Source organism: Cervus canadensis, chromosome 7 (genome assembly GCF_019320065.1).
Source record: "Cervus canadensis isolate Bull #8, Minnesota chromosome 7, ASM1932006v1, whole genome shotgun sequence".
Lineage (NCBI taxonomy): Eukaryota > Metazoa > Chordata > Mammalia > Artiodactyla > Cervidae > Cervus > Cervus canadensis.
This window is the reverse complement of record NC_057392.1, coordinates 29,366,491-29,510,669: the sequence shown is the minus strand read 5'-3', so window position 1 is coordinate 29,510,669 and position 144,179 is coordinate 29,366,491. Positions and strand designations below refer to the sequence as shown.

General features: G+C 42.1%; 3 protein-coding genes across 11 annotated transcripts in view; 2 read left to right on the top strand and 1 right to left on the bottom strand.

Moving 5' to 3' along the window:
* The window catches only part of ANKRD28 (ankyrin repeat domain 28), a 207,522-nt gene extending 165,560 nt beyond the window's left edge, over positions 1-41,962 (top strand). For all 5 annotated transcript variants that reach the window (XM_043474781.1, XM_043474783.1, XM_043474780.1 and 2 more), the window contains 20 exons: positions 410-488; positions 1,227-1,341; positions 2,270-2,352; positions 4,118-4,181; positions 4,388-4,456; positions 6,962-7,102; positions 17,140-17,251; positions 18,174-18,200; positions 18,624-18,698; positions 21,374-21,575; positions 22,659-22,746; positions 22,987-23,104; positions 23,630-23,849; positions 29,798-29,885; positions 29,975-30,058; positions 31,173-31,318; positions 31,968-32,050; positions 32,487-32,569; positions 33,522-33,613; positions 40,080-41,962. In XM_043474781.1, coding sequence (XP_043330716.1) covers positions 410-488; positions 1,227-1,341; positions 2,270-2,352; positions 4,118-4,181; positions 4,388-4,456; positions 6,962-7,102; positions 17,140-17,251; positions 18,174-18,200; positions 18,624-18,698; positions 21,374-21,575; positions 22,659-22,746; positions 22,987-23,104; positions 23,630-23,849; positions 29,798-29,885; positions 29,975-30,058; positions 31,173-31,318; positions 31,968-32,050; positions 32,487-32,569; positions 33,522-33,613; positions 40,080-40,366 — 2,256 coding nt within the window. In that variant the 3' untranslated portion in view covers positions 40,367-41,962. The remainder of the gene's footprint in view (positions 1-409; positions 489-1,226; positions 1,342-2,269; positions 2,353-4,117; positions 4,182-4,387; positions 4,457-6,961; positions 7,103-17,139; positions 17,252-18,173; positions 18,201-18,623; positions 18,699-21,373; positions 21,576-22,658; positions 22,747-22,986; positions 23,105-23,629; positions 23,850-29,797; positions 29,886-29,974; positions 30,059-31,172; positions 31,319-31,967; positions 32,051-32,486; positions 32,570-33,521; positions 33,614-40,079) is intronic.
* Positions 41,963-59,055: 17,093 nt separating this feature from the next.
* BTD (biotinidase) lies at positions 59,056-101,571 on the bottom strand. 4 transcript variants are annotated; one of them, XM_043474778.1, is made up of 4 exons: positions 101,441-101,571; positions 75,576-75,846; positions 69,933-70,082; positions 59,056-60,498 (listed from the first exon to the last, which is right to left on the bottom strand). In XM_043474778.1, exons 2-4 carry the CDS (start codon positions 75,828-75,830, stop codon positions 59,326-59,328), a joined length of 1,578 nt encoding a protein of 525 aa, XP_043330713.1. In that variant the 5' UTR covers positions 75,831-75,846; positions 101,441-101,571; the 3' UTR covers positions 59,056-59,325. The 4 variants fall into 4 exon arrangements, with proteins under 4 accessions (XP_043330713.1, XP_043330712.1, XP_043330714.1 ...); XM_043474777.1 differs by lacking the exon at positions 101,441-101,571 and adding an exon at positions 101,236-101,368; XM_043474779.1 differs by lacking the exon at positions 101,441-101,571 and adding an exon at positions 101,022-101,124.
* On the top strand, positions 101,275-138,451 carry HACL1 (2-hydroxyacyl-CoA lyase 1). Of its 2 annotated transcripts, none has more exons than XM_043474775.1 (17): positions 101,275-101,399; positions 101,791-101,895; positions 103,742-103,782; positions 105,145-105,225; positions 106,613-106,685; positions 107,599-107,676; positions 108,530-108,624; positions 110,165-110,277; positions 111,681-111,816; positions 123,787-123,892; positions 126,310-126,393; positions 127,318-127,419; positions 130,637-130,791; positions 131,801-131,959; positions 132,864-132,971; positions 133,882-134,068; positions 138,291-138,451. In XM_043474775.1, exons 2-17 carry the CDS (start codon positions 101,803-101,805, stop codon positions 138,321-138,323), a joined length of 1,644 nt encoding a protein of 547 aa, XP_043330710.1. In that variant the 5' UTR covers positions 101,275-101,399; positions 101,791-101,802; the 3' UTR covers positions 138,324-138,451. The 2 variants fall into 2 exon arrangements, with proteins under 2 accessions (XP_043330710.1, XP_043330709.1); XM_043474774.1 differs by lacking the exon at positions 101,275-101,399 and adding an exon at positions 101,458-101,599.
* The last annotated feature ends 5,728 nt before the right edge of the window (positions 138,452-144,179 follow it).

Below are 144,179 nucleotides of genomic sequence, written 5' to 3'. Positions count from 1 at the left end.
TCAGCATTTCTTTTAGGACAAAAGAATTGTAGCAATGTGAAAATTTTGAACCTTGGGCAGCAAATCCTGGCTGTACCACTTCCAATGATGTGACCTTGGTCAAATCATTAGTATCCTTGTTCTTCAGTTCTCCCACCTGTGAAATAGGAGTGATATTAAGATTATAACACACCTACCACTCGGGACCTTCTATAAACTGTAGGCATTGTGTATTTGTGCTTTATGGTATACATACTAAAACATTAGTTCATAATTTCAGATAGCTGTTTTACTGTCATAGACATTTATTAAACCTAACACTTGAGTAATAGTCATACAAAATAAAGTTGCAAGAGGATATTCAAAATAAAAATGAACAATTACGTGTTACGAATATAACCAGAATTTTAAATCTTTGTGTCTATTTCAGAGCAAAGATGGAAAAACTCCACTGCACATGACTGCCCTCCATGGTAGATTCTCCAGATCACAAACCATTATCCAGAGTGGTAAAAAGTATTTCTGTTTGTTTTTTTTCTAAAGTGTAGTAAAAGCATCCACATAGTGAATGGTATTGAGGAATTGTCATAGCAGTATACATATTTTTGACATTTGATATCATATCTCATGAAAATCAGATAATGAAGAATTTTATATGCCATGTACATGTATCTTTTATAGTCATTTTTCATTTATTTCTGTATTGTTTCTCTTAGATTATTTATATAATATCACTAGCAGTTAGTACTGGCTTTTAAAAAACATGCTAAATAGAAAAATAACTGCCTTTCCACTGCAGTTTGTATTATATATTGACAAAACTCAGTTGCGTTTCTCTTTCCCTTTTTGAATATCTTGAACTGTTTTTAGCATTTTCATTTCTTTTCTAAACTTGTATTATTTTGTATTTGAATTAGTACTAGGCAAGCTAAACTTCTAAATAAAAAGAACTTTTGGGTACATTACTTTAAGGCAGTGTTTCACAAGCCATGTTCCAAAGAACTGTTTGTAAGTAGTATTGATACTTAAGACAATAGCTGTTCTCATTTGGCAAGGAAAGGGTAGGAATAAACTCATGATCAAATAATTCATGAGGCATTGCAGACTGTCTTCTGATTTTTAAATCTATTAAAATCTTATGCTCAGTTCACAAACTTGCTTTAAGTATAAAATCTGCAGTCCCAGTGCCTGACCCAGTAACTGTGCTGTGGATGAAATCTATGGATTTTATTCCTCCTTTGCTGCAGGAGCTGTAATCGACTGTGAAGATAAGAATGGCAACACTCCTCTGCACATAGCAGCGAGGTATGGCCACGAGCTGCTCATCAACACCCTCATCACGAGCGGGGCCGACACCGCCAAGTAAGTGCGTGCCAGGCGTTGATGGCTTGCCAGGGAGCGCGCGGCTTTTCTCAGTGTGGTTCTCTCTTGGGTGAGCTTTTTCCTCTTTGTGTTGATGATGTAATAGAATGTTTAATATGACTTCATTGGGTCTTTTTATGTTTTTTATCCCAATTGTTTATGGATTATGACTAATATGTTAAAGTTTCCATGTAAAACTTTGTTTGAAAGATGGATTCTCTTGCATGCTCTGCAGAAATACACACCCTACTTAAATTGATGCTTATCATTCTTATGTGTATTTTTAAATTTTTATTATACTTTTATATGTTCATAAATATGTTTTAAATTTTCTTTTAAGCTTTCTAAAAATGGTATGCTACTGTATGCTTCATGAAACTTTTTTTTTCACACGCAGTTGTTGATTTAGCCATGTAAATATAAATTGGGGCTTTTTTTTCTTTCCTCATCTCTGTAAGTAACTCTAGTTGATTTGTTTTATAAAATTTAATTCTTGTGTAAAGATTTCACAGTTTATTCATTCTCCTCATTTACAAACACAACTTACTTCTGGTTTTTTACTGCTGGGAAAAATTACTGCAGTGAACAGTCTTAAGCAAAACATTTTGCCTTGTGGTAATGATCCTTGATGGCAAAGCAGGTGGGATGATTTTTGCTCCTGAGACAAATGTCTGGAGTCATTTTTGGTTGTCCTGATTTGGGGAGAGAGCTAATGTCATCCAGTGTGGGTCAAGCCCAGGGGCACTGGGGATGTCCTGCTGTCTCCCCAACACACACAGACCCACAGGAAGTCCACAGGGACAGTAGTCTGAGCTCGAAAAACCCTACTCTAAGAGGAGAGTTGCTGGAGAGGTTAAGTAGTTTCTTTTTACTTAAGTGATTGCCTTTTTCTCGCATTGTGGTGAAGATACTGTCCTCTTTGCTTTAGACGTGGCATACATGGAATGTTCCCCCTCCATTTGGCAGCCTTAAGTGGTTTTTCAGATTGCTGTAGGAAACTTCTTTCTTCTGGTGAGTGGAACCTTCACAGACAAATTATCCTCTTTTATGCTTCCCCCAAACTCCCCTCCATCTTGCTTTTGCAAAATTATATACAAATACGTCCAAGTATGGCTCATTTATTAACCCCTCTTAGAAGATGTTGGGCCCTTTAAGATTTGATATTTATTTTTCTAGTGATTTCTTCCTCTCTCTTAGTTGGGGAATGGCATGTGGAATATTCCTGAAGTAGTCCCTTTATGTCTGGAAGCAAAATATCTTTTGCATGGTTCCTTTTTGAGAGCCAGCGACCAGTTCACAGTATCTTCTAGGTCTGAAATTCATACCATATTTAATTAATGTTTTAAAATGCCACATAGTTTGAAACAAAACAGGATCAGTAGCTTTCTGTTAATATAAATATTACTATAAAGATCTTTATTAAAATGCATAGAAGTACTAAATATATAAGATTTTACTTTAAATGATATTCTATTAGCATGTTATAAAAGTTGAACAGATTTTATGTATTATTAATACTTATGAGTGCTGAAAGAATTATGGGAAAGTTTCTGGGAAAAATTAGCATATTGTGAGACAGACCCTTCTGAGTTTTTCTTAATGATACCTTTTTTCCTCCCCTTGGCTTTGTTGGGTCGTTGCTGCGGTGAGGGCTCTTTCCTAGTTGGGGAGAGCAGGGGCTGCTCTGTAGTTGTGCTGACGAGCTTCCCATTGCACTGGCCTGTTGGTGCAGAGCTCGGGCTCTAGGCGTGCCGGCTTCAGGAGTCAGGGCTCCCGGGCTCCAGGGAGCAGGCTGCGCAGCCTTGGTGCACGGGCTCAGTTGCACTGCGGCGTGTGGGATCTCCCCAGATCAGGGATCGAACCTGCGTCTTCTGCATCTGCAGGTGCGTTCTTTACCACTGAGCCACCAGGGAAGCCCTCAGTGATACCTTTTAAGTGAGGTGATTGTGTTTTGAGTGTTTAAGTGTATGCGTGCCACAAGTAATCACATAGCCATTTATCTATGAAAGAGAATTATAAAACTCTCTTCTCAGTGTTAGTAGTAATCCACGGGTAGCAAAGGAAAAAGTTTTACCAAGAAACCATTCATGGGGCTTCCCTGGCAGTCCAGTGGTTAAGACTCCACACTTGTCAAGGCAGGGGGTGCAGTTTCTGTGCCCGTGTGGGAACTGAGATCCCACATGCAGTGCAGCGTGGCACACTGCACCCCCCCCAAAATGTTCGTGTATCTTACAATTTAGTATATTCTCAGAGATAAATGACCATGACTACACTGGGTTTTAGAACATTTTCGCTACCGCCTGAACCCAGATAAATTTCATTTGGCATCAGTTCCCCATTTCTTCCCTCCCCCAGCCCTTAGTAATCAATAATCTACTTCCTGTCTCTAAATTTACCTATCCTAGATAGGTTGTAGAGGTGGAATCACCTAATGTGGTTTTTTGACTGATTTTTTTTTTTCACTTAGAAATGTTCTGAAGGGTCATCCAGTGTTATAAGTATGTATCAGTAGTACTTCATTTCTTTCTATTGCTGAATAATATTCCATTGTATCCTATGACTTTTAAACAAGTACTCTAGCATGTTTTTAAAAAACCCCAGGCTTTTAGTGGTAATTAAAAAAAGATACATTACTAATCTATTATAAATGAATTTGTACCTATTTGTAAGTCATAGTTTTGTGTATGATGGGGTGTGATTTTTTAATTGTTAATGTAATGCTTTAATATAAAGTAACATGCATATAGTATTATGTAAGATGTATTCATTCTTGTAGGATTTGATATAGATACCCCAGATGATTTTGGCAGGACCTGTCTACATGCAGCTGCAGCTGGAGGGTATGTTAACAAAATTTTTACTTTTCTTAAGAAAAAGATAGCTGATCATGGCATGTTTTTCTGTTGTTGTTTTGTAAAATATAAATCATAGTATTTTATTCACTCTGCCCTCATTTGAAAATGTACTTTTATACTTACTTAAACCTATCCATTTCATCATAAAATTATTGACAGTTGCATCTTCTCATTGTATTTTTCCTTGGTAGTAATTTGGAGTGCCTAAACCTTCTGCTGAATACTGGTGCAGACTTCAACAAAAAAGACAAGTTTGGAAGGTGAGCTGTGGTACAGTTCCCCTGTAGCTCCTGCTTAATGTTATTTACTTAATGACTTTCTTAATATTATAATTTGGCTTCTATGTGTTAGTCACTCAGTCATGTCCGACTCTGCAGCTCCATGGACTGTAGGCCGCCAGGCTTCTCTGTCCATGGGATTTCCCAGACAAGAATACTGGTGAGGGTTGCCATTCTCTTTTCCAGGGAATCTTCCTGACCCGAGGCTCGAGCCCATGTCTCCTGCATTGCAGGCGGATTTTTTACTGTCTGAGCCACGAGGGAAGTCCTTAATGACTTCCTTAATCTTGTTATTTGGCTTCTGTGAGTTAACTAAAAAATTTCACATCTTTTATGTTGTGATCATGATTTGTTGAAAAACTCCAATAGATAGATAACTTCTGAATATTCATTCTTACCCACAACCTCCTTCCAACTGGGCCCCTGCCATAGCCCCAGCCTACCAGCCACAGCTTTACTTTATAAGCACTACATACCTTTTATGATGTCATTCCCCCCTCTTCCTTTATAGCTATGAATATTTAAAACCACGTGGTACCTGTGCTCCCTAAACAAAAACTTACAAGAGCAGTGGTAGTTCTCCGTTCCCTCAAGTCATTCTTTATTAGAGACTCTGTGGCCTAGTTTTGGTTCCAGAGCACAGAAGGAGGGAGGAAGCAGGTTACTAATGTGAATGCAGAGCAGAGTCCCTGTGTGTCACTCAGCCAGGCTGCATCCTCACTGTTCAGTCCCAGACCTCACTGTTGCTTGCATCTGTGACTGCAGTGATTAAAGCCGCTGGGGTCTGCTAAGTTACTTAGAGTGGGAATCGACCCAACGTCTGTTAGAACCATATAGGAGAGGGTGGGAGGCAGTTTGAAAAACAGAGGTGAGCGTGTTACAGTGTGTACAGAAGTCTAATGTTGGACGCATGCAACTTGTGCAGTGTTACAAACCAGTGTTACCTCAGTAGAAAAAGAGAAAGAAAGGTGGCAATATGAGCAAAATGTGTGTCAACAGTTTACGAGTTATATCAGAGTATACAATAAGAGAGGGTATGTGTTGGAAGGAAATGTGTGGATATGTATCAGTGCCTGGAATGGTATAGTGCAGAGGTCAATAGAATCACATGTGGTAGGGAATCAGAAGTGTGTGAAAGAAAAGTGAAACCAACTGTCTGACCACGTCATTCCTTTGAGGAACAGAGTGTTCTCATAAGCCTTCTGACTGAAGGAGCCAGTGACCCAGGAAATCAAAAATCACTGTCTTTGGTGTGCAATATTTTTATAGCTAATTTATTTTTGTAAGCGTGCTTTTTCTTTTCCTTTTAAAAATTATTTATTTTATGTGTTTGGCTGCGCTGGATCTTCATTGCTGTGTAGGCTCTTATCTAGTTGTGGTGAGCGGGGGCTCTTCTCTAGTTGCAGTGAGCGAGCGTCTCGTTGTAGTGGCTCATTGTGGAGCACAGGCTCTAGGGCATGCAGGTGTAAGCAGACTTTAATCCAGTTTATATTAGTTAGTTTGTAGTACATGAAGCATTGTATGCTACAGATAGAGCTTCTGAGTTTACAGGCTTGAAAATAATTCAGGAGTAATTGCATTTTCAAAACTACTATTACTGTATTATACTTTATACAATAAAGTAATATAATGCTTCACTGTCATTTTACCAGGTAAATATTTTAGAAAACAATATGCCATGAAGACTCTGGACTAAATTTACCTTCACTTTTCTATTTTCTTTCTTTCTTCCTCTTTTTTTAAATGAAAAGTCATGAATCATTATAGTTTTGTAATCTAAATACAGAAACTCCTAAATTTAATAGCATTCTTTTTCATGTCAGTAACTGGAAAGAAGTAATCTACAAATATTCTGTCTCTAGTAATTAACACAGTACCCCAGCTCTTCAAAGTGATGAAAAATCTTCAAAACTATGCATTTTTTGCTTGAGAAATCTGATATTACTGTGCAGCTCTCCCATACAGTTGATACAACAGCATTCTTTTTAATACTTCTGTATTTTTCTTACCATTTATTCCTCTATCGAGACGTAACAGAAGCTGCTACCTCTGTACCGTGAAACATTTGTATTAGTATAGGGGAAGCTTTCTTAAAATGAAAACTCTTCTCAGATTGCTGATGGTATTAGGGAGGAAGGAAAATACAAGTTTTGGAGCAGAATATGAAGTGTATCCATAATTCACTCAGAAAACTGTAATTGTTACTGTCTGAGCTATGAAATACTTTTAACTGTGTTTCTGTCTTATTTTACATTCTTTTCCTTTTAACTGTGTTTCTGTCTTATTATGTTTTCTTAGAGGCTGTCAGGCATCTTGGTTTCTCCTCCTAGCTTTCTGTCTGGCCCTTTGAAAGACTTAGTGTATGGCAAAAATCAACCTCCAACTTACTGTAAATACAGTGTTTATAACCGGGTGGATCAACTGCGCTCATACTTCCTGGCCTGTGTCCCTGACTCTTTTTTTTTTTTAATTAATTTGGGCAAAAAGATCTCCACTGCATTATGCTGCTGCCAACTGCAACTACCAGTGCCTGTTCGCTCTCGTGGGCTCCGGAGCAAGTGTGAATGACCTTGATGAAAGAGGATGCACACCCCTGCACTATGCAGCGACGTCAGACACAGATGGCAAGTGAGTACCATGTGGTGAGAATGAAGGATTATTGTTTCTACAGACCAGCATCTTCCATACAGATGGCGACTTTTATAGCAAATTGTATTGTATTTTGTAGCAAATTTGTACTGTTTATTATTTCTTTCCCTGAGTGTCTAGTGTGGAAAAGAAGTTGTTTTTATAGTTATTCTTAATCATAGTTATTACTGCCTGCTGCTACTCAGCAACCTGCCTTATGAACTAATGAGGTGGTAGAAGAAAGATAAAAGGTCCCTTTTTGTCCTCCCTTCCAAAAGCAAATCTTAGTATCTATCACTTCCAAGCTTCTTCCACCTGACTTCTCAGAGGCAGCAGTGTTGAGTGTATCATAGGGAAAGGGAGAGGCAAGAGGTAGACGGACAGTGCCGTCAGAAGATAGGGCAGAGATTGGAATGCCAGTATCCTTCAGAGGTAGAGCGTTCATATTCCCAAGGGATCCCTGCAAGTTAGTGTTTAAATAGGGAGTAACTGAACTAGCAGAATTGGACACATAGTTGGTACTAAATATTAAGTAAATTATGTAGACAGTGAGTGAGTAAATGTTGCCCAAGGATGACTTAATAAAAATGAATGAGAGATTTATAAATTCTTTCATAATTAATATTCACCTGAAGTTGGTCAGATGTCAGTACCTTAATGTATATTGCCTTCATGGAAGAAAATGAGCTCTTTAGAGACAGAGAAGATATCTTCAGTATCTGTGGTATTCCCCATGAGTCTGAGTCAGTGAAGGGTAGAAAATAAAAATAATAGTTTTGAGGGAAAGGTTTTATAAAGTATACTTCAAGAAAGTTGCATTTAACAGAGATCTGTTTCCTTATAAAAAGCATAATTTAATGATATTATTCACAAATATTAATTTATTATAAATTCTGTGACTGTAATTGCAAATCCCTTTTGTTATGTTGGATTTGTGTTTATAATTCTAATCTTGAAAGCTCTAGTAAATATGCTATCAGTGAATTGTGTCTGCTGGTTTTGCATCTGCAGATTTGGGGAGCCGACTATATTCATTGTAGGTTTATGTTCATTTTTTTATAAGGGACTTGAAGGTTCACACAAGCATTCTTGGAACCAATCCCCCTTGGATACTAAAGAATGACTGTATTTTCTCTTTGAAGAAATATATCATTTATATAGTTTCATGTATATCAAAATAGTTAAACATAGATAGTTTTTGAGAGAAGCTATAAATTATTTGAATTATGTTTTTGGTTAGTATAGCTTTAAAGAAAATCTGTGATAAACATTTTGCAAATCAGAAAGTATTTTGGTACACTTAGGTAAGTAGATTATTCTCTATTTTATAAACTTTGTAATTTCAAGATTTGATTTATAGGTTTTCCTAAAATAGATTATAGCTAAAATGATTATATCATTCTAAATGATATAATCATTTAAAGGATAAAGGTAAAGGGTCAGTAGTCCTTTACCACTGTTCCCATCAACTGCTTATTGGATATTGCCCAGCATGATGCACATAAATTCCACTGAGGTCACATAGACACAGAGATTATCCCGTTGTCCTCCGGCCCTTAGACAGTTAAACCTGAATTCCTACACAAAAACATAAACATGACAATGTTCCATCTATACTGTTGGAGTTTTGTGGTTTTATTTTAAGCCAGTCCACTTTTTCTTTAGAACTGTACTTAGTAGTGAAGTGAATTAAATTGTTAGTTTTCTTAACTAATATAAGCTGTTTTGAGCAGTAGGCTAGAGATATTTATTACCTAGACACTTAATTCTCAGTATCTCTACAAGCAGCCTGATGTACTAAAAAGAACATGAGCTTGATCCAAAAGACCCAGTTTAAGTGTTGAGGTCTTCATATTATCCTTTTTGAGCCTAAGCAAGTAATTGTTAGGCAAAAACTTATCTATAAAATTAGAATGAAGCCTGAAAAAGTGAAAGTGTTAGTCACTGAATTGTGTCCAACTCTTTGCGACCCCATAGACTATAGACCTCCAGGCTCTTCTTTCCATGGAATTCTGCAGGCAAGAATACTGGCGTGGGTTGCCATTCCCTTCTCCGAGGGATCTTCCCAACCCAGGGATCAAATGCAGGTCTCCTGCATTGCAGTCAGATTCTTTACCGTCTGAGCTACCAGAGAAGCTAGACTCTTCAACATGTGTGACCTCAGTTTTCCCCACAATTCTAAGAAGTAGCCTTCATTCTCAGAATTGTGGGGAAAACTGAGGTCATGCGTGTTAAAGAATCTAGCACTGTTTTTGGAGCCTCTTTCTTACTTTTAAAGTATCAGAATCCCTGAGGTCTTGTCTGACACTATCATTTACTAACTCTGATTTGTTCCCTGGGAACCTCTGGTAGCTCTACGCCACAGTAACCACAGAGTACCAGAGGCATCCTCTCAGCACGTTTTGGAGACTTACATAGTAGAATTAAAGCGTTGGTTTATTTTTTTGGACTCCAAGGCTATAAATCCTAGGAATAGGTTAGGTAATAATAAGAGAATCTGGAATAATTCATTCTGCTGCCAAACCCAGAGTGAAATGTTTTCTAAAAGGAGAAACTAATTCCCCTTGGCTTCAAATACTGTTACTCAGTAATGTGTGTCTGCTGGCTTCCTTCTTTAACGGTTGGTTGGTGATGTCCTGTTACCCTCCCCCAGGGAAGGCTGTATACACTGTGGGATTTCTGACACGCTGCCGTTGGCTCTCTGTTTTCACAGTGACAGATACTAACTTATTATAAGTAACATATAACTAACACCCTCTCCGTGTGTCCCTCTGTCTTCAGTTTCCGTAGATATTGGGAAAACACATGACATCGTTTCCACTCACCCTACTCGTTGTCCCTGTCATCCTGATGCCTGCAGTCACTGTAGGCAGTCCTGACTCGGTAAACAAAAACATTAAATGTATGCAGTATTTATAAACAAAACTCTCTTTGCCATTTGAACAAAAATAGGGCTGGCTATGAGCACGAGGGTGAGGACCTGGGACTGGGGTTGCTTATTCTGATTACATATAAGGAAGAAATCCTCCTCACACCTTTTCTTCTGTGATAGGCACCACTAACACAAGTATTTCCATAAATTTATGCAGATCGTTTCATGTCCCTCATACTGTCAGATGGTTATAGATACATGTGTTTATTAATACATAGATACATTTCACTAAGATACACTTTGGTGGAGATAGATTTTCAAAAAAATGAAATCATATTTTGACTTCTAATAGCATTGTGTATTTTTGTCTGTTTTGAGCCTTATATAAGTGGAATCATACATTCTTCTTGGAACTTTTGTAATCCTTAGGTTTATTTCTAAGTATTTCATATTTTTACTGCCAAAATAAATCTTACCTTTAAATTCCCTTGTGCTATGAAATAGAGAAATACATATGATTATTGTATACAACTTTGCATTCAGCAGCCTTTTTAACTGTTTTGTTTATGCGTGTAGGACAGCATTAGGTTTGATACTGGTACTGTCATTGCTGTGAGACCTTGGTTAGGTTACTTAACTCTCTGCATTTCATCTGTGAACTGGGAGTAACAGTCTGACCTAACACATGGCCACATGAGGTTCAGCTCACTGCAGTCTCTCAGTCACGTCCACTTCTGTGACCCCGTGGACTGCAGCACGCCAGGCCTCGCTGTCCATCACCAGCTCCCGGAGTCTACTCAAACTCACATTCATTGAGTCAGTGATGCCATCAAACCATCTCATTCTCTGTCGTCCCTTTCTCCTCTCGCCTTAATCTTTCCCAGCCTCGGGGTCTTTTCAAATGAGTCAGTTCTTCACATCAGGTGGCCAGCGTCAACATCAGTCCTTCCAATGAATATTCAGGACTGATTTCCTTTAGGATGGACTGGTTGGATCTCCTTGTAGTCCAAGGGACTCTCAAGAGTCTTGTCCAACACCACAGTTCAAAAGCATCCATTCTTCGGTGCTCAGCTTTCTTTATAGTCCAACTCACATCCATACATGACTGCTGGAAAAACCGTAGCTTTGACTAGACAAGACCTTTGTTGGCAAAGTAATGTCTCTGCTTTTTAATATGCTGTCTAGGTTGGTCATAACTTTTCTTTCAAGAAGCAAGCATCTTTTAATTTCGTGGTTGCAGTCACCATCTACAGTGATTTTGGAGCCCAAGAAAATAAAGTCTGTTAGCATTTCCACTGTTTTTCCATCTATTTGCCATGAAGTGATGGGACCAGATGCCATGATCTTAGTTTTCTGAATGTTGAGCTTTAAGCCAAGTTTTTCACTCTCCTCTTTCACTTTCATCAAGAGGCTCTTTAGTTCTTCTTCACTTTCTGCCATAAGGGTGGTGTCATCTGCATGTCTGAGGTTATTGATATTTCTTCCAGCAGTCTTGATTACAGCTTGTGCTTCATCCAGCCCAGTGTTTCTCATGATGTACTCTGCATATAAGTTAAATAAGCAGGATGACGATATATAGCCTTGACGGACTCTTTCCCCTATTCAAAAACAGCTGTTGTTCCATATCCAGTTCTAACTATTGCTTCCTGACCTGCATACAGATTTCTCAAGAGGGAGGTCAGGTGGTCTGATATTCCCATCTCTTTAAGAATTTTCCACAGTTTATTGTGATCCGCACAGTCAAAGGCTTTGGTGTACTCAGTAAAGAAGAAGTACATGTTTTTCTGGAACTCTGTTGCTTTTTCGGTGAGCCAATAGTTGTTGGCAATTTGATCTCTGGTTCCTCTGCCTTTTCTAAATCCACCTTGACCATCTGGAAGTTTACGGTTCACATACTGTTGAAGCCTGGCTTGGAGAATTTTGAGCTAGAATTTTGCTAGAGTGTAACATGAGTGCAATTGTGCGGTAGTTCGAGCATTCTTTAGCATTGCCTTTCTTTGGGATTGGAATGAAACCTGACCTTTTCCAATCCTGTGACCGCTGCTGAGCTTTCCAAATTTGCTGACATATTGAGTGTAGCACTTTCGCAGCATCATCTTTTAGGATTCAAATTAGTTCAGCTGGAGTTCCATCACCTCCATGAGCATTGTTTGTAGTGATGCTTCCTAAGGCCTACTTGACTTCGCATTCCAAGATGTCTGGCTCTAGGTGAATGATCATACCATCATGATTATTTGGGTCATGAAGGATCTTTTTTGTGTAGTTCGTCTGTGTATTCTTGCCGCCTCTTCTTAATATCTCCTGTTGCTGTTAGGTCCATACCATTTCTGTCCTTTATTGTGCCATCTTTGCATGAAATGTTCCATTGGTATCTCTAATTTTCTTGAAGAGATCTCTAGTCTTTCCCATTCGGTTGTTTTCCTCTACTTCTTTGCATTGATCACTGAGGAAGGCTTCCTTATCTCTCTTTGCCATTCTTTGGAACTATGCATTGAAATGGGAATATCTATCCTTTTCTTCTTTACCTTTCACTTCTCTTCTTTTCACAGCTATTTGCAAGGCCTCCTCAGACAACCATTTTGCCTTTTTGCATTTCTTTTTCTTGGAGATGTTCTTGATCCCTGCCTCCCGTACAGTGTCACGATCCTCTGTCCATAGTTCTTCAGGCACTCTGTCTATCTGATCTGATCCCTTGAATCTGTTTGTCACTCCACTGTATAGTCATAAGGGATTTGATTTAGGTCATACCTGAATGGTCTAGTGGTTTTCCCCAGTTTCTTCAATTTAAGTCTGAATTTGGCAATAAGGAGTTCATGATCTGAGCCAGCGTCAGCTCCCAGTCTTGTTTTTGCTGACTGTATAGAGTTTCTCCATCTTTGGCTACAAAAAATATAATCATTATAATTTCAGTGTTGACCATCTGGTGATGTCCACGTGCAGCGTCTTCTCTTGTGTTGTTGGAAGAGGGTGTTTGCTATGACCAGTGCATTCTTTTGGCAGAACTCTTATTAGCCTTTGCCCTGCTTCATTCTGTACTCCAAGGCCAAATTTGCCTGTTACTCCACGTGTTTCTTGACTTCCTACTTTTGCATTCCAGTCCCCTATAATGAAAAGGACATCTTTTTTGGGTATTAGTTCTAAAAGGTCTTATAGGTCTTCATAGAACCGTTCCACTTCAGCTTCTTCAGCATTACTGGTCGGGGCATAGACTTGGATTATTGTGATATTGAATGGTTTGCCTTGGAAACGAACAGAGATCATTCTGTCGTTTTTGAGATTGCACCCAAGTACTGCATTTCGGACTCTTTTGTTAACTACGATGGCTACTCCATTTCTTCTAAGGGATTCTTGCCCATTGTAGTAGATATAATGGTCATCTGAGTTAAATTCATCCATTCCAGTCCATCTTAGTTCGCTGATTCCTAAACTGTCGATGTTCACCTTTGCCACCTCCTATTCGACCACTTGTCATTTGCTTTGATTCATGGACCTAACATTCCAGGTTCCTATGCAATATTGCTCTTTACTTCTATCACCAGTCACATCCACAACTGGCTGGTGGTCTTGCTTTGGCTCCATCCCTTCATTCTTTCTGGAGTTATTTCTCCACTGATCTCTTGTAGCATATTGCGGTAGAGTGTCATATGAGATAAGAGTATCAAAATTGCTTAAACAGTACCTGATATGTTATAATCGTCCTTTGAGGATGAGCCATAGTCTTTAAGCTGCGTAGTATCTGTTTCACGTAAGAACTGACTGCTCTGTGCACCCCGTGGTCAGGGAGCGTTCCGAGGCCTCTGGTGACAGTGCCACGTTCCCTGCCCTCGGGTGAGTGCTCCTTTCCCACAGCTCTGACCAGCCAGGGAGCACGCGGGGTGCATTCAGTCTGAACTTGTGCCAGAAAAAGTGGTGGGAGTTCATGGTGGTGGAGGAAGAATAGGAGAACTTTAAATAGTTTGAACATCTCCCCTGTTTAAATTACATGCTTAATTGGGATGAAGATATTTAATTTGTCTAACAGATGAAGAAAACAAAGTATTCAACAGTGAGTATGCTTTATTACTTAGATACTTAGTATTACTTAGATACTTAGATTACTTAGCCATAAATATTCCTCCAGATTTTGCATATATAGTTAATTTTAGGAGAAGGAGGGCTTCGTAGAAAATTTTTCTTTCTTAATTTTCTGAGTTTTATAAAATGAGCATGTGTTAACTTACAGTGAGAAAGAAAGTGAGGATCAACTCTTTGCCTTCTCATTTGCAAGTCAAAAGTGAGGTCTAGATTTTCAAGATTAAGAAGTTTTGTGGTTCAGTATTTTATAAATACCCGGGTTAAAGTGTCACTAACTCATTAACCCATGTGCTGAAGCATTTCTAGCAAGGAATGAACACTTGAAGAAAAGATACTAGGTCTAGTCCTTGCTTTTCCATATTGTAACCAAAAGATTGGGAGCAAGTGATTTAATTTTCCTGAATGTCAGTAATTTTTTCATTTGTTAAAGATAATGCTGGAATTGAGCTGCAGGAGTTGCTTGTATATTTTTGAGATTAATCCTCCTCTGTCGCTTCCTTCGCTATTATTTTCTCCCAATCTGAGGGCTGTCTTTTCACCTTGCTTATAGTTTCCTTTGTTGTGCAAAAGCTTTTAAGTTTAATTAGATCCCATTTGTTTATTTTCGCTTTTATTTCCAATATTCTGGGAGGTGAGTCATAGAGGATCCTGCTGTGATTTATGTTGGAGAGTGTTTTGGCTATGTTCTCCTCTAGGAGTTTTATAGTTTCTGGTCTTACATTTAGATCTTTAATCCATTTTGAGTTTATTTTTGTGTATGGTGTTAGAAAGTGTTCTAGTTTCATTCTTTTACAAGTGCTTGACCAGTTTTCCCAGCACCACTTTTTAAAAATAAATGACCCAATCAAAAAATGGGCCAAAAGAACTAAACAGACATTTCTCCAAAGAAGACATACAGATGGCTAACAAACACATGAAAAGATGCTCAACATCACTCATTATTAGAGAAAGGCAAATCAAAACCACAATGAGGTACCATTACACGCTGGTCAGGATGGCTGCTATCCAAAAGTCTACAAGCAATAAATGCTGGAGAGGGTGTGGAGAAAAGGGAACCCTCTTACACTGTTGGTGGGAATGCAAACTAGTACAGCCGCTATGGAGAACAGTGTGGAGATTTCTTAAAAAACTGGAAATAGAACTGCCATATGACCCAGCAATCCCACTGCTGGACATACACACCGAGGAAACCAAATCTGAAAGAGACACGTGCACCCCAGTGTTTATTGCAGCACTGTTTATAATAGCCAGGACGTGGAAGCAACCTAGATGTCCATCAGCAGATGAATGGAGGCTGTGATACGCCATGGAATATTACTCAGCCATTAAAAAGAATTCATTTGAATCAGTTTTAATGAGATGGATGAAACTGGAGCCCATTATACAGAGTGAAGTAAGCCAGAAAGATAAAGAACATTACAGCATACTAACACATATATATGGAATTTAGAAAGATGGTAATGATAACCCTATATTCAAAACAGAAATAGACACAGATGTACAGAACAGACTTTTGGACCCTGTGGGAGAAGGCAAGGGTGGGATGTTTCGAGAGAACAGCATCCAAACATGTATATTATCTATAGTGAAACAGATCACCAGCCCAGGTTGGATGCATGAGACAAGTGCTCGGGCCTGGTGCACTGGGAAGACACAGAGGGATTGGGTAGAGAGGGAGGTGGGCAGGGGGATCGGGATGGGGAATACATGTAAATCCATGGCTGATTCATGTCAGTGTATGGCAAAACCCACTACACTATTGTGAAGTAATTAGCCTCCAACTAATAAAAATAAATGAAAATAAATAAATAAAAATTAAAAATTAAAAAAATAAAGATAATGCTTACAAAGTAGTTATGAAAATTCATACTGCTTAGCAAAATTTGAAAGGCATGACAATAGAAGTAATTTTATAGTTGTAAATCAAGTTTTAGTCTTTGTTTTGCTGTAGGAGACAAATCATCTAATAATGTGAAGGTAAACTATTTAACACTATGATTGATAGGAATTTCTGCATGTATTATGGTTGAATTATTTCAGACCATTTAATGCTGCATACTTGCAACTAGTCACGGTAAGTAGTGCTTTGAGACTTGCCCTCCTACTTCACAAAGTAAGCATGAACTAACCTACTTGTTTTGCTTTCCTTAAGTAAGTCTTTTTTTTCCCCCCGTACTCATGTATCAGCAAGTTATCTTAAAATAGTTTGTTCCACTGATAGAATCTGTCTTCTATTCAAGTCTTGGTAAGGAGAACTATTTCTGTTTTGTCATTCACATCTAGAAAACTTGATTAAAGATGGAAAGATATGCCCTTGAGTGAAATGTTTGTGCTTTTAAAACAGACTTAATAAAAAACATGAATGGTGTTTAGATTATTTAGTTAAATTTGTATGTCCATCTGTAAGATGAATAAACAGAAGCCATTTTACCATAAAGGTGAATAAACTATTTGTCCAAGGTGGATGGTATCCAACTAACTCTAGAGATAAATCTTTTAATTTCTAACAGTACTCTTTTATTGGCTGTAGTAACAATAACATTTATCACAATTATAACAAATTGTGAATCATAAAGTCCTTTTAAAACTGCTTCCTTCATCGTTTAATAGCACAGGAATAAAGTGTATTTCCTGTGGAAAGGTCTTTCTTGTTACCTGTATACCAGTTGTGCGTTGTCCACACACTGCTCAGATCTCTAAAGAGATCTGTGAATTCCGATCTTGGTTTTGGGAGATATTTTTACATCCTTTCTTGAGCTTCCTAATGAGATATCATACTTACTGTGTGGTCCAGATAGATTAGATGCTCCCCACCACTAGGAGTCTAATCCTGTCAAACACGGAGCAGGCTGACTGGCGCCATAGATGGACAAGCTGTGGATAAAGGAGATTCTCTTATGAACGTTTAATTTGTAGTTTTGTGACACTTACAGTCAGTGTCATTTAAATGATAAATTTATGTAGTGTAGATGTGTTTATGATTTTTACATTATTTGAGTGTAAGAAAAATTGCCAGTTTTGAATTTGTCTTTGTTTTTGTCATTGGTTAAAATGCAGGATTTAGAATTTTGAATATATCTTACTGTAATAGGTGCCTGGAATACTTACTAAGAAATGATGCAAATCCGGGGATCCGGGACAAGCAAGGATACAATGCCGTTCATTATTCAGCTGCATATGGTCACCGTCTGTGTCTTCAGCTGGTAAGAATCCTGAGTTCTTGTGGAAGGACCAGTGTGAGTTTATGTTCTAATAATGCAGTGACAATGAGAATAAATGAATCAAGAAATAAGTGCCTTGTAATATCTTTAGAATCCGTTTCCATCTTAAATTCACACTTAACCTCATTAAGCTTTATTTCATTCCCTTTTCCCTTTCACGGCAAAAGGGGACAGAAAGAAATCAGATCTCTGGAGAGGTCTCCTTGTGTCCTTCCCGTAGAAACCCCCATGCCCACCTAGCGTTCACTGCCCCTGCCTCTTGAAAGGTTTTCTGGAAGGCATTAAAGAACTGTAACTTTGTCACATGTGAGAAATACATGTCCCTGTGAGAAGATTCCCCTGTATATTTAGGGATTCTGAAAGGCCCAGTCTACTAGCAGTCTGTCCTGAAAGGGGAGACTCATCTGCTGCAGCGGAGCTTTTTATTTCAAATGTGGTCTCATTCCTGAGTATATACACCATTCACCCAACTCAGCCAAACCAAAAGGCAAGTTAAATGATTCTCAAGTGTGTGGTACATGCCTCATGTCACAGATTTCTTCATTTATTTATAAATTAACATTGCTTGCTTTAAAGTGGGAGTAAAATTCAAGGAGGGTGGGTATAAAAAAGAAAAAGGAGGTTGTCATACGTAATATAGCATTTAGAACCGTGCTTCAGAAATACTATTTTCTTAGGTTACTATAGTATTTCTAGACTAAAATCTGAGACCCATGTATATACATTTTTGGTCTGCTGTACAGTTGTTTACTTAAAAGACTAAATTTTTGGAGGCAAAGAAAGCACAAGTTCAGAAGAGAATTTAACAAAGCCATAGGTAAATAGAGACATGTAGTTTGCATTATCTCTTTACTACATAGACTGCTTCTTCAACTCAGTGTTTTTATTTTAAACTTTATTTCAGATTGCAAGTGAAACTCCTTTAGATGTTGTAAGTATTAATCGGTTTTCCCATTACTATTCAGAGTATTTAAGTATTTGCTTTCAGTCGAACTGGAGCCTGTCTGACACATTCCTGGGAACAAAGATGGTGACAGAAATCATGTTTATGAGGGAGGAAGAGGGAGGAGGTTCTTACTTGGTGGCAGTTAAATAGCATTTCTTTCCAAGTCAGAGTTTATAGCCATTCCCTCAAAACTCTTAGAGTGTGTTCCAGATTTTCAGGATAATCCATTCTGTAAGGTTTCTGAGTTTAGTTTTCATAATATAATGTTCTGGGATTTTTAAATTCATGTTCAAGTATCCACTTATACTCTAAAAATGGATTTGAACTAGGGGGAGGGGGACCAGGAATACCTGCTGTGGTATGTCTTAAAGTGCCATTTCTGACATTTAAAATTCTTTTCCTTCTCAGTTAATGGAAACATCGGGAACAGACATGCTGAATGATTCAGACAATAGAGCAACAATAAGCCCTTTACACTTGGCTGTAAGTACTGCCTTCACAGCCAACTTGATGGCTGGTTTACTGAAAATATCTCATCCCTGTTTGTGTTGACTCAAGCTAGGACCGAGAACTTTGGGTCCTGATAATGATGATCATAGAATTAAAGCTGTAGGAACTTGCTTAACAGAGAATTCTTGAATGTGCTTTTGTTTGTTTGTCTTTAAAAAGAAAGTGGGGGGGGTGGGTTTAATTTCCCCCAGACCTGCTCTAAGGAGATAATATGCCTGAGATGTGAACTTTAAAATGACCTACTCTAGTGGAATGGCTTCTGCATTCTTAAGCAGATTATACAAGAACAATAATTTCTGTGGCATTTCTACAACATTTTGCTTACTTTGTGATTTTGGGGGTGGTAAGTGTGTCTTCACTGGTCCTTCGGTTGCTCATGCTATAGGATTTAATTTCATGATTTTCTAGCTTCACTAATGTCCATCACTAAGAGGAGAAGGTTAGGAGAGAGTGTGACAGTTAAGTCATATACAGGAATGAATTACCTTACGGATTTCAAGCAGGGCTCAATCTCACTCCTTCTGTGCTAAAAGAAGAATTATCTTTGTTGTGGGATGTGGGGGGACTTTGAGAGTCAGGAGAATTGGGTATGGTCACTGTTGTGAGACCTCTGGTTTCAAGTGCAGTAAAATGTTTTAAGGGTCTATACTTAATGTGTGTCACTAAAAGTTCAGTGACCTGTTTGTTTCTTCTCACAAATACTATTATTTTTTGTCTTAACATTTTTCTGGCATATTTTCTGACACTGACACATGTACACTGAATTTTCTGCCTTATCTTTCTGCCCCTGTCTCCCCAGCAGTACTTCTTACCATGGTCTAAATAACTAAGAAGACATGCTGAAGCTTCTTGCTTCCTTGCCCTTTGGGTCTTTGGAAGTACTATGTACTCTTCCAGACCTGTATAGTAAATAAGTCGTCTGGAAGTGCAAAGCCAGCATGGAGAAAATAGCCATTTTACTATGGGTGGCAAGAAATGATGTCTGAGAGGGTGTAGACAGTTCTTCCTGCATCGTTATCGTCACTCTTAAAATAATAGCACCTCATCTCTGAAACACTTATTAGGTGCCAGACTAAGCACTTTGTCAACTTTTTGAATACATTATCTCAAAAGTTTAGTTCTTTTAACTAGTTCTTTTACTCCATGGCTATTGTGAATAGTGCTATTATGAACAGGAGTGTGCCAAATAGTATTTTTAAGCTGAAATGGAAACAGTTTTGTGATTTTTATAATCAGGTTCAGTGAAATGTGGTTATACCACCACTTTGGCATTTTGTATCTGTCCCAAGGGGGTTTTCAGAAATTACCTAAGTGATTTTTTTAACTTCCAAACTCCCAATCCGGGACAACTTGCTGCAGTGAAAACACACTGACCTGAGGCCTAAGGAAACCGGCCTTGGTCCTGCCTTCGCACATGCTAGACAGCCCAGTCCCTTGTCCTAACCCAGTCAGAGACATCATGAGGACAAGAGCCCTGTGCACATCATCCTGGCTTCTAGTTGCCCTTCTTTTAGTGGCACTGGTACTGAAGAACAAGCCTAGAGGTTTGTTCAACTCTCTTCAGACAGAGAGTTGAGCTCCGTGATCTCGAGATCAGTAAGGCCCAGAGCAGCTTTATCTCCTGCTGGTCCTTTCTGACATTTCCCACAAGAAGTAGCTTAACAGCCCTTTGATACAGTGTGGGGCCCTCTTTCTAGCTAAATACCTCTTTTTAGAAGCAAGTGATATTTAGCACAGGCATGGTAGGATTTTATATTTTTCAGTTCTAAATGAAAAGTTCACATGGGATCATTTACAGTTTTGCCTGTATATGCTAAGCTGCAGGTCTGAACAGTATCAGAAAATCACTCATTCCTTATCTAAAAGGGGTGACGTGAGTGAACAGAGAAGACATTGCTTCCCCACCAAGAACTGTGTCTTTGTTGCCTTTACGTCCTGCTCAGCGTCCAGTCCAATAAGCGTAATAGATGTTCAGTTGACATGTTGGTTTTGAAATGAGTTCTTTGGAAAGCCCCTTTATCAGATTGTGTAAAGAGGGGGTTTCAGACAAATTGTAAAATCTCCTTGCTCTGCTGTACACGAGGACAGTGCCTAGTGCATGGCAGTTATTCCAGCAGGGCACAGTTTAAATATTTTTGAAAAGAAATTTTTTCTGAGATACAGCACATTGTAGGATAGGGTGGTCATTTTACTTTGAGAAACCAGAGGACACAAGAACCAGCTGAACTTCAGCTGCTACTGTCTCTTGTGATCGAAGCGCAGTAACATTCTGTTGGTGAAGCGGGACGCTGAACTCTGATGAAGAACCTGGGCTTTGGAATCACAGATTCAGAGTGAAATCTTCCTTAGAACCCGCGTCACACATTACAGAGTGTCTGCCATAAACCAGACATTATATACCTGTGAAAAGATTGCCTGTCATTTGAACTTGTATTATTTGTGGAATACTCATCCCTAACACTGCAGCCTACTAATTGATTATTAGAAAAGTTATAGTTAACTTTCTGAGTTACCAGTACAGAAGTTTTGGATCATCTTAAATACAATGACGTGAAGACAAGTTTGCTTACTCCTTTATGTTCTAGGGTTTCTAAGAAGTCAGTCTAAACATATGTATTATTTTAATTTCCATTTTTGTTTGTTCCTAGGCCTATCATGGTCACCATCAAGCCCTGGAAGTGTTAGTACAGTCTTTGTTAGATCTTGACGTGAGAAATAGTAGTGGAAGAACACCCTTGGACCTTGCAGCATTTAAGGGCCATGTAGAATGTGTGGATGTTCTCATTAATCAGGGAGCCTCAATCTTAGTCAAAGATTATATTTTGAAGAGAACACCTATACATGCAGCAGGTATGCCAAAGACTATGAATGATTTTATTTACCACTTTCCATCTAATACTCTCTTCTTTTTCACTTTCTTGTATATTATACTCCTGGTAATTGTTTTAAAGACTTTGATTGTAAAAATTCTAATGATTCTACTCTCAGGGAAAAGACAACAGCAAGATTATAATCACTTTTTAAAAAATATTATCTACTTTAGAAATTGTATTTATATAATAGTCTAACTTTGAAGTACTTTATCAGAAACACCAAAAAGTACAATATGTTTTTACTTCATTTTGATGGAAATTATCTTGGATTGGTACGTGCTTTCATTTAACATCTGGTAAATATTTTACTTACTGTACCAGGGTACTACATTAAACATTTAATCAGACAGGAGTTACAAAGTGTCTGTGTGAGACCTACTTCATGGGGTGTTCTGTGATGTTGTAGACTTGTGAAAATGGAAAGCCACATAACCCTGCCACTGTGATGACTCGGTACTCTGTGTATCACTACAGATAAGGAGTCACCACTCTCTACAGGAATTACTACAAGCAGTGTTCATTTTAAATAACGAATTCAAGACTGATATAGGTGAAGAAGTCCTAGTCAGGTATTTTTCTCATCCCCAGTATGCTATACAAACACTCGTCAGTAGCCCGCTGCTATGTACTGAGTGTCAGTGAATCAGTTTAAAAAAAAAAAAAAAAGATGGGACTAAACAGAATTTCCTTGAAGCATCCACAAGGATCACATCTAAAATCAGGAAAGGAGGATAACTTTCACTATCAGGGATAAAAATATTTCCCAGATGCCCTTCAGACTTCTGAACGTCTCAGTGGCAGAGCTTGAAACCAGCCATTGGGAAAGGAGAATGTGACTGACCTGTCTAATCGCGGTGTGACCGCGTGGCTGGAGGCAGGCTGCTGTTCCAAAGTGCACTGCCACCCCCAGAGAGGGGAATCCCATGAGCAGTTTCTTTCTTGTTAAATTCGAAGAATATTCTGAAATTATATCAAGAAAATGTGGTTTAAGATGAACATTTTCTGTTTCATCATTTTATATGTATATATAATTGCTGAAGTTTTTAAATATCCCTTACAGCAACAAATGGTCATTCGGAATGCTTACGGCTACTAATAGGAAATGCCGAACCACAGAATGCAGTAGATATTCAAGATGGAAATGGACAGTAAGTTTTCCCTGTTCTTTAATTAGTTTTGGGATCTAAGACAGATCTTCAGTCTTCATACTTTTGCCCCTGTTTTGGTAAGTCTGGCATAGTGTGTAACTGAGTGACGTCCAATGCAGCTTTTTAAGTGTGCTTTAAAGCTGAGTCACAGAAAGAAGGGCTTGTTCCGAAAGCCGCCAGCCCAGCGTGCTTTCCGGGTGAGGTCTCAGTGGTGACGGGGCTGCTCCTGTTGTTGCCCAGGACTCCTCTGATGCTGTCTGTGCTCAACGGGCACACGGACTGTGTGTACTCACTGCTCAACAAAGGCGCAAGCGTCGACGCCAGAGACCGATGGGGAAGGACGGCCCTGCACAGAGGGGTGAGCAGAAGCCTTCTTTTCTGAAGGTTTTTATGACCTCATTCTACCTAAAACTGAACGAGGCTGTGTTTATATTTTTCTTCATGAAGTTTTTACCAAATCATCTTTACTGTTTCTTTCACTGTCTCAGTTTCTGAACTCTGATTTTAAGCAACCACAAAGCACAACTTAATCCAGAGAAAGATAATATTGAAACAAAATTTTAAAACCCTAAAATCTTGAATAGTCTTATACATTTTTTCTTTTCTTTCTTACACATTTTTGTCTTAACTTTCTCACCTTTGAAATATTTTCATTCAATTGAAAGGCCCTTTTTCCTAGTTTTCATATTACTTTTATTTTGAAAAAATTACTGCTTTAACTAAATTCTCAAGCCACTTTCAATAAAAATACTCAAAATATGATAAATGCCTTGACTGGTGGGAGGACATGGGGAATACAGACTTTAAAATTCCTAATTAGCTATCATTGGTATGTAGTGCCCAACACAGCGTGTTCGGTGACATGCAGGAATTTTCTTTTCAGGCAGTCACAGGCCATGAAGAGTGTGTGGATGCATTACTTCAACATGGTGCTAACTGCTTATTTCGAGATAGCAGGGGCCGGACACCAATACACTTGTCAGCTGCCTGTGGACACATCGGTGTTCTTGGAGCCCTTCTGCAGTCGGCAGCATCTATGGATGCAAATCCAGCCATGGTGGACAATCACGGATACACAGCACTTCACTGGGCCTGCTACAACGGTTAAGTACAGAGACCCAGACCCGCATCCCCTGCCTGCTGTGTGTATGCCACAGAGAGATAGGCGACTGTAACACGTTCTGACTTCCCTGAGAGTGTATCATATTCTAGACTGGAATGTGTTTCCTGAGCACTCTGCAAGTTAAGATCCTTACATCAACAGTAACATGTATGTTCAGCATTTTAAGAGAGTGAAGTGCTAGTAGAATAGATCATAGAAGTAGGAACTAGAAACTTTTGGACACTTTCACAGTTAAGTGAACTTGGCTGCACGGTTGTAACAGACTTACTTTTAGCTTCCGGGAGAGTAATTGTCACCATTAGTCCTTTTACAGGTAATCTCACCAAAGGTCAGAGAGAGAAGTATAAAGCTATTTTTAAAGGATAGAAAAACAGGGTTTGGCTTTTGAAATGTCACTAAAATAATTTAAGTAACAGCACGTTGATAGATTTGCTCATCTTCAGTAACAGTTGACTATACTATGTATAGTGTAAAACATCAATTCTGTCCAAGTGTGTACTTAGGTTATTATCAAAGATACAAGGGATTTTTTATTTGTTGTTTCAAATTTCAATGTAGCATTCAGGTTATTGTTAGTCTTAAGAACATATCTACAAAACTAGCTGACAATTCTAACAACTTTCCCTCAAAATGTACAGAAAATAGAAATTACCTCTTTGTATAAGATCCACTTGCTTAAAAAAAATTAGTGGCTGTTCTAAACCTCAGCTAACTGCCTTGCTGCAGAGGAGGCTTCTGTTTTTTTGTAATACGCTGTTTCGTGTGATTCTTTTACTGGGAACCATTTTGAGAAATAATTGTTGAATTGTAGTAAAAGAAGAGAAATATGAATCTTGCAAAGTTATATTAATAATGGAATCAAAAATTTTCATGAGCGTTTTCTAGATAAACTGTTTTAATTTTCATATTAGTCCTTGTATCAGAATTGAGAGCTCTATTCTTTTGTTCTGAGAAAGCATTGCTCTCTTCTTGAGGATTGACCACATTTGGTCATTTTGCAACTCTGAATATTGATTGTTGTTGTTTAGCTGCTCAGTCGTGTCTGACTCTGCAACCGCATGGATGGCAGCACATCAGGCTTCCCTGTCCATCACCATCTCCCAGAGCTGGCTCAAACTCATGTCCATCGATTCAGTGATGCCATCCTACCATCTTGTCCTCTGTCATCCCCTTCTCCTCCTGCCTTCAATCTTTCCCAGCATCAGGGTCTTTTCCAATGAGTCAGCTCTTCGCATCAGGTGGCCAAAGTATTTGAGCTTCAACTTCAGCATCAGTCCTTCCAGTGAATATTCAGGATTGATTTCTTTAAGGATTAACTGGTTTGATCTCTTTGCAGCCCAAGGGACTCTCACATCATACATGACTACTGGAAAAACCATAGCTCTGACTAGACAGACCTTTGTCGGCAGCGTAATGTCTCTGCTTTTAAATACACTATCTAGGTTTGTCATAGCTTTTCTTCCAAGGAGCAAGCATCTTTTAATTTCATGGCTGCAGTCACCATCAGCAGTAATTTTGGAGACCCCCAAAATAAAGTCTGTCACTGTTTCCATTGTTTCCCCATCTGTTTGCCATGAAGCGATGGTAGCAGATACCATGATCTTCCTTTTTTGAACATTGAGTTTTAAGCCAGCTTTTTCAGTCTCCTCTTTTACCTTCATCAAGAGGCTCTTTAGTTCCTCTTTGCTTTCTGTGATAAGGGTGGTATTATTTGCATATCTGAGGTTATTGATATTTCTCTTGGCAATCTTGATTCCAGCTTAAGCTTCATCCCAGCAATTCACGTGATATATTCTGCACAGAAGTTAAATAAGCAGAGTGACAATATACAGCCTTGACGGACTCCTTTTCCCAATTTTCAACCAGGCCTTTGTTCCATGTCTGGTTCTAACTGTTGCTTCTTGACCTGCATACAGGTTTCTCAGGAGGGAGGTAAGGTGGTCCGGTATTCCCGTCTCTTTAAGAATTTTCCACAGTTTGTTGTAATACATACAGTCAAAGGCTTTAAGCATAGTCAGTTAAGCAGAAGTAGATGTTTTTCTGGAATTATCTTGCTTTTTCTGTGATCCAGCAGATGTTGGCAATAAGATCTCTGGTTCCTCTGCCTTTTCTAAATCTATCTTGAACATCTGGGATTTCTCGGTTCAAGTACTGTTGAAGCCTTACTTACAGAATTTTGAGTGTTATTTTGCTAGTGTGTGAGAGGAGTGCAATTGTGCGGTAGTTTGAGCATTCTTTGGCCTTGCCTTTCTCTGGGATTGGAATGAAAACTGACCTTTTCCAGTCCTATGGCCACTGCTGAGTTTTCCAAATTTGCTGGCATATTGAGTGCAGTACTTTGGCAGCATCATCTTTAGGATTTGAAATAGCTCAGCTGGAATTCCAACACCTCCACTAACGTTCGTAGTGATGCTTCCTAAGGCCCACGACTTCGCATTCCAGGATGTCTGGCTCTAGGTGAGTGATCACACCATCACTATATTGATGGTACCATGGAAAATTTGAATAGTTAAACATATTGCTAATTCAAAAGCTTAGTCAGTTTCATTTTTTTTTACTATCCCAGATCTTTAGCCAGAGCAGGTTTGAAACTATAAAAACCTTTGCATTTCGACTCTTCCTTTGCATTACAATGTAATTTGACATCTTATAAGTATAGGGAAAATCAAATAGTAGTAAGACATCTAGAGATGTGAAATTTATTTAAGAAATCAGTGAGATAAAACTATTTTGAAGCAGACTTTTATTGCTTTTTTTTTTTTTTTAATCAGTGAGAATTAGCTCTTAGAAACATCATACAGTAAGGTATTTTTCCTCAGGTAGAGCATTTAGTTGTGAAAATACTGCTATAACTGTCCTTTGGAGAGTTGGTGTTTATTATTATAACATTCCTACCAGGTCCTTCTGGAGAACATGGTTTTCTTTAAGTGAGTTCCCTACTCTATCACTCCTGAATTTAGACTCTCTGAGCACATTGTGTGCAAGACACAAAATTTTGCCCAAACTACATGCCGGGTTCCCATTTAAAGATCATAACAGGTGTGTCTAATTTCCAGGCTCTAGTAGAATTGGTAATGATTCTGAATTGAGCTGGAAGGAATTAGATGTATGTTTCCTCTATGTACAGAGAATGTAAAGGCATTGTAAAATTAATACCATATTTACAGCCAAAAGGCTATTTTATAATTTTGGCCTTCTGAGAGTAGAATATGTAAATAGTTTTACTTTGACTAGTAATTGTACAGCTGAAAAGAAAATTGGAAGCACTCCAACAGAACAGAAAACAGCCTCTTAAAATGGAATAATGGCGACACTTTAGAAGAGAACTGGTTATACATACATACTCAGCTTTAACGTTCAGATTTTCGGTTTGTGGAGTCATTCAGTCACAGAACTAAGAATATTTACATGATCTCATGTGTTCCTTTTAAAAATGTATCAAATTTTTTTGATGCTTGTAAGCATCTTCAAAATATCCCTCTAAAACATGAGGAGACCAGTTTCCTCCTCCTTCTATAAACCAGGACACAAAGTGAAGTTTTTCAGCTTAAGATGATGCAGCAATGCCTGCAGGCCGCAGGACTCCCTTTTCGCTGTCTACAGTCTGCTTAGGCAGTGACTCTCACATCTTCCCATTCAGGGCTTGTGGCTTCTAGCTATTCATATTTACTGTGTGGTAAATTAGGACTGAGAAATTTAAGGATATTTATTTTAAAATAGTAATAAATCCATTACATGTTAATAAAAATAGCATTTTTATGAAAAATAAGTATTTTTAAAAAAAAGAGAGAGAAGCAGGTTTCTCTGATGGCTTGTTTTAAGAAAAGAATAGTTTGCCAGTACTACCCTGGAGCTCCCAGACCACACCTTGAGAACTGCTATCCCCACACCTTGAGAACTGCTATCCCAGGAAAATAGGAAACCCTCGAGTGAATACTGGACCATTGTCCTTCTCTACTTCTTGGCCATGAGTTAACATTTGGAGAGGGAGAGTTAAAGCAGGGTTTCTCAGCACTGTTGACATTTGGGGCCAGATAATGTTTAATCCTTTGTTGTGACTGTCCTGTGCCTGCAAGAGGTTTAGCAGCAGCCCTGCCTTTTACCCACTGGATGCCACAGCACTTCCCTACCCCATCTCCAATGTCATAAACAGAAATGTCTCTAGATGTGGCCAGATGTTCTCTGAGGGCTAAAATTGCTCCAGTTGAGAACCACTAAATGAAAGAACTCACAGGTAATGGAATATAACCACAGACTTCCTAAAACATACTTTCTTTTCCTGGTAGAAACAATTATAGTATAACAATTAAGTTGAACTGTTGTTTGAGAATGCTAGGGTAATTAGAAAAGAAATATAGCATCACCTTGTTAACCATGGAAATAAATCAAGAGGCTCTTTAAGAATCTACTTTATTCCTAATGCGGATCCCAAATGACTTAACAAGGTAGAAGCAACATTTAATTTTCCGTCATTAATACAGCAGTAGGGGATACTTTTATGAAAACCCTGGCTTTGAAAATTGGGTTTAAGAAAATCTGAGGTTTGGGTTTTCCCTTGTTTTTAAAGTTGCTACTAAAAACTGTGGGCCTGGACTTCCCTGGTGGCTCAGTGGTGAAGAATCCGCCTGCCAGTGCAGTAGACACGGGTTCAGTCCCTGATGGAAAATACTGCCGAGCCTGTGCTCTAGAGCCTGGAGCCGCCTAAAGCCCGTGCTCTGCAACAAGAGAAGCCACCGCAGTGAGAAGCCTTAACACCACAACTGGAGAGTAGCCCCTGGTCTCTGCAGCTAGAGAAAAGCCTGCCCAGCAGTGAAGACCCAGCACAGCCAAGAGTAAACAGATAAAACTGTTTAGAAAAAGAAAAGTTGTGGACCTGATACTTACTAGTATTCAGTAATTGTCCTTTAACCCAGCAATATAATTTCCAGAAAATTGTTCTTGGAAATATAAAAGAAATAAATACTTTTCTCTTAAGACCTGAAATATTTCATTTACAACATTGATGATGATATCACAAAGAAAAACTAGCAGTCACCTTGAAGTCCGTAATTAGAGATTAAATCATTTATGATAATTTCTGATACTGTGACGTTCTCCCAGTCAGCAATAGGATGTCTACATATACTATTATGAAAAGACATATAGTTTTTTAAGTAAAAAACAAGTTGCAGAATGTCCCAGTTGCATAAAAATGAAAAAGTATGTGTTTCTGTACATGCAGTTGTATATGCCTCAAAATGTTCTGGAACTATAAGGCAATAGGTCTAGAGAGTAGTACTGGGAATGGGGACAGGGACATGTACTTTTTTTCCTCTAAACACTTCTGTAAAATAATACCATTAGCTCATTCCTATAACCAGAAAATATTTCAGTCTGCATAAGTAGGAGTTCCCTGGTTGCTTACTAGTAAAGAACCTGCCTGCCAATGCAGGAGCACAGGTTCAATCCCTGGATTGGTAAGATCCCCTGGAGAAGGAAAGAGCCACCCACGCCAGTATTGTTGTTGCTTGGAAAATCCCACGACAGAGAAGCCTGGTGGGCTATAATCCATGGGCTCACAAAGAGTCAGACATGACTTAGCTACTAAAACAACAATGTTACGTAAATATATATTATTTTGAAAGTTACACTATTATATGCAAATAGATCATTTCAAGAAATAATGCCCAAATAACTCTAATTGGTCACCATGGAAAAAGTGAGACTAATTTTTGTCCCCCACAGAAGAAATACTTGTCAATAATAAACTGCTGAAGTTGTACTTTGGATTTCAAAGTGCCTAAAACTGATGTTTAATGGCTTCAGGGAACTGACTACTTGTAATCCGTGTTCAAGCCCTTTTTTTAATCTATTGGGATATGTGGATATGTATGGACACCTCAGTATCTTCTTTGGATCTTAATATCTGGTTCCCATTTACTTATCTAGGTCATGAGACATGTGTAGAACTCCTTTTAGAACAAGATGTTTTCCAGAAAACGGAAGGAAATGCTTTCAGTCCGTTGCATTGTGCTGTGTAAGTAAAGGCAGAATGAATCGGATTTGATTTGAGTATTTAAGAAACAAAGCATCACTTTGAGAGTGATCACCTTGTTACCTTCACAGAATAAATGACAACGAGGGTGCTGCTGAGATGTTAATTGATACCTTAGGCTCCAGCATTGTGAACGCCACAGATTCAAAAGGAAGGTAGGAATTCAACCATGTAGAAAATTTCATTAGTTATTAGATTAATATGGGAGAATTTAAAGAAACTCCTTTATTACTTAAAGGTTGGTTTTATATTTACAAGTTGTTACAAAATCTTAATTATATTCTCATTATAAAAGGCTTTTTTACCTTGACCAGGGAAACTGGGAAAAAGATTTCCCTTTGTTAAAAACATACGTTCTTGTTGGGCTTCCCCGGTGGCACACATGATTAAGAACCCGCCTGCCAGTGCAGGAGATGGAAAAGACTCAGGTTCAACCTCGGGGTCAGGAAGGTCCCCTGGAGCAGGAAATGGCAACCCACTGCAGGATTCTTGCCTGGAGACTCCCATGGATAGCGGAGCCTGATGGGCCACAGTCCATAGAGTTGCAGAGTCGGACACGACTGAAGCAACTTAGCACGTGCTTGTTACCCGAAGACTCTCTGTTGTTGTTTATTTTTTTGTTTGGCTGTGTTGAGTCTTAATCGTGGCACACAGGATTTTTCATTGTGGCTCAAGGAGTCTAGTTGTACGCAGCTGCTGCAGTGTGTGGACTCAGAAATTGTGGCACACAGGCTCAGTGGGATCTTGGTTCCTCCACCAGGGGTCGAACTCTCATCCCCTGCATTGCAAGGCAGATTCTTTCTTTTATGTGTTTGGTTGTGTTGGGTCTCAGCACACAGGCCCTGCGGCAGGTGGGATCTTAGTTCGTGAACCAGGAATCGAACCCATGTTGTCTGCATTGCAAGGTGGATGCTTAACCACTGGACCACCAGGGAGTCCCCCTGAAGACTCTTTAATAAAGTTAACAGATTTCTAATTACAAAGAGTCTAACAGTTGTAATAGATGATGGGGCCGGATTTGTTTCTTTCAAAGTTTCCTTTAATGTCATTTTTTTTTTTTGGCAGTTTCATAATTTACCCTTATTTATATTAGTTTACCTAAATAATAGTTATCAAAAATACAAATTTTTGTGGCAGGAATTAGTAAGCCTATTTGTATCCAGGCAATAGTTTTATAGCCTGGTATGTAAATCCTTGAAAGCTGCTGGTGATAAATGAAAAATACACACGCACAGACTTAGCCCCGTCTTTGCATTCCTCTGTGGGCAGGACTCCTCTCCACGCAGCCGCCTTCACGGACCACGTGGAGTGTCTGCAGCTTCTGCTCAGCCACAATGCTCATGTGAACTCCGTGGACTCCTCTGGGAAGACGCCCCTCATGATGGCTGCAGAAAACGGACAGACAAACACAGTCGGTAAAGAAACGCTGGAGGCTTTCATTGTTCTAAGTGTGAATATTGCCTGTGTATAATATAGCTCCCATCTGACTCTGGTTCATTGAATTTTCCATTAGTTATCTCACCATTCCTCAGATTTAAAACCTTTTACCTGCCTACATTCGTGTTTTCTTTTAGGTCCACAGTATTTTCAGTTGGCCTCATGTTAGCAGGCAGTGTTAGGATGGTCAAGAAACCTGACTCTGGAGTCAGACTGAATGTGAGTCCTAGATCTGCCAACTGAGTGGCCTCATGCCTCAGTCTTTCCATCTGTACAGTGACAAAAATAACAGTACCTACTTCATAGGGTTGTTTTGAGAGGTAAATAAGTTACTATAAATCTAGAGTACTTAAAACAGTGTGAAATTTAGTAAGCAGTCACAGAATGAATGTCAGTTGCTGTTGTTCTTGTCTGTTCCTTATACAACACACACACACACACACACACACACACACACACACACACACGAGAATATAATATAGACCTTTATATTGCAATGTGTTTTTGCACTTATGTTTTTGCCAGAGGGATATTTTTCCTTTCTGTCTTCATTTCTCTGCAGTGAGTTATTAGTAATCTGAGGTGTATGTTCATATACAAAAGAGTTGATACAATTTTTCCTCCCAGAGATGCTGGTTAGCAGTGCTAGTGCAGATCTGACTTTACAAGATAACAGTAAAAACACCGCCCTCCATTTGGCTTGCAGTAAGGTAGGTACACATCTTAACAATATTTTTTGATTGTTAATATCGACAGTGGCATTTAAGGTTTTTCCACTTAACTAAAATGAACAGAGCTAGGGACCAAACCTGTCTAATAATCACTGGCATCAGATTTCTTGGAAAAAAAGATTACTTATGTATGAAACATCATGGTATATGAAATTTCCAGTAAGCCAAGTAAGTTTTGGACCACAGGCTTAAATGTACTTATTGTCTTTTTCTAATCTCTATAATCTTAAATATTCTTGTCCTCTCCTGTAACCCCATTACACCAATTCATGTTTGGACGTATATTTAAGACATTAGCCAAGAAAATGCATAGTATATGAATGGTAATATATGGACGAAGATTGGGGTGTATTGAGTGTATAAAGTTATCTTTGATGGTGCCGAAGTTTTTAAGAGTTATTTGTCATAATTTTAGGGTCATGAAACTAGTGCCTTGTTAATACTGGAAAAGATAACAGATAGAAACCTCATCAATGCAACCAATGCAGCTTTGCAAACGTGAGTACTTCCAGTATCTAGTGTAAACCTTGTGACCTTTAATTATAAAAATGATTAATGGAATTCTTTTCTGTGATTGGAATCAGTCTGTCACAGAAGTAATTAAAAAATAAAAAACAGTTCTTAAAATTGACAAAACTCATTTCTAAAATCATCATAATTAAAAGACATTATTTAAAAAGTTTTTGAATTGAAACCCTTATTCTTGAAAATAATAGGTTGTCAGTCAATCCAGTTTTATGGTGGAAAGGAATACTATTCTGTGTGTTTTATGGCAACCAACTGAAATAATACACTTAACAACAAATGAGGCAAAAAGTTTTATACATGTCTGTAGCTAGAGAGATTTCAGAAATAATCAGGTCTTTAATGTGAGCCGCCAGTTCTGGGTGACTGCCTAAATCCTGGCCCAGCGTCTTCCATTATTCCTCACCATTTTCATTTGCTGTTCTGCTTTGAGACTTAGTAAAGAGAAGAATCTTACAATAATGGTTCCCATTCAGGTCTCAGTCTCATCCCTTAAGGGTCCAGAATGAGTCATGGAACCTGTAAACTGTTTTAAAAACCTATTGGAACTTGTGCTGTTGCAGTTTACAGTTTTATTGTTTAATATATGTGTTTGCCAACCACATTTCTTAACACAACTTAAGAATGCAGTTTAGTTAGTAAATCTTTTTAAACGTTGGTCTTGAAGGAAACTGGCACGAGGGTCTGGAGGAGGTGGGAGCTGCTGCTGGCTGGCGCTGGGTGCAGCGCTGACAGGCGCTCCGAGTCCTGGCTCTCCCGGGCCTCTCTCCCCTCCTCACTGCCGTCGGGACCAGCGGCCTCCGGTCTGCGTCTGTGGGTCTCCATGGCCTAGCGTAAATGGTCTTCAACAACCAGGGTAGAGAGTGAGCACACGCATGCATGGGCCTGCACACATGGACGTGTACACATATTGTTTTCTCTCCAGACCTCTGCATGTTGCTGCCCGAAACGGGCTGACAATGGTGGTTCAAGAACTCTTGGGGAAAGGGGCAAGCGTGCTTGCGGTCGATGAGAACGGTGAGTAGTGTCTGCCTGCTCTTTCCCTAACCTGCTAGAGGCGTTGGCCTTTCAGTGATCCATACTTGAAGGAAAGGAGACTTGGGGACTTTTCACTGGTCAGAGAGGAGAGCTGGAGTTAATACTGACGAGGGCTTACACTTTGTGGCAAAAGGAACGAGGGCAGGAGAAACAGGGAAAGTCCATCTAACAGGTGAGCTCCCGAGTTTCACGCATCTCTTAAATCAGAGTTGTGTTTGCCTGCTCAGGCACTCAGTCGAGTCCGACTCTTTGCGACCCCATGGACTGTAACCTGCCAGGTTCCTCTGTCCATGGGATTTTCCAGGGGTTGCCATTTCCTCCTCCAGGGGATCTTCCTCAACCCAGAGATCAAACCTGAGTCTCCTGCATTGGCAGGCAAATTCTCTTTACCAGCTGCACCAGCTGGGAAGCCCAAATCAGAATTAGGATTTATTAACTTTGGTTTAGTGATATCACCTTTGTTATCTTAGTATTCAAAGAATTTGTTCTTTCAGCAAACATTTATCAAGACCCTTACTTGAATGCCAGGTTTTATCAGAATCTAGTCTTCCCATCCAGGGCCTATCCTCTTTGCCTGCCTGAGGCGGTCTCTGTAGCATCTCTTTGCTTTGTGTCCTATAATAATGGCTTTTGTAGGATCTCTCTGCAAAAAAACATCATTTCTCTCATCATAACACACCTCTCATTACTCCTACTGCTCCTGCTGTGGCCGTATGTCTCTGTCCCCCTTTGCAGCACAGTTACTCAGGAGTCATTTCTCCCTCTGTCTCCAGTTCTCGTCTTTCTTCTCCCTTCAGTGCCCTCTGGTCAGACCTTCACCCCACCACACTACAGCACTGTTCTCAGCAAGACCACCAGTGACCTCCACAGTGTTAGGAATCAACTCTGCTTTGACTTGACATACAGAATTCAACACAACTGATTATTCCTTCCTTCCTTAGGAATAGGCTTTTAATGTGGAATTTAAAATGTATATGAAATACCAGATGGGAAGGTTGCAGTCTGCCATAGCTAGTGTCTGATATTCCCCCAAGTAGTCTCCATACTTTGCTTTTGCAGCACGCTGTCCCCTGAACCAGTAGATGCAGATCACTTATGGCAGGATAAGGGGGAGGGTCAGAGAGAATGCATATGGTTTTTATTATAGTATCCTTCTTAAAGGGATGTTCTTCATTCACAAATACCTGGTTCCTTGAATTAGTAACTGGATAAGGGTTTATAACTTCTTGTTTTGTTGTTAAATAATTATATTTACTAGAACTGAATATTTTTTATTTTACTGATTTTTTATTGAAGTATAAGTGACATACAACATTCTGTTAGTTTCAGGTATACCCATTTTTTTTTGCATAAACTTTCTTTACGTGGCTTTCTGGACTCCACATTTTCTTAGTTTTCCTTCTACAGTGCTATCTTCAGTTTCTTTCACTAAGTTTCTCTCTCTTCTCCTCAACTTGTTACTATTGGAGAGCTCGCAAGTTCAGTACTTCATTCTTTTTGCTTTTTCTACACATCTACTTCTGCTTCATTGATGACACTAAAGCCTTTGACTGTGTGGTTCACAACAGACTGGAAAATTCTTAAAGAGATGGGAGTATTAGACCACCTTACCTGTTTCCTGAGAAATCTGTATGCAAGGTCAAGAAGCAACAGTTAGAACCAGACATGAAACAACAGACTGGTTCAAAACTGTGAAAGGAGTACGTCACGGCTGTGTATTGTCACCCTGCTTATTTAACTTCTGTGCTGAGTATGTCATGCAAAATGCTGGGCTGGATGAATCACAAGCTGGAATCAAGATTGCCAGGAGAAATATCAACAACTTCAGATACACAGATGATACCACTCTATTGGCAGAAAGCGAAGAGGCACTAAAGAGCCTCTTGATGAGGGCAAAAGAAGAGAGTGAAAAAGCTGGCTTAAAACTCAACATTCAAAAAACTTACGATCATGGCATCCAGTCCCATCACTTCATGGCAAATAGACGGGGGAAAAGTGGGAACAGTGACAGACTTTATTTGCTTGGGCTCCAAAATCACTGCAGATGGTGACAGCAGCTGTGAAATTAAAAAGACACTTGCTCCTTGGAAGGAGAAAGTTATGACATACCTGGAGAATGTATTAGAAAGCAGAGACATCACTTTGCCACATCACTTTGCCAACAAAGGTCTATATAGTTAAAGCTATGGGTTTTTTCCAGTAATCATGTACAGATGTGAGAGTCAGACCATGAAGAAGGTTGAACACCCAAGAACTGATACTTTCAAACTGTGGTGCTGAAAAAGATTCTTGAGAGTCCCTTGGACAGCATGGAGATCAAACCAGTCAATCCTAAGGGAAATCAACCCTGAATATTCATTGGAAGGACTGATGCTGAAGCTGAAGCTCCAATACTTTGGCCACCTGATGCAAAGAGCTGACTCATTGGAAAAGACCCTGATGCTGGGAAAGATTGAAGGTGGGAGGAGAAGGGGACGACAGAAGGTGAGATGGTTGATGGCATCACTGACTGAATGGACACGAGTTTCAGTATGCTCAGGGAGATGGTGAAGGAGTGGGGAGCCTGGTGTGCTGCCGTCCATGGGGTCACAAAGAGTCGGCCACAGCTTAGTGACTGAACAGCAACACTGCCTACATTCACTCTCTGGGTGACCTCATCCAGTTCTGGGGTCCCAAACACTGCATCTGTGCTGAGAATGTGTGAATTTACGTCTCCAGCTGCCTGACTGATAGCATACCCTGTGAATGTCTGATGCACAGGTCCAGAACTGGACTGCTGACCCTCTCTCCCCCTGCCAAGCCTGCTCTCTGCACAGCCATCCTTGGCTCAGCTGATGACCATTCCCATCCTTGCGATTGCTCCTTGACACCTCTCATACCCAGGGCACAGTCCACCAACTTGTACTATTGATCTGCCTCCAAAGTATATTCAGATATGCCCACTTTTCCCCCTCTACCACCACCCTTGGCCAGGATCCTTTTAAAATACGTGGGAGAGGCTTCCCTAGTGCCTCAGTGGTAAAGAACCTGCCTGCCAGTGCAGGAGACACGGGTTCCATCCCTGGTCCGAGAAGATCCCACACGCCATGAAGCCCATGTGCCCACAACTGCTGAGCCTGTGCTCTGGAGCCTGGGAGCCACAACTGCTGAGTCCATGTGCTGCAGCTGCTGAGGCCTGAGTGCTGTAGGCCCCCTGCTCCGCAGTGAGAGCAAGCACCGCAGTGAAAAGCCAGCACTGAGGCTAGAGAAACGTGTGGGGAGCTGCTGCTCATCCGCATCTCAGTTTACCGATGGTCCTTAGAGGATCTCTCGGGGCCGACCGAATCTCAGTTTACCGATGGTCCTTAGATGATCTCTTGGGGCCGATTGTCAGCTCTTTCTGTTACCACTCCCGCTTGTCTCCTCGTCGTCCCGCCTTGTCCTGTTCTGCCACGCCAGCTCCTCACACCGTGTACGTGATGGTGTACGTGCATCATGATCTTTCTTGCAGCTTCAAACACTCTGTCCCCAATAGTCTTTGACTGAACCCTTCACCTGTTTCCAGTCTTAGCTCAAATGTCATCTATTCAGTGAATCCCATCCCAACTACCCTTATAACACAGCCTGCTGATCACCCCCATCGCATTCTCAGTTCTTCTTACCCTGCTGTATTCCTTCCTTTTCCTTCTTTCCAGGGAGCGTATCTTCTCATAGACGAGGCAGGAGTCTGTGCGCACAGATCTGTGCTGAGTGGTTAGAAGAGCCCCTGGCCACATCAGGCTCAGCGGGTGTGTGTAGGTGATGATGCGGTGAGCAGTGTGCTGAGTCCCGCAGACGCACGGTAGGGTCCAGGTCAGCCCACTGCCTTGCGTGGCAGTGAGAACAAACAGGCTGTCCCAAGGCCCGTGAAGCAGTTCAGTTAGAATAAACCTGGAATGCTGCAGGAGATATCAGGGAGGGTATCCCCCCGAAGTGCCTTCTGAGCCAGAATCCAAAGGACAAGTGAAAACACGGGAGAAAACTCTAAGCTGAGAGAGTGGCATATTTAATAGAGATACAACGCAGGGCAGTGTGAGTACTGAGTTAGACCACACCTGAGTCTCTTAGGTCAAGTGGCAAAGGATCTTTGTGTCAGGGAGAACAAAGCTAGTCTGAAAGGGAGCAAGTCTAGACTAGGTAACAAGTTCACAGTCATGGTGGGAGGAGGGAGTGGGCAGAAATACGGCAGAGATGTTGGAGGTGAAAGGACATTGATGTTTCTTCCCTCCCCAGGCTCCGATGAATCCCCGGATTCATCGGAGCCTGGGGAGGGAAGACATGGCCTGCAGTCTGGCATGGAGCGATATGGGCAGGGGAGGGGAGGCCATTGTTTAAGATGAGAATGTAGAAGGAAGAGCTGGGTTCACTTAGGAACATGAGAAAAGCTCACTGGCAACTCCAAGTGGCTAATTGAACATCGACATATGGATCTGGAGCCCAAAGTCAGCAGGATCTAGGTTGGACGTAGAAATTTGGGAATCGTTAGTTTAATATAATCATGAAATCCATAGGAGTGAGTGGTACCACCCACTAAGATAAGTTCAGTCTCACCTAATTTAAAAGAAACTTTCACTGTCAGCAAATTACATTTCTGGAAATAAGAAGCAATATAGATTAAAGTGAAGAGCCTAAATTGCTAACCTGTATAGGATATTTGGTCACATTGTGAGGCTGTAAATCAAATAGCCAGTAGATGATCTTTGTTGGTCATTTTCAAGGTTTTATATTGCTTTTGCATATGAAAAGGATAATAAACAGATGGCAATGAAGGTCGCCTGTGACCTAATGTCTTCTTACGTACTTTGCAATATGAGATCGTAATCAGGGTCCAAAGTTAGTAAGTCATAGTAAGTACCCATCTTATTTTGTAATCAATTCTAACCTTCAGATTAATGATCCAATTATAAATTGTTCCAGTAACAAGAGAGGTTGACGATTTAATTAGACTCTGTGTTTTCACTGTCTTCTTTCCTGACCCAACCAAGTGTTCCCGGTTTGTTGCACGGATACTTTGTTGCGGTGGTATTGTTCAGTTGCTAGGACACTTTGTGACCTCATGGACTGCAGCACAGTAGACTCCTCTGTCCACCACTGTCTCCCAGAGTTTGCGCAAATTCATGTCCATCCTCTGCCACCCCCTTCTACTTTTGCCTTCAGTCTTTCTCAGCATCAGGGTCTTTTCTAGCAAATCAGCTCTTCACATCAGGTAGCCAAAGTACTGGGGCTTCAACTTTAGCATCAGCCCGTCCAATGAATATTCAGAGCTGGTTTCCTTTAGGATTGACTGTTTGATGTCCTTGCTGTCCAAGGGGCTCTCAAGAGTCTTCTCCAGCACCACAGTTTGAAAGCATCAATTCTTCAGCACTCAACCTTCTTTATGGTTCAACTCTCTTTATGGTACATGACATGGAAAAACCATAGCTTTGACTAGATGGACCTTGTCAGCAAAATGATGTCTCTGCTTTTCAATACACTGTCTAGGTTTGTCATAGCTTTCCTTCCAAGGCACAAACGTCTTTGACTTTCATGGCTACCGTTACCATTCTCAGTGATTTTGGAGCCCAAGAAAAGAGTCTGTCACTGTTCCTACTTTTCCCCCATCTATTTGCCGTGAAGTGGTGGGACTGGAGGCCATGATCTTAATTTTTTGAATGTTGAGTTTTAAACCAGCTTTTTCACTCTCCTCTTTCACTTTCATCAAGAAACTCTTTAGTTCTTCTTCACTTTCTGCCATTAGGTTGGTGTCATCTGCATATCTGAGGTTGTTGATATTTCTCACGCAATCTTGATTCCAGCTTGTGATTCATCCAGCCCAGCATTTAGAGTTAAAGTCAGTCTTCTGCTAAAGAAGGGAACATATGCAAAGGAAACATTTGTTTGATTTAGGAGCTTTAAACCTGTTTATGTTTTTCTCAATGGACTATGACCCCAAAAGAAGTTAAGTGGTGGCCATGTGTTTTCATTGAACATGCATATTTTGAGCACCAGCTCAGAGCCTCATTCACAAATTAGTGCACATTTAGGCTTCTCAGCATGTAAGCCCTTCCTTACAGAACTTCAAATTAACGGTAAAACTCCCCCAGCATTCTGAATGAAGTTTTACCAGACTTTTTCCCCCCTTATTCTAGCCTTATACCATCTGGGAACTTGGATGGATGCAGATAAGTTATGAGATAGTGGAGGAACCATCCATCCGGGACCTCGGTTTCCTCTGTAGTCTGTTAGGTCTCCTCCCACCCTAGGTTTCTATGACCTTCCTCTTTTACTATTTATTACAAAGTTCTGAATCATTTTAATTAAGCCAGCTTATTACATAAGCCAAGTAATTTAAAATATGTCTAAGGTTGAAGACCAGGATAGGTTTACTACCTTTCTTTAGTGAAGTGAGTCTCAGGATGAGTGATTTTAACCTTGTCTTTAATTCCAGGCTATACCCCAGCTTTGGCCTGTGCCCCCAACAAGGACGTGGCGGACTGCCTCGCGCTCATTCTGGCCACCATGATGCCTATCTCGTCAAGTAGCCCTTTATCATCCCTGACATTCAATGCCATTAACCGCTACACCAACACCTCGAAAACTGTCAGCTTTGAAGCCTTGCCCATCATGAGAAATGAACCCAGCTCCTACTGTAGCTTCAACAACATCGGCGGGGAGCAGGAGTACTTATACACCGATGTGGATGAGCTCAATGACTCCGATTCAGAGACCTACTAACAGGCTGAGCCAGAGACCTGGGGAGGCGTTCTGACACTGATGCTTCAAACTGTGCTTTTTCAGGAAAAAGGCACTTTCTTACTCACATACAAACGCAACCTAAGAGAGTGCAAACAGGAGTATGATGACATTAGGAAGAACAGTTTTACAGGCATGTTTTACAAAAGGAACTGCTGGAATCTTGAAGCAGACTTGACCAGAGGAGAACACTTGATGGCACATAGCCTCATCATTGTGGACTTTGGGTTTGCAGTGCCTGGAATTATCTGGGACACTGCACCCTGATCTGCTCACACAAGCAACACTATCGTCAAAGAAGAGATAAGGACACTAGATTTCAATTTTATCAATAAAACTACAACTAAATTTAAGGGCAATAAAAGTTTGGTACAATAGGCATGATGTGCACAGCAAATTGCCAAAGGACCAAATAACTCGGGTTTTAACAGAGCACCACTTTGCGGAAACTGGAGCGGGTGAAACTAGACATTATCTAAACCAAACTTCAATATTTCTGAAAATGAAGCTGAGATTTGGTTTTCAATGTTGATTTTTTTTTTTAAAAGAAAACATCTGAAAGCCTTCTAATATGTATTAAACCATGAGAGAAAGCAGATGTATTTTTACATTTTTTTTCTTTTACATAAAAATTTTAAAATTCCAACTTTTATAATAGAATTGAAAACCAGCTGACTGGGTGCAGTCAGGGTGAAAATATTTGTGATGTAGACTTGTAATAGATTGGGGTCAGGCTGTTGGTTGCCGGGTTTTGAATGGTTTAGGTTTAAAACTGAACTATTTTTGTTTGAAAATGTAAAGAATTTCCTCAAAGAAGGAAATTTCGTAAAATCAGGAAGTGGATGATTTTCACCCTGTTGCAGCCCAGTGGTCCGGTCCTGGGGAGTGGCGTTTCAGCCTCACTGCTTTGGGTGGTACACTTTGGTCACCTTTGTGTCTCCCCTGTGCCTCCACAGTGGACTAGGGTATTTTTGTTGTCATTGTTTAGTGAAGAATCAAAAAGAAAAACTCCCTTGCTACTCATAAATTAACATCATCAAGTCTCTTGGAAGGCATTTCTATACTGGGCAAGGTTTAAAATACTAAAGCCTTTAGGTCTTATTCACATTTAAAGTAGCGTGTTTATAACATGCTAGATTGGAAGACTGCCTTCCAAATAACAAAGAGTGGGGGAAGGCTGATGTTTAGGCTTTTAAATGACTATTTATATGGGTCTGCTTTTACTGTAACTGTCACCTTCCCAGTGAAAATGATTTCACTTACGTAGGGGGTCTTCCAAGTCGGGGTAGAGTTCCATAAATTTTCACAAAGTGATTCCCAATTTCATTTTATTCTTTTTGTATCGTGAAACTGGAAACTTTATGACATTGTAAATTATCAGCTGGTTTTTCTGAATATAAAGTGTGAAAACACAGAACAGTATTTTGATCTATTTGATAATTTTGTGGGTTTTTGAAGAATTAATGAGCATGTAAATAGAAATAGTGACTGCTTGAATACTGTATTTACTTGCACTCTTTCAGTACATCAAGATTCCTGTATATTTTAGAGTATAATAAAACACAGATGTGAGTTGTATTTAATGCATAATGTATTTGTATCTGTGCATATTACTTAAAAATCTATAAAGTTTCTAGGGCATTGACTACTAGATTTTAAGCATTTTTTCTAAAATATTTACAGAAATTATAAATGTAATTGTCCATCTTTTCTTTATAATATAAAGAAGTCATAATGGGCCCTTCCTAATTATTAGTGGTAGGAAGGTGTATATGCATTTTAAAGACAGCAGACTACATTTTCTTTTGTACCTTTTGGAAAAAAAAGAAAAAATTCAAGAGGATTCTAAAAGTATACATATGTGTACTTTCTCTTTCCTTTTAGGAATTCTCTTCTGAATTCCCTGAGGGAATTTCCTAGAGTCTCAGAATTGAAAGAGACCTGAGGTTCATCCAGTCCAGCCTCTTAACAAATGCAGGAGCCCCTTCTACCTGTGTGACCCTTCCACCTTGAACACTTGCAGTGACTCTACCTCACCAGGCAGCCCACTCAGTTGCTGAGCAGCTTCAGCTGTTATAAAGGTCTTCCTTAGGTAGAGCTGAAGCCTCCCTCCCTCCCAGGAACTTAGGCCCTTGGGCCCTGGGTCCGTCCTCCAAGAGAACATGGAGAACCTCAGCAGGATGACACATGCCCTCTTCTCTTTTGCAGGCTGTTGGATTCATCTGCTGAAGCGATTTCCAGAAGGACTCAGACACACTGTTAGATTTACTGCCTCTGATGAAACTCAAGGTGTGGCTATAAAGTAACAAGCTGTTCTTAATTTATCCTCAGACGCACCAGAATTCAGAGCTTGCATCATTTTACGTACATGATGCCATGACTAGAAATACTTGTGAAGTGGGTCTTCCGATCACTTGCCCACTAGAGAACTATTCCATTGCTTTATGATATCATTTTGTGATAGGCTGTCCCCTGGCTTGATCAACCGCTTCCTTTGGTTAGCACCAGATGAGGGGAAATCCCAAAGTATCATCCTGAACAGTGTTGGAACACCACTGGTATTGTTGGAGGAAATCAGCAGACTCCTTGAATGAAGGGACACAGCACCCTTTATAGTTAAACCTTGTGCGTCAAAGGCGTTCAGGCCCTATTCTGTAATGGTTTTTATACTTGTACAGAATAGAAAAACCTGTTTGCTTTTTTAACTTCTGCTTGGAAGATGGCATCTGAAGTATCTGATGTGTATTATAGTACCACCTTCTGCTCTGGAACTACTTTTAGGGCAGTGGTGATAATAGCAAATAACCTCCTTTAACAAGACACACAACTCAAACCATACCATTTAGGTCAGGAGCTGTCGATTTGGGGTTTAATTTGGCTTAAATGAGACCTTTTAAATAAAGTTTTTTAATGCAATAAATCAAGTGTCTTTTCTTTTTCACGTGCAACCTTCTTTTCCCTTAAAATACATGACTAGTGTTGAATTGTAACTGGTTTTTACCTTTCTTTAGCAACTTACTGAATTTTCAATAAAGCTGTTTTAGAATTTAGATGAACCTTTCTAAACAAACATTTTAAATACAGTTATTCAACAGATACTTATTGCTTGCCTGTTACATGCTTGGGAATGGGAATGGGCAGAAAGTGAGCCTCCAAACTGGGGTCTTGTCCTCTTGGAGCTTATAGTTTCATCATGGGAAGGTACATACCTAAAAGTGGAAAGTGAAAGTGTAATTGATGAGCTGCTAACTGAAGCAAGTGAAGACTACAACAGGATCCCTCTGGGAAGGATGATCAGAAGACTTCTTGGAAGAGGTGGTATTTGGGCAGAACACTGAGGAACAAATCAGATTTGAGCAGGTGGAGAAGGGGCAAAGGAGAGCCTGACAGAACAGAATCTGCCGCTCTTAAAACGCTTGGTGGAGGGAGGTGGGTGGAGCGGATGTCAGCACTTAGTGTGTAAGCCTACAGAAGTATGTATGATGCGCAGAGATTAGATGGAAGTGAGAGCAAGTAGATACAAATAAGTGATGGGAGGAGCAGGCCAAGAAGACTTGAATAACTTGGCCAAATCATCTTAATGCTGATAATAGTAACAGAAAGTGCATATACAGTGTTTGTCATGTACCAGGCAAGGTTGTAAGTACTTGAAATCCATCTCTTAATCCGCACAACTGTCCTATGAGGTGGCACCTATTCATAGCACCATTTAACACAGGAGGAATGAGGCAGAAAGGTGAGCTGACTTCTGCCTGAGCCGGTTTAGCCAGTAATTCATGAGGCCCAGAGTCACATCCAGGCAGTCGTTCCCACCTTTGGTACTCGGTCACCTGATGACCTCTGATAACGCTTTCTAGTCCTTGTTGAAATTGGCCATTTTGAAACTGGACCATATGCTTGACGACTAAACGAGGTAAGTTCCTTTCAGTTTTATTATCCCAGGTCACGAGTTTGAGAAGAAACACAGGTAACCGCGCCAGATGTTTATTGAACACCTGCCGTGTCCCAAGGACTGCACTAGGCTCTGGGCGTAGTGCAGAGAAGGCAGAGCGTTTACCAGACTCTGTCCTCCCGTTGGAGCCTCAGAATGACAGCTGCTCGTGTTTCTGCTGCTGTTGCTGCTTCAGGTCTTGTCAAGCTAACATCCTCACTTCTGCCTCTGCAGGTGGCCGGCGGGCTTGGCTGGGTGATGCTAGAGCTGGAGCCTGGCTGGACCTGACCACGTTGTGAACTGGGCTCTGTCTGCCCCCTCTGTGTTCCTGTGACCCGAGCACAAGAAGGCAAACCCACCCTCCGCGCACACAGGTCACGCCTCTGCGTCACAGTGGCTGGTACGCCGCTGCCGAGCCAGTTGGCGCTGCTTGTTGGAGAAGAAGAATTTGAGTTTAGTTCACAATGACTTTAGTCCTGAAGCAATGAGCCACAGCGTTTTGTCGTCATTGTAGGTTTATCTGTGGATGTGCCTAGCAGTCTTTGCTCTCTGCCTGCTCCTTCCCTTCTTGTGGTTCTCCTTCTGGTGTAGGGGGTTCAGATATAAAAGGGGGCTGCAGAAATGAATTTGGAGTTGGAAATTCTTCCCTGGTAGTGTTGAACTGATAGGGTAGGTGTTCGATTTCAACATAGTGCCATTCCCCTCCCGTGTCTGATTGTGACCATTCACTCCAGCTCTCTACCAGCTAGATCGTGTCCTCACCTCACCTCCAGCACTCGTGTAAGTCCCCTTTTCTCTGCCTGCCTCTGTCTGGGTTATTTCTCGTTTCCTTGAGGGTGTTGTACCCCTCTTGCCTGCCTATGAGTCTTACCTGCCTTCTTTCTTGATTAGGTTTGAAATAAGGCTGAGGTGTGGCACTTCCTTAATTTGAAAAGGCAGTGACTTGATCTTAAAAGTATTTCTTCCTCCTTGCCCTTCTCTCAACTTAAAGAAAAATCGCATTTTCGATTTTAAGGCCTTCAGCAAACATTTTTTGAGCCCATACTGTGCAGCACGCACTGTCTTAAAGCCTGGAACTGTGCCAGGGATAAACTTCCTGCCATCAAGAAGCATACATTTTAGTCGGAGAAGCAAGAGGGATGCCAATGGTGATTATTCCACAGAGAAAGATTTGTGGTATTTGGTAGTTGGGGAAAATCCTTGATTTAAAAGACCCCCATTTATGCACTCAAGAATCATACAAATTTTGATGTGAGATGCCATAAGATTTTGCTGAGAAAGTGGAAGAATGTTGAAGTAAGAAATTAATAAAAGCAGGAAAAGGATAGACAAAGATGGCAAGCTAATCCCCAAAAGCAAACCTGAGGTTTAACCCCAAATCATGTGAAAGTATCAGTTGCTGAATCATGTCTTATTCTTCATGACCCCATGGACTGTAGGCCCTCAGGCTCCTCTGTCCATTCTCCAGGCAAGAATACTAGAGTGGATAGCCATTCCCTTCTCCAGGGGATGCTCCCAACCTAGGGATTGAACCACGGTCTCCTGCCTTGCAGGCAGATTCCATGCCATCTGAGCCACCGGGGAAGCCCAAAGCATGTCATAGCTTAACCCAAGCATCAGTTGTCATTTAAAGAGAGGGGATCTGGATTAAGAGAAGTGTTTCTAAAATGCCTGTTGGCTCCACCACTCCTAGTCCATGGCATGTAACTTGCTTAAATCTTTAGCTAGAAATGCGCGTGGCCCAATGATTGAGGTTAGGTGAGCACTAGGCTCTAAAACAGCCTTTACGGTAATGTTGACCACCCCTGACCCGAAAATGGAAAGGTGGTTCACTTCTGGTAACAGCAGAGTACTGTGAGTTACATTGCTTCGGACCTAGTAGAAACAGTGCATTTTCACGTTCACAGGAAATTTTGCACTTGACATGGTCTTGTGTAGCCTGGTTTGAACCCTCATTGTGCCTGCCACAAAGATGGTCGGATCCAGTATGCTAGAGAGCAAAGTTTCTTGGGGTTCTGATATTCATGGTATGAAATGACAGAATGTGAACAAAGAGCATTCAAGGAAAGGGGGCATCTGGAGAAGGGCTTTGTCTCTCTCCTCATTCTAGGTGCTTGTAAGTGTAGGGGCATGGGAAGAAATGCCACTGGTTGCCTACAGTTAGGTGAGGAACAGGAGTAGGACCTAGGACGTTGCAGATGGTCCAAAAGCTTTTGCCAAGTGATGTCAGTGAAGACAGCAAGGACCACTGAGTCTCAGTAAGATCGGTGACCTTCGTGGTGTTACAGCTTGCTCTAGTTGCATTTCTCATTCCAGCTCTGAGGGAGCCTAGACAACCAAGCCCACGTTCCTGGTGCAGCCAGGCAGCCACGGGAAGGAGCACAACACCACGAGAGCCCTTTCAAAGCCTCACTCCCGAGAACTCTCATCATTTTGCTTGCCTAATGGTTCCCTGGAAGATCCCACTTACCGTGTTGTCTGTAGCTGAGCAAGCTCAAAGATGACCCACTGTGAAAGTTGTTTTCCTGAAGAGATATTTGTTGAAAACAATTATAGGAAAGAGTTTTGGGGGGATTTTTTTAAATTGAAATACATTTGATTTACAATATTGTGTTAGTCTCAGGCATATAGCAAATTGATCAGTTACACATACACACATATATAGATACCCTTTTTCAGATTCTTCTCTCGTACAGGTTATTATCAAATATTGAGTATACTTTCCTGTGCTATACCGTAGCTCCTTGTTGGTTATCTATTTTATGTTTACTAGTGTGTATATGTTCATCTCAAGCTCCTAATTGATCCCTCCCCTCCCCTCTCCCGTTTGGTAACCATAAGCTTCTTTTCTAGGTCTGTGAGTCTCTTTCTGTTTGTAAATTCATTTGTATCTTTTTTTTTTTTTTTTTTTTTTTTTTTAGTTTCCATATGATAAGTGATATCATATGATATTTTTCTTTCTTTGTCTGGCTTACTTTACTTACTATGATAATCTCTAGGTCCATCCATGTTGATGTTGCTGCAAGTGGCATTATTTCATCATTTTTATGGCTGAGTAAAAACTCCATTATATGTAGGTCTATGTATGTATGTGTATACACACACACCCCCCACATCTTTATCCATTCATCTGTCAAGGGATAGGTTGCTTCCATGTCTTGATTCTGTGTCTTGGTTGCATAGGTTGCTCCCATGTGTTGGGAATTGTAAATAGTGCTGCAATGAACTTCGGAGTGCATGTATCTTTTCAAATTAAGGTTTTCTTTGGATATATGCCCAGGAGTGGGATTGCAGGATCATATGGTAGCTCTATTTTCAGTTTTTTAAGGAACCTCTATGTTGTTCTCTGTAGTGGCCACATCAATTTACATTTCCGCTGACACTGCAGGACAGTTCTCTTTCCTCCACACCCCCTCCAGCATTTATTATCTGTAGACTTTTTAATGATGACCATTCTGGCTGGCATGACGTAATGACCTCATTATAGTTTTGATTTGCATTTCTCTAATAATTAGTGATGCTGAGCATCTTTTCATGTGCCCATCGGTCATCTGTATGTCTTCTTTGGAAAAATATCTGTTTAGATCTTGTGCACATTTTTATTAGGTTGGTTGGTTTTTGACATTGAACTCCATGAGCTGTACCTTTTAGAAAGTAAGCCCTTGTTGGTTGCATTGTTTGCAGATATTTTCTCCCCATCCATAGATTGTCTTTTCATTTTGTTTACAGTTTCCTTTGCTGTGTAAAAACTTTTTAATTCGGTCGGTCCCATTTGTTTATTTTTGTTTGTATTCCATTGCTGCAGGTGACAGATCCAAAAAGATCTTGCTCTGATTTATGTCAGAGTGTCCTGCCTGCTTTCCTCTAGGAGTTTTTTAGTATCCTTTAGGTCTTTAATTCATTTTGAGCTTATTTTTGTGTATGGAGTTAGAGAATGTTCTAGTTTCATTCTTTTACACGTAGCTCTCCTGTTTTCCCAGCGCCAGGCAAGAGTTTTAATGTTGCCCTTCCCTTCGGAGGTGGATAAGAGCTGAGGCAATCAACAGATAACCAAAAGCTTAAAAAGAAAAGCTACGGGAAGGATGTCCTTAAGAGTTTTGAAAAGAAATCTAGAATGCCACACACACACACATGAACCTGTGTGCCTTCTTGTATGAGACTGAGGCTACCCTAAATTCTTACCTGTGCCTAGTTTTGAGGCTCTGCACAAACAGGAAGGAAAAGCCAATTTTCAACTGCCAAGCTGAGTTTTGAAGATGTGCCCTTATATACACAGCCCTTTGGCAAAGACCAGGGAATTCTTTTGGTCCCGGATGTTTAAGGAAACCTCTGTCCAATTATTAGCTGACTGCTAAGCTAAATGAGTAGAGACTTCACTGGCCACAATGGCAAAAAACACAGACTCTACAGAACATGTCCAGAAAAGTCACCTAATGGCTGTAACAAGCAGCAAACTCTGGGGAGGGGGTGAATCTGACTTGCAGAATTGCCATGTTATTTTAAAAGCACAATTTTCAACAAAAGATTGAGATATGCCAAGAAACAATGTAATACCCCTACACAGGAAAAACAATCAATAGAAATGATCCTTGGAGAAGCTGAGACATTGGGTTTACTTGACAAAGAAGCTAAATCATTTATTTTAAACATGTTCAAGGAGCTAGAGAAAACCATGTCTAAAGAATTAAAAGAAAGTTTAAAAAAAAAAAACCTCACTAAAGAGAGAATAGAGATAATATTTTTAAAAGTAGATGGAAGTTCTGTATTTGGAAATTAGAGTAACTTGAATAGAGGGACTCAGTGTTAGATTTCAATAGACAGAAGAATCAGTGAGTGTGAAGATAGGTCAATTCCTAGTCTTGAGGAGAAAGGGGGGGAAAATGAAAAGTGATCATAGCCTCAGAGACCTGTGAGATCCCAATAAACATAGCAACATGCACACAAGCAAAGTCCCAGAAAGAGAAGAGAAAGAAAAGCAGGCAGAATATTTGAAGAAATAATGGCTGAAACTTAATTTCAAAAATGCCAATCTACAAACTCAAAAAGCTCAAAGAACCCCAAGAAGACAAGTGCTCGGGCCTGGTGCACTGGGAAGACCCAGAGGAATCGGGTGGAGAGGGAGGTGGGAGGGGGGATCGGGATGGGGAATACGTGTAAATCTATGGCTGATTCATATCAATGTATGACAAAACCCACTGAAATGTTGTGAAGTAATTAGCCTCCAACTAATTAAAAAAAAAAAAAAAAAGACTAGCGGGGGGAGCACTCTCCATGCCCCTTCTGTTGTCTATGTCAGAAGCTTTCTCTGTCCACTTTTACACTTTAATAAAACTCTGCTACACAAAAGCCAAAAAAAAAAAAAAACCCCAAGAAGAATAGAAACTCAAAGAGATCCAGCCTACACACATTATAATCAAACTGTCTAAAGACAAAACAAGAATCTTGAAAGCAGAAAGAGAAAAGCAATCCATCATGTACAAGAAATCCTAACTAATAACATTAACAGTTGGTTTCTCATCAGAGCTGATGGAGTCAGAAGGCAGAGATGTGGTAGTCACGGTGCTGAAAGAAAAATACTGTCCATCAAGAGCATTATATCCAGCACAACTGTCTTTCAAAAATGAAGGACAGATTAAGATGTTCTATTTATTATTACCTATTTGTTATTAAGAAAAATGAAAACATAAACAGCAACAGTAATGATAACAGCAAACTAAACTTTAAAAACAGTAAAAATCTATTTTTTGCGAATTTTTATTTCTCATTTAAAAGTCAACTATATAAAGCTATAATTATAAATCTCTGTTGATGGGCACATAATGTATGAAAATGTGAATTTGTGACAATAACACAAAGGAATAGGGGGAAAGGAGCTCACAGGAGAAAAGATTTTGCATAATACAGGCAGACCTTGTTTTATTGGGATCTGCTTTATTGTACTTCACAGATACTGCATTTTTTACAAATTGAAGGTTTGTGGCAACCCTGAATTGGGTAAGTCTATAAGCAGCATATTTCTAACAACATATCCTCACTTTGTATCTGTCACATTTTGGTAATTGTTGCAAAAATTTGTAATTTTATTCTTATGATATTTGTTATGGTGATCAGTGATCATTGATGTTACTATTGTAATTATTTGGGGGTGCCACAAACCACGCCTATTTAAGATGGCAAATTTAATATGTGTATGTTCTGACTGTCCACCACTTATTTCCTCATCTTTTTTCCCTCGGGCCTCCCTCTTCCTGGAAACACAACAATATTGAAATTAGACCAGGTACTAGCCCTAATATGGCCTCTAAGTGTTCAAGTGAAAGGAAGAGTCACACATCTCTTGCTTTAAATCTAAAGCTAGAAATGATTCCTCTCAGTGAGGAGGGCGTAACAATAGCCCAGACAGGCCCCAAAGCTAGGTCCATTGACCTAACAGCCAAGTTGTAAATGAATGCAAAAGGAAAGTTTTCGAAGGAAATGAAAAGTGCTGCCCCAGTGAACACATGAATGGTAAAAAAGCAAAAGAGCCTTATTGCTGATACAGACAAAGTCTGAGTGGTCCAGATAGAAGACGAAACGAGCCACCACATTCCCTTAAGGCAAAGCCTGATCCAGAGCAAGTCCCTAGCTCTCTTCAGTTCTCTGAAGGCTGAGAGAGGCGAGGAAGCTGCAGAAGAAAAAGCTGAAGCCAGCAGAGATTGCTTCCTGAGGTTTTAAGGAAAGAAGCCGTCTCTAAGACTCCCAAGTGCATGGCAAAGCATGTGCAGATGTAGAAACTGCAGCAGGTTATCCAGACAGTCTAGCTAAGATGTAGTCAGCTATGCTAAACGACAGATTTTCAGTGTAGCTGGGACTGCCTTCTGTTGGAAGATGATGCCACCTAGGACTTTCATAGCTGGAGAGAAGAACTCAGTGCCTGGCTTCAAAGCTTCATAAACAGGCTTACTCTAATGTTAGGGGCTAATGCAGCCATGACATAAAAAGACGCTTACTCCATGGAAGAAAAGATATGACCAACCTAGACAGCATATTAAAAAGCAGAGACATTACTTTGCCAACAAAGGTTCATCTAGTCAAGGCTATGGTTTTTCCAGTAGTCATGTATGGATGTGAGAATTGGACTATAAAGAAAGCTGAGTGCCAAAGAATTGATGCTTTTGAACTGTGGTATTGGAAAAGACCCTTGAGAGTCCCTTGGACTGCGAGGAGATCCAACCAGTCCATCCTAAAGGAAATGAGCCCTGAATGTTCATTTGAAGGACTTGATCCTGAAGCTGAAGCTCCAATACTTTGGCCACCTGATGAGAAGAACTGATTCATTTGAAAAGACCCTGATGCTGGGAAAAGATTGAGGGCAGAAGGAGAAGGGGACGACAGAGGATGAGATGGTTGGATGACATCACCGACTCGATGGACATGAATTTGAGTAAACTCTGGAAGTTGGTGATGGACAGGGAAGCCTGGCGTGCTGCGGTCCATGGAATCACAAAGAGTCAGACACGACTGAGTGACTGAACTAACTGACTGAATGGAGCTAATATTGAAGCCAATACTCAGATTCTGAAAACCCTGGGGCCTTTAAAAATACGTTATCTACTCTGCCTTTCCTACATAAATAGAACAAGAAAGTCTGGATGACAGCACATTTGTTGATAAGATGGCTTACTGAATATTTTAAGCCAACTGTTGAAACCCACTGCTCAGAAGAAAAGATTCCTTTTGAGATGACTGCTCATTGACAGTAGACATGGTTGCCCAAGAGCTCAGAGGGAAACGTACCCTGAGATTCATGTTGTTCCACACTTGCCGACACAACATCCCTACTTCAGCACATGGACTAAGGAGTAATTTCAACTTCCGAGACATTATTTAAGAAATATATTTCCTATGGCTATAACTCCCACCAGGAAGCTTCCACAAGCCTCTTATCCTTCTCCATTAGAGGGCAGACAGAATGAAAATCACAATCACAGAAAATTAACCAATCTCATCACATGGACCACAGCCTTGTCTAACTCAGTGAAACTATGAGCCATGCCATGTGGGGCCACCCAAGATGGACGGGTCATGGCAGAGAGTTTTGACAACATGTGGTCCATTGGAGAAGGGAATGGCAAACCACTTCAGTATTCTTGCCTTGAGAACCCCATGACCAGCATGAAAAGGCAAAAAGATAGGACACTGAAAGAGGAACTCCCCAGGTCAGTAGGTGCCCAATATGCTACTGGAGATCAGTGGAGAAATAACTCCAGAAAGAATGAAGGGATGGAGCCAAAATGAAAGCAACACCAGTTGTGGATGTGACTGGTGATGGGAGTACAGTCTGATGCTGTAAAGAACAATATTGCATAGGAACCTGGAATGTTAGGTCCATGAACCAAGGTAAATTGGAAGTGGTCAAACAGGAGATGGCAAGAGTGAACATCGACATTTTTGGAATCAGTAAACTAAAATGGACTGGAATCGGTGAATGTAATTCAGATGACCATTGTATCTACTTCTGTGGGCAAGAACCCCTTAGAAGAAATAGAATAGCCATCATAGTCAACAAAAGAGTCCAAAATGCAGTACTTGGGTACAGTCTCAAACACAACAGAATGATCTCTGCTTGTTTCCAAGGCAAACCATTCAATATCACAGTAATCCAAGTCTATGCCCCAACCACTAATGACAAAGAAGTTGAAGTTCAGTGGTTCTATGAAGACCTACAAGACCTTCTAGAACGAACACCAAAAAAAGATGTCCTTTTCATCATAGGGGACTAGAATGCAAAAGTAGGTAGTCAAGAGATCTGGAGTAACAGGCAAGTTTGGCCTTGAAATACAAAATGAAGCAGGACAAAGGCTAACAGAGTTTTGCCAAGAGAACGCACTGGTCACAGCAAACACCCTCTTCCAACAACACAAGAGACAACTCCACACCTGGACATCAGCAGATGGTCAACACCGAAATCAGATTGATTATATTCTTTGCAATATGGAGAAGCTCTATACACTCAGCAAAAACAAGACCGGGAGCTGACTGTGGCTCAGATCATGAACTCTTTATTCCAAAATTCAGACTTAAATGAAGAAAGTAGGGAAAACCACTAGACCATTCAGGTATGACCAAAATCAAATCCCTTATGATTATACAGTGGAGTGAGAAATAGATTTAAGGGATTAGACCTGACAGACAGAGTGCCTGATGAACTATGAACGGAGGTTCATGACATCGTGCAGGAGACAGGGATCAAGACCATCCCCAAGAAAAAGAAATGCAAAAAGGCAAAATAGTTGTCTGAGGAGGCCTTACAAATAGCTAAGGAAAGAAGAGAAGTGAAAGGGAAAGGAGAAAAGGAAAGATATACCCATTTGAATGCAGAGTTCCAAAGAATAGCAAGGAGAGATAAGAAAGGCTTCCTCAGTGATCAATGCAAAGAAATAGAGGAAAACAATAGAACTGGAAAGACCACAGATCTCTTCAAGAAAATTAGAGATACCAAGGGAACATTTCATCCAAAGATGGGCACAATAAAGGACAGAAATGGTATGGACCAAACAGAAGCAGAAGGTATTAAGAAGAGGTGGCAAGAATACACAGAAGAACTGTACAAAAAAGATCTTCACGATCCAGATAATCACGATGGTGTGATCACTCACCTAGAGCCAGACATCCTGGAATGTGAAGTCAAGTGGGCCTTAGGAAGCATATCTCCGAACAAAGCTAGTGGAGGTGATGGAATTCCAGCTGAGTTATTTCAAACCCTAAAAGATGATGCTGTGAAAGTGCTGCACTCAATATGTCAGCGAATTGGGAAAACTCAGCAGTGGCCACAGAACTGGAAAAGGTCAGTTTTCATTCCAATCCTAAAGAAAGGCAATGCCAAAGAATGCTCAAACTACCGCACAATTGCACTCATCTCACACGCTAGTAAAGTAATGCTCAAAATTCTCCAAACTAGGCTCCAACAGTATGTGAACCGAGAACTTCCAGATGTTCAAGCAGAGGAACCAGAGATCAAACGGCCAACATCTGTTGGACCATAGAAAAACCAAGAGAGTTCCAGAAAAACATCTCCTTCTGCTTTATTGACTATGCCAAAGCCTTTGTGTGGATCACAACAAACTGTGGAAAATTCTTAAAGAGCTGGGAATACCAGACCACCTTCTGAGAAATCTGTGTGCAGGTCAAGCAACAGTTAGAACTGGACATGAAACAATGGACTGGTTCCAAATTGGGAAAGGAGCACGTCAAGGCTGTATATTGTCACCCTGCTTATTTAACTTATATGCAGAGTACATCATGCAAAATGCCAGGCTGGATGAAGCACAAGCTGGAATCAAGATTGCCAGGAGAAATAGCAATAACCTCAGATATGCAAATGACACCACCCTTATGGCAGAAAGTGAAGAGGAGCTAAAGAGCCTCTTGATGAAAATGAAAGAGGAGAGTGAAAAATTTGGCTTAAAACTCAACATTCAAAAAACTAAGATCATGGCATCTGGTCCCATCACTTCATGGCAAACGGATGGGGAAACAATGGAAACAGTGACATACTAAAACCATGGTCCCTTCAGTGTTGGGACCGGATGGGTGCCATGATTTTAGTCTTTTGAATGCTGAGTGGACATGTAGACACTGCTGAATTTAAAATGGACCATCACCAGGACCTTCTGTACAGCACAGGGAACTCTGCCCAGTGTTACGTGGCAGCCTGGATGGGAGGGGAGTCTGGGGCAGAGTGGAGGCATGCGATTTTAATCATTTCTTCAAAGAAGATATATAAGTGGCCGATAAGCACTTGGAAAAATATTCAGGGCTTCCCTGGTGGCTCAGTGGTGAAGAGTCCACCTGCTGGGGCAGGAGACACACGTTGGACCCCAGGTCCGGGAGGATCCCACGGGCTGCAGAGCAACGGGGCCTGTGCGCCACCCGGAATGGCGGCTACTGAGCCCCGCGCTACAGCTCCTGAGGGCAGAGAGCTCCCGGCTCTGCAACGAGAGGGGCCCTGCAACAGAAGCTCACATACCGCAACTGGAGAAAAGCCCAGGCAACATCGAAGACCCGGCACAGCCACAAATCAATACATAACATTATTCATTAAGAAGAGAAAGGTATGTATCATTATTTGCCGCGAAAGAAATGAAATCACAACCACAATGAGAAACCACAGCCATTGAGATGGCTGTGATTTTAACAGACAATAACGAGCACTGGCAAGAATGTGAAAATAATTGAATGCTTAAGAGGAGAGTGAAAAAGTTGCCTTAAAGCTCAACATTCAGAAAACTAAGATCATGGCATCCAGTCCCATCACTTCATGGCAAATAGATGGGGAGACAGTGGAAACAGTGGCTGACTTTATTTTTCTGGGCTCCAAAATCACTGCAGATGGTGATTGCAGCCATGAAATTAAAAGATGCTTACTCCTTGAAAGGAAAGCTATGACCAACCTAGACAGCATATTAAAAAGCAGAGACATTACTTTGCCAACAAAGGTCCATCTAGTCAACGCTATGGTTTTTCCAGTGGTCATGTATGGATGTGAGAGTTGGACTATAAAGAAAGCTGAGTGCCAAAGAATTGATGCCTTTGAACTGTGGTATTGGAGAAGACTCTTGAGAGTCCCTTGGACTGCAAGGAGATCCAACCAGTCCATCCTAAAGGAAATCAGTCCTGAATATTCATTGGAAGGACTGATGCTGAAGCTCAAACTCCAATACTTTGGCCACCTGATGCGAAGCGCTGACTCATTGGAAAAGACCCTGATTCTGGGAAAGATTGAAGGCAGGAGGAGAAGGGGACAACAGAGGATGAGATGGTTGGATGGCATCACCGACTCAATGGACATGGGTTTGGGTGGACTCCAGGAGTTGGTGATGGACAGGGAGGCCTGGCATGCTGCAGTCCATGGGGTGGCAAAGAGTTGGACATGACTGAGCGACTGAACTGAACATTGCTAACAGGGCTGTAAAATGATGTAGTCCCTTTGGAAAACAGTCTTGCTGCTGCTGCTGCTGCTAAGTCGCTTCAGTCATGTCTGACTGTGCGTGATCACATAGATAGCAGCCCACCAGGCTCCCCTCTCCCTGGGATTCTCCAGGCAAGAATACTGGAGTGGGTTGCCATGTCCTTCTCCAAAACAGTCTTGACAGTTTCTCAAATAATTAAACACTGACTACCATATGACCCAGCAGTTACTCTCCTAGGTGTATACACAAGGAGCTGAAAACACATGTTCGCATATATAAACTTGTAAATGAATATTCATAGCAGCCAAAAGTGGAAGCAACCTGAAGTCCACTTAGTTATGAATGGATAAACAAATGTGATGTGTCTATACAGTGACATGTTATTCAACCATAGGAAGGAAGAATTTGGACGTGGTACACAAGCATAAACCTTGAAAACAGTACACCAGGTGGAAGAAGGCAGGAACAAAAGGCCACCTAGTGTACGATTCCATTTAAAGAAAATGTTCAGAATGGGCAAATCCGCAGAGATAGGAAGTGTGTTAGTGACTGCCATGGGAGGTTGGGCATGACTGCTTGTGGGCACAGCGTCTCTTTGGGGGGTGAGAGTGCTGAGTGGGCTGCCTGTGGGGCTCAGGTGGGGCTCTCTCAGTGGGACGGTGGGCAGGCCCTCCTCTTGAGAGGCCACAGCGGGCACTGGGACAGACAGGCTGCCAGCAGACCGTGGCTTTGCTTACCCTAAGAACAGGACTTCTTCAGCTCATTGCTGCCTCTCACTTCCTCTTGGAGGAAAACGGCAGACAGGCCCAGCTGCACCTCCATCAGAAACCGCATGGACCGGCCACTTCCCCCAAGCCCGATTCCGCCAAAAGTACACGGGGCGTCCCTCTCTCTGCTGTGGTCCAGATCACCGTTTGCTTCCTGAGTTTCAGGATCGCAGCTGACAAAAGCATGTCACGGGCATGAGTCATGAGTGCATTTTTTTCTTTTTTATCTTGAACATGATTTATTCTGCTCGTTTCCGCTACCCTCCACTCCGCTCTGCCATCTGGCAACTACTTTTCATCGTGGAAGTCCCCCCTGGTTTCTGCTGTTTGCAGTTAGTTCTGAATCCTCAGCAGATAGCAGCTCGGGGAAAGTTCTCGGTGCTCTGCTCACGGGAGCAGAAGGTGCATCCAGCAGGTGCCTCAGAAACGTCTACTGTTGAAGGAGCTGCACCACGCCTCTGGCCTCTCTCTCTCGGGCTGATCTGAATCATCTTGGCAGGAAGCAAGATGTGCATTTCTGAGATGATTTCTGCTTCCCTGGGGCGGCGGCCGTGGCCACATCCGGAGCCGCGTGGCGCCGCCAGCTCACCCCTCCCGGGTCTGCGCCCGCATCTGGTGGGAGAGGTCCCCGTTCCGTTCCAGGGGGACCTCCCGGGTTTCCTTAGGAATCCTGACTTGCGTCTGCAAATTCCCTGAAGGCCAGCCTGACTCATTCCAGGCCTTTGCAAGCAGGCAGTGAGTCAGTGGGTCTTCGCTTCTTTCCCATGTGAATGAGTCAACACACATTCCACGAATAAGAAAACGGGCGCAACAAGGGTCAAATAAATAGGCGAGGTCTGCGTGGGGAAGCGTAAACCAGGAGGCCAAGGAAGCAACCGTCAGCCTGACTCCTGGACCTGTGCCCTTTATTATCCTGCCTGAGAGCCAGAGAAGGGTCCGGAAGGCCACACTGTGGGAGACAGGGAAAGAATTTCATTTTTTACTTTGCATAATTATAATAACAATTAATTATATATTATATATATATATATGCACATACTGCTTTAAAACACTTAATTTATAATGGAGATGAAACTAGCTATACATTGAAGAGGCAAATCACAGACAGCTAACTATACATTTTCTTTAAAAAAAAAAAAAAGCTATCCATTTTCTGCTTTAAAAGTGATCTGAGATAATACTAGGCATAGAGTCAAAACAACTTGGAAATGTTGGACACAAGGAATAGTGACACCAGGGGCCTGAAGACTGTCTTCACTGAGTACGATCTTGCATCTGCAGTTCACTCCGTGGGAGGTCCTGCTCTGTCTGTGGTGGGCTCTCCAAAGACACCTATCCTGTGAGTGGATAGAGTCTGCGTGCGCCAGCCCCAGGCCGCTCCGGCCACCCGTCTGCAAGGAGAAGGCCCTGCCATGGACCGGGGGTGAGTTCACAGCATCACTCCATCACTCAGAGCCAGGCAGCCAGAAGGCGCTTGCCCAGAGCCAGCGTGATTTACCGACGTGCCTGGAATCCCTGGATGAGACATGCTGTGCCCAGGAATCCTATTACTCATCTGTTCCCGCTGCTGCCCTCTCTTCGGCACTTTTTCCAGCCTCTCTCTCTCCGGGGCACGGCCCTCTTTCTCCCCAGTTGTGCTGAGGCCTGCCTGACACATTCCGATCACTGGCAGAAAGGCAGATTTGAGAAAAGCTTCCCCCTGCTTTTAAAAGCTGCCTCAGTGTGAAGTCATTAGCCTCCAACTAATAAAAAAAAAAAAGAAAGGGAAAAAAAAATAAATAAAAGCTGCCTCAGGCTCCACATTGCTGAGGCCGCTGGTGGCTCTGGCGTGATCGGTCCGAATTCTGGCCACAGGCAGGGAAAAGTCCCCACCGCAGCCATTCTAAGATGGCTTTTGCTTTGAGTGTTCTTACCCTTGATAATGTTTGAGGCTTGTGAAATACCCGTATATCCTGGGTGTCACTTGATCAACAACAAGAAGAAACACACACAACACACAAAAGTAACCGTCTTCTGGACATGTAAAATTTAAACTGACGTTTATTTTTGTTTGAGCTCTTAAAAACAATTGTGTGATGAAAGATCTGCTGGAGGAAGAAATGGCTTGAAAAATAGAAACAAGAGTATAAAATACCAGAAAATATCTCACTAATTTCCACCTAAGAGGGAAAGACCCTAGTGCACCATCTCCCTACCTCCTCCCAGATGGGCTCTGGGGCAAAGAGGTGGTCCCAGTGCTGTGAGCTTCAGCCTGTGCCAGTGTGTGTGTGGGGGGGGCAGTTTCCACACCCCCTAGTCCTTCTCATACAACCGCCCATAGAGAGCTGCCGTCACCAGCCCAGAGGACAGTCCCCTCTTCTTCAGGAAATAATGATCACTCTCCCAGCCCAGCTGGTCAGGGGTTTCCAGGGTCATCCCTGAGGTCAGAAGCATTGGAAAGATATAAGAAGTACTGAAGTTGCCCCACAGGTGAAACTCAAACATCCCCGTGGCCTCTGTGATCTCCTGCCCACACGTGTCAAAGCCAAGACCCCCACACTTGACCAGCGCACAAACTTGGACATAGTAGGTGCCATGCACCGTGTGAAGACCATCGAAGACCCCCAGGGCGTACAGCTCCTGGGACACGGTGGGCCTCTGGTAAAGCAAATGGCAGCACAGGCCGTTTGCACAGACGCGGAGGTGGCCTTCCCGTCCCCACACGGGAACCAGGGTGAAGTTGTCATACATCATCTCAGAGTTAAACGTGGGAGAGGCGCTGGTAGTTGATTTGTGGGCTCCATCACAATGGACGTCCTGGGCATCCTTCTCAGAGTAGGGATCCCCTGCCAAGAGTTCCAAGAACTTCCTATGGGATGGGTCTGTTTTCTCTGTGGCGTTCCCCGTACTGACGAGACCCAGTGGATTTCTGGCTACCTCAGCGATTATGAGGTGACCTTCAGGGCTTTCCATGTTGTGGTGCCAAAAGGACTTCAGAGGGGTGTGTATGCCACTTCCTGTCATCCCCAGAGATGGGTGGTGGATGTTCGCAGCCAGAAAGTTGATGCCAAAGGCAATGGCGAAACCTCTCTGAATCTGGATGGCTGCCAAGAGTGGGAGCTGGTTCATCCAGGCAGTCGGATACACAACGTGCTTCACGTCTGAGTCTCTGAGGAGCCTGACAGCAGGGTCAAAGAACAGTATGTCAAAGCAAGTGAAGACGCCGACCTTGCCAGCGAAGGGGGTGTCGAAGATTATGTGATCCACCTCTAGAGGGGTATCAAACGCTGCCTCAAAATAGAGGTTATGTTTGCGGTAGCGGTCAACCAGGGTTCCATTACTGCTGAACACAATGTTCGTGTTAAACTGGTATCTACCGTCACTCGGGCACCCTGGGTCACTGCTATGACAAGGCTGCTTTGTCCCAAGATTGGCCACCAGGAACATCTCTCCCTTCATAGCCATGCAACTCAGGCGCTCGAGGACCTACAGGGGGAAATAAAAGTGTAAATAAAGGCAGTTTTAAACCATGCCTTCTTCTTATAATTTTAGAATAGTACCTGTATTATGTCCATAATATATAAACAGCTATCATAAATCAATAAGAAAAAAAGTAACCACCACCGAAAGCACGCAGAGAATATGAACAGGTGGGTTACAGATGAACAAATACAAATGGCCAACAAACACCTGAGGAGATGCTCAGTCTCTTTAGCAGTAAGGACATACAAATTAATATGATAATGAGGTCTCATTTCTCACCTCCATAAGACTGGCAAAAATTAAAAAGACTATTCTATCTCTCACTGACCAAAGGATGGGCAAACAGGCACTCATGTGCTATTACTGGGGATGCAAAGTTGCAATAAAATCCTTTAAAGGAAAAACACAGTGCTCTTTAAGAAATTATTTTAAAAGTGTTTATCCCGGGGAGGGGGGTGGGGCTCCAATCAATGTGGCAGAACAGGGGGATGTGCAACTCACCTCCTCCCCCATACATGTCAGAACACACCCCCATCTGCAATAATTCTCACAGAATACCCGCTGCATGCTGGCAGACCATCTCAAACACCCAAAATCGTAAGAGAAATCGCCACACACTGGGTAGGACGAAAGGAAAAAAAAAGTGGGGGTGGGAATTGGAATGGGACTTGCACCCCTGAGAAGTAGCTGAGAAAGAGGAAAGGTTCCCACGCCCTGGGAAGCCCCTTCACCGGCGGGGAGCTCAGTCCAAGACAGAAGGGAGCTGCAGGGGCTCAGAGGGGAGTCCAGCCACCAGCCCGTGGCAGACAGGGCAGAGAGGCCTGCAGGGACAGTCCGAACTGCCACCCTGGGCCAGAGACACGCGTCCACCGAGGGCTGCAGTGGTGCTGGGTGCTGAAACTCAGGCTTCCGGGGACAGCCCGAGGGGCAGGGCTGCGGTGGGCTGCACGCAGACAGCCTGAGGGGCTGGAGCACGGTGAGCGGGCAGGGGTGTATGCGGAAGAAGCCCGGGCCCGCCACAGAAGTGAGGAGCCTTTGTTAGCTAGCGTGCAAGGCGACAGTGGGCCTGCTGTGGGAGCCTCAGTCTTGGCACGCTCATGGCGGGCTTGCACCGCCATCAAAACCCCACTGTTAACACACACGGCCTGAACAGAGGGGTGGGTCCACCACAGCGGCCTCTTTCTCCATGGGTGCTGATGACAGCACTACCTCTGCGAGCTCTGGGGGAGCACCCGTGGGCTGCCCCCGTGCAGAGGCAGGAATCGAGCCCTCCCCGCCACTGTGCGGGGTCACCCCACCACTGCCCACTCTGTAAGCTCCGCGCCCTGGGACATCCCAGGGGGCAGCTCCCGGGCCTGGGACAGGTCCGGCCTTAGGGTTAGGGTTAGGGTTAGCTGTGTGCTGTGGGGACGTGCACATGGGGACCACCGCAGATCCAGGGGTGCGACTACTGTGCTCGGGATGCCCAACTTCAGCGAAGCTGCGCTGGCCTTGTGAGAACGCCCCCCGAGGGAACCAGGGCAGGCTGCCCGTGTTCCCGTGGTTGAGAAGCGACCGAGAGCAGTGCCCAGACCCAAAGGCTCTGTACGCTTGTCTGACAGCAAGCTCAGGGCAGCACGGCGCTGGCGGAGGAACACTTAGTGGCTCCTCTCCCAGCAGGGGTGCTCCAACCCCACCTCAGCTCCCCGGCTCCCTCGCACCCCAGCTCAGAAACGGGTCTGGGGGCTTCTGCTCCAACAGTGCGGGAGCAGATCTGGGCCCCAGTGGGCAGTGACAACCACTGAGCAAAGAGGAGGCCCTGCTCCACATCCAGCGCAGGCTCTGGTCACCACGACACCTCCTATCCAGGGGATAATGACCAATATAGACCGAGGAAAGAGCAGCAGACATCTATACTAAAGACAGCCTTCACACCAAAATACTAAACCCACACAGGGTACCCAGGAATGCCAGCACATAAAGCTAGACTAGACCTCCAAGACCACAGTAGACCACTGTTTCTCCTAAACTCACAGAGTAAGAGAAATATAAGTGAAACACAGCAGAGGAACCACTCCCAATTCAAAGATCAAGAGAACTCCCCTGAAAGAACAAACGATGAAACAGACCTCATCAGTCAAATATACACTGGATTCAAGAAGGAGATAATGAAAATACTGAAGGAATTAAGAAGAACCATTGATAAAAATGCAGATTACCATTAAAAGGAACTAGAAACTACAAAGAGAAGCCAAGAAAAATTAGAAAACTCACTTGCCCAGACAAAAGCTGAGCTAAAGGCAATGAATAGCAGATTAAATAATGCAGAAGAATGAATAAATACCTGGAAGATAGAATAATGGAAGTCACTCAATCAGAAGGGCAGACAGAAAGTCAAATAAAAAGAAAAAAAAATGAAAGCAATGTTAGAGACTATGGGATAGTATGGGCTTCCCAGGCGGCATTAGTGGTCAAGGGCAATGCAGGAGACACAAGAACCATGGGTTTGATCCCTGGTTGAGAAGATTCCATGGAGAAGGGCATGGCAACCCACTCCAGTACTCCTGCCTGGAGAATCCTATGGACAGAGGAGCCTGGAGAGCCAGAGCCCACAGAATTGCAAAGAGTCAGACACGCCTGAAGCGACTTAGCACACATGTGCACATAGGATAGGATAAAGGGTGCCAATCTAAACATAACAGAGATTCCAGAAGGGGAAGAAAGACAAAATGGGTCAAAGATTTCTTTGAAGAAATTATGGCTGAAAACTTCCCAAAACGAAAGAAAGAAACAAATATCCAGATATAGGAAGCAGAGAGAGTCCCAAACAAGGTGAACTGAAACAGACCTACACCAAGACATTCTATAATTAAAATGACAAAAGTTAGACAGAGGATTCTTAAGGCAGCAAGAGAAAAACAGAATTAATTACAAGGGAACACCCTAAGGCTATCAGCTGATTTCTCTACAGAAATGGGCTTCCCTGGTGGCTCAGAGGGTAAAGCGTCTGCCTGCAATGCAGGACACCGGGGTTCGATCCCTGGGTTGGGAAGATCTCCTGGACAAGGGACAGGCTACCCACTCCAGTATTCTGGCCTGGAAAATCCGATGGATGGAGAAGCCTGGTGGGCTACAGTCCATGGGGTCGCAAAGAGTCGGACATGACTGAGCGACTTTCACTTTCACTTTTCACAGGATAGCCTACCCAGGAGGATTATCATTTAGAATAGAAGGAAAGATAAAGAATTTCTCAGACAAGCAAAAAACTAAGAGAATACAGCAATACTAAACCTACCCTAAAGGAAATATTGAAAGGTCTTCTCTAGATAGAAAAGAAGCAAGAATCTATGGAAAAGAGCAAATCACAACTGGAAAGTAAATCACTTCAGTAAACTATTATACAGATTTTTTTAAAAAATCAAAAATTTTGTGAAGGCAATGAACAGCAAAAGAATAAACATGAAGATGTAAAAGAGAACATGAAAATCATAAAATGTTGAGGAAGAGAGTAAGAAAAAGTAGATTTTTTTCCTCTGAATGTGTTTCAGCCTATGTGACTATAAGTCTAATGCAAGTAGATGTAGGAAGGGGTTAACATACTTGAAAAACAGGGTGACCACAAATCAAAAACATACAACAGATTCACAGAAAAACAAAAAGAGAACATAAGTATAATACAAAAAGAAAATCATCAAATTACAAAAAGAAGAAGAAAAAGGAACAAAAAAGAAATTAAAAAGTCAACTAGAAAACAAAGTCTACAATGGCAATGAATACATATCTATCAGTAATTATCTTAAATGTCAATGGACTAAATGCTCCAATCAAAAGAAAGAGTGGCAGATTGGGTTTAAAAAAAAAATGCTTATAATATGCTGCCTACTAGAGACTCACTTTAGGACGAAGGACATATACAGACTGAAAGTGGGGGAGGTGGGGACTTGCCTGGTGGTCCAGTGGCTAAGACTCCTCGCTCCCAATGCAGGGGCCCCAGGTTCGATCCCTGGTCAGGGAACTATATCCTGCATGCTATAACTAAGACCCAGCACAGCCAAATAAAGATAAGTTAAAAAAAAAAAAACTGAGGGGATGGAAAAATATATTTTATGCATATGGAAATGACAAGAAAATGAGGGTCACAATATTCACAGCAGACAAAATAGATTTTAAAACAAGGACCATAAAGAAAGATAAAGAAGGACACTATATAGTGATAAAACAATCAGTACAAGAAGAGGCTATTACACTTGTCTATATGTATGCACCCAATATAGAATCACCCAAATGTTTAATACATAAAACAAGTGCAGACATAAAGCGAGAAATTGACAGGAATACAACAGTAGTAGGATACTAACACCTCACTCACATCAATGACAGATCTTCCAGGCAGAAAATCAATAAGGCACAGAGATCCTAAATGATACAATAGAACAGTTAAACTTAATTGATATTTTCAGGTCCTTACATTAAAAAAAAAAAAAAAAAAAAACACATTCTTTTCAAGTGCACATTGAACATTCTCTAGAATTGACTACATCACTAGGGCACAAAGTAAGCCTCAAGAAATGTAAGAAGCCATAAATCATTTCAAGCATCTTTTCTGACCACAATGGCATGAAATTAGAACTGAACTACAGAAAAAGAAATGAGAAAAAAAAAATGGTTACATGGAAAAAAAAAAAAAATGGTTACATGGAGACTAAACAACATGCTATCAAAAACCAAAGGGTCAGTCAATTATGAAATCAAAGAAGAATTTTAAAAATACCTTGAAGCAAATGACAATGAAAACACAACCATACAAAACCTATGGGATGCAGCAAAAGCAGTCCTTAGAGGGAAGTTCATAGTGATACAGGCCTTCCTCAAAAAACAAGAAAAAGCTCAAATAAACAATCTAACCCATCACCTAAAAGAATGAGAAAAAGAACAAGCCACACCTAAAGTCAGAGGCTCCCTGGGGGCTCAGCGACGGGGAGCTCACCTGCCAGGGCAGGAGACACGGTTCCACCCCCGGTTCAGAGAGGATCCCACATCCGTGCGGCAACTGGACCTGCGGGCCACAACTTTCAAGCCGCACTCCAGAGCCCAGGAACGGCAGCTACTGAGCCACGTGCCACAGCTGCTAAAGGCTGAGCACCCTAGAGCCCAGGCTCCCAGTAAGAGAAGTCACTGCAGTGAGAAGCCTGTGCACTGCAATCGGAGAGGCGCCCCTGTTCACGACAGCTAGAGAAAACCCACAGCAACGGGACCCAGCACTGCCAAAAATAATAAATAAAATTATATATATGCCCTAGAGTCATTTAGAAGGAAGGAAACAATAAAGATGAGAGAGGAAATAAATAAGGCTTAAAACAACAATAGAAAAAAAATCAATAAAACCAAGAGCTGGTCTTTTGAAAGGCTGAACAAAATCAGCCTATCTCTAGCCAGGCTCAATGAAAAAAAAAAAAAGAGAGAGAGAGGACCCCAAATAAACAAAAGAAGGAAAAGAAGAGATAACAACTGCTACCACAGAAATATAAAAGACCGGGAGAAAATACTATGAACAATTACATGCTAACAATTTAGACAACGTAGATGAAATGGACAAGTTTCTAGAAACATACAGCCCACCACAACTGAAGCTAGAAGAAATAGATAATTTGAACAGACCAATCACAACAAGTGAAATAGAATCTATAATTTAAACAAATAAACTTCCTACAAACAGAAGTCCAGGACCAGATAGTTTCACTGGGGAATTCTACCAAACACACAAAAAATAACATACTGATCCTCCTCAAGTTATTCTGAAAGACTGAAGAGGAGGGGCCACTCCCAAAGACATTCTAGGAAGCCACCGTCACCCTGATACTAAAACCAAAGATGCTACCAAAAAAGAAAAGTACAGGCCAAAATCTTTGATGAATACAGATGGAAAAATTCTCAACAAAATATTAGCAAACTGAATCCAACAACACATAAAAAAGATCATATACCACAACTGGGCTATTCATCCTAGGGTCACAACCCAGGGTCACAAGGATGGTTCAATGTACGCAAATCAACATGTGATACATCACACCAACCAGAGACAAAAACCACACAATCATCTTGACAGATGCAGAAAGAGCTTTTGATAAAATTCAACATCCATGCATGAAAAAAAAAACTCTCACCAAAGTAGAGATGAGAGAGAGAGGGAACATATCTCAACATAATAGAAGCTACTCATGACAAACCCACAGCCAATATAACACTCAATGGTGAAAAGCTGAAAGCCTTCCTGCTAAAATCTGGAACAAGACAAGAATGCCCATTCTCACCACTTGTATTCAACATAGTATTGGAAAGTCCTAGTCACAGCAATGACAAGGAAAAAAAAAAGGCATCATAATTAGAAGGTAAGAGGTAAAACTGTCATTATATGCAGATGACATGATACTGTATACTGGAGTGGGTAGCCATCTCTTCTCCCAGGGATCTTCCCGACCCAGGAATTAAACCTAGGTCTCTTGCCCTGCAGGCAGATTTTTTACCTCCGATCCACCAGGGAAGCCCAATACTATATTTAAAAAACCCCTAAAGATCCACACAAAAACTACTAGAACTGATAAATGACTTCAGTCTGGTAGCAGGACACAAGATTAACATACAGAGATAAGTTGCATTTCTCTACACTGAAAATAAATTATCAAAAAGGGAATGTAAAAAAAAAACTCTTAAAATTGTTTCAATAAAATAAAAATACTTAGGAACAAACCTGACCGAGGAGGTCAGGAAAGACTCATATATTGAGAATTATAAAACATTATGAAAGAAAACTGGAGATGATTTAAAGAAATGGAAAGATATTCCATGCTCTTAGATTGGAAGAATTAATTTTGTTAAAATGGCCATACTATCCAAAGCAATCTACAGATTTAATGTCGTCCCCATCAAATTATGCATGACATTTTTCACAGAACTTGGACAAATAACCCTAAAATTTATAGAGAACCATAAAAGCCCCAGAATTGTCAAAGCAATACTGAAGAAAAAGAATAAAGCAGGAGGCATAACCCTCCCACACTTTAGACAAGACTACAAAGCTACAGTAATTAAAACAGTGTGGTCTTAGCACAAAAACAAACATGAATCAGTGGAACAGAAGAGAGAGCCCAGAAATAAACCCACATATCTATGGTCAATTAATCTTCAATAAGGGAGGCAAAAATATACGGCAGAGGAAAGACAGTCTCTTCGGGAAGCGGTGGTACTGGGAAAGTTAGACAGCCACATGTAAATAAATCAGTGACCTTCACACCATACACAAAGATAACTCAAAATGGCTTAAAGACTTAAATATAAGACATGACACCATAAAACTCCTAGAAGAGAATGCAGGCAAAACATTTTCTGACCTGAATTGTACCCATGCTGTCTTAGGTCAGTCTCTCAAGCTGAGGGAAAAAAGCAAAATCAAACAAGTGGGACCTAATCAAACAGCTTTTCTACGGCCAAGGACACAGTACAAAAAGTCAACCTACGGACCAGGAGAAAATAGTGCAAATGATGTGACAGACGATGGTTCAATTTCCAAAATATACAAACAGCTCATACAACGGAACAGCAACAACAAAAACCCAATTGAAAAATGGCCAGAAGACCTAAATAGACATTTCTCCAAAGAAGACACGTAACAGATGGCCAACAGGCACATGAAAAGATGTTCAACACTGCTAGTTATTAGAGAAATGCAAATCAAAACTACAATGAAGCAGTGCCTCATTCCGGTCAGAATGTCCATCATTAAAAAGTCTGCAAACAACACGTGCTGGAGAGGGTATGGAGAAAGAAGAACTCTCCGACACTGTGGGGGGGAATGTAAACTGGCATGGCCACTGTGGGAAACAGCATGGAGCTTCCTCAAAAAAACTAAAGGGATTTCCCTGGTGGTTCAGTGGTTAAGAATACGCCTTGCAAGGCAGGGAATGCGGGTTTGATCCCTGCTGGGGAGCTAGGATTCCACATGCCATGGAGCAACTGAGCCCAGTGGTTTGCCATGACACGTGAGCCCGCGAGCTGCAGCTAGAGAGTCTCTGAGCTGCAAGGAAAGCTCCCGCGTACAGCAACTAAGACCCAGCCCAGCCAGATGACCCAGCAAGCCCACTCCTGGGCGTGCACCTGGAGAAGACTAATCCACAACGATACACACTCCCCTGTTCACAGCAGCACTACTCACAATAGCCAAGACACGGAAGCCACCTAGATGTCTATCCACAGATGAAAGGATAAAAAGACGTGGTGCACATACACAATGGAATGTTACTCAGCCATAAACAAGAATGAATAATGCCATCTGCAGTGACATGGATAGACCTAGAGATTATCATACCAAGTGAAGTAAGTCAGAAAGAGACAAATACCACGTGGGAATGTAAAATAGGACACAAATGAACTTATCTATGACATAGAAACAGACTCACAGATATAAAGAGCAGACTTGCGGCTGCTAGGGAGGTGGGGTGTGGGCTATGGGAGAGATGGATTGGGAGTTTGAGGTTAGCAAATGCAAACTACTATCTATAAAATAGACAAACGAGGTCCTACTATATATATAGCACAGGGAACCATAATCAATGACCTGTGATAAACGGGAATGAGAAAGAACATAAAGAACAATGTGTGTGTAAATGAACCACTTTGCTCTACAGCAGAAACTAACACACTGGAGATCAACTGTACATCAAGGAAAAAACTTTTTTAAAATAAAAATGACGTCAGTATCTGCTGGATGCATAGAAAAGAGTATATTAATAGTTGGAGGTACATCCAATCATTTATGGTTTTCTCTAGAATGCAGGGTAGGATGGGGGGTGGGGGGTGCTGAAGTGGACTTTCATTTTATTAAGTTTTTACAATAATTTTATTTATTGATTTTTGGTTGTGCCAGGTCTTTGTTCCTGCGAGGCCTCTCTGGCCGTGGTGAGCGAGGGCTTCTCTTGCTGGGAAGCGGGGGCTCGAGGGGGCTTGGCCTTCGGTAGCCACGGTTCCCGGGGCTCGGGAGTGCAGGCTCGGAAGCAGTAGCCCGAGAGCGCAGGCCCGGGAGCGCAGGCCCACGGGCGGAGCCACTCCGCTGCATGTGGGGTCGTCCTAGACCGGGGATCGAGCCTGCGTCTCCTGCCTTGGCAGCTGGATCCTTGACCACTGAGCCACGGGGAAGCCCCGTTTTTTTAACTTCTGTTTGATCTGTGTTCTGGCACATATTCACGCATTCCTTGGTGACTGAAACCAGAATGAGCCACAGGTGAGTAGCGGCCTCACAGCAGCAGCTATACTCTAACTGCGGGCACCCGGAGCTTGGGCTTGGTTTTCGGGACCGAAGGGCTCCGGTCGGTCTCACTCCGCACGTCCTGGCTCCTGGCCCCTGGCCTGGCCTAGCTCCATGCGCCTCCTGCCCCCTTAGGAGGGAGACCAGGCCCCTCACTTACCTCTGTGTCATTGAAGCGGTGGGGCTCCAGGCACGGGTTCCACCTGACCGAGTGGGGAGACGGCATGAAGTCCAAGAACGGGTAAATGGATGTCCTTGTAAAGTTGAATCCGTGGATGCCGTCTTCTGGAAACACTATGATCTGTGCACCCTGTAAGTCAGAACATCAGAGGACAGCTTGTTAGCAGGTGCCGGGAAGCAGCCCACATCCTCCGACAGCCCTCCCGCAGCTGCTCAGAACCAGGGACCGGAGGGCCAGGGACCTGAGCCTTGGTGGGGGTGCTCATGTGGCCTGGCTCTGAGGGAACCGAGACAGTGTCCTCCCGGAACCAGGGATGTGCCTGGGGCTGGTCGGGGTTGGAGGGGACTGGTGAGCCTGGCTGGAGGGAGCGGGCTTAGGAGCTGGGGGCGGTGCCCTGGGGGCTGGAGTGGAAACTAGGACAGGCCCTGAATGCCTAGCTCGACAGATGTGCTGCCAACAGTCCAGGGCTTCTCAGCCTTCACTGCGCTTCTCCGTCAGACAGGGGAGCTTCTGAAAACACACTGGCTGTTTGGGGCTGACCTGGGGGACCATCCCAAGAGCCTGCTTCTGTGGGCTGTCAGCGGGGTCCAGGGACAGAGTTTGTCTACAGGGCCCCGGGTAACCCTAACGCGCAGCCGAGGTGGGGCCCCCCTGGGCTGGGGGTCCGGGTCGAGGTGATTTCAGCATAGGAACCAGGACTTGGCTCTAACTTGCGTTTCTCTCCCTGGGAGTTAGCAGACTCCGCTTAGAGCCCTGGGCCCCTTACAGACCTCTTCACACGTGGGGCGGCGCAGGGGGCCGGCAGGCACCTGAGACAGCCCGGCGGACAGGGCCGGGCCCTTAGCGGGGGGCGCTCTCCGTTTACTGGGCTGAAGGTGCCAAGCCTGGAGCCTCAGCCACAGCGGACGGTGGCAGAGGGCAGCCGGGCAGGCACGGGTCATCGAGAATAACAGGTGATCTGAGTCACTGATTTCCAGAATGCGCTGCACACCCTTATACTTTTTCCTGGCTATATAAAACCCATGAAAGTTTACTTGTAGAACATTTGGAACAGAAATTATAAAGGAAGAATTCATAAGCCTGTATCATGAAGATAGGAATTGCTAACATCCTGATTTCATTTTTTCCCCTCTCTGCCTATGTGTGTGTGTGTGTGTGTATAATTGAGACAATAATAAACATACAGTTTTCTGTCTTGATGCTCTCACTACAGAACATCAAGACTACAAAGATGCCAGGACTTCCCTGGAGGTACAGTGGGTAAGAATCCGCCTGCCAATGCAGGGTTCAATCCCCTGGTCTGGGACGATTCCCCGTGCTGCAGAGCAGCTGAGACCCAGCACCCTGATGACTGAGCCCATGCTCTCTGGAGCCTGCAAGCTCCGAGTGCTCGCTGAAACGTGAGTGCCTACAGCCCACGCTCCGCAACGAGAAGAGCCACCCTGAGGAGAAGCCCGCGCACCCGCAACGAAGAGTCGGGCCTGCTCAGCACAGTGAGAGACAGGCTGTGTGCGGCAGTGACAGTCAGCCCAGCCAGAAATAAATAAACAAAATTATTTTTAAAAAAAAAAAGCTACAAAGACACCTTCAGAAACATCACTTGTGTTAGATGCTCGATAATCTTTAAGAAGACACCACAGTTTATCCTGTTACTGGACATTTGAATTGCTCCCAACTTTTTATAATAAAGAGACAGCTGTGGTGGCCATCTGCATACAGGGTACTCAAAACACCTTCTGGATGAGCGCGGTACACAAATCTTTGATTGGAACTCTGCTTATTTCTTTATAAAGAAAGCTTTATAATCCTAAAGCTTTATAAGTGAAAATACTGAGTATCAAACATAGGAAACAATTTTAAATTCTTAACATACGTTGCCAAATAGCCTTCCAGAAAGATCACAGCAAAATTCATTCCCTCCAGCAGAATATGCATTTGGTCATCTTACTGCACGTTAGAAAGGAAAATTATCACAAACTTGGAAATAAACAAGATGAAGAATGTCAGTCTCCACTCTTTGTATATCTTTCCACGATACAGCAGCGTACTGGCTGACAAGCACATTCAAGGATCATTTATCTAGTGAATGTACCATTGTTTGCCTTTGCTATTTAACAGAACATCACCCGCAACATGATGTTTTATTGCCCTGTAGGACTAAAGAATCCACCTGCAATGCGGGAAACCTGGGCTAAATCCCTGGGTCGGGAAGATCCCCTGGAGAAGGGCATGGCAACCCACTCCAGTATCCTTGCCTGGAGAATCCCCATGGACAGAGCAGCCTGTGGGCTACAGTCCGTGGGGTTGCAGAGAGTCGGACACGACTGCACAGTGCTGCGGAAGACAGCAGTAGCCAGTTTTGAATCTATTGGCAGATTCATTTCAACATTCATCTGACTGATGGATACACTCACATCTCTTCCTCGAATTCTCTTTTGAGCCAGCTTTACCACTTTACTGGTTCCTTGGTTTATTAATGAGTTAAACAAAAGCTTTGACACATGTCCATTCTTCTCTATGGGTAAGAGTCACGTTTCTAACTTTTTGCAAATTATACTTGGACAAATGTTTTCCCTTATTAAAAACAAAGCTTTGAAAGCACTGAATGGTTACCTGTGGAAAGCAACAGTTATGTATACCTACTAATGTTAAATTGCGTTCCCTAACTACACGTCTGCCAGGAATGAGGACTCAGACTGGAGCGGAGGCAGAACTCGGGGTCTGATACCTTCTAGGAAGCACTTTGCATGCCTGACAAAGGGCTTGACCAGTTTTCTGATAGACCAGTGAGCCCAAGAACTCCTGAGGAATTCTGAGTGCCAACCCAGGTGAACTCCCAGCCTGATATCTTTAAGCATGACTCCTTTTCTTCACTGTAAATGCCTCTGTCAAGAGAGAACTCTTTCAGTTGGCCTGCAGGAACCACTGCCCTTATAGCATTTTTGATACAAAACGTTGACACACGCTTGGTATCAACCTGTCTTAGAGGTGACTTTAACACATATAACCACGTAGAGGAACTAAGATGTCTGTAAGCCCTAAAAATGACCAGATCAACAGCTTCATCTCTGCTCCTGGACCACAAGTAGAGCTGGAATGATGTCTGCAGCCAGTGTGGTGGTGGTGATTCGTGTCTGACTCTTTGTGACCCCATGGACTGTAGCCTACCACGCTCCTCCATCCATGGGATTCTCCAGGCAAGAATATTGGAGTGGGTTGCCATTTCCTTCTCCAGGGGATCTTCCCGACCCAGGAATCGAACCCGGGTCTCCTGCATTGCAGGCAGATGATTTACCAACTGAGCTATGAGGGAAGCATACACTTAACAAAACACTTTACATGTTTTGTTTGGGGGCAGGTGATGAAAAGGCAGGAATACTTCAGTCACGGACTCTGGGTTTCAGTGTGGCATCTGCCAAATGTCTCAGCGTGGTTTTGTGGACAGGATGTAGGGTAAGGGGTGACATTTCAGCACCGTGCAAGCCTATGCCTGCGTGCAGAGAATGGATCTGTGTCAGGAGAGGGCCTTGGGGCATGGCCTGGGTCAGGGCAGATGCAAACAAGGTGTGTCCGGGAGGTGTGAATGACGTGATGGTAACTGATACGCAGGATGGCCGTACAGATCCCCAAATAGCCCAACAGGCTGGAACGATGAAGTTTAATGGCATAAATGGGAGGCTTTGCTATCAGGTTAAATCAATTACCCTTACAAGGATGGCATGGTCATGGCAGTGTGTGTGTCTGTGCGAAAAGGGCTCGGGGGCTGTGACTGACAGCAAGAGCCTGGCGAGCCCACAGCGAGATGTAACTGTGAAAAGCTTTTTGCCTGGGGACAACACTTAGACTGAGAATGGTGACAGGTCTGCTCCGTCCTGCCCTCGACAGAGCTGTGCGCAGCGCAGGGTATGAGGTAACCCAGGAAGCCTTGGGGGAAGGGCTGGAACTGCCTCTCTCCAGGAGCTGTGGATGGGCCTGGGAGCAGATCCCCAGTGGGCCTGGGGGAGATCCCGATGGGCCTGGGGAGAGATCTCGATCGGCCTGGGGAGAGGTCCCGATGGGCCTTGGGACAGATCCCCGATGGGCCTTGGGACAAATCCCCAGTGGGCCTGGGGAGTGATCCCCAATGGGCCTGGGGACAGATCCCGATGGGCCTGAGGGGAGATCCCGGCTGTGACAGCCAGGCTGCGATCTGGAGAAGGCAGCATGGGTGGGAGGGGGTTCAGTCTGTCCTGTTGGGCTTTGGAGGACAGGGCGATGGGCGGCAGTGGCAGGGAGGCTGACAGTTGCTTATGGAAAGGAAGCTCTTTGCCAGGAGTTCCCACCGTCCTCAAGTGGACGGTGAGCCCTGGGCCCCTGGTGGTGTCCAGGGCTGGCCGTCGGGTTGGGAACAGAGGAGCAGGGTCACCCATCAGAAGCAGCTGGATGTGGCCTTTAGGCGCCCTTCCAACATTAGTGTGTTCCACGTACCTGTGCTACAGGCCGCATGTCAGAACGCAGCGAGGGCCAGTGCCTGGCCGGGCAGGGTGCAGGGGCGGGGGGCTGTTTCGGCAGGTGGTCTGCCCGACCTCACAGGCACGGGGCTCCACCCCCAGGGGCTCCCCGCCTGTCCCCGGGAGCGGGGTGTCCTTCAGCAGCCCGGCTGGTCCTACCCTCCCAGCCCTCCCTCCAGTTGGTACCCCCTCCTTCCCAGGCAGAGGCGGCACTGGTCCACTCTGTCCGCTGGGCTCGGCTCTGTCTGGACTGGGCCCTCAGGCTGCTAGGGGTCTGGCACGGGGACCAGCAATAAGCCCCCTGCGTCGTCGGGAGGCAGCAAACCTGCTCCAGGGCGGCTCCCTGCTTCAGTTAGACTCTGAAAGCCTCTGAGAGCAGGAGTGGCCGTCAGGCGGGTCACCTTGTGGTGTTTCTGCACCGTCTTCCTACCGGGGGCGCCTTAAAAAAAGCCAAGGCCCCCGCCTGCACCCCGGCCCACTCTGTGGGCATGGGAGCCGCCAGATACCCAGTTGGTTTACCAGCCCCATGTGTGAGAACCAGGGGCCTGGCTCGGCACTTCCCACCCTGGCTGGAGGGGAAGCATCACCTGGGGATCTTGCAAAATAATAGATTCTGACTCTGCAGGTCTAGGACGGGCCCCGCGTTCTGCATTTCTCACGGGCTCTGGCGGGCAGGCTGATGCTTCTGGTCTGCAGACCACCCTCTGAGTAACGGGGCTCTAGCCACCGGATGCGGCCCAGTCCTGAATATTCACTGGAAGGACTGATGCTGAAGCTGAAGCTCCAATACTTTGGCCACCTGATGTGAAGAACTGACTCATTGGAAAAGACCCTGATGCTAGGAAAGAATGAAGGCGGGAGGAGAAGGGGATGACAGAGGATGAGATGGTTGGATGGCAACACTCACTCAATGGACATGGGTTTGGGTGGACTCCGGGAGTTGGTGATGGACAGGGAGGCCTGGTGTGCTGCAGTCTATGGGGTCACAAAGAGTCGGACACGACTGAGCAACTGAACTGAACTGAACTGAGCCACTTGATTCCTTCAGCTTAGCGCTCTGGGTCTGATTTCCCAGAAGGGCTGTGGGGGACCACCGACCCGGGGCCAGCCCGCCCTGTTGAGCACGCCTTGCCTTTCGGGCTGCAGTCGTCACTTGCTGCTCGTAGACGTCGAGGTTCCGATGCATGAGCTCCAAGGCCTGCTTGCGGCTGGTGAGGGCCAGCGGGTCGGGACTCAGGAAGGACCGGTGCTCGTACACGGCGGCCACGTAGCGGGCGGCCTGGCGGGGCTCGGCTGGACAGCCCTCCTCGGCCGGGTCCCCCGGGACAGCCGCAGCCACGCACCAGCCGCACAGGAGAAGGGCCAGCTGCTGGCCGGCTCTGGACATGGCGCCGCTGGTCAGTCTAGAAGGGGAAGGGGCGAGGAGAGGACAGCTGAGTCCAGAGTCCTGCCAGGACCGGGACTTCCATAGCTGCAATTTATTATTCCCAGCAACTAGACATGCCCGCTGGGACGCTGCAGCTCAAAGGGTTTGCTTCACGCTCTTAATAAAAGGGTGTGTGTTTCTCCCCAAACACGGAGCGAGGGCCCTTTAATAAAACAGCTCACTGTGTTAACCCTCTGGTTCAGAACATTTCCAAAACAGACCCAGTGCTCGCTGCAATTGCTTCCCCAGCAGGACTCTTCTGGCTGCACGCTTCAGATTCAGGCAATCACAACTATTCTAATGGTTTTACATAATTCTGTGACATACCCCGCACCCCACAGCCTGCCCTCCATACGCACACACACACTGCAGGTCAACCGTCCACACCGGCTGTGATGGTCGTGGTGCTCAAAGTACATCTTGGCTACCCTAGACATAAAACCTGATGCATCATAACTCTCCCTGCCTTTCTTTGGTTACTAGTGGATATTTATATCCTTATATAAAGGCTTATATATAAGCCTCACCTTAGCCAGCACAACAGTCTTTAACTTGGTGCAGGGAAACGGCCCACTTCTACTTAAACGTCAGTTTGCAGACGGGCTAAAAGAAGCCTGCCACCACAGAATGACGCCCCCCACCCCTTGAGGGAGTCTTGCCTTGATGGCAACTTGAGAATTGCCATCATACACCGTGACTTTTTCTACCTCTGTCTCTGGGATTTCCAAAACTCCTGGTTTAAAAAAAAAAAAAAGAAAAGCATACTCATTTGGAAATTAAAATCCTTCCGCAGTAATAAAATGCAACTTTCTAGAAAATAAACGAGAATTTTCTGGAAAGGAAACTCAGCTTTCTAGCCCCAGCTGTAAGAGATCAGAAGTAAATCGTATCACTTACAACGACACTTCTGTGTGTGCCTTTTCCCCCCCAGGAACAGGAATTTTACTTTTTAATAGTTATGTGTCACTGGGCGTTTTTACACACAGTTCTGCCTTGAAAATCGACCTGGCCTGGCAGCCAAAGCCCCTCCCCTGGCACACAGATTTGCCGGGTGGGCCAAGGCTGGGCCCCGTGCTCCGTGGAGATGTGCCCAGGCTGACCAACCACCCAGGAATCCAGCTAAACACCAAGACGGCAGAAACGGATCGAGAAACCACATTCTGCTCCTTAACGAGAAAATGACGTCCCGCCCAGGTCTGACTCAGAGCCCCCGTGCTTGCATTCCAAAACCAGACTCTCCAGGCGCCGCACATTTCTTTTTCTTGCAAAAGTTCCAAAAACAAAAGCAACCGTAACTATTTTCAGCGGTGGACCCTGGGCTCCTCCGGGTGTTCCGTCAGAACCCCCATGAACTCAGAGACTTCTCCAGCCAGGCGGCACGCCTTCCCTGCCCTGTCCCGGCCCCTCGCAAACTGCCCCTTCTTCCCCAGGAAATAAAGGGTCCACCCGAATGCCAGGCCCCGCGCACACCGCCGCCGTCTGGGCCCCTGTGAGCAGCGTCCGGGAGATCAGAACAAGGGGCCTTTGAGCGGGCGGTCAGGAGCTTTTCAGCAGAAACAGAAGTGCAATTGATAAGCGTTCTTATTTGAGTTTTGTTTCTGAAGACCAGCAAGGAATAATTTTTAAAGTCTCAAAAATCTGTTTAACATTCCAGCTGTAGTTTCAGAATGATGATAATGGAGAGTTGTTTGGGCGGGGCGGGGGTGGGTGGGTGGGGGGAGCTTTCATCTTCAAAGTCATATTCACAATGTAAGGCCATGGGCTCCCTGAGTGAGTGAGTGAAAGTCGCTCAGTCGTGTCCGACTCTTTGTGACCCAATGGACTAGAGGGTCCATGGAATTCTCCAGGCCAGAACACTGGAGTGGGTAGCCGTCCCCTTCTCCAGGGGATCTTCACGACCCAGGGATCGAACCCAGGTCTCTCCCTAAGAGGGAGGGAAACGAGGCCGTGATGGGGCCGGGTGGGGGCCGGTCAGGAGGCCCCGGAGCAAGGGTGCTGTTTGCAGGCCCCTCCTTTCGCAGCTAAGAGCTGCCCACCCCTGCTGCGGGGAGGCAGAACCTCTGCTTACCTCTCAGGGACGGCGAGCCGGCGAAGCCAGGAACTGGCGGAGCCGGCACGGTATCACCTTTCTTTCTATTTTGAGAAAATAAATTGAGATTCTTTACAAAAGGAGCCTGGCAGAGGGGCTGTGAGTGGCCATCGTTTCTGCGTGAAGAGAGGTCAGTCAGGAATGAGCGGTTAGGCAGATTCAGCCAGGTAGTCACGCTCCAAAGGAAGGAAGCCTAAGGAGGCGGCAGAGAGTGAGTCATTCGAGTAAAAATAGGCACCATGGTGTGTCCCTGCTGTGGAGTGGTGCCATCGCGGACATTTTCACCGAATTCTTCATGCGGCAGGAGCTCTGAAAGGCAGGGCTGGGGTGCGGCCAGGATGCGAGGTGGCCCGGAGTTGGCTCGGGAGCCATGCCCGTGGCTGAGGGGCGGGGGGCTCCCTGGGAATAACTGGGCCCTGGGAGGCTGGAGGTGTCTGGCCGTCCAGCAGCTGACCCTCCTGCAGAGCTGGGCAGGGCCAAGACCCTAAACACGGAGGTGGCTGGAGGCCTGTGTTCCGTCTTAAGAGCGAGCTACGAGCCTCCTTCCATCCTAGGCATCTGACGAGAGACGAGACTCCGGGAAGGGCCCGGCGTGGCGGCGTCACTGACGGCGTCAGGTGCCCGCGAGCCGGCGGGGGGATGGCACGGCCAGCGGGCACTCCCTTCAACGTCCGCCTCACTCCTGCCTGTGCCAGCCCTTTCGAGTGGACCCCCCCCCCCCCCGCCATGTATCTGCCACAATCTACACAGAGGGTCCCTCACTCGTGACTTTACATGCCGCAAAAGCCGCATGCTTTCAGCGGACACTGTGCTGGGGATTCAGAAGGGGGGCCTGCCTGGCAACCCCCGCTCTCACCCCGCGCAGGGCAGACTCGGCCGCAAGATCACGAGGCTGAACGACCTGCGCTCCGACAACCGTCTGCACCCACACTGTCCTGTTTCTCCCTTCCAGCCCGGTGTTCCAGAAACCCCAGGAGACGTTCCACCCTTCGTGATAAACTAGGCCTGGGGTTAGAGGGTTCTGTCCTCCTGCAGACTAACGTGAGTGCTCTGGGCCCAGGTGAGCTGGTCGTGTTACATGTACTTTCTACCCTCAGATCTTTGCAACTGATGACGAGTTTATCGGGACATTAATCCCGTCGCTAATGCCTGCTGACTGCACTTCATGCTGCAGTTGGCAATAAATAGGAAGGAAAGATAAAGACAGGGGAGAGGGCAGGAAGGCCCGGGGGTGGGGGTGGGGGCAGGTTTTAGACCAGGAAGGGCTCAACGGGACCCTGGCATCTGAAGAAGGTGCGAGAGGAGGGCTGCGGACTCCCGGGGGGAGAAGGCTCCAGGCAGAGGGCTGCTTGGTTAAAAGCGCCAAGTGGGGGCTTCGGGGGTGGCTCGAGAAACAGCCAGGAGAGCAGAGGGCTGGGAGGCGGCAGAAAGTGAAGTCAGAGGGCGGCGATGGACAGCGCCCCCAGTGGTCCCGCCTCCTTCGGCCCCTTCTCCACGGAGATCCAGGTAGAGCGTGAGCCGCTCAGAGGAGCTTCTCTGCTCAGAATTCCCCGGTGACCCCCCGGCGGCCCCACAGGGAGAGCCAGGGCGCTCACAGTCCCGACAGCAAACGGCTGCTGGGATGGACGGACTCCTTCACGCCAGCATCCTCATCTGCCCACTGCCTACAGAAGCCTCTGCTTCTCATTTCATAAGGAAGCATGCTCCCCGGATGCTCATTCTGCTCTGGAAAGTTCCTGCGATCTACGAGGGAAAGCAATCAAAGCCGTAAATCATGACATGGAAATCGATTTTGTGGAAATTTGGGAACACGTCAATCACGAGATATTTTTCACACAAGGAACTTGGATTTTCCACCTTGGTACATGAGTCACTTTGATAATTAGCTGTGTTTCCTTCCTAGCCTTGCTATTACAGTAGTGTCTTTTGCAATAAAATGAAAGGATTATTATGAAGGTATTCTTAATAAGATAATTTCAGAGGCCGGGTATATACCTTTAAAATTTTATTTATAGGTGTCCTTATTGTTTTAATAAAAGAGCTTGTCACTTTCCACTTGCCGGGGAGAATAACAGCCCCCTTATTGGGAAAGAGGCGGGAAGAGTTGGCAGAGGAAATGTTACATCCTGTGGAACAAAGCAGGACCAGCTAAGTCATTAGGAACGAGCGGAACACAATTCTACATGTATCCGACAGGACTCCAAGAAAAACACTGTGAAGCTCTAAATAGTTTTAAACCCATTCTCATGAATTTTGTGATTTCCCTAAGTCCATTTACATAAGTAAGTACGAGCATCTCGTAAGTCAGACAGAGGAGAAATAGGACATCCCTTATAAGCAAAATCTAAAAAGAAATGATATAAATGAATTTATTTACAAAACAGAAACATACAAACTATGAGAACTTATGGTTGCGGGAAATGGGGGTGGGAGGATGGAGGGAAGGAACAGTTAGGGAGTTTGGGATGGACATGGACACGCTGCTGTATTTTAAATGGAGAACCGACAAGGACCTGCGGACCAGCACAGAGAACTCTGCTCCATGTTATGTGGCAGCCTGGCTGGGAGGGGAGTTTGGGGGAGAAGGGATACATGTATGTGTATGGCTCAGGCCCTTTGCTGTCCTCCTGAAACCATCACAACATTGCTAATCAGCTATACTCCAATAGAAAATTAAAGAAAAAGAATTTTTTAAAGAAATAATGCCTATGGCTGGTTCATGTTGAGGTTTGACAGAAAACAGCAAAATTCTGTAAAGCAATTATCCTTCGATTAGAAAAAAAAAAAGAAAGAATGCCCATCTCCATCTAATTTATATAATCTGAATTTAAAGAAACCCCAAGGAGAACTCCGTGACCCGGAAAGCCTCCCCTTCTCGAGCTGGCCCCTGACGGGCCCTGGAGCTGTGTAAAGCCCCACAGCGTTGTAGCTCAAGCAGTTTCCCGCAAACTTCCACCACCAAGACTCCGATGACTCAGGGGGCCACTGAGGGTGGTGCTGGGGTTCAAGGCTGAATGCACATGGGACAGTGAGTAAACTACCAGAAACTTTGAGGCTGAACTGGTAGGTCATGATTTCTCCTAAAAAACAGTCCAGCTGTTCTCACCAAACAAGAGAGGGACCCACGGGCCAGGCCTTGGACTGGGACCCCTTTCTGTCCACTACAGTCATTTCTCATGGAACACCCAATGAGCAATCACAGATCACTTTAACTGAAATAGGGTCACCTTTCTTTTTCTCAAATGGGATATTATCTCTATAACTGAAGACAAAACCACCTGCTGAAATGCGCGGGTGCTGAATGAATGGAAGAAGGCTCTTTTCCCCCCACTCTGTTGTGCGGAGGGAGAAGAGGGTCCGTGAGGCTAAGCTGTGAGGAGCCGTGAGGCGGCTGCCACCCTGTGGGCAAACTGGGTACCACCGTCGACGCGAATCCCACGAGACTGGGGCCTTCTTAAGAAGTAAACGGGTATTCTTCCCCCTCCTTTCCTTCTCCCTTTCATTTCTAACATTTCACTTACCCCCTTTACAGTGAAAAAACTAGAAAGCATTTGATTTTCCAAGATTGAGGTCTCATGAAAGCTATTTTTTTTTTTTTAACTCTGTCATGTTCCTAGGACCTATTTGCCGCTTCTGTATTCACAGGTGCCAAGTTAGCTGTGATTTCTAACAGCTGTGAGTGGGTGTGCAAAGCAACACGGCCCCCTGCAGATGCACAAGACTGTTCACAGGGAAATCTGGTCGAGGCAAAGCTCTACAGGCACTCTTTCATACGGACGCCGCCTCACATTTCACGTTGCATGCTAACATTTTCAAACCATTTTAACATCCACTGTTTCATTTTATCTTCCTGTCACACAAAGCAAGAAAGGCAGATGGTAAAATTCCACTTTCCTGGTGAGGGAGTCCTCCAGGACCAGTTAATGGTGACAATAGAGAAAGCAGCTCTCCTGGCTCCCGGTCCAGCCTCCCAGCGCACATTCAAGACAAGCGTAATGTATCAGAACTTCAAAGACCACGGCAGTGTCTTCAATGCATCTGCAGCAGAATTCGACAGAAATTCACAGCACCCTCCCACGAGAGCATCTAGGTAGTCAGACCAGAGCAGGGGTTCTCAAATATGGGCCTGATGCTGGGACACCAACAGGGCCTGAACATGAAGCTCCCAAGGCCCTGTTCCTGGGAGTTTTAACTCAGAAGGTCTGGGGTACGGCCCAAAAATATGCATTTTTCTAACAAGTTCCTGGGTGATGGTGGTGCTGACGCGCCTAGCCTGGGTCACCTGGAGAACCGCTGGGCTGGAGGGTAAAGGCAGGTCCATTCTGTCTCTGTCTTCTGCTCATGTCAAAGAAAAATGTGAGCCAGAACCATTACCTTTATTTCTCAGGTGCCTCTCCAACAGGGCTGAGAGAATGTGGGCAGATTTCAGAGTGCTTCCACCATATAACTGAAAATGAGCAGCAAAGTAAACAATCAAATTGGAGGCGGGGAGGTCCCTAAAACAATCTGATCCAGGTCAGTTAAAGGATTCAGAGCTTGTCTTTGCTTCAACAGGAACATCACAGTAGAACCAGATTGTTGCTGATTTTCACATGTCATAAAGGTCCTGATTTTAAAGGAATAAAACAGGGGTAATAGACAGATACTCCATTTGGTAATTTCACAAGATGAATAAAGAAATATGTAGAAATACAATAAAATAAATGATATATTTATAAATTTAAATAAAATTTAATTTTTAATTTAAAAAATCTATAAATAGTATACATTCATAAATAAATAGATAATCTGAAAAACCTTCCAGCTATATTCTGCAAAAATGTACCAGATTTCTTTTCAAAAACTTATCTGTCATCTTTGGGAACCAAAAATGAATTGCTGAGAAGTCTTAAACTGTGGTTCACAGACTTCAGCCAAGGGAGCAGGGAGAGCTCAGGGCAGCCGTGCATCCTCACTCTCCACTGGTCTTGGGACAGCGGAACAGTGGGGGCGCTTGTAGTGACCCTGCTCTTCTGGGACATCTATAACTTCAGGCTGGGCTTCACCTTCCCAGCCCTCTGGAACTATCGTCAAGGTCTCTGAAATAAGTCTCTATGGTATTAGCAAAGAACTGTCTTTCAAAGCCCTTGAGAGCCGTTTCCCTCTCCATTTCTGTGTTGGACTTCTTTCAATCAGAGTGGTCAGAAGAAGCAGCTTGTAGAGAATGAGGCCCTGAAGGCCGGACCTGGAGAAACACAACCAGCGGACAGAAAGCACGATGCTCTAGAACCACAGGTCAAACATTCAGGGAAGATGTGCTCAGAAGTGGGCACAATGGAACGGTTCTTTGTGAATTAACTGTATGGTGGACACAATATCCCTAAGGGCAAGATAGGCCAAAGATCAGGACATCAAGGCTTGTCACCCCCGTGCTGGGGAGGGAGACACCCACATCACAGGGCCAACAGGATGGTGAGGATGCCCTGGATGCAGACAGTGGAGAACAACGGACTGCGTAACACAGCCAGGAAACCACGGTCCCCAAGTCAAAAGAACAATCCCTAATAGGATAATCCGGAAACACCGGGAATGAATGACAGTAGGAAGAGTAAATGAAACAACAATAAAAGCTAAAGTAAAACAAAGGCTAGAGCAAAACCTGCCAAAGGCCGTCTTCTGTGGAGGGTGCACGAAGCACAGAGGCACAGCTAAGCTCCCCGAGAGAGGAACAGCGGAAAGCAGGTGAGTGGGTCCAGATGCCCTCAGTCCTGAGTGCTGGTGGAGGATGCTCTCGGCACAAGCGTGGTGGCGAGATGTAGGTGACCCGGCGCCAGGCAGAGGGCAGCACACAGTCCAGGGTGAGTGTGACCGTCTCACGGCGTGGCAGGGAGCTGGTTCCCATCTCCGCTTTTGTTCTCCTGGAGGCGCTGAGCATGCTCTGCTTTGGATAGACTGGGAATTTTTTGTGTGCCTTTTTCCCTCTGGCAAGGGTCCCAGCTCAGCCTTGGCTACATCCTGGCTACTAACGCAAGTCCCATTGCCCTGGGCCATCCAGACCGACAGAGGGCAGACATCCGACTGACTGCTGCAGGTTTCCCAGCATGAAGGTCCAAGTTCCCCAAGCTCGCTGGTGCTGCATTCCTCAGGGCAAGGCAGCGGGAAACAGTCTGGCTCTTTGTGGGAAAGAGGCTACTCCTAAACTTGAGAGGGACCAGTATCTAGAACCAGAATTTAATTCAAATTAATTCTGTCCAAATGCCTACATTCTTTTTATACCACCACACTCAGAATAACAAGAGGAAAAGTTTGACTGAATAAGTGATATTGGGATGAATAACAATTTGGAAATAAGTTTAAATAACAATTTGGAAATAAGTTTAAACACCTTACACCATATACAAAAACAAACTCAAAGTCAGGAGTTAAATATTAATGTTAGGAAAACTAAAATAAATTATAATTAGGCTATCAGAGATTTGACGAAACAACTGTCTAAAATCTGAAATAGTTAAAATAATAAAAGAAACAGATCAATAACTTAAAGTTTACATGCAAAATTAAACATCAAGATAACACAAATAGGCAAGGAACAAGAACAGATTTAAAGAAGAAAACAAATCATAAATGAACACTCTGAAAGACTTTGAACTTAAGTACAAAATAAACATTAACTTGTACTATTTTAAAATACTAAATTTGGACAAACTAGTAAAGTGATAATAAATAGTAATTTCTTATTGGGAAAAAAGTTTGACAATTTGTATTATAAATCACAAACAGTATACTTCCGGGATTTTATCTTAGGAAGTTATTTAAATAAGAAAAAAGCCAGTTGAAATGACAGCATACTATGGAAGTAAAGAATGTGGGCTTTTGTGCTTTAAAATATCTGATCTGAAACCCCGGCTCTGGGACCTCTGTAGTGGTCCAGTGGTTAGGACTTTGCGCTTTCACTGCTGAGGGGCCCAGGTTTGATCCCTCGTGGAGGCATTAAGATTCCACAAGTCATGCAATGCAGCCAAAATAAATAAATAAAGTAATTAAGTTCTTTAAAAAAGATCCTATAAGAAAAGCAAACTAAGATTATTCACTAGAAAGCTGCCACAAAGCACAAAAACATTGTGATCAAATATCTTGCCATAAGTGAAAAAGCCCCAAACAATTGGTTTATAAGACAAAAACATAAAAAAAGACCAAGCACAAAATCATTTTTAAAAGGAAGAAAAAAGAGAGATGGGGCGGGGGTGGAGGGGTAGAGAAAGGAGAAGAGAGAGGAGGCGGAGAAGCAAAATGCAGAGTGGGGAAATGAAATGTTATTTGGGAGAACTTAAGAGAGAAGCAGGAAAAAACAACCATCAAATAAATTAAGGCACACTTCCAGTTACAAAATAAGTCTGGGGATGTAATGTACAGCATGGTGACTATAGTTAATAATACTGTATTGTATATCTGAAAGTTGCTAAGAAAGTAAATCTTAAAAGTTCTCATGATAAAAAATATTTTTAACTCCGTGCAGTGACAAGGTTAACTAGACTTACTGTGGTGATCGTTAGTAATGTACACAAATATCAAGTCGTGATGTTGTACACCTGAAACTAACATAATTTAACATGTCAATTACATCTCAATTTTAAAAATGAACTTAAATTTTTGGAAAAAAAAAAGAAAGTACAGAACAGCACAGAAGAATCTGATAATGCTGTAAATAATATAAGTGACAAGGGGTCAGGAATGAGAAACTGAACAACATGAATGGAAATGTAGAATTGAAAAGGAGTCTAGAGGAAATGACAGATAGGGAGGGCTGGTGAATGAGAGCCAACATGCACATAATTGGGAAATCCATAAAAGAAAAGGGAAATAATGTGCGGTGGAGATGCCCTGCCCTTGAATGCAGGTAGAAACTATGCTTTGCTTCCAGTCAATAGAATGTGACACAGGTGAATGGATTTCACATGTAATTAAAATCTCAAATCAGCTAATTCTGAGTTATTTAAGAGATTATCCTGAGTGGGCCTGATCTAATCAGGTAAAAGATTTTAAAAAAGAAACTGGTGTCTTCCCTGAAGTCAGACACTTTCTCTTCTCCTGTCCTTGAAGAAGAAAGCTACCAGGAGTTCTATCACTGCAAGGGAATTATTCTTCTAAATACCAGTTGGGCTCGGAAGAGGACTCAGCCTTGGAAGAGGCTATGAACCCAGCTGACACCTTCACTGTAGCCTTGGGAGGTCCTGCTCAAAGGCTGCAGTTAAGCTTGCTCAGACGCCTGGACCACTGAAACTGTGAGATAATAAATACGCTGTGTTTTAAGTTACTAAATGTGTGGTAATTTGTTACACATAGATAATACATAATGATACAATAATAGATAATGGAAGAGGAACATTATTTAAAGATGTAATTGAAGAAAACTTTCCAGAAGGAAAAGCAGATTTGAACTTACATATTGAAAGGACACACCAAAACTCAGGAAAGAAAGAAAGAGACAGAATGTCAATAAAAGTACATCATCTAGTAAGATTCCTGACCTTCAAAGACAAAGTGGGAATCACTTGGAAAGCCAAATAAAATGATCAAGGGCATTTATAAGGGCACAAAATCAGGCGCTCCTCAGACTTCGCCACAATAACATCAATGCTAGTAAACCCTACATAGAGTCCTTTTGAAGAAGAAAATATAAACCCAGAGTTTTCTTCTATGCCAAACTGTGTTTGAAGTATAGAAATAAGAGATAACAGACTGGACAATGCAAGAACTCAGGGAATATTATTTTTATCAGTCTTTCTTGAAAAAATACATATAGGATAAACTGCCAACCAAGAGGTGATTTTAAAAATATGGCAAATAAACTGACAATAATCCTTTAATATGACAGCTGGATCCAGAGACTGGATTGAACTCAGGTTCTATCCTTTTGGGATGACTATGCATGGTAGTATGTTCTTTCAACATGAGACTTGTGTCTGACTCTCTTTTTATGATCTTAGAACAAACCATTAATCCTTAAAGCTTTTTTCTATTCATTTAGAATTGCAAAATGCTGGTATTCTATCATTTCATTTTCCTTCATTAATTGTAGTGCCTTTTATAAATAGACATTTTATCTATTATTTGGTTATCTAATGGTACAGTTCATACAGCAAAGACAGGATAAGTGCTAGATTCTCTTGCTCATTCTTTTTAAAATCAGTTTTTAAGATAAGTAACTTATTATCTGAAGGTGACCAATTTTTTAAAAATATTATGAATTCAAGGATTTAAACATATTTCATGGTTTTTTTCCATTGCAATTATTATCATTATAGAAACTCATCCTTGACTCACAGTAGCCTTTTTGAGTCAGCTCTCAATTCCTCTTGACATCAATCTAATAGTTTTTGATACCTTCTTTGTAATTTAACACTAAAACTTATTGTGTACATTTCCTGGCTCAGAGCTGGAACTGGCCATTTCTCCAAGAAGTCTTGGGTATAAAAACAGATTCTTTGAAAGGATTAATGAAATAAACAAGACTCCACCAAGATTGATTGAGGAGAAAAGTAACAAATACACACATGTACATGAAAAAACTAAAAGGGAATGTACTTGTGATTACAACGAAGATTTTACAACTGATTACTGGATGCTCTGGAAGAAATATATGTTAAAAGGATATCTGGATAATAATGGAAATTTTTTTAGGAAAATAAAACTTGCCAAAACCAAGTTCAAAAAGGATAGGAAAATGAAGCAGACCAATTTCCCTAGAAAAAATTAAATTATCAAAGACTCTCTCTAAAAGCACCAATCCTGGTATATTTTTCAGTGGAATTCTCCCAAACATCCAACTAAAGATACATACTGTAACTTTTTTATACAAACATATTTAAACATACATATTGTATACAAACTATTCTAAAACTTTTAAAAGGACAGTATAACTTTGATACCCAAGCTAGATAAGGATAGTTCAAGAAAGGAAAATAATGGTTGACTCTCATTCTTAAACATAAATGCAGGAAGCCTAAATAAAAATAATAGCAAACTTAGTTAAGCAATGTTTGAGAAGAAAATCATCATGACCAAGTAGGATTTATCACAAGAATGATGAATCGTTTAACACGAGAAAGCATATCAACTCAATTTACCACATTAATACATTAAAGGAAATCAAAATGTCACATATCAGTGCTTCTTATCTATACTGTACTGGAGGTCTTAGCCAGTGCAATAAGATAAGGAAAAGAAGAAGTATTCGCAAAGGAAAAATGCAGGTGGTCAACAGGCACCTGAAAAGATGTTCAACATTACTAAACATCAGGAAAATGCAAATCAAAACCACAATAAGATATCACCTCATACCTATCAGAATGGCTAGCATCAAAAAGAATGCAAGTAACAAATGCTGATGAGAATGTGGAGAAAAGGAGCCCTTGCACACTGTTGGCAGGAATGTCAATTGGTGCAGCCCCTGAGGAAAACAGTAGGGAGCTTCCTCAAAAAATAAAAATAAAACTAACAAGTGATCCAGCCATTGCACTCCTGGGTGTATATATATATATATATATATATATATAAAGTGCTAATTCGCAAGGACACGTGCACCCTAATGTTTACAGCAGCACTACTTACAATGGCTAAGATTTGGAACCAATGTAAGTATCAGGCAATAGATGAATGGATAGGGAAGACACACACAAAGGAATACTACTCAGCCATATAAAAGAATGAAATACCTTATATGTGCAATCTAAAAAATATAAAAAACTAGCAAATGTAACAAAAAAGAAGCAGACTCACAGAGATAGAGAACAAAGTAGTGGTTACTGGTGGAGAGAGTGAAGAAGGAGGGGGCATTAAGTGGTACAAACTATTATGTACAAAGTAAGTTACAAGGATTTATTGTACAGCAGAGGGAACATAGCTAATACTTTATAATAACTATAAATGGAATAGAACCTTTCCAAAATACTTAAAAATAATTTAGGAATGTTAAAAAATACAAAATATAAAAGATATAAGAACAACAACAACAAAAAAGAAAACAGACTCAATATAAAGATACTGTTCTATCCAAGTTAATTTATGAACAATGTAATTCCAATTAGAATCTCAGAGTATTTCATGGAACTCGATAAACTGATTTCATAATTTATAAAAAAGAGAAAAAGGCCAAGAATAAACCTAGTGGCAGGAAAATGGCCCCACAGAGGTGTTCACATCCCATTCCCTAGAACTTGTGAATATGTTATGGAAAAGGGGAATTAAGCTTGCTGATAAACTGACTCTGAGATAGGGAGATCATCCTGGATTGTCCAGGTAAACTCAGCATGGTCACACGGCCCTTAGGAACAGAGGAGCAGGAGAACCAGAGTGAGTAGTGCTTGACCTGATACTGCTCACTTCGAAGATGGAGCCAAGAATGTGAGAGGCCTCGCACGGCTGGAAGGAGAAAGGCATGGATTCTCTCCTAGAGACTCCAGAAGGGAATGCAGTCCTGCCAACGCCTTGATGTTATCCCAGTGAACCCCGCGTCAGATCTCTTAACTACAGAACTGTTAAAATAATAAATTTATGTTGTTTTAAGCCATTAAGTTTGTTACGGCAGTGGTAGGAAACAAATTACAATAGGTGAGATGGTTTCAAAACAACAAGGTAGAAGAACTTATCCTACCAACATAAAGGCTTATTTCAAAAATGTAGAAATTAACATAGGATAGCACTGGCATTGGGGTAGGAAAAGACCAGAGAGTCTAGAGACAGGCCACACATACATAGCAACTTGATAAATACCCTTATGGATCACTGGGAAAAGAATGAAGTACACTATCAAAGATGCTTGGACAACAGGTATTTTAGTAAACTGACTACAAAATGGCTAGAAATTCTTCTGTGTTCATGTTCCTTTTCAGGAAACATTAATGCCATAGCACTCAGAGTCTTAGCTCCACCTATAATGCACTTTGGCTAATGGGATGTTAGCAAACATAGGTACGCAAAGGCTTTCACCGTGGGATTTGTCCTGTTTGGCAAACTGCTGCCAAACAAAGCAGCCCAGGGAAGCTTCCTGAATGATGAAAGACACATGTGCAGTGAGGATAAGCCTGCCACCCCTGGGGATATGCAGTCAACCTCCAGGGGTGGAGTGACCTCACTAACTAGCAACTGACCACAGATAATGAAACAGCCCAGCTGAGCCCAGCCTCACAGGATTACAAATTAAATAAGTGGTGGTTGTTTTAAGTCACTGAGTTTTAGAATGGTTATTGATACTGCCAAATTTAATTGATATAGACATATTATATATCATTTGGGGAAAAAATACTGAATTGGTACTTGTCATTATATATAAATATCAATTTCAGGTAGGCCATGAAGCTTAAATACATATATATATTATATATATATATATATAATATTTATAACATATATATATATATACATTTATATATATATAAAACCTAAACTTTTTAATGAAAATTCAGAAAAACATTCCTTACAACTTCAGTTTAGGGAAAGTTTTTCTCAAGCAAGGTACAAAGAGTATAAAACATAAAGGAAAGGAATTGTCAGTTGTGGGAATTCCCTGGTGGTCCAGTGGTTAGGACGTCACACTTCCACTGCAGGGGACGTGGGTTCAATCCCTCGTTAGGGAACTAAGACCCCATAAGCAGTGCACCTCAGCCAAAAACAAAAAAAGAAAAAAGAAGAATTATCAGTTGTGACCACACACCAAAAAACCACAGAATTCTGTACCTCAAAAGTAACTGTGTGCTATGTGCTAAGCTGCTTCAGTCCTGTCTGACTCTTTGCAAACCCATGGAATGTAGCCTGCTTTCTCTGTCCATGGGAGACTCCAGGCAAGAATACTGGAATGGGCTGCCATATCCTTATCCACAAGGAACTATAAACAAAGTTAAAAGACAAAGAATAAGTATCCAGAATATGTTAAAAAAATCTATAAAATAAATAAGAAAAAGATAAACAATAAAGAACAGGACAAAAGATATAAACAGGTAATTCAGAAAAGAAAACCCAAGGATAAATCCAAATACATAACTGTGTTAGGTAGTTAGAATAGGAAAAAGGAGTCCAGAATGGCGGTGGCTAAAAGACAAGGAAGGGAAAAGCCCTCAAAAATAGAACAAAGGAAGGTCCGAGGACGGGAGTGAGGACCTCAGGTAGAACAAACAGCACTCCTGGCTAGCCCAATTTACATAGGGCAGGTCCAGGGGGACGAAAAAAACATATAAAAAAGAGGAGCCAAAGGGCCGGGGGTCTCTCTCTCGCTCGCTCGCTCTTCTCTTCACGTCTTTTGGGTCAGCATGCCCTCACACCTCGAGGATGTATTTTCCTTTATTTTCTAAATAAAGCTGAGCTGTAACAACGAGTTGTAACACTGATCTGTCCGAGAGCTGTAACACGTTCTGTCCAAGGGCTTTAATGTCCGTCACTTCAAATTTTTGTTGTGACGAGACAGAACCGAGGAAATCACACACTCCCCTGACATCTATGGTGCCGTGACTCAGATGTAACCTGGCTGAAACAACCTGGGCGCGGTCCCTGCAAGGAGGAGGCCAAACACAGCAGGAGCCCAACTCGGCGAAAGCTCCCACGGTGGAAACAGAACGCAAAGAAAACCCAGTGCAGGGGAAGTCCAAAGAGGCCCATCGTGCTGGAAACCAGGACAGTGAAAAACGAACTCAGCAGAAGGCTCACGCAGCTCAGTCTCAGATTCCAGAAGACCTCTGGTGAAGGCAGGAGGTCCTCGCTCCAATGACTGGAGGGACATATGCCTAACAAAATCTTAATTCCTTTACAATCTCTTGTTTCTTGTTTCCTCGAACCCCCCGCAAACAGGCGGGCGGCAGTGGGCGAAACTGAGGGACTCTGGAGAGGTTACTCCTTAGTATGTCCCAAAGGCTCCACTATCTGCTGGGCCCCAGTAGCTGTTACCCAAGCCGGTGGGGGTTCTTCTGTCCTTAATTTTCTTTGTGCCAAGAATCAGGCCAATGAAAACTGTGAGCACAGGTCAGGTATTTGGCAGATTTTCCGGCAGGCTATGAAGGGGATTCCTTGGCATGTTTTCCCCACTGCTTTTTCCTCCTGTCCTTCAGCTCCCTCCCGGGACTTGAACCCATCCAAAACCCATGATGCCTGGCTTCAGGACCTAATGAAGCTCAGGCTCTGATGTCTCATCGCAAAAATTCAGCAAGAGACACAGTGATAGGTAAGAGGTGGATGTGTTAGGACTCAGAGAGAAGTACTCTTCAGGGTGTCAGGTAGAGGGCAAATGTTTCCACCATGGAATGTGGCCTGGCTAGGTTTTGCAAGCGGGGTGGATTCATATGCTAATGAGTGGGAGGATCATCCCTCTTTTGACAGTGCCTTGGAACTGTCCTGCCACTTCTGGGTGTGTCATTTAGCTTACAGATTGGGGACTTTTTTAAAAAATCCATTTATTATATACAATATTAAGGCACAAATTTAAGCAGCAAAGGATAGGAAAATCTTTGGCTGACCAACAGGATCAATATTTGCTGTAGGGGACACACCGTCTTCCTGAATTTCCCTGCTCTGTACACAGACCGATCCAGCCGTTGCAGCTCTGGGCTCCCCGCCCCCCAGGACAGACTAGCCATACAAGAAGATGCCAGAGGGGATTAAAGTTTACTTGAATTTGACTTGTCATCTTGGACCCAATTGATTTTAATTGGCTTATGTTATGCCCTTGGGCTATGTCATTCTTTCAAAAGTTGTGCCGTGCCCCCTTCCCTCCTTTTCCTCAGCCCCATCTGGGCCCACAGTGTTGCCTCTACAATCTTCTGGAGGGACAACCAGAAAATAGCAGGCTCTAGGGAGGGAAATACTGTATAATATCCAATCCCTCTAGATACTCAGGCCTTCATCTTCCACGTTTCCTACAACATGTGCAACACCAGCATCTCTCAGTGACCCTGATAGAGTGGGAGACAGGCACACAGTGCCTGCTAGAAGTCCATCAGCGGGCATCCCTTCAGAGGCAATTGGGCTTCCAGGGATAATGCTTGCCACTTTGGGAGTTAGCCCTGCAGGCCGTTTGGGCCCAAACCCTTACCACCCTTCTCCTAAAGTTACAAACATACCCCTGGATCAAATCTCCACTCCGCTTTTATGGGACATCTGTTCTGTTGCCTCTTACCAATGTGTTCTTAAGCCACTTACTAACTCCTACAACCAGGACCCTACCCCCTTGTAGGCAACATTGCTCCACACCGCCTATTATTACAATTTTCTTAATGCCCCTGGGCTTCCCTGGTGGCTCAGAGGTTAAAGCGTCTGCCTGCAATGCAGGAGACCTGGGTTCGATCCCTGGGTTGGGAAGATCCCCTGGAGAAGGAAATGGCAACCCACTCCAGTATTCTTGCCTGGAGAATCCCATGGACAGAGGAGCCTGTTGGGCTACAGGCCACGGGGTCGCAAAGAGTCGGACACGACTGCGTGACTTCACTTCACTTAATGCTCCTAACAGGACCAGATAACCCACTCCTTTGTCATTACTTCTGTTGTTATCTAAAGTGGGTCTATGACAACGAAATGTTTACCACGGGAGACACCCTAACCTGCTCTTATGGAGGACTAGGGAAGAAATCAGTGACTTACAATCCCTTAGAGCAGTAAGAGGATAAGACTTATGACTGTTTCACTGTTTCCCAGTCTCAGGGCATAGGCTTGGATTGCTTTACATCAGGTTATCTATTCCCATCTGTGGTGAACAAACTGGCAATAAGTCAAAATTACAACCCCTTAATCCTACCCACACTGGTCATGCTATAGACCTTGGGGATGCCCAACTCCAATCTGGGGGTCCCAGGAGGTCAACCTGCCTTGACCTGCTTATGGATCTGGTCCTCAAAAGGTTGTCACACTTCAACCTGCTCAGGGCTCCACCAGTCCAGGGGTCCCAGGAGATCGTCACGCCTTGACCTGCCCAGGGACCCAATTCTCAGGAGGCCGACCTGCCTCAACCTGCCTGGGGATTCAATCTCCAGGAGGATGTCACGCCTCAGCCTGCCTGAGGATCTGCACCCTAGCCTGGGGATGCCTGGCTCTCAGGTTGCAACAGTACTGGGTAGGATAAGCTTCACCCCTAAGGAAGTCCACCCATGGAAATAGAAGGAAGCCTATTATTTGTGGGACAGTGCCCAGTCTCAGCAATGACTCAGGAGCCCAACAAGAACCCCATTGCCTTGCTGGAAAGGCTAAAAGAGGCCCTCCAAAAGTTTACCAATCTGGACTTTGACTCTTATGAAGGACAGGTGATTTTAAAGGACAAATTCCTGACCAAATGTGCATCAGATATCAGAATAAAGTTACAACAGCTATAGCAGCAGGACCCTGCTGCCTCTTTAGATGAGATGGTCTAGACAGCCACCAATACCTTTTATAACAGAGAACAGGAGAAGGAGGCCAAGGCCCAGGAGAGGGAGAAAACGAAAGAGACGAGGCATGCCCAGATGCTGGCCACCTTCCAGGGAAGCCCTATGGCAAACCCCGAGTCCTTGAAGGACAAGACACGAGGCAAATGCCTAATCTGTAGATAGGCGGGGCATTGGGCCAAAGAGTGTCCAAACCGTGACAAGTCTCCTAAAACGGCTTGCTACAAATGCCATCAACTGGGACATTGGGCAGCACTCTGACCTTAGGACCCAAGAGCCTCAAGGTCAAGTGCCAAGCCTTCCCTGTTGATGGTTCAACAGGACTGAAGTGGCCCACCCCAGCCAGCTCAACCGTCACAGATAACCATCATGGGGCTGGAGCCAAGGCTGGAACTGGATGTGGCAGGTAGGCCTGAGAATTTCTTGCTTGACACAGGGGCTACCTACTCTGTCCTGACCTCCTACTCTGAGCCTTCTCCCAAACCTGTACCATTTTGGGGTGCTACAGGAAAAACAATTAGAAAAAAATTCACCTGAGCACTTTGTTGCTGGAATGGACAAATATTTTCCCATTGGTTTCCAGTGGTCCCTGACTGTCCTCCTCCCTTATTGGGAAGAAATCTCTCCCTGCCTTCGAAACCTTGCAGCTATTGCAGTCCTGATAGAAGATGCTTTAAAAGTTAGTTTGGGGCCAAACTAACTATTTTTACCAGCCACCAAGTGAAACAACTCCTAAATGGGAGAGGCCATTTACGGATGTCTGATCAAAGAATCCTCAGATTATCAAGCAGTGCTAATGGAAAATCCAGGCCTCACTATATTCCCTTGTGAGGTTCTTAACCCAGCCACCCTCCTGCCTACCCTCAACGGCTCTCTCCCCTTTCACTCTTGCCTAGAAACCTTGGACCACTGGACAAAACCCTGCCAGGGATTGCTGGAAGATCCTCTGACCACTCCTGAGGAAATCTAGTACACTGACCCTTGGAAGGAAAGTTATGACCAACCTAGATAGCATATTAAAGAGCAGAGACATTACTTTGCCAACAAAGGTCCATCTAGTCAAGGCTATGGTTTTTCCAGTGGTCATGTACGGATGTGAGAGTTGGACCATAAAGAAAGCTGAGCACTGAAGAATTGATGCTTTTGAACTGTGTTGGAGAAGACTCTTGAGAGTCCCTTGGACTGCAAGGAGACCCAACCAGTCCACCCTAAAGGAGATCAGTCCTGGGTGTTCATTGGAAGGACTGATGTTGAAGCTGAAACTCCAATACTTTGGCCACCTCATGCAAAGAGTTGACTCATTGGAAAAGACCCTGATGCTGAGAAGGACTGTGGGCAGGAGGAGAAGGGGATGACAGAGGATGAGATGGCTGGATGGCATCGCCGACTCGATGGACATGAGTTTGAGTAAACTCCAGGAGTTGGTGATGGACAGGGAGGCCTGGTGTGCTGCGGTTCATGGGGTCGCAAAGAGTCGGACACGACTGAGCGACTGAACTGAGCAGAACTGAAGGACAGAAATGTCTCCTCCCCAGGGAAGGCGGAGCTAGGAAGAAAATCAGAGAATACAACAATCCCCAAAACCCTGCCTCCCCAATGAATATTCTACCCCTTCATTTCTACACTCTACGAACCAGCCTGCCAAAGAAACTCAGTGCAGTTACTCACCTGAGACTGCCTGCTCTTGCCTTGAGGGCATCCTTTCCCTTAAATAAATCCTCATTTTGCTTTCATGACCTCCCTATCTCATCTCTGAATTCATTCTGCAATGAGACAAGAACCTACTTTCTGATAACACCGCTAGATAGATACGCATAAAAGTTCACTCATATGGACAAGAAGACATGCAAGAACATTCAGAGAAAAATGCTTATGACACCAAAAAGCTTAAAACAACCCAAATGCCATTACCTAAAGAATGGACATGTGAGAATGATAAACACTGAAGTCAAAGTAGCAGTTACCTCTATGGCACAGGGCAGGAGATGTGATGGGGGAGGGAACACAGGGGGCTTCGTTCTATTTATAATGCATTTCTTAAACTAGGGCTGGGTACCTGGGTGTCTATTAATCTCTGTTCTTATTCAAGTGTCTGAAAGATGTCATAAATGACATTAAGTATATATAAATATATAAAACATATAAAATAAAAAATATAAATTATGAATGTATAAAAAAGAAAGTGAATAAAACAATACATCACAGCTAAGCTCCAAACAGAAACTCATAGGTCATGATGCAGAAAAAAGTTCAAGGGCTTGCGTTCCTCATCATGAAGATGTCCCTCACCCTGGCTTATACCTCAGTTCAACTCCAAACCCTGGGAATCATTCAGAGTTTACCCTGGAGCTGACACAGACTAGATTAGAAGCAAAACAAAACCATACAGGGACTTCCCTGGTGATCCAGGGGCTAAGACTCTGTGCTCCCAATGCAGAGTGTCTGGGTTCAATCCCTGGTCAGGGAACCAGACCCCACATGCCACAGGAAGATCAACGATCCCATGTAGCACACCTAAGACCTGGCATAGCCAAACAAACAAATGAAATAAAAGTTTTAAAAAATATGATACAATATAAAAAGTGAAAGGAAGGGGCTCAAATGAAGGCTGGTGGTAAAACAAGAAACAAATGAAAACAGAAAACATTTAAACACTGATAACCACGTTTCACAGGTGATGGCTGCTGAACCCCTAGCCCAACTGTGGAGTTCTAGCATATGGAGACATTCTATATGATGACTTCTAAGCCATTTGAAATAAATCACTTATGTCCTCACAGCATGACCTATAGTTGTCACCATTTCTGGAGCATTTTCCACAAAATAGACACCTTATCAGTGATCTAATAATTGCTGATGTCAAACCCCATATTTGCTTTAAAAATAAGACAAAAAAAGCACACAGCGGATGAAAACAAAGCTCCTTCAGTTTCTGCCCCAGAGTGCTTCCACTCCAGTTCTGGGTCTTGCTGAGTCTTACTGGCATTAAAAAGCAAAGCAAAGGTGAAGAGCCTGCAGACCAAGGGCAGGGATCCAACCATTCTCTAGGTCACACAGTAACTGGGAGAAACTCCCAGTCCCTGTCTGCCAGTAACAGCCATTAAATCTGGCCCTGCTGGTTCAATAATGAAGTTGCTTCTCACTGGCTTCACTTCAGACCTATTTTTGAGATTAGGTACAGTTCATAAGCTTAATGAGAAGCAAACAAAATTAATTTAACCTGCTTTCTTCAAAGAACCATTTGCTGTACAGTTTTCAAGTTTGGTTTAAAAAATAGTGTTCTACATAGACTTCCTTTTGGGTTGTTGTTGCTTTTGTTTGTATTTAAGATACTCAGTTTCAGTTTCTCCTCTGTTTCAGTCAATTTTATTTTATTTTCAGCCATTCTATAATGCATCATAAATAATCCCAATTCATTTCTTCATGCAATAACCAAACACTTCACATTTTGACAAAATATGCCTACAAGAATATTTCTTACAGGTTCAGTTAGTGTTATGCTTTCCAATAATCACATGGATTTTCAGTGTCCTTGTTAGTTTACTGAAATTAAGACACAATATCATAATTCTGGGGCCTAAGAAGTTACTGGGCTTCCCCGGTGGCTCAGTGGTAAAGAAGCCACCTGCAGTGTAGGATCTCAGGTCTAGAACTCACAAATAGAGTAACTAGTATGAAAACTCTGATGACTGACCCTGCTCTTTGGAGAGCATGTTATCATTACTCCAGCCTTTTCTTTTAAAAAACAAACAAACTAGACTTACTCCTCCTTTGGCCTCCTTCCACCAATAAACAAGGCAAAACAAACAAAATTTCAATGAAATATCCAACAAATAAAATTCCATGCCTACCACCAATTTAAATAATAAAGAACATGGTTAATGCTTACAGTGTCTGCATACAGGCCTTGGATAAGTTACTAAAGAATCCTGGAATCTGCTCACTGCCATTGGATTGAAGGCAGTTGCTCCAAGGGCCTGTAAATCTTGGAGGGAGACTCTCAGTACTTCTGCTGAATCATCAGACCCAAGTTCACCGTGGAACGTTACACCCTGTACTCAAAGGTGTAAAGGTGAACCAAGTTGCAACAGTCTCATCGACTTCTCCCCCTGCTGCAGGGCAGAGTCTAGTGAGTTGAGAATTTATCCTTTTGCACAATGCATTAATCTGAATTCAGGGGATTTGTTCCAATTCATAGTTCAGTTTTCACACTATATACTGAGTGATTCTGTCAGTGATTCTTTTGGGACATCAGTGAACCCAAGTCCTCATGAACTGACTGACCACGACCTACACAGTCTGTGCTATTAATGTCAACCTAGCCTTGAACCCTTAAATCCAAATTAAGTATTTGATAACAGGCAAGCACACATTTAATTATTAACTCATGCATCCAGCATGAGTACAGAGCTGGTGCTTCTCAAGTCAGCCTGCAAATCAAATTTAGATAGCAGCTTTAAAAAAAACATAGGTGCCTAATTTGTCCTAAGATGCTGATTCAGAAGATGTGGGGTAGGTCCAAGCAACTGTATATTTAAAAAACTTTGTAGGAACTTCCCTGGTGGTCCAGTGATTAATACTTCCTGGTTGGGCAACTAAGATCCCACATGCTTGACTGTGTGCTATGTCACTTCACTCTTTGTGACCCCGTGGACTATAGCCCACCAGACTCCTCTGTCCATGGGATTCTCCAGGCAAGAATACTGGAGTGAGTTGCCATGCCCTCCTCCAGGGGATCTTCCTGACCCAGGGATCGAACCCAGATCTCTTACATTCCCTCATTGGCAGTCAGGTTCTTTACCACTAGCCCCACCTGGGAAGCCCAAGATCCCACATGCTGCTGGGCAACTAAGCCTTCAAGCCACAATTGCTGAGCCTTCCTGCTGTAACTAGAGAGAAGCCCACACGCCCACAGGGAGACTTCATGCCGCAACTAAGACCTGACACAGCCAAAAATAAATAAGTATTTTTTAAAAATAAAATTAAAAATAAAAGGCTCTCCAAGCGATTCTGATGCTTGGGAGTAGAAACTGTCACATAGGTACTGACAGAAACAATCCCACATGACAGAGAGATGAAGGGTCTATGCTTCTCAAACAGGGGCAGGGAACATTGTGCCAAGGATTATTCAAAGACAAACAATATTTTGTGTTCAAAGTCGGCATCCTTCTGGAATGCCAGCTTTCATGGGTATTTTAAAACATCATTTGTATTTTGGTGGCTACAAGTGTCAAAACTCATTTAAGATCTGTACATTTAAATGTATGTTTACCTCAATTGAAAAGATCACTTTTATATTAAAATATGGATAGATTCTGGAATACAACGCAAGATTTGCATTTATCTTTTAGATGAACTCTAAAACTTTAAAGAAATCTTCCTCTTAGATGGGCTATCTTAGGCTAGGTCCCCATACCCAAAGAGGCAGCCATTCTCATTCCTTTGCTTAGAGTGGGAGTTAGGACTTGAAATGCGAGGAGAAACCTTTTTCAAAGGGCTCAATGAGTTTAGGAATTCTTTCATTTCCAAAGTTTTTCATTTCACTAACCAGGACCCACTCTCCTCGCTTCCGGTTTCTTTGCGTGTTTTAAGTCACTCAGTTGTGTCCGACTCTTTGCGACCCCATGGGCTGTAGCCCCTCAGGCTCCTCTGTCCATGGGGATTCTCCAGGCAAGAGTACTGGAGTGTATATTGCCCTGCCCTCCTCCAGGGGATCTTCCCCACCCAGGGGTCAAACCCCTCTCTTCTGTCTCCTGCATGGGCAGGTGGTTCTTTACCACTAGTGCCACCTGGGAAGCTTCTCTGGTTTCTTTCCTTCCCACATATTACTAGTTTTACTGCTTTAAAACTTCAAATCCTCAAAAACCTAAAGTTCCACTCTTCCTTATGATCTGAGAAGTTCTGTTTGCTACTAAGCAGGTGATCTAATGCTCCTGAGGCCCTGGCATCATGAACCACACACTGTAAGGATATTTTCACTCAAAACTGTCTTTTAAAAAGTTCTCTTCTTGTGATAAACTTTGATAGAAAAGAGTATGAAAAAGAAGTGTGTACGTAGAGGCAGAACCGAATCACTTCGCTGTACAGCAGGAATTAACACTAGAAATCAATAAATACTTCAATACTTTTTTTTTTTTTTCCCACAAAAAGGTTCTCAGCTGCAGGAGATGGTTTCGATGAGAGGCTGACTCTGAAGACTCACAACTCTCCCCACCATTTCCTGACTTCACTGTAAAGGCAGGGTGAAGGGTTATTAGCAAGGATTACAGAAAAGAAAAAAAAAAACCGTCAGAAGTAACTAGGCTCAAGGGGCCCTTATCCCCTGTGGCCAAAGGGCGGAAGGGTGAAGGGAGCACAAGACTTCTGGTCCAATGGCTCTGGGCAAGTTACTTCAGCTCTCCCTAGGAGATACGGCGTCCTCGTCTAAAGTAAAGAGTACACATCCGCTTACGGATTTAATTAGTTGGCATTTATCTTCACGGATTGCAAAGTTACGAACGTAACCATCAAATAAGCGTGTACATCAAAGCCTAGAATACAACGGGACGCGGGAACAAAACCACACAACACAAAACGAGGCCCGCCTCGACCAACATCCGGCGCCATCCCACCGCTCGCGTCCCAGCAAAACCCGCGCGCAGCCCCCGGAGCCACGCCCCCTTCTGCGACGGCCCCGCCGCGGCCCACCTTCCGCCCAGCTCTGCGCAGGCACCGCTAGCCCTGCCGGGTTCAGAAAAGGCTGTGGGGCGGGGCCGCGAGCGCGCGCCACTCCCGCTTCTGCCGCGGCCATGCTCCTGACCCCGCTTCCGCCCAGGCTCTGCGCAGGCGCCACTCGCCCCTCCCGTGTCCCTAAAGGGCTCTAGGTCGTGGGCTGAGGCCCCAGACCCCACCACCGGCCCACCTCTCACGCGCTCTGCGGACGCCTCCGCCTCCTCCTGACGCTCCCCGAGTTCCGTGAGAGGCGGGCCGGAGAGAAGGGCCGGCCCTGACAGGAGAGAGCGTGTTAACCCGTCACCTCAGCGCCAGCGGGCTGGCTGCAGCCCCGCCCCTCTCCCCTCCTTAAAGGTGCCTATGGCTCCCCTCCTCCCTCAGAGGTGCGGCCTCACGGTTGGTGTCCTCAGGGGCTGGCTTGACAGGGTGACTCCGCGCTAGCCTGCTGTCCGCTGCGGTGGGAGATGTCGGAAAGTAACCTGGCGGCGCGCAGTGACGGACTCGAGGGGCAGGTGTCCGGGGCGCGAGTCATCGCCCAGGCCCTGAAAACCCAGGTGTGAGGCCTGCCCGCTGCAGAGAGCCCTACGGAGGCCAACGGGGCCGCCGCGTTGTCTTGGAAACGGGAAAGCGGCGGGAGTGGGGAGGTGGGCAGAAGGGAGGTTTGCGGGAGGTTTTATTTTTTTACCGCCTCGGAAGGGCGGACTGGGGTGCCGGCCTCATTCCTCTGCTTTTGGCCGCCCCCCAGGACGTGAATTACATGTTCGGCATCGTAGGCATCCCGGTTACCGAAATCGCTCTTGCTGCGCAGGAGGTGGGCATCAGATACATCGGGATGAGGAATGAGCAGGCAGTAAGTATGGACTCAGAGCCCAGCGCGTTCTCGGGGATGAGTATCAGTGATGACAGATAATTCATTGCAGACAGTCGCTGCTTACCGCTCACTCCTCTAATACTTTACGCTTATCAATCACAACGCTCCTGGGAGGCAAGACCGATTGTTAATCGTCGCTGCAGATGAGAACAGTGAGGCTCCAGTTAAAAATAAATAAATGTAAAGTAAAATTCATAAAAGAGAGACGCCCCCGCCCCCCACAGAGAAGTGAAGAAACTTGCTCAAGGAAACAGCTGGCGGAGTCACGCTTTGAACCCAGGTGCTCTGGCTCTGGAGTCCTACACAGTATGGAACTCTGCCAAGTCTTTAGAATGTCAGAATTGGAAGGGACACTTACTTGGTCTGATACTTACCTGTGCTTCATTCCTATAACTAGCTATTGTTATGTGTCTGTTTCTGTGTATTATTTGCCTCGTCTGACTTCCCTATTAGTCTGTGAGTTCCAGGGGGTCACAAATACATATTTCTTATTCGCACATCTGTATCCCCAGTTTATCCGTGGGGCCTGCCCATGATAGTACCTGCAACATGAATGGGGAAAGGTCACATCTCAGGTTGTGTAGTAGGTGGCTCTGCAAGGTGACAGGCCTCACAAATGATAAAGCCGTGATTGAACTCCAGAGGTGTCCCAAGACCCAGGCCAGTGCTCATTCCACCTCCTCACATTGCCACTCTTCTTAGAGGCTTATTTGGAAGTCCAAGAAAGGAAGTTAGGATTTTGTCAACCCTGTCTCATTTCTTCATAAAGGGCATTTAGCATTTTCCCAGGTTATCTTGTGTTTAGCACCTTCCCCTTCTTTCTGTAATGAGCTGAAGCGCAGTTTAAAAATAAAAACTAACCATATGAAGGCCATAAAGGAAATTTCAATCAATCTCCAAGCAAGGATTGAAAATATACAGTATGTGTGACTGGACCTTGTGGAAATAAACTGGAATTTAATAACAGGAAGATGGAAAATCCCCAAACATTTGAAAATTCAATACATTGTAAATATTTGGAAAGATTAATTAAAATCAATAAACTTCACAGCAGATTGATTAAGAATAAAAGAGAAAAAAATACAAATTACCAGTATCAGGGATGAAAATGGAGATGTCACCATGGACCCTAACTAACCAGTGGGGTGAAGAAGAAATCCCAATATAAAATGGAAAAAATTTTGAATTGAATAATGATGAGAAAATGAGATCTCAAACATGTGAGCTACAGCTAAGCAGTTCTTAGAGGAAATAGTTTTAAATGAATCTCTTAGTAAAGAAGATAAAAAAATCAGTGCTCCGAGCATGCATTTTAAGAAGCTAGAAAAAGGAAGCCAAAGTAAATCCAAACTGAAAGTAGTAAAATGATAAACACAAGAGTGGAAATCAATGGTGGAGAAAACAAACAGTAGAGAAAAAGCCACAAATCCAAAAATTGTGTCTTTGAAAAGATCAATAAATTTGGTAAATCTCTAGCAAGACTGATGAAGAATAAAACATAAAAAGCACAAATTATCAGTGTTAGGAATAAAAAAGAGGGTATTCCTATTGATCCTGCAGATGTTTAAGCAATTATAAGATGATATTATGAATAAACTAGGTGATACAGACAAATTCCTTGAAAAACTAAATATCAGTGATTAAGTGATTATCTGAAATGTACAGATAGAAGATTACTTGTTAAAATGAAAAATATTCCATTTTCCCCTTATTGAGAGTAAATTATTACATACATACTTTATACATGTATAATACTTATTACTTACTATGATTTAATACTATAAAAGTTCCAAAATGCTTAAGTCCCAGTTTTTTTTCTTTGCAGGCTTGCTATGCTGCCTCTGCAGTTGGATATCTGACAGGCAGGTAAGCTCAAGTCTGTTTTATTTCAGCTTCTTTTTTAAACTTGAGTTGTAATTAACACATAGTATTAAATTAGTTTTAGGTGTCCAACGTAGTGGTTTTATATTTTTATACATTATGAAATGGTCACCACAGTAAAACCAGTTCCCATCTGTTAGCATACAAAGTTGTTACATACAATGTATGTTATTGTCTGTGTTCCCTATGCTGTATATTTCATCCCAATGACTTACTTATTTTATAGCTGGCAGTTTGTACCTCTTAATCCCTTTGACCTATTTTATCCATTTCTCTACCCGTTTTCCCCCTAGCAGCCACCAGTTTGTTCTCTGTGTCTATGAGTCTGTTTCTGTTTTGTTTGTTCATTGTTTTGTTTTTGAGAGTCCGCATATAAGTGAAATCATAATAGTATTTGATTTTCTCTGACTTATTTCACTAAGCATAATATCCTCCAAGTTTATCCATGTTGCCACAAAGATTTCATTCTTTTTTATTGCTAATATTTCATTGTGTGTGTGTGTGTGTGTGTGTGTGTGTGTGTGTGTGTGTGTATATATATATATACACACCACATCTTCTTTATCCATTCATCCATGGATGGACAGTGATGTTGCTTCTGTATATTGACTATTATAAATAGTGCTGCATTAACCTAGGTACATGTATCTTTTGGAATTAGTGTTTTTGTTTTCTTTTGATAAATACCCAGGGTGGAATTGCTGGATTGTATGATAGTTCTATTTTTAGTTTTTTGAGGAGCCTCCACATTGTTTTTCATAGCAGCTGCACCAATTTAAAGGCTGTTTTAAATAGAGGTTCCTAAGAAGTTACTTTATGAATTGAAAATGGTAAGCTGAATTATATGGAGATATCATTTTCTTCAGTGCTTTAAGGTTAGACGGTCATCTAGGGTAAAGCATTCAAGTTCAACTTAAAAAATTGGGGCAGAACTCTGCATTTTAGAATTACTTTCTGTCAAAGACCAATTTACGTTATATATTTATTAGTTAAGAAATTAAAAAAAAAACACTTTTTTTCCATACAACAGTATGTTCAGTAGTCAAAAATTTGCTTTTGTATGCAATCACCTTGATTTAGCCCAAATTTAGTAGGAGCAAAATATGAAAAGTTTAGTGAAATACAGTGTGAGGATGGTAAATACCTTATGTCTTGCAGGAAGACTGATATGATCCTTTTTTAAAAAAACTAATTCAAAAATAATCTAATAATTGTTTTATAGCTGTAGTAAAGACCTATGTATCCTTCCTTTGAAGTCCAAGAAGATTACATTTCACCCTAAAGTGGTATGAATCAAGTAGTGCATTTGACCTGCTTTTAATATAATTAATTCTGTTTTGCTTTTAGGCCAGGAGTTTGCCTTGTTGTTTCTGGCCCAGGTCTCATCCATGGTTTGGGCGGTATGGCAAATGCAAACATGAACTGTTGGTAATTAGTTTATTATTACTGAAAACATTTTCTTGAAAATAACAACACATGATTTTATCCAGTGGAGAACCACTGATCTGTGGTGGGAAGATGGGGGGTCATGTGCTTGAGGAAATGACTTAGTGAAAAATTAAGAAGAGTGTTAGGAAGAAAATAAAAAAACATTGATAATTCTTTTACCTAGAGAAAAACACTTAATATATGGGGATATTCCATATCTATATATGTATGTGAATGTATGTATAAGTCTTTTTAAGTGAAGAATTGTTTATTAAAGATTCCAGCTCAATATGCAAGAATGTATTTAATTTTTCACCTTGTCTTGCATAACCAGCAGGACAGTTGAAATCATATTTATTGAGTTGGTTTTATAAACAGATTAGTTGTTCTTGCCCTTAAGCCTGGTTCTTAACCTCTGATTCTTTACCAGTACAATCATGTTAAAGGGGGCTGTGTCTTTTTGTTTTCTAATAATTTAATTTATATTTATTTATTTTTGGCTGTGTTGGGTCTTTGTTGCTATGTGGGCTTCTCTCTAGTTGTGGTGACCAGGGGCTACTCTCTAGTAGTAACAGGTGGTCTTCTTATTGTGTTGGCTTCTCTTGTTGGAGAGTACAAGCTCCAGGGCACGCAGATTCAGTAGTTGCAGCACATCTGCTCAATAGTTGGGGCTCCCGGACTCTAGAGCACAGGCTCAGTGGTTGTGGCACACAGGCTTAGCTGCTCCGTGACATGTAGGATCTTCCTAGATCAGGGATCAAACCTGTGTCTCCTGCCTTGGCAGGAGGATTCTTTACCACTGAGCCACCAGGGAAGCCCAAGGGGGCTATATTCTGTTCAGTTGATACACTGTTTAAATTCCCTTCCTAAGGAAGTTATTTTCTTTCTTGCCATGTGTTTCTTACAGGTCCTTCTTTTCTTTCTTCCTACACTTTCTTATCAACTTCAGTGTCTGGTAGTTTTTAAGTAACTTTAGCTTTGCTATCTTTTATTCTCCCTGAGAATTTTATTGCTGAGGAATTTTTCTCATCATTCTACCATTTCCAAATAGCCTTAGTTAGGAAAGTGTGAAAAAAATTTTTTCCTTCTCTTAATCTCAAGAATAATAGAAACAGCAATACAATTCATTTTACATCATCACACCCAGAGGTTTAGTTTAGCATCAGTATCCAGAAGAGGCAAGGGAGAGAGGAGTATGGAGGAAAAATATTTACTATAAATTTCAGATTTTTCTGAAATCGAGGAAGTGTTTTCTCAGACCAAGGTGTTTCCTAAATCTTTTTAAATTGACAGTTTTTAAGAGAAAATGTAATTCTTTTTCTTTTTTTAACATTCACTGAGTGCTTTTTATTCACTGGGCACTTGTAATTCTTTTAAAAAATTTCAGGCCCTTGATTGTGATTGGTGGTTCCTCTGAAAGAAGTCAGGAAACAATGGGAGCCTTCCAGGAATTTCCTCAGGTACCCATCGCTAAGATCTTCCCTCTGTAGTATAATTATACTCTATTAAGATTTATGGAGAAGAAATTAAAACTATCTGCAAAGTAAACACAGAAATACCTGAGATAGCTTAAAGGTAATTTTCCTCAACTACAGGAAGCTCTCAATGTGAGTGTTAAGAAAGCTTAGAATCTACTTAGCAAGCTTCCAAGAAAGATAACCTTTTGACAGAAATTTAAACTCTGAAAATAAGTTCTTTAAAGAATCAAGAAAATGCAGGAATAAAAATGATTTGGGATTGTCAGACTTTGAGGAAGAGAAAAGTTGAAAGGAAAAATCCTGCTCACACCTGCAGGGCTAAAACTACCAACTGTTCCATAGATTTTATATCAAAAAGTATTAAGAGAAACAGTTTCTATATAATGCTTCAAAGTACACCAAACAATGAAAAATTAGCAATACTGAATTTATGTGAAACAGCATGGCAACAAAACATATAACTGGAAAACTGGCAGAAATGTAAAAATAGATTATTATTATAATGAGATATAACAGATAAAGTTGTGTATCCCTGGATGTAGAATTTCTGGGTCCAAGGATATTCTTTCTTACATTTTTAGGAGACATTGTCAACTTCCCTCCCCATTTACATTCTCATAAACCTCAGCTTATGACAGTTACTCCCTAACTTTTTCACCTTTGCCAGAGTCTGAGAAATGAAAGTGGTGCCTTGTTTTGATTTTCTTCCTGAATTGTACCAAGGCAGATGTTGGTTGTACTTTGCATAGGCTTTTAAGAAACAATCCAGATAATGCATTTTTCTCCATCTTGCCTCTAAACATAATAGAAAATAGTGACTTAACATTTCTTCTTCTTTCAGAAGAGTAATATGATACATGCGCTGAGTTTTAAGTGATTTTCTTTTCACCTATAGGTTGAAGCTTGTAGATTATATAGCAAGTTCTCTGCCCGGCCAAGTAGCATAGAAGCTATTCCGTCTATTATCGAAAAGGTACAGTAGTTAATTACAAGCTCTCCAGGTCCACTGGTTTTTCTCAGTTGCTTATACCTGTGTTACTTTTATTCTCAATAGAGAGAGTAAACATTTGGAATATATCAGGCAGTTAACAATGATGTTGATAAATAGCTATGTACATTTTAATATTCACTGTCCTTAACTTAATTAAAGAACTAGATAAAATAAATTTTTTAGAAGAATTTTTTCCTATACTTTAGTTTTTAATTTTTTTAATTATGGAAAAGTAAAAAGAAGGATATAATGAAACCCTGATTGCCCTTTCTCTTGTACGTCTGTAAGGTTATTTTTGAAAATTAGTACTAATGCATGTAAGACCATCTCTTAGTTGATTAAGCAGTGTATTAATAAACTGTGTGGTGTTACATTTAAGCTGTTTCAAAAGCCATGTGTTATAGAAACCATTTGACACATGTTACAGCATCACAATTTCTGAAATCTTTGGCAAATCATTAAGATTAGAAAGCAGGTTAAAGTACATGTTACAAAACCTTGGCAGTCAGAACCTAGTAGACAATTTCTAGGACTAAAGTGTAGTGAAAAATGAATTTTAAAGCCCTAAGTGAGTACTTTCTTATCTCTCTCCTTTGAAACAAAAATATACAATCAATAGGGTACACTTCAATTTTAATTAAAATTGCTTATTTCTAAGGATGTCGCATCAACTAAGGATGTCGAGAAAATTTTAAATAGTATTTATTTCACAATTTTAAATTATCTTTGAGTAGGATGTGATAATGAGGATTGAGATTTTTAGTATATGTGCTGCCGTAGCGAGCACTGGATTGAGATTTTTAAAATATTTTCTTCCGTTTGTAATGGAACTTAGGCAGTGAGAAGCAGTCTTTATGGTCGTCCAGGTGCTTGCTATGTCGACATACCTGCAGATTTCGTGAACCTCCAGGTGAATGTGAATTCTATAAAGTGAGTAATAGTTAATTGGAGTTCTTTCTCAATTGTGTTACCATAAGGCTTACCTTTTGAAAAGAATTTGCCTAGCAGCTTATAAGTTACAATTTTCACTTGTCTTAACTTTTGCAGATTTGGTGATTAAACTGAATCCTGGCCAAAGGGATTAATTCTCTTATTTAAAATTGTATTATTTAAGAATTATCTTGGGGTTTAATTACTAAGTCAAATACTTGGAGCTTCCCAAACTCCTCGTTTGAAATTATTCTTCCAGTAACTATAAAAATTTAATCCTCATGTAGTATGGTTATTTAGAGTCTTCATGGTTGGTGTAAATCAAGAGATGGAGTGACTATTGAAAAATCACTATAATTCAGCATAAAAAATTTTAATCTGTCTCTGTGATATAAAAATATTTCAACACCGGATATTACTATGATTTGCCAAGTCCCCTTATTCCGTAAATAAACGCTGAGTGAACAGTAAGTACAACAAACTGGTAAATAAGTCGCCCCTGGTAAGGTTGGGTACTTGGGTTAATGCATCACCCTGAGTACCATTTAGCACATTTCTGCTGTTAGGGACTAGGTGATCCTCCAGTGACTCCTGAGAGACAGCGGGCATTTCTGTTCACTCAGGATACCAAGTACTGGTTTCCATTGGGACGGTCAGACAGAAAGGGTGTCAGTTTCTTGTAATTCCTGAACATGAAGATCAAAATAAGATTATTGGGTTTACAAATTTTGTGAAGACTTGAATGCCCTTTTTTGGTATTATATGCCCAAGTTTTGTACAGTATGATGTTTATTGATTAGGGTAAATGAAATAAAACACTGAGGATTTGGTGTCTAGAAATAACTATGACCATTTTAATATTTCTTTTACTAATGCGTATTGTGGTACTAAAATGTGGACTTAGTGAGTAGTAATATAGTAAGGAAAGTGGAAGCATGGACTTTGGAGGCAGAACAACCTACTTCAGCCTAGTTGCCCCATGCCATCCAGGGACCCTGGGCAAGTTACCTACTTTCTGAGGAGTTGTTTTTTCCCCCCACAGTAGTGAAGTGGATGTAACGATAATACCTAATCTTATTATTTTGAAAATTAAATGAAAATACATGGCACATAGTATTAAATATTAAATTAGTATATTTTTTAATTATTTCAACCACAATAACTACTACTTCATTGTAAAGTCATTAGCTCTGTTTTCCTGTAAATGAATTGCTTATTTGGCTATTAGCTCATCTTAGGGAATGAATGTTGATTTGCCAGATTTTATAGATATAATGGTTATATAGGAAAAAGTCTTTATCTTTTAGTTCTTAAGTCTTGGTGATATAATCTACTTTAAAATGGCTTAGGAAGAAATGTGTATGTGTGTTTATGTGTGTACACATGAAGAAAAGGTAAAATATTAGTAGTGGCATCTACAGGGTGGGTGTATGCGGTTTATTATACTGTTTTTTTCCTACCTTTTTTTGTATTTGATATTTTCACAATAAAAAAGTTTAAAAATTGGCCTGCTTTAATTAACAGAGCTCTTTATTTCCAGGTATGTGGAGTGCTGTATGCCACCTCCTATTAGCATGGCAGAAACCTCTGCTGTATCCACGGCAGCATCTGTTATTAGGGATGCCAAGCAGCCCCTTGTCATCATTGGGAAAGGTAGCACTGAATGGAACTCTAAATCTTGCTAGGCTTTCAAAAGAATGTCGATTCTGTTTAGAGCTTGTCGCCATCATTTGCTTCCCTGACGTCTCAGACAGTAAAGAATCTGCCTGCAATGCAGGTTCGATCCCTGGGTTGGGAAGGTCCCCTGGAGAAGGAAATGGCAACCCACTCCAGTATTCTTGCCTGGAGAATCCCATGACAGAGGAGCCTAGTGGGTTACAGTCCATGGGGTCACAAGAGTCGGACACAACTCAGCAACAACAGCTGGTAGACAGACCTGATCATCAGTATGTGTGGTGTGTGTAGAGAACTGAGGTGGGTTCTCAGGGGAAGTAGCAACAACGTTCTTGTGTGGTGATGTGGAAAAACAATTCAGAAGAGATGATGCTGTAACTGCTCAGTGGAAAAAAGACATGGGTAACTGGTCACAGAGTGAACACAGAGAGCCCAGGCAGTGCAGGAAAAGGGAACCGAATGGACCAAGATATTGAGGCAAGAAGGAGAATACAAGAAAGTGTTTTGAAAAATAAAAAGGAAATATTTTTCATCCTGCATGGGTGAGAAAAGATTGTAAGGTTTTTTTTATAGGGGTGAATATTACATTGAATCTGAATGTACTACACTATTTGCTTGGATTCAGCAGAGAATTATAAATTCTGAATGTGGAGTGATATTTACTAACTCTGAGAAAGAGCATAAAGTTAAATAGCTAAAATGACGGCCTTGGTAACATGAGAAACAAAATCATTTCTGTATTCAAACAGTGAGTTGTTTCCAGTGCTATTGAGGGTATAAGACATGGTTATTCCTGCAGGCACATAACTGTAAATAAACAAAGGGTGTGACTGCCTCGAGTTTGGTCCTATTGCAGTCACTGGATTATGGAACTTACAAAGTGACCTACAGAGCTTTAGAAACTTAGGCCCCTTGTTAGAATTGCCATACGTAGACTAGACGATGTGCAGTCCTGGTTGGCTGGTGGTGGGGAGCAATGTGTGAGGTTGCTTTTACCTGTCAGAGCAAAGTCTTTGCTTTCCCACCTGTACCTCCCAGTCTGTGTGTGTTCAGGTAATTGTTAGTGGTAGTAATTCAGGAGGAACATAGCATAGAATCGACAATTAAGAACAGCAAGAGTGCAAGGTGCAACTTTTGTTTGTGGGTGGACATACTTCAGAATAATTGATACTATTATTTGGCTGGGGGGAGGGAGGAATTAGAACTATTGCCTTCTTTAACATTTTAAAATACCAAAGATAAAAATCCACAAGTCGCCATTTGTTTTGAGCTTAAGCCCTGAGCAGAAGAATCTTTGAGAAGTTCTAAAAGCAGTCTCACATGAACTCTTGTAAGTATCTGGAGTTTAACTGCCTTGTCCAATACATTTGGATTTGTTGTAGGTGCCGCTTATGCCCATGCAGAGGAGAGCATCAGGAAGTTGGTGGAGCAGTGTAAGTTGCCGTTTCTGCCCACCCCCATGGGAAAGGGTGTGATCCGTGACAACCATCCAAACTGTGTAGCTGCTGCCAGATCCAGGTATGGGACAACTCCAGATTTTAAATACAATAGCTTGGCAGATTTCAGACTCATTTAAATTAGCTTGTGACTTGAATGAATCTAATAGAAGTTCTGAAAGAATCATGTATTTTTAAGCATACCCATTTCTTTTTAGACTTTTCAGCACTTTTAACACTGTTCTCTATCTTCTGAGCCTCATGATTTCAGATGAGAAATTTGTAGTCATTTGAATCTCTGATCCCCTATATGTAACATTATCTTGTTTTTCTGTGGCTGTGTTCAGAATATTTTATCATCTTTGGTTCTCAGCAATTTAATTATGATGTGTTTGGATATGTTTTTTTTTTTTTTAATTTATCTTGTTTGAGATTTTCTAATCTTCTTAAGCTATACATTGATGTCTTCACCAAATTTGAAAAGTTTTGACCATTATTTCTTCAAATATGTTTTTCTGCACCCATCTTTTTTTCCAGAGTAACACAAATATTGTTGATATTGTCCCAGAGGTCCCTGAATAACTGTTTCATTTTAATCCTTTTCTCTTTTTTATATTTCCTTTTTGTCTGCTGAGAACTTTAAAAAATTATTTATTCATTGACTGATTTGTTTTTGGCTGTTCTGGGTCTTTGTTGCTGCACACAGGCTTTCTCTAGCTGCAACCAGCCAGGGCTGTCTGGTTGTGGTGTGTGGGCTTCTCTTGTGGAGCACAGGTGCCGGGCCAGCCGGAAGATTTCAGCGAGCAACACGACGCGTTCCTTTAGGCTAAGAAAAAAGGAGACAGAACAGATGGGGTCGAGAGGATCGCTGCAGTCAACGATGATTCTTTATTTCTCAGGGTTACATATATACTAAACCAAGAAGAGAGGCATCCCAAAGAAAATTCTTCCCCATGTACATCATCTTTAAGATAACAATCACCAGAGCTCTCTCCTGGCGCCAAAGGCATCCTACTTATCTTAAGGGCAGTCGTGCAAAGCCATCTATCTGCACCTTGTGTGCATTCAAGGCTCACTAATGGTCTGTTAGGAGTTAACTTGGATAGTAAATTTCAGAGGGGTGGCGGGACAGAGAGCTATGTCTGCGAACAGACCCTCGACAATCAATCAAGGCAGCTCCCAGAGTCAGCTCTTTCAAGCCGCTCCCCGCAGCTCCCCCTCTTTTATTTAATAAAATGGCACGCCTGATTCTTTTGGCGTAAATAATTACTGTGTAGGACAGCCTTGATGTCCCACAGCTCTTTGACAAATTTCTTTATGATACAAGGAGTAATGCACACAAAAAGCGCTAATACCAGAAGCATGGCCACGACCCCTGAAAAAAGATGCCAAAGTGAGGTTATCGAAGGAAAATTGGAAAACAAACTGTTAACAAACTCTTCAGCATTTTCTGCCAAATCCATACTAGCCCGAGGAGCATTTTCTATATCAAGAATTTCCTGATGAAGTTGTAATAGATCTAAGGAAATGTTTTCATTATGCCAAATACCATCTAAATGTGATTTCACTCTGTCCCAAGGAGTTTCAGTATCATTATAAATTTTTGGTGTAACACAAATCCAACGATAGTTAGCATGACATCTAATTTTTGTTCTTAGCTTTAACCCTTGCACTTCTTCTCCCAAAAATCTTACTGCATCATAAAGCGCATTTAGTCTATCCTCTAATTTTCTATCTATATCTTCTTGAATCCCTAAAGCCTTTGAAGTGTTTTTTGCCAAATCGTCTACAATGCCAGCAGTATGCACAGATTGAGCTAAAGATACAGAAGCAGTAACAGCAGAAGCAATTAAAGTTATAAGTGTTACTACTCCTAGAATTATCAATCCTATCCCCCTTCGTGGCCTAGCAAGGGCTGTACGCACCTTATTCCACAGCTCAAGCCCTGACTCTTCATACCAAGGCTCAGTAAGATTTACAGGCAACATAACAAAAGGTGGTTGTTTAACTATCAAGACTCCAGAATTATTTCTTATTCCTCTTATACAATTAGTCAGGGTACAATTAAAACAATGAACATGATATAGGCTAGCATTTTTAGAAAGAGTCACAGAGCCAACAAGGATCATAAAGGGATAGGGTACGCAGGCCCGAGGATATCTCCAAGTCTCATTCCACCAATACGCTCTCTAGGATAGTACTCCTTTGGTCTTTCCTCCAGTCTGTAAAAGGGACCCATCTGTTCCGAAAGCAGCCAACAGCTTCCATATCTCAGTCTGATACACCGTGGTGCCACCAAGATTCCAAATTCTAGCTGCAAGTTGTCTGCCGCCTTCCTTTCCGGGGTTCCTGTTGGAGTCTGGCGACCAGTCCCAAAGGGAATGTGTGTCATTAGTAATAGAATATACAGTAGCAATCTCATCTCTACAAAGTTTCCATGGCACAGCTATATATCGTCCTTTTACCCCCAGGCCACAAAATGGAATGTCTTTAGGTCCGGTTCCATTGACTCGTCGTGCATATCCTGTGGATTTCGTAATGCTAGGAATATCCACTATCCAATTACGGCGGTCATGGTCATAATCATAACCAAAGTATTCTGCATCTGTAACAGTAAGACATCCTGAAACATTATGATTTCGGAAAAAGCACATTGGTAATTGTGAAGAAAACCCTGTATAAGAAATACTGGCATTCTGTGGAAAAATATGCTTATCAGAAAACCCCCCCAAAAGTATTGTGTCATTCACATACACAGGAACAGAACTCATTTCCCATCCAACGGGCTGTAAAAGAGGGGGATCAGGAACATACGCCCAGAAGATACTGGCTTCCATGGAACTTATCTGGTTTAAAAGAAGTAATAATGAAATTAATATACTAGTAGGAGAGGCAGGGGAAGGGTTGGAAGCATTCTCACACGCCATCTGTAACAGCGCCTGTATCTGCTGAGCTGTCGGCAGCGGGACCGTCTCCTGGATTGTGAGCTGTCTCATTCGCTCCTCCAGTGCTCTCCTCTGCCGTGCGTACCAACCTTTCCGGGAGCCAGCGCGGCGCTTCGGCATTCTGCGGGAAAACACAAACATGACCTCTCCCCCATATTAGAACTGGATCCGGCCCATGCCATCTGCCTTCTAGCGGGTCTTTCCACCTGACTAATGGCCGTGCCTTTTTATTATCATAGTGCCAAAAACGTTGAGCTGCTGATTTTCCATTTTTATCAAGGCTCAGAAAATTTAAAACAAACAAAGCATGACTAAGAAGATTGTTAGGCGTAATAGCATACAAACTCCCCCTTTTTAATTTTTTCAGTTGGTGCTGAAGGGTTTGATGTGCCCGCTCAACAATTCTTTGGCCCTGTGGGTTATATGGGATTCCAGTCTTGTGTACGATGCGCAGCTGGGCACAAAAGGTTTGAAAATTGCGGCCAACATATCCAGGGCCATTGTCTGTTTTGATGCATTTAGGTAGGCCCATAGCAGAAAAACTCCGTAAGCAATGCTGAATACAATGTTTACTAGCCTCTCCAGATTGAAGTGTGGCCATGATAAACCCAGAGAAAGTATCAATAGTAACATGCACATATTTCAATTTTCCAAAATCAGAAATATGTGTAACATCCATTTGCCACAAATCATTGGGGAGTAAACCCCGAGGATTGACTCCATATGTTGGGAGCACAAAAAATTGTGGACAAGTAGGACAAGCTTTTACAATTTGACGAGCGGCTTCCCGAGAAATTCCAAATTGCAGCCGTAATGAATTGCTATTCTGATGGTGTATTGCATGAGAGGCCTGTGCTGCAGAGGTAAGGGTTAAGGAAGAATAACATACCATACGGGTGACTTCATCAGCCAGAGCATTCCCAGCCGCTAAAGGCCCAGGAAGGGCAGTGTGAGCACGTATGTGCCCAAAAAAGCAAGGATGAGTTCGGGCTCGAATGAGATTCTGAATTTTCAAAAACAAGGTTTGAATAGAGGCCTTTGCAGCTCCAATGAGGGGTACTGTTTCAATGACTGAGAGAGCTCTGACAACATAATGACTGTCAGAGTATAAATTAAAACTTTGAGGAACACGTTGCAGAGCCTGGAGTACTGCAAAAAGCTCTACTTCCTGAGCTGATGAATATGAGGTTTGACAATAATAAGATTCATTTTCGATTACCAAACTGGCTATGCCATTGGAAGATCCATCAGTAAAGACAGTTGTCCCCTTTTTCAAAGGGCATCGCTGCACGACTTTTGGAAAAATAAACTGATGCAGCTGTGCAAATTGTAACAATTTATTAGCAGGGTAATGTTGTTTAATCTCCCCTGCATACTGTGCAAGCGCAATTGCCCAATCATCAGAAAATTGAGAGAGCCATAGTTGCTGTTCAGTTGAAAAAGGAATACAGATAAAGTGGGGATCTCTTCCCAAATAGGTCACAGATTCCTGTCTTCCTTTTGCTATTACTTTGGCTACAAGAACATGGTAAGGACTTAACACCCGTAGGGGAGAGACTGATAAATAAATCCACCTTAGAGGATTATCTTGAAACAACACACCGGTAGGTGAATGTTCTGAGGCAAGAATATAAAGTCCCCAAGGCCTTTCATAGTCACAGTAACTGGAGTGCTGCTGTGATAAGGCAGTTTCTACTTTCTGAAGAGCTCGCTCTCCAGCTTCTGTGAGGCTGCGTGGGGAGGTAGGATTCTTATCCCCCTTTAAGATATCAAAAAGAGGCTTCAATTCGTATGTAGCAAGATGTAGGTAGGGTCTAATCCAATTAATGTCCCCGAGCAACTTTTGAAAATCATTAAGTGTTTTCAGATTATCCCTTCGTAATGCAATGGGCTGAACTCCAAATGTTTCTCTTTCTAAACGAAAGCCAAGATAGGAATAAGGAGGAAAGGTTTGCACCTTTTCTTTGGATATTATTAGCCCTACTGCTTTTAAGGCAGGTTCCATGAAGGCATAAACTGCTAATAAATACTCTTTATCAATATGCGCTAGCAGTATATCATCCATGTAATGCAGAATATAAGCATCGGGGTATTTTGCCCGAGTTTCCTGTAATGCTGCTGCAACAAACTTCTGGCACAAGGTGGGGCTATTGGCCATACCCTGTGGCAAAACTTTCCAATGATACCTGCGCATTGGCTGGGAAAAATTAACAGATGGAACACTAAAAGCAAATCGAGGGCAATCTTGAGGTGCTAGAGGAATAGTATAAAAGCAGTCTTTTAAATCTAGGATTATTATGTGGGCATTCCTAGGAATAGCCATGGGAGAAGGCAATCCTGGTTGTAATGCTCCCATGACTTCCATAGTTTCATTAACCTTTCGCAGATCCTGCAAAAGCCTCCATTTCCCAGATTTTTTCTTAATAACAAAAATGGGCGAATTCCAAGGTGAATTAGACTGTTCAATATGTCCCAATTCTAACTGTTCCTGCACCAGTTGTTGGGCAGCGTCAATTTTCTCTTTGGAAAGGGGCCACTGATCAACCCACACAGGCTCCTCAGACTTCCAAGTAATAGGATCTGCGTGAATTACAGGAGGATCAGAGGTCCCTTCTAAAAATACCCAAGTCCACTTCTTTTTGGTAACCTTTTTGTCTGAACAGGCGCAACAGTTCCCTGATTATTTCTTCTAAGTCCCGAGGTGGGAAGAAGCCCTTGATCTAAAAGCTGATTGCTAACCTGATCACTGGGGCTGTATAAATATATTCCCATATGAGTCATAACATCTCGTCCCCACAAATTTACAGGGAGGTTTGGGAGGACATAAGGTCTAATGTCTCCTTTGTGACCCTCATGGTCAGTCCAATGTAACAGCTCTGTACTTTGTTCAGGGTTATTAGTTTGACCAATTCCTTGCAATGTTGATATAGCTATCTGTTTAGGCCACTCTCGGGGCCAGTGTCTCTCAGCAATAACAGAAACATCAGCTCCTGTGTCCAGAATGCCTGTAAAGAACTTTCCATTTATTCTTAATGTGAACTCAGGACGATTATTAGTTATTGCCTGGACCCAGTAGGCGTCAGAGGATCCAAAGGCACCTTCCCCTCTCCTGGAAGCCAATGCTTTTCCTGTTTGCACTGCAGGGACCAATATCAATTGAGCTATACGCTGTCCACTAGCTATGGTGGTAATGCATTGTGGGGAATGGGCCATAATTTTGATTTCTCCTGTATAATCAGCATCAATTACTCCAGGAGCTATGAGCAGTCCTTTTATGGTGGAGCTGCTACGTCCAAGCAAAAGTCCAACGGTTCCATCAGGCAAAGGGCCGTATACCCCAGTGGGCAGAGCCTGCATTCCCATTTCGGGAGTCAGTACTGTGTAGGAGGAGGAACAGAGGTCCAAGCCTGCGCTCCCTGAGGTGGCTCTGAACAAGTCTGTAACTCGCCTTCTACCATCTGATTTCCCTGCATTGCCCCATAACATTGTTTCGGGGCCAGGGGCTGGCCCCTCACCCAGTTTCCCGACTGCGAGGGAAGTGGGTGGCCCTGGACATCAATTTTAGATTTACAATCTTTTGCCCAATGTCTTCCTTTTTTACACCTAGGGCATAAATTAGGAGTTTTAATATTCCCTGAATTGGCTCGTTGGGGGCAAAAGGCAGCACGATGTCCAGGCTGGCCACAAACAAAACAGCCAGCATTTCCTCTACTAGGTAATCCTCGTTTATTTTTCATTTGCTGTTGATATAATACTTCTTTTATACTTTTACCTTGTAAAGCTGCAGCCAGGGTAATACCCTGCATATAGGAAGGTCCGATATCAGCACATATACAAATGTAATCTGATAGACCTCCCTTTTTTCTGTACGGTCTAAGTGCAGCCTGACAGGCAGAATTTGCATTTTTATAGGCTAATTGTTTAGTAAGCACTATTCCAGCCTGCTCATCAGCTATAATCTTACCTACTGCTTCAAGAAGACGAGCCACAAAATCTTGATATGGTTCATCAGGCCCCTGACGAATTTTTGAAAGATCCTCAGTCTTATTACTAGAGCAAGGGAGCTTTTTCCAAGCCTGCCGAGCAGCATTAGAAATTTGAGCATATGCTCCAGGCAAATAGTTCAATTGAGCATTGGTATTCTGGTAGGCCCCTTCCCCTACCAACATTTCATATGTAGTATTGATCCCTTGTCGCTGGTTTAGTTCAGCTATATGGCCACATTGTTCTGTAAATTCTGATTTCCATAATAAATAGTCCCCTCCTGATAAGCAAGCTCTTGCAATTTGTTTCCAATCACTAGGTGGCAAATTTTGACCTCCTAGACTCTCTATCATGGTCTGGGTAAAAGGAGCCGTAGGTCCATATTGAGCACAGGCAATTTTCAATTTCTTTAGTTGTTTGAAAGGTAAAGCTTCATAATACCTTTGGTTTTCATGCTCGAATACCGGGAAAGTAGCGGAGAATCCCTGAACAGTTTTTCTAGCTCTTTGGGCCTGTTGCATAGCCTTTTGCAAGGGGGACAAACTGTGTGATTCACGAGTTATATTCAACAAATTTTCAGGTTTGGAAATAGGTGGAGGATCTAATCCAGCAATAGTTGAGGGTGCATAAGCAGGAGGCGCAGTAGAGATTGCACCAGCGCCTTCATCCCTACCTTCCCTTTTTATTTCTTCCTTTATTGTTATTAATAATTTCTGCATGAGTGCCTCCAGACCCTTTGTCGGAGGGGCAGCTGCTGCCTGCACATTCGAATCGTCAGTTACAAGTAATTCCCAATGATCATCCTTATGATAAGCAGCTGCCTGTTTCTCTAAACTTTCCTCATCCTCTGGAGTCAGCGTTCCCTCATTTTCCTTCAAAGGTTTTGCAGATTCTAATTCAAAGGTTGTGGGTCCTTTCCCTTTAGGAGTAGCATAAACTTTAGGAGTAGCATAAATTGGTTCTTTGGGTGGGAGCATGTGTTTTAATTTACTCCCTTCCTCATGTTCAAAATCAAGGCAGTCTCTTATTAAAGACCATAATGAAAATGTTTCCACAGGAACCTTATTAGGTCCGTGGAGAGTATAATATGTTTGAATCTGTTTCCCTATCTTTTTCCATATCTCTAAACTCATAGTCCCTTCCTGTGGAAACCAGGGACATACTTCCTCAACAAAACTAAGAAAAGTCTGCAATTTCATTTTAGTAACCTGCATTCCCCGATCCTTCAACATTATCTGTAACATATGCACAAACAACTGACGACTATTATCTTGTCCCATGGTTTATACTCTCGACAATATTCCTTCCTGCCCCTCAATATACAAATACACACACTCTTACTTACCTTAATAGTTTCAACGGGCAGCGGCCGCAAGGAACTTTCGTCGAGCCCCACGCTGTTGGGCGCCACTTGCCGGGCCAGCCGGAAGATTTCAGCGAGCAACACGACGCGTTCCTTTAGGCTAAGAAAAAAGGAGACAGAACAGATGGGGTCGAGAGGATCGCTGCAGTCAACGATGATTCTTTATTTCTCAGGGTTACATATATACTAAACCAAGAAGAGAGGCATCCCAAAGAAAATTCTTCCCCATGTACATCATCTTTAAGATAACAATCACCAGAGCTCTCTCCTGGCGCCAAAGGCATCCTACTTATCTTAAGGGCAGTCGTGCAAAGCCATCTATCTGCACCTTGTGTGCATTCAAGGCTCACTAATGGTCTGTTAGGAGTTAACTTGGATAGTAAATTTCAGAGGGGTGGCGGGACAGAGAGCTATGTCTGCGAACAGACCCTCGACAATCAATCAAGGCAGCTCCCAGAGTCAGCTCTTTCAAGCCGCTCCCCGCACACAGGCAGTGTGGCTTGCAGGCTTCAGGAGGTGAGGTGTTTGGGCTCACTAGCTGTGGGGCACGGCTTAGTTCCATGGCCTGTGAAATCCTCCCAGACCAGGGAGTGACCCTGTGTCTCCTGCATTGGCAGGTGGGTTCTTAACCATGGGACTGCCAGGAAAGTCCTCCCTGCAGAGAATTTTTATCTTCCCACTTATTTGAAAAGTATTCTTGTTTACCTTATGGAACATAGTCATAATAGCTGATTCAAAGTACGTTTACTAATTCTAACATCTGTGTCATCAGTACAATTGGTATCTATTCCTTATATTTTCTTCTGAAATTGGTTATCTTTTGTGTGTGCATGTTGAGTAGTTTTTTGTTGTACCCTAGAATTTTGAATATTATGTTGTGAGATTCTAGATCGTATAGAAATCCTCTGTAGAAGGTTGATTTTGTTTGTGTGTTTAACAGGCAGTTTGCTCGGTTGGGTCCAGACTGCAGGTCCTGTCTCACTCACTGTGGGCATGTCCCAGGGTCAGTTAATCTCCAGGGCCTCTACTGTGCTCCTTTGACTCTGCCCATTCGTGCCCAGCCCAGGGCTGAGCCACAGCCCCTGTTCTGGATGTGAACGCGCTGGTTCCTATCCAGAACGAGGGATTTCCTTTCTCTATTAGGACACAGCCCAAACCCTACTCCCATTTCCCAGAATCACTGTTCCTTCCCCTTGCTGATACCTTATAGTACCATACAACAGGTGCTGCCTTTGAGGCAAAGTGGCAGAAAAAAAAAGATGTAAAAAAAGGGGCATGCCCCCATACTTTCCACAGCACAGGGGCCTCTTTTCCCAGTTCCTCTGGCCTGAAAAACGAAGTTTCTCTTGGGAATTTAGCTGCTTAGGACTGTGGTCCAGTGGTTAAGACTGTACTTCCAAGCAGGAGGCACGGGTTCAACCCCTGATAAGGGAAGATTACACATGTTGTGCAGTGTGGCTGAAGAAAGGAAACAGAGAGACTTACTGCAGTGCTACTGTGCTGCCCTCAGAGCACAGCTGGGGGAGAGACACAGAGAAAAAGAAGACCACAGAGCTTTTCCTCCATGCTTTCAGGCATTCTGGGTCCCTTTTCCTGATTTTATGGCCAAAACACACTTTCTGATAAACCATGTTCTTTTTTTTTTCTTTTAATTTCTTTATTTTGAAATACTATAAATATACAATTGAGAGAGTAATTTAGTGAACACTATGTAACCACCACTCCACTTCATCTAATATTATGTTGTTGCTTAAGGTTATTTCTGAGAAACAAAAAATGACAGATTTGTTTGTAGTCCCTGTGTGTCTTACCTGATCCCATCCATTTCTTTTTCCCTCTCCACAATTCACCGTTGTGCTACACTTGGTAATTTTCATGTTGTCATGCACACACTCAGTTAGCTTTGAGGATTTTTAAAATGTAATGTTTGCTGTTCAGCCTTTAATGTTACTCATTTAATGCTATTTTAATAGGCTTGTAACTTTTCTTTTTTTTCATAATAGTATACATTGTATGGGCTTCCCTGGTCTCTCAGATGGTAAAGAATCTGCCTGTAATGCAGGAGACCCGGGTTTGATCCCTGGGGTGGGAAGATCCCCTAGAGAAGGAAATGGCAATCCATTTCAGTATTCTTGCCTGGAAAATTCCATGCATAGCAGAGCCTGGTGGGTCCATGGGGTCACAAAGAGTCCAACATGACTGAGTGACTAACTCTCATACATTGAACAGTAGCCAAATTAGTTATTACACTGTTTTTTTTTTTTTACGCTGTTTTCTTAAAATACACTTTAACTTGGGTTGAACTGAAGTTTATCTTCATTCTTGTTGAATTTTAAGAAGGTAATATTAATGACATTAATAATGTAAAAAAGATTGTAAGGGGCTATAAATGTATCAACAATTTTAAGGGTTTTGGAGTATCTATAAGCAAATCTATCGCTCCATTTCCAGTTTTTATGTGTTTGTTAAATTGGACCACAGGACCAAAGCAGTATATAAGAATAGTTTTTTTTTGACCATATAGTTAAAATAATTGCTGAATTTCTGTGAAAAATGGCATAAACCACTACAGAAGACAAAAGCAAAAGATCCTCTTTGGGCAAAAGAAATAAGAAAAAAGGGAAACAGTCAAGAAGTAGAAAGAACAAAACCTACGGCAATTATGATAATAAAAATTATCCTGCAAAAAGGCAGAGACCTTTCAATTGGATCAATAATAATGATGGTTATATGTATCATTAGAGACAGATCTAAAAATGATACAATGTAAAAACAAGCAAAGATGTATGAGGTAAACAAAAGGAAAGCAAGAATTGATAGCTATGTTTACTATCAGAGTGGCTATCAAAGCAAAAATAAATTGACAAAAATATTAAGATATTAATATATAAAAGTATTACAAATACACTTGGTGTAATATTTTTTGAAAGCAGTTTGGGAAAGTGAATCAATCATCGTAAAAATACCTGCTTCTAGGAATCAATACGAAGTGGTCAAATAAAGATACGCAACCCAGACTATTAATAACAAAGAAAATGTTCAGCAGTTGAGAAGAGGAGAAATCAATTTGTATCCAACAAAATGTGTAGCTTTTAAAATTTGTATTTAAGAATAACTTAATAGGAAAGGAAAGCATATGTAAGCAAAAGTGCATGAGACAGTATTTAGTATATAAGCTCAGCTGTATAAAAATATACATGCGTAGAAAAAAAAGTGAAAGTAAAAGTAGCTCAGTCATGTCCGACTCTTTGTGACCCCATGGACTATACAATCCATGGGATTCTCCAGGCCAGAACATTGGAGTAGGAAGCCTTTCCCTTCTCCAGGGGATCTTCCCAACCCAGGTCTCTCGCATTGTAGACAGATTAAAGACTAATGAAAATATGCCAGGATCTTAATAATAGTTTATAAGTTGATAGTAATATTGGGTAATTTTGACTTTTTCCTTATACTTTCCTATTTTTTCTTGATTATCTACAGTAGACTTGTATAATTTTTCTAATGATGAAAAAGTAATAAATGCTATAGAGTATGGTAGTATTTTCTGCTTATGTCAACTTTTAGATTACCATTTAAATAGGATGACTTCATAAATTATTTCAGTTTGAAAGATCAAATTTACCATTTAAGCCCATTCTGAAGAGCAGGGTAAACTCCAAATTATTTAGACTTTTCCAAATAATTTTGAAATTAATTTTAGAATAATTCAAATAAGAATGTAGATATACTTTTTGTTATATCAGATTTTTCTTTTTAATAGGGCTTTGCAATTTGCTGATGTAATTGTGTTACTTGGTGCCAGATTAAATTGGATTTTGCATTTTGGACTGCCTCCAAGGTATCAGCCAGATGTGAAGTTTATCCAGGTAAAGTCAAAGCTATGTGTCCTTTATTGTTCTCTCAGCATTACCAGCTCTGCTTTCTTCTTGACTTTTATAAAGAACTGTTTCTCTTTTTACTTAGGTAGAATTTTTTAAATTGTCTACCATAATTGCAGGTACCAAAGTACCTTTTCAAGTGGCACTTTCAAAGTGCCTTTTCAAGCCTGTGAAACATAATGTTTCACTTTGCTTCTAACCAGAAAACCTTTCAAAATCAAGTTTTAAATAGTTTGAAAAGCACAATTTACCTCTTCTTCAGAGTCCCGATATATTTCAAGGTAGACAAAAAAGAGTTTCAAGTAGGAGGTAGATTAGAATAAAACATTCAGCTCTATTAGGAATTGAGTTGTTTCTTTAGATTCCCAAACTATCAAACACCCTTTGGTTAGAAACCTCTAAACAGTGGTGCAGCTATGTCATTAAACAATGTTTGGAATAAGCTTTTGTATCTTTATGACCTTCTTTATAAACCGGTTTCCCTACTGGTAGAAAAACCAGTACTAGTGTGTGTACAAACCTATTTGCCCTACATAGATTGTGTAAAGTAAAGACCTTGCTACAATGCTGTCTTCTCCCTGTTTACCTTTTACTTCCTAAGTCAACTTGGGGACCGTTGAAAACTAAAGCCACAGACAAACAAGACCTGGGTTGTACTGGAAGATGCTGCCACCTCTTTATTACAGAATAGAGTCCATCGTGAGTTCCTACTCCTCAGGAAGCTGTCTTCACTGACCCATGGCCATCCAGAAATGGAGCAGAATTCTGAGTAAATAGGGCACAATCATGCTTTTCCTGGATTGTTGTTCAGCCGCTCAGTCATGTCTGACTCTTTGTGACTCCATTGGACTGCAGCACGCCAGGCTTCCCTGTCCTTCACTATCTCCTGGAATCTGCTCAAACTCATATGCATTGAGTCGGTGATGCCACCCAACCATCTCGTCCTCTGTCACCCCCTTCTCCTCCTGCCCTCAGTCTCTCCCAGCCTTTCCCAATGAGCGGCTCTCAAACTGTGGTTCCCGGACCAGCAGTCTCAGCACCACTGGGAAGTCTGTTAGAAATGCACATTTTGGGGCCCCACCCTCGACCTCTTGAGAGAAGAAACTCTGAAGTGGATTCTTGCAGTCTCTGATTTATTTTTATTTATTTATTTTTTTCATTTATTTTTATTAGTTGGAGGCTAATTACTTTACAGTATTGTAGTGGTTTTTGCATACATTGACATGAATCAGCCATGGATTTACATGTGTTCCCCATCCTGATCCCCACCTCCTGCCTCCTTCTTCATCCCATCCCTCTGAGTCTTCGCAGTGCACCAGCCCTGAGCACTTGTCTCATGCATCCAACCTGGGCTGGTGATCTGTTTCACCTTTGATAGTATATTTGTTGCAATGCTATTCTTTTTTTTTTTTTCATTTATTGGAGGCTAATTACTTTACAATATTGTAGCGGGTTTTGTCATGCATTGACATGAATCAGCCATGGATTTACATGTATTCCCCATACCAGTCCCCCCTCCCACCTCCCTCTCTACCAATCCCTCTGAGTCTTCCCAGTGCACCAGGCCCGAGCACTTGTCTCATGCATCCAACCTGGGCTGGTGATCTGTTTCACTATAGATAATATACATGTTTGGATGCTGTTCTCTTGATACATCCAACCCTCGCCTTCTCCCACAGAGTCCAAAAGTCTGCTCTGTACATCTGTGTCTTTTTTTCTGTTCTGCATATAGGGTTATCATTACCATCTTTCTAAATTCCATATATATGTGTTAGTATGCTGTAGTGTTCTTTATCTTTCTGGCTTACTTTACCCTGTATAATGGGCTCCCGTTTCATCCATCTCATTAGAACTGATTCAAATGAATTCTTTTTAATGGCTGAGTAATATTCCATAGTGTATATGTACCATAGCTTCCTTATCCATTCGTCTGCTGATGGACATCTAGGTTGCTTCCATGTCCTGGCAATTATAAACAGTGCTGCGATTAACATTGGGATGCACGTGTCTCTTTCAGATCTGGTTTAACAAGCCTGCCAGGTTGTTCTGATACGTGTTCAAACTTGAGAGCTCCTGCTCTGAATATGAATTCTAGTGTAATTAAGTATAACCTTATTATTCAACACTATAATTGATCAACTCAAATGTATTCCTGTGAGTATAATGGAATAATACTGAAGTTCTGCAGAGTAGATTTTAAAATGAGGGAAGTTAGTGAGGTTTCTATACTAGCCGTAATACTCATATAGTTCTATGGATTTTTACTTTTGTTAAGGAACTTCTTGAATATCGAATCTAAATCATATGCATATGTGTAACATGCACAGTCCATTTATTCAGTCTTGATTCTTGAATGATTTTTAAGAATAAACATGGCTTATTCTTTAGCCTTGTCTCTTTTTTAGGTTGATATCTGTGCAGAAGAGTTGGGGAATAATGTAAGGCCTGCTGTGACTTTGCTTGGAGACATAAATGCTGTCACTAAACAGGTGAGAGCTTTTGCCCAGGTTCTAGTTTATGTGGCTTGGTCTTAACACAAGTCAGTTCTTGAAAATGTTTCACTTGGTAACAGGTCTTTTAATATCTAAAATAAAATTTATGATAGAAAGCTATTCTTAAATATAACTATAGGACTTGGTAAATCCAACTCCTTATATATAGATCATGTGAGTAAGTTAAGCATTTTTGAAATGAGTGAAAATTTAAAGGCATTTGGTTGGCAAACTGATCCAGCTATATGAAAGATTATAATACAGCTTCCAGAGGAACTGAACTTAGAGCCAAGAAATGGCTTTACCTACTGGAAAAAATTCTAGCTTAGTGCTTCTTTTGGCAATAAAGATATTTTTACTCTTCAAGCTGTTATCAGTGACTTATCCAGATTCTTTTATTTGTATATAATTTATACATTCCACTGTGATAGGAGATAAAATATAGCACATTTATCACTTAGCTTTGGATTTAAATTAGTATCATAGTCATCATTACACAAAATTAGGCTGTGACCCCCAACCACATATTGAAACACTCTGGAACATTTGATCTCTGTCATGGGAATCCCTAGGTATTAGGGCTCTGAACCTTCTTGCCCAGGTTCTTTGATTTTGCTTCTGGTGTCAAACGCAGAGGAGGACTTATGAACGTCCCTGCCTGTGATATGTGCTTGGGGCATCACTTCTGTTTTGTCTTATGGAATCCCAGCTTCTGGCAGAGGTTGTCACTGAACTAAGCAGAGGCTTTTCTGTGGTACCTGTTTATCTTTTATCAGTTGTTTACTGCCAAGAGGAAAAACAGAATATGAGTGATGTGAAATGTAGGATAGTGTAGCTGTATTGTCTTCTTTAGAAGAGACTTTTATGCTAATATGATTTAAGCTTATTTTCAAAAAGGAAAGAAAAAGTTTCTTTTTTTAGCTTTTAGAAGAATTTGATAAAACACCATGGCAGTATCCTCCTGAGAGCAAGTGGTGGAAAGTTCTGAGAGAAAAAATGAAGAGCAATGAAGCTTTATCCAAGGTAATATGGGACCCACTGATATTCAAGAATGCTGCAGGTCCATGGTTGTTAGTTCTGTCATAGCATGCACACATATGCATTTCTAAAATCACCATGCATAAGATATACATACACACACATTTGTATATGTATTACAATAAATACAGCACCTGAGTTTCTTGTGAAAGTGAGCACTGAAAGGGTTACATCTTGTGAGTTACTGCGAAGTGGTGGAAAGCGGGGATCTGACACTGGACAGAGCGGTAAGAGTCAATGTGGATGGCTGTGGCTCCTAATCCTCAGTTTGACCTTGGTACCAAATCACAGGAGATCTTTTGGAACCTTAAATCCTGGGGCATGTTGGGGCATGTTTTTCTGCCTTTAAGGTGTAAGTTCTTTAAGGCATTCATTTAAATAAGTGTTTCATCAAAATTGAAAATTTGATCTAATGTATAGCCACCTTTTTCTTTTTTTTAATTTCAATTTTATTAAGGTATAAAATTATAAAGTAAAGTATATCATGGTACTTTGGTATACATACACACTGTGAAAGAATTCTCCCTATCTAGTTAATTAACACATCATCCCCTCACTTTTATGTTACCTTACGGTATGTTATGCTGCTGTGATCTATTCTTTTCTGTCAGTGAGACCATTTGTAGCCTTCTTTTCCAACTGAAACTTTTGTATCACTGGTGGAAATTCTTTCTCAACTTCCTCATCTTTGCTCATGGCTTTACCTGGTAGCTAAACGCTTTGGAAATTGTAGTAACGTATGAAATTACCAAACCATCCAAAGTTAGCCCCAAAATGTACCACTTCTGCAGGATTCTTCAGTTTCTGTTTAAAGTCTTTACTTATGGACAGCGTTCTCTCTTTGATTGTGAGAAGGGTGGTTCCTGATTTTTTTCCCCCCACTGTTCTATGTATTCCTCTGCATCTTGGTTCAGCTGAGTGCAGTTTTCTGTCTGTGTACTGTTTCTAACTGATAGAATCATGCATAAGCAAATATGAAATTCCAGCTATACCCATATTGTTCCCTAATATATCGATTGTCTTGGAATAAATTTGCATTTTCCAAACAAGTAGAGTTGATTATACATGATTCTTTCTTTCTTTGGAATTTTAATCAGTGTCTGTTTCTCCTATCAAGAGCCAGTCACACTTCTTTTTCCTGAATGAGATTGTGATTAATTCCTTCTTTTCTATAGGAATCACCTTGGTTTAAGATGGAAGGATCTTGCCTGTCTTCTCTGGTGCAGGAGTATAGGAGGGTCCCTCATCCATCTTGGGTACAATCTCCAGCAAATGAAAGTGGTCCAGGTGAAGAAGCAGTGCTGGGACGAGATGGGGCTCTGCTGCTGATACTCTTAAAGGCATTTGGCCAGACAAGGACCTTGACCTTGCTGTCTTCTTCTCCATTTAGAGTCCCTCCAGAGTAGTGGGTGAAGCATAGCTCCTTCCCAGTGCTGTGTGTAGGGAAGGACTAGATTTTCAGATTTTCTAAAACCCCAACTTCATTTTTTATTTTTAATATAAGGCCATATTTTAGATGAAAATCTTCTAGAATAAAATTTTCACTTTTTCTAAGGCAGTCTTTTCCTGAAAGTGCTCAAATAAGACTGTTTAGTTTTGCTTAACCCAGTGTTTTTAGCTGTCTTTACTATGGCACGTCTTGGTCCTTAATACGCTACTGTGCATAGTGGATCTTCAGGAAGAGGGATATTTCCTGGCTTCTTTGATTGTGTTCCAAATTGGGACTGGGACCTGTTTTGCTTGGCCTGTTCCCTAGGACTGTATACAAGTAAGATAGCTTCTCAGAGTGGTCATCTGATGACCATTTGGGAATTTCATAGCTTACATTAGGTTGGTGAAAAAGTAATTGTGGTTTCGGACCATAAATTTTAAATCATTATAACTAGGCTCGAATACATCTTTATTAATCAAAATAGGACCTGTTACAATTAATACATTTTTGCCAACAAGAAATAAGTTTGTTTTTGCCTGTAGCATAAAACTCCATGCTTTGGGATTCAGTGAACTCTTGGGAAGCATTTTCTACCTTCTGCTGGTTATGGAAGCATTTTCCCTGCAAAAAGTTGTCAAGATGCTTGAAGATGTGGTAGTCGGTTGGCAGGAAGTCAGGTGAACATGGTGGGTGAAGCAACACTTCCTAGCCCAATTTGTTCACCTTTGGACACACGGGCTATGTGACATGTGTCGGGCGTTGTCATGGAGGAGAATTAGGCCCATTCTGTTGATCAGTACCAGGTGCAGGTGCTGCAGTTCTCAGTGCATCTCATCGGTTTGCTGAGCCGACTTCTCAGATGTAATGGTTTCACTGGGATTCAGAGAGCTGTAGTGGATCAGATGGTCAGCAGACCACCAGACAGTGACCATGACCTTTTTTTGGTGCAAGTTTGGCTTTGGGAAGAGTTTTGGAGCTTCTTCTGGGCCCAACCACTGAGCTGGTCATCACCGGTTGTCATGTAAAATCTACTTTTTGTCTCACATCACAGTCCAATCAAAAAATGGTTCGTTGTTGCATAGAATAAGAAAGGACAACACTTCAAAGTGACAGTTTTTTTGGTTTTTGGTCATCTCAAGAGATACCACTTACTGAGGTTTTTCGCCTTTCCAATTTGCTTCAAATGCCGAACGACTGTAGCGTGGTCGACATTGAGCTGTTGAACTTCTCGTGTAAGAGATCAGCTTACAGTCAGCTTCGATGATTGCTCTCCGTTCGTCACTGTCAACTTCTGATGGCTGGCTACTGTACTTCTCATCTTCGACGCTCTTGTCTCCTTTGCAAAACTTCCTGCACCACCACCACAGTGTACATTTGTTAGCAGCTCCTGGGCCAAAAGTGTTGATGTTGTGAGTTGTCTCTGCTGCTTTATGACCCATTTTGAACTCGAATAAGAAAATCACTTGGATTTGCTTTTTGTCTTAACATCATTTGCCTAGTCTAAAATAAATATAAAATAAACAGCAAGTAATGTCATAAGCAAAAACACATCAAGTGCGAAATGCACATGAAAATGATGTATAACATAACCACATTTATTTAAGAATGTATTCCAATATCAAACAGCAAAGTTCAGCAGTACAAAAACCACAGTTACTTTTGCACCAACCTAAATAGTTGTTGTAAATCAGTTCAAAAGTAGCTTATTGATGTTTTTTTTTCTCATTGTGTCCTAATCTAATTTGATTATATTTCCCTCTAATATTTTAGGAATTAGCTTCCAAAACATCTCTGCCTATGAACTATTACACAGTATTCCACCATGTTCAAGAACAACTACCCAGAGACTGTTTTGTGGTGAGTGATGGAGCAAATACTATGGATATTGGACGCACTGTGCTTCATAACTACCTTCCTCGCCACAGGTAAGGCTTCCAAAAAAGGAATTATAATGAATTATATAATGTGTTAAATTAGAAACGACAAAAAACAAATTAATAAAAACATTTGAGAATTCTGTGTGCCCATAAGGACATACTTAATAAATGTATTTTTAGGTGAGATTTTGGAGCATTTCTGTGCTTGGATCAGAGCAAGCACATGAGACTGACGAGCTGCCTGTTGCACTAAAGAGGCAACTTAGAAAACATTTGCTTCTTAGAAGTAAAGCTGTGACAAACCTATAGCATATTAAAAGCAGAGACATCACTTTGTCAACAAAGATGTGTATGGTCAAAGCTATGAATTTTCCAGTAGTTATGTGTGGATGTGAGAGTTGGACCATAAAGAAGGCTGAGTGCTAAAAAATTGATGCTTTCAAATTGTGGTGCTGGAGAAAACTCCGAGAGTCCCTTGGACTGCAAGGAGATCAAACCAGTCAATCTTTGGGGAATTCAACCCTGCATATTCATTGGAAGGACTGATGCTGAAGCTGAAGCTCCAATACTTTGGCCCCCTGATGTGAAGAACCAACTCACTGGAAAAGACATTGCTGCTGGGAAAGATTGAAGGCAAAAGGAGAAGGGACTGGCAGAGAATAAGATGGTTGGATGGCATCACTGACTCGATGGACATGAATTTGAGCAAACTCCAGAAAATAGCAGAGAACAGAGGAACCTGGCATTCTGCAGTCCATGGGGTCAAACACGACTTAGCGACTGAACAGCAATGCTTGGTGTGTCCTGAGGTCATGTGATAATTTGTGTACTCTGTGTTCTGAGGATATATTCGTAGTCTTCCAAGCAGTCATAGGTGATTTTTCCCGTTCATTCTGCTTATCCGTAACAAATTAGTTTCTCACAGTCTTAATACTAAGGAGAATGTTTTTATTGTTCTTTATTGTTCCATGAGCCATGTGGATATGACTAGATTTGTGCCAACCACACCATCTGTGATATGCCCAGAGAGTTTCATTTTAGCTCTGTTCCCCAACAGACTTGATGCTGGTACTTTTGGAACAATAGGAGTCGGTTTGGGATTTGCCATTGCAGCTGCTATAGTGGCTAAAGATAGAAACCCAGGGCAACGGGTCATCTGTGTGGAAGGAGACAGTGCATTTGGATTTTCTGGCATGGAAGTAGAAACCATCTGCAGGTAAAAAAGCATCCTGAATCCGGGCATTTCTTTCTCTGAAATATGAAAAATTATACCCAAGACCCACTTGCCTAATGCAAAACAGGGGAGTAGTTTTTAGGTCACTGAAAGGAAGTTCTGGTCTGAGAAAATCTTGATTTCTTTGGGGAGATAGCAGAGCTTGGTGGTTAAGACCACAGCCTCTGGGTCAGATGGCCTGGATTATTTAAATGCTGGCTGTACCGCCAAGACCCAAAATAAGTCTCTTAACCAAACTTCAGTCTCCTCTAAAACAGGAAGAGGAATCATACTAGTTCCTACCTTAATGGACAGTTAGTTGTGAGGAACAGTTGAAGTAATCTAGGTGCTTCAGCGGGGATTAAATATGGAAGGTGTCATTCTTGTTAGCCCCTAAATCTGTGAAAACCAAGGTTCAGAAAAACTCGGTGATTTGCCTGAGGTTCACAGCTGCATAGTGGTAGGACCAGTCTGCCAACCACTAACCTTTCATTCTTTCTACTGCTACATGATATTTCTGTTAATAATTTGATAATCTTTATTAAGGTTTCCCTGATAGCTCAGAGGGTAAAGAGTCTGCCTGTAGTGCAGGAGACTGGGGTTCCATCCCCGGGTTGGAAAGATCCCTGGAGAAGGGTATGGCAGCCCACTCCAGTATTCTTGCCTGGAGAATCCCATGGACAGAGGAGCCCGGCAGGCTACAGTCCATGGGGTCACAAAGAGTCAGACACAACTGAGCAACTTGCACTTTCACTAGGATAACAAATGCTTAATTTTTAGTCTTACCCTCATACTACAAAAAAACTTATGGAAAACTACCCATTTTCAAGTTAAAATTTTAATCCAATGAAAAGAAATTGCATTAGAGTGGAAAATGATTTCCTTTATATTTTGCTTTCAATTTTAGGTACAACTTGCCAATTGTACTTTTGGTGGTGAATAATAATGGAATTTATCAAGGTTTTGATACAGATAGTTGGAAGGAAATGTTAAAATTTGGAGATGCTACTACAGTGTAAGTAACCCAGAACAGCATATATTTACTTTTCTCATCTAGTTTAATCTCTGTTTAAAAAGTGTACTGTACTGGAATGTGCTTGCATGGTGTAAATATTGCTGCTTTTCACAGTCAGCTGCTCTACAGGGCAGAAGCTGTCTGCATGGTTCCTTTTTGCACAATCATCCTTGATTGGCACTTCAATGAATAGTTTATGGTCAGGGAGCCACTGAAGTCTCAGGTGACTGAGTTTGATGTCTAAGCCTTGTTAACAAAAAAGCTTATTGCAAAATGCTCCTAGTCCTACTATTCCTACTATACAATATAGGAATATAGACGTTTACATGTTGTTTATGCTACAGAGGTCTTCCTTCCTTTTACCACTTAGCTAAATCTTGGTCATCTGATGCCAGAGTCACACTGAGACAGTACTGTGGCTGGCCGTGGGATATGAGAGGTGTGAATCTGGGATCAGGGCATGGGTATGTGTCTTAAGCCTTGCTGACTTTGTTGTTATGTTGTTATTTGCTGTTTTGTAGTAATCATTCCTTTTTTCTTCTTTTTTATGAGAAGAGGGATTCATAATAGTTGATGGTATAGCTTACATTGTCCAGCAAGGTAGCTACTAGCCACATACGGGCTGTTTAAGTTTAAATTAAAAATTCAGTTCCTCTTTTTAACTAGTCACATTTAAAGTGCTCAGAGCAGCAGGTCACTAGTAGCTACTATATTGGACAGAACAGATAAAAAAATTTCCATCATCATGGAAAGTTCATTAGACATTGTCACATAGACGATAAAAAATGTATGGAAAGTTTAATGTACAGGCATCTCAGTTTACAGAAAAGTATGCCTTTCAGTTTAGCTGAAATTTTCCCACAAATTATTTCAGACAATCTTTTCTGTTGACTATGACCTTCTTTTTCAGGGCCCCTCCAATGTGTCTTCTGCCCCACTCACATTATGAGCTTGTCATGACTGCATTTGGAGGCAAAGGGTATTTTGTACAAACACCAGAAGAACTCCAGAAATCCCTGAGGCAGAGCCTGGCAGACACAACTAATCCCTCCCTCATCAACATCATGATTGAGCCACAAGCCACTCGGAAAGCCCAGGTAAACGCAGTTGCTAAGCAGAAAGCAGAAATGAATCTCTCAGCCCACCCCCAAAAGTATTTACCAAATAGAACACCCTCTTATTTACAGAGTTCTGTGTAAACCATTTCTGAGTTTGTTACTGTCATCTGTTTGTTCAATGAGTATTTGTTAAGATAGGTATTAGATGTGGTATGTCAGGTGCTAAGAATAGCTTAGTGAGCAAAGCTAGGCTTGGTTCTCAACCTCGTGGAGTTTATTGTCCAGTCAGAAAGTACAGTCCGTCACCTCTCAACTAGAATGTATCACAGTAGAGTGAGGCAATTCCTCTGAAGGAAAGAAACCCAGTTCTGAATAAACATAAAACAAAGGAATCCAAGAAGTTGTGGAGGCAAGGGAACCTTCCTACACTATTGATGGAGGTGTAAAGTGGTGCAGCCGCTGTGGAAAACAGTATGGAAGTTCCTCAGAAACATAGAAATAGAGTTGCCATATGATCCAGCAATCCTGCTCCTGGACGTATATCTGATGAAAACCATAATTTGAAAAGATACATGCACCCCAGTGTTCACTGCAGCATTATTTGGAATAATGAAGACATGGAAGCAACCTAAATGTCCATCAAGAGATGAATAGATAAAAATGTAGTACCTGTATACAATGAAATATTACTCAGCTGTGAAAAGGAACAAAGTTATGCATTTGCAGCATCATGGGAGGACCTAGAGATGATCATATGAAGTGAAGTCAGTCAGAAAGGGAAAGACAAATGCTGTATGGGATCATCTGTAGGTGGGATCTAAAATTTGTCACAAATGAACTTACCTGTGAAACAGAAGCGGACTGATACAGAGAGCAGATTTGTGGTTGCCACGGGGAAAGGCGAGAGGGAAGGGATGGATTGGGAGTTTAGGATCAGCAGGTGCAAACTGTTATATATAAAATGGGTAGGCAACAGAGTCCTACTGTATAACACAGGGACCTATGTTCAAAACTCTGTTATAAGCCATAATGGAAAAGAATATGAAAAAGGTTATCTGTATACAGGTATAATGGAATCACTCTGCTATTCAGCAAAAATTAACACAGCACTGTAAATCAACTAAGTATATTTCAATAAAATAAATTTGAAAACAAACAAAAAAAAACCCACAAAGGAATTCAGTTTATACTGGAGTCATGAGGAAGTCTTCTCAGAAGTGATGCTTAAATTGAGAGCTGAAGGATAAGCAGGGAAGTAGGACATGCTCAGCAGAGAAGTGAGAAGAACGCTGTGTGCAGGCTCTTTAGCAGGACAGGGCGTGGCAAGTCCAGGGAGCTGAAAGGAGGCTACAGTGGCTGGAAGGCAGAGAGTGGAGATAGGCTCAATAGGACATGAGATTATATCATAGGGTAATTTGGGCAACTATATTCAAAGTTAGTTACTTTGGCCTCTAAAGCAAAACTGCAGTATAGACTATAGCAGTAAAATAAATGATGAAGTTTATAGTATGTTCCTGTTCCATTCCAGAATAAGTTGCTTGTCATACTTAGCTTTGTATTTTGATCCTGGTCCAGCTGCTTTTGCTTTCTCTTATATACCTGGCCTTCAAGCTTACACCTTGCATATCAGCTGTTGTTTTCAATATTTTGTATATTTTTTCAAGTAGTTTTTGTCTTGGTTCTTTATAAATCTGCTCTTAGATTTTTCTCTGTTTTGAACAAGGCAGTGGACAAATGGGCAAAGTGGGTACCTGGTAGTAAATGAAATGTGAATTAACTATTTGGAGTCTATGAAACATATAGAATTGTACTGAAATTCTGTTTTTATAAAACTGATATGAAGGACTTTTGTAAAAGGAATAAAGGGGAACTGTAAAACAGCCAGAAAAGAACAAAATGGCAATAAGTACATACCTATCAGTAATTGCTTTAAATATTAATGTATTAAGTTCTTGAGTAAAAATAAATAGAGTGGCTGAATGGCTAAAAGACACATCTATATGCTGCCTATAAGAGACTCTCAGTTATAAGAATACACACAAACTGAAAATAAAGAGATGGAAAAAAATAATTCATGCAGATAGAAACCAGATGAAAGCTAGAGTAGCTGTACTTACATCAGATAAAATAGACTTCAAAACAAAGACTGTAATAAGAGAAAAAGAAGGGCATTATTTAATGATAAAGGAGTCAATCCAACAAAAAGACATAACATTTGTAAATATGCATACAACATAGGAAACTACACACATAAACATGGATATAAAGCAAATATTTACAGACCTAAAGAGAAAGAGACATCAATATAATAATATTCGGGAACTTTAACATCCACTTACATCAGTGATAGCTTATCCAAACACAAAATCAGTTAGGAAACATCAACCTTAAATGACGCATTCAAACACATGGACTTAACTTACTGTCTGAAAACATTTCAGTATACACTTCCATGAAAAATCATTGGCCACAGGCGTTAGTTTCTGCAAAAACTCCCCAGTCAATAACATATATATTCAGAACATTCCTTTCAAAAACAGCAGTATATACATTGTTTTCAAGTGCACATGAAAGATTCTCCAGGATAGAGCATATGTTAGGATACAAAACAAATCTTCATAAATTTAAGAATAAAGTCATACAAAATATCTTTTTCAGCCACCATAGTGTAAAACTTGAAATCAATTACAAAAGAAAACTAGAAAATGTGGAGCTGAAACAACATGCTACTGAGCAGCAAAGGGGTCGAAGAAGAAATAAAAAGAAAATTTTTTTTAATGTCTGAGACAAATGAAAATGGAAATACAATATATCAAAATTTATGGGGTGCAGCAAAAGCAGGTCTAAGAAGTTCATAGCAATAGGATCACAACAAACTGTGAAACATCCTTAAAGAGATGAGAATACCAGACGCGCTTACCTGCCTCTTGAGAAACCTGTATGCAGGTCAAGGAGCAACAGTTAGAATTGGACATGGAAGAACAGAATACTGGTTCCAAATTGGGAAAGGAGTACATCGAGGCTGTATACTGTCACCCTGCTTACTCAACTTATATGCAGAGTACATCATGCGAAATGCTGGGCTGGATGAACCACGCTGGAATCAAGATTGCTGGGAGAAATATCAATAACCTCAGATATGCAGATGACACCACCCTCATGACAGAAAGGGAACAGGAACTAAAGAGCCTCTTGATGAAGTTGGAAGAGGAGAGTGAAAAAGCTGGCTTAAAATTCAGCATTCAAAAAACTAAGATCATGGCATCCAGTCCCATCACTTCATGGCAAATAGATGGGAAACAATGGAAACGGTGACAGACTTTATTTTCTTGGGTTCCAAAATCACTGTGGACAGTTATTGCAGCTATTAAGTTAAAAGACTTGCTCCTTGGAACAAAATCTATGAAAAAGCATATTAAAAAGTAGAGACATTAACTTTGTTGACAAAGGTCCATCTAGTCAAAGCTATGGTTTTTCCAGTAGTCATGTGCAGATGTGAGAGTTGGACCTTAAAGAAAGCTGAGAACCAAAGAATTGATGCTTTCAAACTGTGGTGCTAGAGAAGACTCTTGAGAGTCCCTTGGACAGCAAGGAGATCACACCAGTCCATGCTAAAGGAAATCAACCCTGAATATTCATTGGAAAGACTGATGCTGATTCTGAAGCTCCAGTACTTTGGCCACCTGATGCAAAGAGCTCATTCACTGGAAAAGACCCTGATGCTGGGAAAGATTGAAGGCGGGAGGAGAAGGGGACGACAGAGGATGAGATGGTTGGATGGCATCACTGACTTGATGGATGTGAGTGTGAGCAAGCTCCGGGAGATGGTGATGGACAGGGAAGCCTGGTGTGCTGCAGTTCATGGGGTCGAAAAGTTGGACACAACTGAGCAACTGAACAACGACAAACCCTAAGTTTGTTTTCTACATATTTCTGTTTTGTAAATTTCTCTCTTCTTTTGCCTGTATTTCTGCTTCTTTCATATTCTATAGTTTTTTTTGTGTGTACCCTGATTATTATTAATGGGGCAAGATTCAGAAAATGATATTAAGTTGTTTTGTAGGATGAGACAGAAGATTCACTAATGGATTGTTAGCTCCTTTTTAGGGAAAGCTCTAGATCAGAGATAAAACTTCATTTACCCCCACTGTGGCTAGTGTCGTTATAATGGGACTTTGAGATTTTAGAGCAAGCAAAGTAGGATATAGTTTGACATAGTTATTTCTTTTGACTGAATATTTGTTGTCTTTTCTTTTTCTAGGATTTTCACTGGCTGACCCGGTCTAATCTGTAAATAAAGATGCCAATGAGTGACTTGAAGAGTCACTCTTTCCTATAAGATGGAACTTTATTTTTCACAACAAAATTACTATAATGTTAAAATTGTCATGTAAAAATTAAATAAAACATTTCTAAATGACATTTTATAGTGTAAGAATTGATTAAAAATATAAAAAGTTAGCAGTATATCCTACCACAGAAATAACCATTTACAGATGGAAGAAGGGGTTAATTACACTGTATTGTGACTGCCTAACTGTTGAATTACACATAAATATTCTTTTAAATAAATCCATTCTTAGTGTCACATATCTTTTAGAAACTCTTCAGACAAAAAAAGCTTCAAGAACTGTATACCAAGAGGCATGTTCAGTGAGTTGGAGTACCTGGACTAGTTCTGCCTTGTGGTTTGTCCACTGAGCACTTTGTACCTTAGTCTGCCCAGGGTTTGATGGGCCTTGTTCTACACTATAAGTTGAGTGTGTGTTTTATTTTTCTGTAAAGAACTTAAACCAAAGGAGAAGTCACATCACACCCAAACTAATAATTTCAGGGTATATTTGGATTATCAACCTTAGTGTATGTGTACCACATTGAGAGCAACAATCAACAGCCTTAATATATAAAGAACTCTTGTAGATAAGAAAACTGTTAATGTACTAGTCAAAAAATGGCCAAAGGGCATGAATGTATAATTAATAGAAAAAAGCAAATGATCAATCAGAGTATGAGTATGAATACAAATGAGTATGTAAGTTAAACTTAAAAACCTCTTTGATACCCCAGCTCCTTGGCAAAGTACTTTTTAAATTATAGTTTTCAGCATTTGGTGAGGGTGAAGGGAAGAGGGGAGTGCTGTGCCGAAATTGGTACAAATTTCACTGAGGAATTCCAGCAGTGTTTGTATTCACAATCATAAAATGTTCATACCCCATACCTTTTGACCCAGTGGGCATATTTCAAGAATGTATTTTAAAGAAATAATAAAATATTTGGTCAAATATTTATTTGTAAACCCATTCAGCATGGTTTTGTTTAGGAACAACCCCAAGGTTTAATAATAAGACATCAGTTACATAAGTTATGATTTTTCAACATCATAAAATAAAAATTGTGTTGAAGAGAATGTTTATTAATGGAGAAATAAATGGCAACCCACTCCAGTATTCTTGCCTGGAAAATCCCATGGACAGAGGAGCCTGTTGGGGGTCCATGGGGTCCCAAAGAGTCAGATGTGACTGAGCACAATCACAGCTACAAAAATGGATGGGTTCAGGTCAGGATATATACATCTTTACTCATTCACAGATAATCTACATAGAGAAAAAAGGGTATGAAGTAAACCAAAATTTTAGTATATCTTGGTGATGGTATTTAAGTAACTTTTATTTTTCGTATTTTTTTTCCTACTTGTATAAGATTTTAAAATGAAAATAATTATATAATTGTATTCTCAGAAACAGATACTGTTTTAAGAAAATACTAGAAATGGGAAGTATCACTTATTTTCAGAGTCGTCCTTGTTTATTATCTGCAGTCATATATGAATTGGGGTATAGGACTTTATATCTCAGTTCAGCTAGTTTGACTGTGTCATGCACATCGGACTTGTATCCATCTGTTGGCTTGTTAGGGGCCTAAGTGACCTCCGCCAAGCGGTGGCCTCCAGCTTGGAGGTATGAGCTGAGGAGACGCTTGCAGGGAGATGTGGTTTCACCTGACAAGCCCCCAAGATTAGCGCCCCCCACCCCCCGCCGCCCCGGCATGTCCTCTTATGGAGTTCTGTGATGCACACTGCAGAGCCTGGGCTGCAGAAAGCAGGCAGAAAGTGGGTGGCCCCGTTCATCTCACCAGGTGTCCCCTGCTCCCCGTGGATGCTGGCCTCTGGAGGCCACGAGCAATACAAGGTTTCCCTAAAAGGTGCAGGGCTTGAAGAATATTTGTGAGCTGAACCATATAAATTGCGATACTCAATGTCATTTAGGGGTGCGTTTTCTAGTCATTATCTCAAGAGAGAAAAAAGTTGGCAGGTTAATAGGCTGATCAGCGGAGGTCCGTCTGAACATATAAAGACCAGATTAGTCCAGGAGCACTGTCCACTGACTGCCTGTTTTATAAATGGGACCTTGAAATTGGTTTCCTCATTGGGATCGTTCCTTAGAAGGATGCGTTACTCATCAAGCCCCTCTGAAATGAATCTGTTGATCGATAGTCCAAGTTTACTTGGTAAAACATTTTCATATCCCCTAGTTTCATAAGGAACATTCTTAGGCGACCTTAGCATGTTGAATACCCCAGTGCCTCATAAAAACTGAACTTTGAAAGATCATGGTTGTTTCCTTGATTTAGGAAAGCTCAGAATTCAGGCTCAGAAATGACTTATCAGATTGGTTCCTCTACTAATTTTGTTGTTTCAGTCAGTAAGTCATGTCTGACTCTTTTGCTATTGATAGTATTCTTTCCCAAGCCTTTCATGTTTCATGGGGTTGTCTAGGGATTCAAAGAATCAGCCAGAAGCCCAGTGCCTGGCATATAGAAGACTCTCAATAAATGCCATTGTGTTTTAGGAAGATGCCCCTTTAGACAACGGGTGAACACTGGCTGGAATTGTGTCCTATTTAGCAGCATGGTTTCACTTTGCAAATAAGTGGTCTTATTTCCCAAACAGATGGATCATTTTCTGGAAAACAGGGCTGTGTGTTTTTACTTCCTTAAACAGCCACCTACTCACTGGATGATAGTTGACTGAGAATTCATCATGTTTGGAAACAGTGGATATTTTCTATGGTTATTTCACGTGTGCACCTTTGGAGTAGCTCAGCTTATTATGTGACTGGAGTGTATTTTCCGTAGAGAAAAGAGTCTCAAATCTATTACAAAGAAATAATAGAACTTTGAACCTCAAAGGAAAATAAAAATAATATTGCTTCCAGACACATATTTGCTCTTTTATTACCTCTAATTATAAGTACCATACAATATTGTATTAGTTTCAAATGTATAATATAGTGATTCAGTATTTTTATACGTGATGAAATGGTCACCATGGTAACATCAATTACTATCGTTCACCATGCAAAGCTGTTCCAATATTATGTTGCCTGTGTGTATGTTATATGCTCATGCATTCTTTTTAATGTCTGAGTAATATTCCATTGTGTATATATACCACAACTTTCTTATCCATTCGTCTGCCGATGGACATCTAGGTTGCTTCCATGTCCTGGCTATTGTAAACAGTGCTGCTATGAACACTGGGGTACACGTGTCTCTTTCAATTCTGGTTTCGTCGGTGTGTATGCCCAGCAGTGGGATTGCTGAGTCGTATGGCAGTTCTGTTTCCAGTTTTTTAAGGAATCTCCACACTGTTCTCCATAGTGGCTGTACTAGTTTGCATTCCCACCAACAGTGTAAGAGGGTTCCCTTTTCTCCACACCCTCTCCAACAGCTGGAAGTTTTTACCATTTAAATTTTGTCCCCTCTTTTATCTGTCCTTCACCTCACTTTCTTCTGGCAACCACCAGTTGGTTCTCTGTACCTGTGAATCTGTTGTATTCTGTTTGTTCATTTGTTGTTGTTGTTTTTTTTTAACTATGAATAAAAATATTTTATTTTTTTTTCAATTATTTTTATTAGTTGGAGGCTAATTACTTCACAACATTGCAGTGGGTTTTGTCATACACTGACATGAATCAGCCATGGAGTTACATGTATTCCCCATCCCGATCCCCCCTCCTACCTCCCTCTCCACCCGATTCCTCTGGGTCTTCCCGGTCTGTTTGTTCATTTGTTTTTTGGTTTTTAGATTCCATATGTAAGTGAAATCATGTTCTTGTCTTTCTCTGTTTGGCTTATTTCACTTAGCATGCCATCCTCCAGGTCAGTCCTTGTTGCTGCAAATGGCAAGACCTCGTTCTTTAAATGGGTGAATAGCATTATATTAATACCACATCTTCTTTATCCAGTCATCTATGAATGGACATGGCGGTTGTTTCTGTATCTTGGCTATTGTAAATAATGCTGTGGTGACCATACGGGTGCATGTATCTTTTTGAATTAATGCTTTTATTTTCTTTGGCTAAATACCCAGAAGTGGAATTGCTGGATTGTATTGTAGTCCATTTTTAGTGTTTTTGCGGAACCTCCATATTGTTTTCCATAGTGGCTGCGCCAATTTCCTATACTGTTTTTAAGACATTTCTCTAGGCAACGGGGAAGTACTGCATTGCCATGAAGAGGTGGTACATAGCTAAACGTAGATTTAAGAGGGACTGTGATGAAGTTTCCTAGAATGTATTAAGAAAGTTGGAACCCAGTTAAATTCCAGGTGGGAATTATGACGGAGAAAGCCTAATAAAACAGAGTGTGTGGACTGCTGTGGAAAGTGAAATGTATACAGATGCAGTTTGAATCATCTGGTGTTTCCCAGTTGCATTTGTTGGCTGCTAATCTGAATAATGGGGTCAACCCAGATTGCTCAGTGAGGCATCTGCCTGCCAGTGCAGGAGACGCAAGAGATGCAGGTTTGATCCCTGGGTGGGAAAGATCCCTCATAGCAGGAGATGGCAACCCACTCCAGTATTCTTGACTGAAAAGTTCCATGGACAGAGGAGCCTCTCAGGCTACTGTCCATGGAGTCTCCAAGAGTCAGACAAGGCTGAGTGGCTGAGTACACACACATGCACTCTCGCGATCGAGGCTGGCTAGCTGGCCAGTGAACCCGGGGTGGACCAGTTGTGTGGTTACCCCTGCAGTTAGGGAGCAGAGAAAAAAGGCCCAGCTAGAAACACTTGGATCTCCAGTTTCAAAGTTTGAAGGGAACACTTTAAATTTTGACTCAGGCCTGGAAATACCCAGAGACGGCATCATCCACCGTCTCCTTCCCAGGTGTCACTGGAGCTGGCTCTGCGGTTACTCTATAGCTAGCGGGTTTGTCCTGAGCCTGACTCTCTGGTCCCAGCGTATGCTTCACGGCTCAGGGAGAGCTGAGGAAATCAGACCCGGCGTCGCCGCAGCCTGAGCTCTGCCGTGCCATTTCCACTCCAGGGCTCCGTGTGCTGCCCCATGTGCCACGTGGTGTCACCGCTTCTATGAAGCCATCCGCTCTCCCAGCCCTCCTACAGCACCTCCGCTGCTCACGTTATTCGTGGTGAAGTGAATCCCCATTACCCTTCCCACCTCGACTGAGTCCCTGTGCACCCAGATGCCACCCACCCTCCTCTCTCAGGGCCTGCATCTGCTTGCTGTCTTTGGCAAGCTCCTCTGAGGGCTGCCCCATGAAGAATCTAGTCCCACGCGTCATGTAGCGATATATACATAACGGACGGCTCAGGTGTTTTCTGGCACGGGTGGAGCCCCAGGAGGGGTTTATGTCACAACAGCTGCAGCAGACAACTCTGAGGGTGCAATGTGGATAGGGTGAGCCATCGGAGATCAAAGGTCAGCCCTGGGGCCTGGGTTAGACAAGCCCCACCACCCTTAGCAAGGAAGGAAAAGAAAGCCTTCCTCAGCGATTAGTGCAGAGAAATAGAGGAAAACAACAGAATGGGAAAGACTCTTTCCCATCTTAGACATCTCTTCAAGAAAATTAGAGATACCAAGGGAATATTTCATCAAAGATGAGCTCAATAAAGGACAGAAATGGTATGGACCTGACAGAAGCAGAAGATATTAAGAAGAGGTGGCAAGAATACACAGAAGAACTGTACAAAAAAGATCTTCACGACCCAGTTAATCACGATGGTGTGGTCACTCAACTAGAGCCAGACATCCTGGAATGTGAAGTCAAATGGGCGTTAGAAAGCATCACTACGAACAAAGCTAGTGGAGGTGATGGAGTTCCAGTTGAACTATTTCAAATCCTGAAAGA

Bases quoted from the DNA above. Each gene is read 5' to 3' on its own strand.
- HACL1 (XM_043474774.1), top strand. From the start codon at position 101,510: ATGTCGGAAAGTAACCTGGCGGCGCGCAGTGACGGACTCGAGGGGCAG. The intron at 110,278-111,680 runs GTAGCACTGAAT...GATTTGTTGTAG, and splicing joins CCTTGTCATCATTGGGAAAG to GTGCCGCTTATGCCCATGCA. The intron at 111,817-123,786 runs GTATGGGACAAC...TCTTTTTAATAG, and splicing joins GTAGCTGCTGCCAGATCCAG to GGCTTTGCAATTTGCTGATG.
- BTD (XM_043474776.1), bottom strand. The intron at 70,083-75,575 runs GCAAGGCGTGCT...TCTGACTTACAG, and splicing joins TGACGACTGCAGCCCGAAAG to GGTGCACAGATCATAGTGTT. The intron at 60,499-69,932 runs GTAAGTGAGGGG...TTCCCCCTGTAG, and splicing joins ACCGCTTCAATGACACAGAG to GTCCTCGAGCGCCTGAGTTG.